The sequence below is a fragment of the Microtus oregoni genome, unplaced genomic scaffold, assembly GCF_018167655.1.
Source record: "Microtus oregoni isolate MIOR12 unplaced genomic scaffold, Mior012 000029F_ref0000214, whole genome shotgun sequence".
Classification (NCBI taxonomy): domain Eukaryota; kingdom Metazoa; phylum Chordata; class Mammalia; order Rodentia; family Cricetidae; genus Microtus; species Microtus oregoni.
This window is the reverse complement of record NW_024543088.1, coordinates 5,493,428-5,622,794: the sequence shown is the minus strand read 5'-3', so window position 1 is coordinate 5,622,794 and position 129,367 is coordinate 5,493,428. Positions and strand designations below refer to the sequence as shown.

The 129,367-nt window shown below is 45.8% G+C and overlaps 5 protein-coding genes across 15 annotated transcripts; 2 read left to right on the top strand and 3 right to left on the bottom strand.

The window, feature by feature from the left end:
• The first annotated feature begins 7,229 nt into the window (after positions 1 to 7,229).
• Positions 7,230 to 22,708, top strand: Znf789 (zinc finger protein 789). 7 transcript variants are annotated; one of them, XM_041678342.1, is made up of 5 exons: positions 7,333 to 7,555; positions 8,815 to 8,974; positions 10,675 to 10,760; positions 11,107 to 11,233; positions 12,212 to 13,695. In XM_041678342.1, the coding sequence occupies exons 2-5, from the start codon at positions 8,842 to 8,844 to the stop codon at positions 12,406 to 12,408; spliced, it is 543 nt and encodes a 180-aa protein (XP_041534276.1). In that variant the 5' UTR covers positions 7,333 to 7,555; positions 8,815 to 8,841; the 3' UTR covers positions 12,409 to 13,695. The 7 variants fall into 7 exon arrangements, with proteins under 7 accessions (XP_041534271.1, XP_041534276.1, XP_041534270.1 ...); XM_041678337.1 differs by lacking the exons at positions 7,333 to 7,555; positions 10,675 to 10,760; positions 11,107 to 11,233; positions 12,212 to 13,695 and adding exons at positions 7,230 to 7,322; positions 18,297 to 18,401; positions 18,994 to 22,708; XM_041678336.1 differs by lacking the exons at positions 10,675 to 10,760; positions 11,107 to 11,233; positions 12,212 to 13,695 and adding exons at positions 18,297 to 18,401; positions 18,994 to 22,708.
• Positions 22,709 to 44,913: 22,205 nt separating this feature from the next.
• Bud31 (BUD31 homolog) lies at positions 44,914 to 52,805 on the bottom strand. Of its 4 annotated transcripts, none has more exons than XM_041677855.1 (6): positions 52,686 to 52,790; positions 51,552 to 51,688; positions 50,313 to 50,429; positions 47,775 to 47,897; positions 46,617 to 46,783; positions 44,914 to 45,146 (listed from the first exon to the last, which is right to left on the bottom strand). In XM_041677855.1, exons 3-6 carry the CDS (start codon positions 50,404 to 50,406, stop codon positions 45,096 to 45,098), a joined length of 435 nt encoding a protein of 144 aa, XP_041533789.1. In that variant the 5' UTR covers positions 50,407 to 50,429; positions 51,552 to 51,688; positions 52,686 to 52,790; the 3' UTR covers positions 44,914 to 45,095. The 4 variants fall into 4 exon arrangements, with proteins under 4 accessions (XP_041533789.1, XP_041533791.1, XP_041533790.1 ...); XM_041677857.1 differs by having other exon boundaries at positions 51,626 to 51,688; positions 52,686 to 52,742; XM_041677856.1 differs by lacking the exon at positions 52,686 to 52,790 and adding an exon at positions 52,556 to 52,617.
• Positions 52,806 to 52,995: 190 nt separating this feature from the next.
• Positions 52,996 to 63,949, top strand: Pdap1 (PDGFA associated protein 1). The gene is made up of 6 exons (XM_041677854.1): positions 52,996 to 53,141; positions 56,687 to 56,778; positions 58,440 to 58,547; positions 60,692 to 60,813; positions 62,122 to 62,273; positions 63,238 to 63,949. The coding sequence occupies exons 1-6, from the start codon at positions 53,129 to 53,131 to the stop codon at positions 63,294 to 63,296; spliced, it is 546 nt and encodes a 181-aa protein (XP_041533788.1). The 5' UTR covers positions 52,996 to 53,128; the 3' UTR covers positions 63,297 to 63,949.
• Positions 63,950 to 65,072: 1,123 nt separating this feature from the next.
• Arpc1b (actin related protein 2/3 complex subunit 1B) lies at positions 65,073 to 81,065 on the bottom strand. 2 transcript variants are annotated; one of them, XM_041677852.1, is made up of 10 exons: positions 80,956 to 81,065; positions 71,652 to 71,728; positions 70,848 to 70,952; positions 69,798 to 70,020; positions 68,795 to 68,902; positions 67,435 to 67,641; positions 67,267 to 67,342; positions 66,122 to 66,327; positions 65,583 to 65,673; positions 65,073 to 65,380 (listed from the first exon to the last, which is right to left on the bottom strand). In XM_041677852.1, exons 2-10 carry the CDS (start codon positions 71,713 to 71,715, stop codon positions 65,342 to 65,344), a joined length of 1,119 nt encoding a protein of 372 aa, XP_041533786.1. In that variant the 5' UTR covers positions 71,716 to 71,728; positions 80,956 to 81,065; the 3' UTR covers positions 65,073 to 65,341. The 2 variants fall into 2 exon arrangements, with proteins under 2 accessions (XP_041533786.1, XP_041533787.1); XM_041677853.1 differs by having other exon boundaries at positions 71,652 to 71,773; positions 80,956 to 81,033.
• Positions 81,066 to 87,642: 6,577 nt separating this feature from the next.
• On the bottom strand, positions 87,643 to 112,765 carry Arpc1a (actin related protein 2/3 complex subunit 1A). Its single transcript, XM_041678323.1, has 10 exons — positions 112,633 to 112,765; positions 106,060 to 106,153; positions 105,392 to 105,496; positions 101,387 to 101,609; positions 99,999 to 100,106; positions 95,115 to 95,327; positions 91,556 to 91,631; positions 91,191 to 91,384; positions 89,205 to 89,295; positions 87,643 to 88,024 (listed from the first exon to the last, which is right to left on the bottom strand). Exons 2-10 carry the CDS (start codon positions 106,121 to 106,123, stop codon positions 87,986 to 87,988), a joined length of 1,113 nt encoding a protein of 370 aa, XP_041534257.1. The 5' UTR covers positions 106,124 to 106,153; positions 112,633 to 112,765; the 3' UTR covers positions 87,643 to 87,985.
• Positions 112,766 to 129,367: the final 16,602 nt, after the last annotated feature.

Sequence of the window (129,367 nt, the reverse complement as noted above, 5' to 3'; positions counted from 1 at the left end):
CTCAGTCCTTACATAAACTTTATACTTTTTTTCTCTCCAATCATTTACCATGAGACACAGGTGGCAAGAGTATGACATTTGAAGGTCCTGAATAAGGGAATTCTATAAAGGGAGAATAGGGAATTCTAGGAAATGGATGTGAGCAACTGAACACACCGAGTCTCCATATCGCACTGAATCTAGGCTTCATTTGGCAAATGCTATGCCACTAAGCTACATTTTCAACCTGACTTAGGTTTATAGGTTTATGGGAGTTAAAAGGATGCCCCAGATAGTCACTTCAGCAAAGCGTAATGACGTTCCCACACCTGAAACTGTAGCTCCATCCATCCATCTCACCTGGTTGCTCTGTGTATGACATTAGTGCTAGCCAATGTGGCCGTTAATCAAGTGAATTAATCCATGGGATGGGCTTTGTTCAACTCTATAAAGCGTCACTTGAGATTTTTATATGACTTGCCTACGCAATAAAGGCATCGTGAAAGATAAATGTAAAGGGTACTGGCCACATAGCAAGAGCTCAGAAAGTTCATGGGGCCAGTAAGATGGGATCGGCCGGTAAGGATGCTTGCTGCCAAGTCTGACCCCGGTTCCATCCCTGGACGATACATGGTGGAAGGAGAGATTTGACTCTCGTAAGTTATGCTCTAACAACTCTCACATGTGGGTGGGGCTTGGTTTACCAACAGCTGGAAACTGAACTCAGGATTTTTGCAAGAGTGTTAGGTGCTTTTATCAGCGGAGTCGTCCCTCCAACTCCTTGTTCTTTTGCTTGATTTAAGATAAATCAAAGAGGGGCTGGAGAAATGGCTCAGAGGTTAAGAGAATTGCCTGCTCTTCCAAAGGTCCTGAGTTCAATTCCCAGCAACCACATGGTGGCTCACAACCATCTGTAATGGGGTCTGGTACCCTCTTCTGGCCTGCAGGGATACACACAGACAGAATATTGTATACATAATAAATAAATAAATAAATAAATAAATAAATATTAAAAAAAGATAAATCAAAGATGCTTTCATCTTTTCTACCCTTGTCTTAAATCATGCTATAACTTCATCAGAGACAGTAGCTCTGGGATGTAAATGGATTTTCCTTTTTTTATGAAATTTTTTCATTTATTTTACTCACCAACCAGTTTCCTCTCCCTCTACTCTTCCTGTTCTCTCCTCCCACCTCCCGCCTATCCCCCCCTTCCCCGCCATCCACTCTTTCTCAGAAAGGGGCAGGCCTCCCAAGGGAGGCGACAAAGCATGTCATATCAACTGAGGTAGGACCAAGTTCCTCCCACTGCACCAATGCTGGGCGAGGCGTCCCTGCATGGAGAATAGGTTCCAAACAGCCAGGTCATGTGCCAGGGACGGTTCTGATCCCACTACTAGGAGCCCCATAATCAGACTAATCTACAAAATTGTCATCCATATGCAGAGGGTCTAAGTCAGTCCATGTAGGCTCCTTAGCTTAGATGGATTTTTCTTTGGTCTGCCAGCTCACAAATAATGACACAGAGACTTATTATTAATTATGAAAGCTCAGCCTTACCTTAGGCTTGTCCCACTAGCTCTTATAACTTAAATTAACCCATTGATACTAATCTCTGTTCTGCCATATTCCATGACCTCATCTCTCCATACTGCTCATCCTGCTGCCTTCAACTCTGGCAGGCGACTCCGTCTTCTTCCCAGAGTTCCCTCTGCCCAGAAGTCCTGCCTAGCCATTAGCTGTTCAGTTTTTTATTACACCAATCACAGCAAAACATCTTCACACAGTGTACAAATATTCCACAACACTGGATCATTAAGGAGAAAAGAGAACCTAGAGAAATTCCAGAGGAGGGAAAGAACAACAATTTACACTACTGCTACTACTATTACACACACACACACACACACACACACACACACACACTGGTGAAGCTGCCAACTTCCTTATGAAATACACCTTGAAATCAGAATGATGTAGGAGTGGAAAATAAGGAAACTATACTTGCTTTGTGGATAGTGAAATCAAAGGATATGAAAAATATATCATTAGTAAATGAGGGGACATCAAGGAGGAACCTCAAACTAAAGAACATGTGTGTTCTGGAATAGGTATCAAAGGCAACTTACCTCTTTACAAGCTGTTTGATCTTTCTTAACTCTCAGAGAAGCAGAATGATGAGTTTGATTATATAGCAACATAATATATTGCTCTAGGCTTGCTCAGGAATATTCCAAGTATTCTGGTATCACTGAACTTGAGAGGGTGACTGGCTTAGCACAGACTCATCACTAGGTCTAGATCAATAAACCCTTGGGTCAACAGAATCATCTTGCATAATAAAATAAACTAGAGTTAACTATGTTCTGCTAAGAACTTGCCTTACTGTGGGAGAACTGGCTCTGCCCATGTCTGAGAGGGTCCGCAGTGGCCAGGTCTGACCAGCTCAACTATCACCCGGGTCTGCATCCAGGACCTTGGGTTTGCCACCCTAACATCTGCTCCATCTATGATCTACTAGAGTATGTGAAGAAGCTGGTCCTGCAGCACAATACCCTCAGGATCTCCAGGACTCAGGGTAGCTGAGGGATATCCGAGTGGTGTTTAGAAGAGGGTCCATTGGCACTAGTGTGCCAGAAGCCAGAGACCTTGAACCAGACCAATGGCTGACTGTAATTTACAAGTAAAACTGATAGACAAAAGGATCTGCAGAGTGACTCACTGCAGCTCCCAATGCCACTAAGGCGAATGAAAAGCTGTTGGAGAGGCAGGAAAGACAGAGGAGCAAAACATTTTCTGCTTTGTTTCATTTTTTTCAAATTTTATTTTAGGTTTTTATTTTAGGGAGGGGATGCTGTAAGGTGAAGGGCAGATATGGAGTAATTGGGAAGTGAGAAAAATTGGGGTGCATGACGTAAAATTCCCAAAGAACCAATAAAGAAATTATTTTTTTTTTTTTTTAAAAAAAGAACCTGCCTTAGTTACTTTGCTGTGATAAAATTACCCTGTCCAGGGCTAGAAAAATGGCTCAGCAGTTAAGAGTGCATAGTGGTCTTACAAAGGATCTGAGTTCAGTTCCTCACACCTATGTGAGGTGACCACAACTCTAGTAAAAATCCAGGCCCAGGAGATGTTGTCACCCTCTTACAGCCTCCCTGGGCACCCGCACTCACATATACAAATCCCACACACAGACACAGGCATATAAATTAAAATATTATCTATCTATCTATCTATTTTTTTTTACAAGACTCTCACTACATAGTTTTCGTTGGCCTGGAACTCTCTAAGTAGACCTCTGGAGTACATGGAAGAAAGACATGCACCACGCATCACCACACCTGGCCCATTCTATTCTTATATTGATTCTCAAGAGTCATTTCTCAGCCAGGCAATGGTGGTGAACACCTTTAATTACAGCACTTGGGAGGCAGAGGCAGGCAGATCTCTGAGTTTGAGACCAGTCTGGTCTACAGAGAGCTCCAGGGCAACCAGGGTTATACAGAGAAACCACCTATTGACAAAGAAAAAAGTCTTCTCTCCTCAGAGAGTCTGGTCATGAACATAGGTCTGTATGTTCTCATACTGAGCATCTCCCCCACGCTGAGCCATCTTGCTGAAATTTCCTGACCCCTTTCTCTCTTTGAGAAAGGGTTTCACTACAACCCAGGTTGCCCTAGGATTCACTGTTTCCAAAATTGGCCTCAAACTTGTGGCAATTCTCATGCCAAAGTGCTGGAATTACTACCAGATCCAACGAGGTGTGTCATTTTTGCTGCTTGTCAGTGGTACACAGTACTTACGTTTGCTACAGATGTTGCCTATGGCTTAAAGCTCTGATACACAGGATGTTGTGTCATTTCAAAGACATTTGAGGAATTTAAAATATGATGTCGCTGGGTGGTGGTGGGGTAGATTGCCGAATTTGAGACCTTGGTCAACAGAGCTAGTTCCAGGGCATCCAGGGCTACACAGAGAAACCCTGCCTCAAAAAACCAATCTGGGTGGTGGTGATGATACATGTCTTTCTCTGTGAGTTCGAGGCCAGCATGGTCTACAGAGTGAGCTCCAGGACAGGCTCCAAAGCTACCAAAAACAAAAACAACAACAACAAAAACTCTGTCTCAAAAAACAAAACTAAACAAACCCCAAAGCAAAACAAAAACCACAAAGTCACTCCCATTCCTCATGTTTTCTGAGAGCAAGGGAAACCTCCACAAACATATCCCAGTGGATCACCCCCATGTCTTATAAGCCAGAATATGACATATGCCCATACCCAAATAAAGCTGGTGACTAGGGAGGTGGTATCAAGGCCAGCATTAAGATATGCACATCAATAAACCTACTAGCACTTGGGAAGCAGAGAAGAAGGATCTTGAGTTAAGGGCGGTATGGGCAACCCAGTGAGTTCCAAAATAGCCTGGGTTACTGCATAGTGAGACTCTGTCTCCAACAAAAGTCTTACTTCCTGGAGTTAGAAAGAGGGAGAATACCCAGACACGCTGTTACTAGGAAGCAAAGCAGCAGGGAAGAGCAGAAAGGGCTGAGATAAAGCTATGAGTGACAGAGTGACAGCTGGGGCGATGGCTCAGTTGATAAAGGGTTTGCAAGAACATACTGATCGAACTTCAATCTCCAGAACCCACGTTTAAAAAAAAATGAAGCCTCACTGTGTGTGGTAGCCCACACCTTTGATTCCCGAACTTACGAGGTAGTGGCAGACACATCTATGGGTTGTAGGAGAGCCAGGACTACATAGATACTGCCTCAAAAAAACAAAAAGCAGCAGCAGCAGTCAGGTGATATGTCATCATCCCAGTCAGGTGACGTCATCCCACTACTGCAGAGGCAGAATCAGGAAGATCCCTGAGGCTTGCTGTCAGCCTACCCTAATTGGGCAGTGATAGACTGCCTTAAAAAAGTGGTTAGTGCCTGAGGGATGGCCACATCATCCTCTGACATACACATGCACACACATGTACCCCACACCTATAGACACGACACATGTAAAGCTCCCCAGAAACACACACCCATGCATACACTCACTTTTTAAAAACCCTGTCATGAGGCTTAAGCTCTGCTTTCTTTCTTTCGTCCTCCTCCTAGTTTTGTTTTTGAGCAGGGTTTTACTGTGTAGTTCTGGATAGCCTGGAGCTCACTAGGTTGGGAACTCAAGATTCACCTGCCTCTGCCTAAGTCATAGGATTTCAAGCATAGGCCACCACAATAGCAGTATCTTTTTCTTTTAAGATTTGTTTGTTTGTGTGTGTGTGTGTGTGTGTGTGTGTGTGTGTGTTTGCATGCGCCATGTATGAGGGAGCCCAGAGAGGCCAGAAGAGAACATTTGACCCTCTGGATCTGGAGTTACAGGTGCTTGTGAGCTAACATGGGTGCTGGAAACTGAGCTTTGGTTCTCTGTAAGAGCAGTTAGGGCTTTTAATTGCTAAGCCATTTCTCCAAGTTGAAGAAGATTCATTTTTATTTCAAGTGTTTTTAATGTTTGTTTTTTTGTCTTTTTGCAGACAGGGTTTCTCTGCGCACCTCTGGCCGTCTTGGAACTCTGTTGACCAGGCTGGTCTCGAAATCAGAGATCCGTCTGCCTCTGCCTCCCGTGTTTTGCCTGTATGGATATCTCAGTACCAAGGGTGTGCAGTGTTCCCAGTGGTCAAAGGGCATCAGATCTTCCTCTGGAACTGGAGTGACAGAGGGTTGTTAGCCACAGTATGGGCTCTGGGAACTAACTGAACCTTTATCCTCGCAAGAGTAACAGTGTTCTTAAACACCAAGCTATCGCTTAAGTCCCTGGGCAGTATTTTTAAATACTTGATTTATGTAGCAGTTAGTAGAATACTAGATAGCTATAAGTTTATAAATTACAAGATTCTGGGCATCACTGGTTTCTTTCCAGGGAAAACATAATAAAATTACAGCAGTCTTAGCCTTGTGATCAACTCTGAAGGGAGATTTCCTTTTGTCTCACGGCTTCAGGCAGTCCTCACTTAAACTGGTTCCTTTTGTGCCTAGTGAAGCAGCCCACCAGCAGCAGAGAACTCATGTCTGAGGAAGTTGCTCAACTCATGGTGGCTTGGAAGCAAACATGGAGGAAGGGGTTGCGAATCCCAAAGGACTGCCTGACAGGAAAATCTTGGTGACTTCAGTTGAATCCTCTTGGGAAAAAAATGTGTTTGCTTTTTCCCAGTAGGGCAACACCTGTTGAAGGGACACTAGCCCTCTGGAACGTGTGGCTCTGGCAGGCCTTGCCCTTCTCCCTCATTCACTGTACCTTGCTAAAAACCTTTAGATTACATTCCTGAAGCTAGCCTCCAAGGTCTATTCCCTTATTTGGCCACTTCCTCCTGAGACTGACTACCAAGGTCCAGCTATCAAAGTATTGAAGTCCAGAAATAAAAAGCCCCCTTTGGCTCACCTAATTAACATGCCCAATTAAAATTAACACCTCGTCCTAACATAGGGTTTCCCCCTTTACCTTTATAAACTACCATTTGTCTATGCGCCAAATCCGTCTCCGCTCTATCCAGAGGCAGTCTTTTGTCCCTCTGGGACAAATACCCCTCCACCCTTTCCCGTGTCCCCTACTCTCTTGTCCCCCATCTCCTTTATCATCGCGCCCTAGCCCATTCTAACCCAGATCTCCCACTTTCCTCATCTTAAAAATGACACCTGCAAGGTCATTTGCTGCTGTTTCCTGCCTGAGTCAGAAAGGAGCCACTTTTAACTTTTCCTTCCCGCTAAATAAAGGAGTCCCCTTCACCTAGATCGTCCCCTTCTGTGAGTAATTTGGGGTCAGACACTTCCCAGAAGAATCAAGGCCCACCCAAACCAGTATTGGGCACGAGGGTTGTGAGGGCCCGAGAAGGCGTCATTAATGTTATTCCACTTTTTGCTCAGGAATCCTTGTGGACTCTCCCGGCGGCCAGCGTCCGGGGTCTATTAGTGACAGGGACGAGTCGGGGGCTCTTTTCCAACATCTGTCGCCCTCCTTGCTAATGTAAGATGGACCTCAATCGGCAGGGAGGGCCGTGCGACCTCAGTTTGGTCTTGGAAAAAAAAAAAAAAAAAAAAAAAAAAAAAAAAAAACCAAGCAAATAAGTAACCAAGAGCTCGTCCAGAAATCCTGAAGTCCTCCTACCAGAGGCCCCGAGTCTCGGCCGTTCATCCGGGAACCTCCCTCCTGAGCCGCCCTCCCGTGCACTTCCGCCGCCGGAAGTGACGCGAGCGCCAGCCTGGGGGCAGTCGAGTGTGGCCCCGGAAAGGCTGGCGCTGCTCAGCCGGGAGCGTCTCGGTGACGGGACAGTCGCTAGACCCGCCTCTCCACCTGGGTGAGTCCCCCGGAACCGCTGTCGCGTCGCCGTGGGAGCGGTCGCTTGTTTGGTCTGCGGCGGACGCGCAGGAGGCGCCGCATTCCGGCTGACGGCTGTTCCCGGAGCCAGGGCGCGCGGAGGGCCGAGCTCGCGGCCCTGTTTTCTCGTCAGCCCGGGTTCGTCGCCGAGTCCGGGGAACCGGAGTGGCCCCGTGCTGGCGAACCTAGCGGCCGGGCCCCGGTGGCAGCTAGGTTGGTGTGGCCTACTTCGTCCTCTGGGGACCGAACCTTCACCTAAAAGGGAAGTGGATGGAGGGCGGCTCTGGGCGAGGCCTGTGGACGGGCCGGGAGCGTCACGGGGGGCGGTGGAAGGTGGACGGAACCGTGTGCGCGTCCTTGGGTCTGAAGGACACCAGGCACGCCGCAAACCTTCCTCGTGCGGCTTCGCGGCGGTCCCACCAGCCTTCCCTGAGGGTCCGTCTCCAAAGTGGGTTGTGTCATTAGCCGTCAGGCCCGTTGAGTAATGCAGAACCGGTTACCACAGAATTCCTAAGGGGCCTGCTTTTGAGAAAAACAATGAGTAATGTTAACTGGCGTGTTTCTCCGGGTCTGAACTTGAGCCTCCAAATACTTAGAACGCCCTATGGAGAGATGTACGCGATTGTACTGGTTGATTCTTTTTTTTTTAATTTTAGAGGCTAGCTTGTTTTGTTTTGTTTTTGAGACAGCCTTGAATCTAGCCTTAAACTCCTGAATAGGAACTCCTGCTTACATCTTCCAAGTTCTGGGATTACAGGCCCAGCCATATATAATACACACACACATACACTTTAATACCACAGATTTGGAATTTCCAGTAGAGTCAGGATAGTGCGGAATTCTTAGACCATACAGTTTGAGTTTTAAATTTTGAAACTGAATAATACCGGTTTTTGTTTTCGTGTGTGTGTGTGTGTGTGTGTGTGTGTATGGAAGGGTGTTAGGGATTGAAGTCAGGACCTTGTCCACACTAGGAAATACTCATACCTTGAGCTGTATGTATTTTCAGCTCCCGTTTTTTATTTTTGCTATTTATTTTGGTAACTTTGTTTTTGAGACAGGGTTTCTCTTTAGCTTCGGAGCCTGTTCTGGAACTCTCTCTGTAGACCAGGCTGGCCTCGAATTTACAGAGATCAGCCTGCCTCATGTCCCGAGTGCTGGGATTAAAGGCATGCACCACCTCCGCTTGGCTATTATTTTGGTAACCTTTTCTTTTCCTTTTTGCATCCAAATTACCATGCACTTTTAATTAATTAATTGCATTTAGAGGAACTTAGCTCTGTGGACAGTGACACCTGGAATCGAGTACTTCTGTTCATTTATTTGTTTTTTGAGATGGTTTTTCTGTGTAGCTCCGGCTGTCTTGGAACTTGCCCTGTAGACCAGGCTGACCTTAAAATTTATTTTTTGCTAATTTTTCTTAAATATCTATCCATATATATTAAGTAATTTCTCCTATTCTCACCCTGCAGTGATGGTCATTGTCCTCCTGAACAGGGATGGAGGAAATATCCCATGAAGCAGCAGGATCACCAAGGGTCCAGTTTCAGTCTTTGGAGAGCCAGTCTGAATGTCTTTCCCCAGAGCTTCAGTTTCTGCAGGACACGGAGATGGAGCAGGGATTCCCTGGGGGTAAGGCGGAGACAACACTTATTTCCAGGAGAATGGGAGTATTAAGGGATTCTTAGGCCTGGTGAGAGGTCAAGGGCTGGAGTCAGAAGATGGCCCTGAGAGGAAGAACTGGAAGGGAGGGACAGAAGGGATTCCTTCCTGGTTTGGGCACTTCTGTCCTGCCCTGGCTGTTTATCCTTTAGAAAATGTGCACCTGTCACCATATCCCGAATAATTTTTTAAGATAGGCTGCTTTTGCCGCATCTCACTAGCCTTACCTGGTTTTCACTTCCTCATAGACTCAGAAAGAACCTTTCCCTCCCTGTGTTCCCTTCACTTTGTGTCTTCTTTGCTGATGATTTATTCTGTTGCAACTGCAGTTTGTGAATTATCTAATTTTGGTCAAGAAAGCAACCATTTAATTTGATTGAGCACAGTGTCTGTTTAAATGCACAAATGTTACATATTAACTGTACATTCATGTACATTTATTAGATAGGTAGGTTTGGCAGTCTCTTCCCCCACCCCCAAGGTTTGCTACATAGTCCTAGCTGGCCTAGTACTGTCCAGCCCATGATTTGGATGAATTTTGTCTCAGTCTCCCAACTGCTAGAATTGTAGGCATTCATTACTAGTACTTAGCTGCTGATTCTGTTATGTAAGAACTGTATCTTACCAATGCTAGTGCCTGAAATAACTTGTGTGTTACCAGCCGTTAAGTGGAGGGTGCTGTTGGGGCATTGTTGGAGCATGTAAAGGATTATGAAGAAACATGTTCCTTGTTCCTGAAAGTTTCATACAGTGGTTGCAGAGAACAGTGCCCAGTAACAAAAAAAAAAGAAGGCATATGGAGTTTATAGTAAATGGTATCTGGGGAAATATCAAAAGTTTGCTAAAAAGTCTGACCCTGAATAAATCACTTCAAGTCCTTCAACTTTTTTGTTGTTTTGAGATAGGGTCTCTACATAGCTGGGCTGTCCTGGAACTCACTATGTAGACCAGTTTGGCCTTGAACTCGCAGAAATTCTGCTGCTTCTGCCTCCTGAGTCCGGGGATTACTGGCTTGTGCCACCACACCTGGTCCCCTTCAACTCTTGAGACAGTCTTATTATGTAGTGCAGGTTGGCATTGAACTTTGCTTTGCTTTGATGACTTTGAACTTCTGATTCTTCTACATCCACTTTCTAGCTGCTAAGATTACAGTTGTGTGCTACCATACCCAATATATGATGCTGGGCATTAAACCCAGAGCATCATACATGCCAAGCAAGTACTACACCAGTTGAGCTAGGTCCTCAGCATTCTTTTTGCTGCTGTTTCTGTGGTTTCTTTTTTGTTTTTGTTTTGTTTTGTTTCATTTTGTTGTTTTTTGAGGCCATATTTTTCACTTGTAGACCAGGTTTGCCAGGAAATGTTATCTGTCTTTATTCTTTGCTTTGCTCATCAAACGACAGGTGTAATGCTTACCCTTTTGGGAGGATGTGCTAAGGATAAAGTGAGAACCCTAATAAAATGCTTATCACAATCTTAAACATATGTAAGTGAGAACTGCTACCAAGGAGGAGTGGACTTACCTAAAACCTGGTAAATGTTTGTTGACTGTATTAGAATGATGATGTGAAGGAGGATGCCACACATGCTTTGGGCAGGAGAAGTATCTTCTGAAAAGGGAGCCCAGTGAAAAGGCTGCTCTCACTCTTGGCTCCTTTCTCCTCCCTCAGCTCCACCTGTTCCCCAGGTGCCTGCTCTTCCCCATGAGGGAAGCCCAGGAGACCAGGCAGCTGCGCTCCTGACAGCCAGGTACCAGGTGAGCTGAGGGACCCTCTGTTTTTCCTCAGGGTTTCTTGTTGCTGATTGAGTGTGGCCTCTCTTTTGTTCAAATGGAACTTTGAACTTGCCTGGAATCTTTTCAGAAGCAGTTTGGGAACAGATCCTCTTCAGAGACCTGGATTTGACACAAACAAGTTTTCTATCTCCCCACCACCACCTTTGTTCACAATACTGTGATGGGCACTTACGGGATTTATTCTCTAGGTTCTAGTCTGTTCTCTCTCAATAGCCACTAGATGCCCTCTGTGTCATGTTCATCATTCTCTGGCCATGGTGCTATAATGGTAGCCCGTTCCTGAAAGCAGCCAGAATTATTATTTCAGGAGTTTGTGACATTCGAGGATGTGGCTGTGCATCTTACTCGAGAGGAATGGGGATGCCTGGACCCTGTTCAGAGGGAGCTCTACAGAGAAGTGATGTTAGAGAATTATGGAAACGTGGTTTCTCTGGGTAAGGACCCTCCTGTTGCTCAATATTTGAATTTCTTCCTTGTTTCTGAGTAGGTGTGAGGTCTTCGAGGTGGTCCGTAGAGTATGTTCAAGTTTCAGGTTTCAGCCCTCCATTTTTAAGGTCCTCTCCTCTGGTAGGGTTAATTTAGGGTTCCTTTTGGTTATCAGGAGGAGACCTTTCTACTCCTTATCCCCAGTTCATGTTTCTTGCTTTTGTAGGACATCTGTTTCCTGTTAGCAAAGAGAAATTTGGTTGAGTTTTGGCTACGTTTTTTTTTTTTTTTTTTTTTAAGTGAGAGTCTTAAGGATCTTCCCAACCCCTTAGACTCTGTTCTGATTCCTTTGTGTCCTCTGAGTTTTCCTAGTAAAGAAACACACATTTAACAGAAAAGCTAAAATCTTTCTTGTTGAGTAGTCTCTCACTTTTTAAGATCTTCAAACTCATCTCCAAATAGACAGGTTTGAGAGACTTCATTTAAAGTTGTGACTCACTGTGGGTACTACACATTATATTGCATTACTAGGTGGTAATCCCAAGCAACCATACCCCATGCAGCAGAAGGCCCAAGACATCCCATACTAGGCAAGCTAAATTCTTAAATCATTATTTTTTTTTTTTGAGGCTGCCTGGGATTAGGCATTTCATAGTGATGTTGAGAAATACCTGTGAGGGGGGCAGGGGAGGGACAGGATTGTTGGCAAACTCCTTGATGTGAGCTTTGCTTCCCCCCTTTATTTTGACCTGTCTTTGATCTTGCATCCACTCTTGTGCATTTATGTCTATAGTTAAAACTTTCTCCACCAATTTTTTTTTGGTAGCACTTAGGGTTTTTTGTTTGTTTTTTTGTTTTGTTGTTGTTGTTTAACCTTCTTGATTTCATGTTGGATCTAAGAAGTTTTCTTACCTGTGGGGAGGCAGTTTGCTCATTGGGAAGGTTTTTCAGTGTGTTTTCCATTCCTGGCTCTTTGATCTTTATAGGCATACTTCTCCGTCTTCCCACCACCCGGATTCATTGTGTGAATTCCTGCCCAGCCCTGAGTCATACCCAGGCAAGTGCTTTCTCTGGAGAAACACTTGCAGTCCTAACGGCAGGAATCACCAAGAGATGGCCCAGGTATCGGCTTTCCATCGGTAGTACTCGTCCCTGCACGGAAACTCCTTTTCCAAGATTGTGAGATATTAAATTTGGTTGATGGAATAGATGTTCCTTGGGATGCCACCATTATGTAAAGTTGCCGATCCCCAAATGACCTTTGGTGAATCTCTTACGTGGAAGCCTTCTTTAAAATCACATGCATTTGGAACTCAGTTCATTCATAAACCACACTTGGTGGTCAGCTTCTTGTGTGAGAAGCCACAAAGCTAACCCTGTCTCTTCAGTTACCGTCATTTCCTGTTATTTTAGAGCAGGGAGCACATGTTATGTGCTCATCTACTAGTGAATATAGCCTGTCCACTGTTTTACCTCACTTTCTTGTGACCCCCAAACTTTCCTCATGTTTGGTATAATTTTCTCCTTCCTTTAAAGTTCTGTCTTCTTGTCCCTGATTTTTTGTGGTACTATACCAAGTGATGTATTTATATTACCTTTTCTAATTAAGTGTTCTTAACTCTGTCCTTGATGGGGGGGGGGGGCACAAAAGTTAAATAGTTTAGGGCATCAAAATTGATGTATATTTTAAAGCTTTGTAAATTGTAAAATGATTATATATAATTGTAAACTACTGTTAATTTTACTAATACAGAATTTCCAACAATTAACTTGTGTACTTTTTGTAGTAAAGAAATTTTGTAGTAGTTTAGCACAAGCCTTATAGTATAATATACTACCAGGTGGAACTTTATTTCATTTTATCTTGTCCTACATACATGCATACCCACAGACTACAAGAAACCCTCCTGTCCTACCCAGCTTGTTAGTGTGATCAAGCCAGCATATTCTTGTTGTTTGTTTCTGTTTTTCGAGACTGGGTTTCTCTGTGTAACAGCCCTCACTGTCCTGGAGCTCGCTCTGTAAACCAGGTTGGCCTTGAACTCACAGAGGTTGCATGATTCTGCCTATGGAGCACTGGGATTAAAGGTGCGTGCCACCACTGCTCATCCAAGCCTGCATATTCTTAGCAACCATTTTTAACATTCTTGGGAATTTTATTTATGCTGGTCACCATACTCCATTTGGAATCTAAGGTTATGTATGCTTACTAATTTTACTTTGTGTTTGGGATTATAACATAAGAACTTTATACTTCAGTCTATGCTTAGGCTCCCTTTCCGGTGTATGATTTTTCCGTGGCTGTATTTTTATTTGTCACAGGCACCAGGTTAGTCTCTTTGTTAAGTCTTTGCACTAGACAGCAGCAAATAAATAAATGGCTGAGTTTTAAAAAACAATGTTGACGTCTTGGAAGCAACAGTGATTTGCACAAAGTGTTTACTACTGTCATGTCTATTTTCTCTTTATACTACATGCAATGTATGTGTATATCTCATTTAATCCTTGCTGTAACTCAACAGTGAGTAGAGGATGTTACTCTTTGAAAAGGCCTTTTTATCCGGATGGTGCTGTTGCACACCTTTAATCCCAGCATTTGGGAGGCAGAGGCAGGCGGGGAAAAAAAGAAAAGGCCTTTTTTAAAGCCTCTAATCTCAGCACTGGGGAGGTAGATGCAGGCAGATCTTGAGTTCGAGGCTTGTCTGGACTACAGAGTGAAATCTAGGACAACTAGGTCTACGTGGAAACCTTGTCTCAAGGAAAAAAAAATCTTTAAAAAGTTTCATTCATTTGCTAATTTTGTGGGGTGGGGTGGGGTGTCGCATCCTGCTTTTTGTGTGTCAAGGTCAGAGGCCAGCTTTCCATTTGGTTCTATCCTTGTGCTGTGTGGGTTCTGGGGGTCGAACTTAGATCAAGCACCTTTACTAAGCAATCTCACTGTCTATGCAAGATAGTATTAATTACTCCTGAGAAAACTGAGGCTCTGAGAAATTAGGCTTGGGACCTGGTTCTTTCCCTGAGGCACATGCTGTCTTAGTTTTTTGTATGCTTGGCACAATAGGTCAATCACACATTGTATCTGCGTAAATGAATGCAGACAGAAATTGTAATAATATATACAGCTTTAATTGGGAAATAGACTTAGAGAACCAGAGGTTCCAGCGGAGAACAGGAAAGCATAAGGGAAGGTGCGGAGCATGCCCGCAATCTTTATAAGTAAAAAATATCCTCGGGGGACCCCGCCTCCTGCAAGCAAGATGATTGGCTGAGTCTTTCCTACACACATATGACATTAAAATTCTGGGATTTTTTTTTTGTTGTTGTTGTTTTGGTTTTGTTTTTGTTTTAAGTCAGGCATCCTGGAACTCTGTATAGATCAGTCTGTCCAGGGTGAAAAGAGATCTGTCTCCTGAGTGCTGAGATTGAAGGCAAGGGCTGAGCCAGGTATTGTACACAGATTTAATCTCAGCACTTGGGAAGTAGAGGCAGATAGATATATCTCTATAAGGCCAGCCAAAGCTACACAATGAGACCTTGTCTCTAAAACAAAACAAAAAACAGGTGTGCTCCACCACCATGCCTGGCCCTCATGTTACATTTTTACACTATAACTATTATTTTGCCATGATAGGGATGTAAACCCCAAGCCATATGTGTAGAGGCAACTGCTATTGTAGTTTAGCAGTACTTTCGTCTGACATGAAAGATCCCAGTTAAGAGTCTAAAAGGGATTGACTGCTTAAACCCCCAACTGGGATTCAGAAACAGTGCATGCTGTTCATGCATCTGTTCTGATCTTATTCTCACCTGGTCTCCCAAGGTTCGTATATTTTCCAGGCTAAATGTCCTTTAAAGTTTTTCATTTTTTCTTTTCAGATTAATTCATTTTATTTTATGTGTGTTTTGCTTATTTGTATGTGTACCACGTTCATGCTTGTGCCTGTGGAAGTCAGAAGAGGGCATTGAATCCTCTGAAATTGAAGTTATGTATAGCTGTGAACCCCCATGAGTACTGGGAATTAAATCTGGGTCCTTTCCAAGAGTAACAAGGTTTTTTAACATCTAAGGCATCTCTGCAGTCCCCAAATGTTCCTTTTTACAAAATTGGGTAGCTGTTATGGTGACATTTGGGTGCAAAGTTGGCACCCTATAAGCTGTTTTTCAAAAGAAGTTCAGGCATGTGAGAGGCAGAGGCAAGTGAATCTCTGAGGTCAGCCTGGTCTACAGAGAGAGTTTGAGGTTGGCCAAGGCTACACAGAGAAACTGTCTTGAAAAACCAAACAAAAAAAGAAATGTAAGATACAAGATTCATGTTTCTGGCTATCCAGGAGCATTATTAGTGGTGATAATGCCCGAGACCAATTTTAAAAAATGATTTATTGGGCTGGAGAGATGGCTCAGCCATTAAAGGCTAGGCTCACAACCAAAAATATAAGAGTTAGGTCCCCAGCACCCATAGCTATCTCTCTAGCCACTAAAAATAATAATAATAATAATAATAATAATAATAATAAAGATTTATTTTTATTTTATGTTCATTGGTGTTTTACCTGCATGTATGTCTGTGGGGTGTTGGATCCTCTGGAATTGGAGTTAAACAGTTGAGTGGGTGCTGGGAATTAAACCCAAACCTGGGTCCTCTGGATGAGCAAGAAAAGGTAGGACTTTGAGTCCTTCCTCTATCCATATTGGAATGTTAGGGCCCTATCTTTTTTTTTTTTAATATTTATTTATTATGTATACAATATTCTGTCTGTGTGTATGTCTGCAGGCCAGAAGAGGGCACCAGACCTCATTCCAGATGGTTGTGAGCCACCATGTGGTTGCTGGGAATTGAACTCAGGACCTTTGGAAGAGCAGGCAATGCTCTTAACCACTGAGCCATCTCTCCAGCCCTGTTTGTTTTTTTGTATTTTGAGAAAGTTTCTCTGTGTAGCTCTGGCTGTCCTTGAACTCACTCTGTAGACCAGGCTGGCCTAAAACTCAGAGATGCTCTTGCCTCTGCCTCCCAAGTGCTGGGATTAAAGATGTGCGTCACCACCGCCCAGCAGTGGGACCACTCTTACATTGGTAACCAGCCACTGCTGCCATGAGCTCCTGAAAGCAACAACTTTTGTTTCATACGCTGTTCCCACTACGTAAACCCCTTCTCTGATGAGTTATGGAGGGGGTGATCCAGATGTTCTCTTTTGGGCTGAGCAGTTGACAGTCACTTGTTCTCAACTTTTTGACTAGTTAGATTCTCAATTAACTGTCACCTACTCCATATAGCAGCTTCTCTGACCATAGCCGAAAGCAGCACTAATTTGTCAGTATAAGCATATTTAGAAGACAGGTTGACACCATGTCTATTTAGCAGACCAGAAGTAGGGCCTATAATCTCTCCAGCTGTGAGTTTTTGGCTAGGTTTATATTACCCAGCCATACATTTTTTTTCCTTTAGAATAGGCCTCAAATCCAGTGAGGAAGTGCTAGGTTATCTCCATAATGGTTATGATGTTATTGTGTCAGTGGGCACAGCTTGCCTAGCAGGGAGGTATGGTAGCTTGACAGGTTCACAGGTAAGAACATTGGTTTTACTCCCCAGTATCCTGCATAGCACCTCTGGCACTATGAAAACTAGCCAGCAAAGATGGAAGTTTCCAACTTGATTTATGTCCTGAAGTTAAGATATGTGTGGTCTTTTCAGTAATAGAGCCATACTTAGTTCTGGAAGGCAACCAGGCCAAGAGCAATAGCAATATCCTGTATACTTCGGAGAGGGGGAGCTCTGAAGCCACTCCAATCAACAACTTCGGCAGATATTTCACACTTATCATTGGTACTTCATTTAATTTACCTATAGTTTGGGGAGGCAATATCATCTACCCATGCAACATAACCTCCCTTAACCTGGCTGGCTGGGAACTTACTGTAAACAACAAGCTGGTTTCAAACTCACAGAGATCTCCTTACTCTGCCTCCCCAGTGTTGGGATTAGGCCCCCCCCCTTTTAAATTAGCTTACAATAGGTTTCTATATGGCCTTTACATATATCATCATCATCTCCCCCATCTCCTTATCCCACCCCACCTCGCCTCCATTCATGTTTAACCCTTTTCACTCCAGTATTTCCTTCCGATTTTCTGTGTTCTGTGTTTTCCACTATTCTCTTTCCTTTAACACCCTCCTTACCCCCAGGTCCATTTTAACTTCCTCATTTGTCCAGATACTACCAAGTTAAATACAGAAATCTGGAAATTGCAACCTTCTGGACCTGGGTGACCTCATTCAGTATAACATTTCCAGCTTCATTTTTCTACAAATTTTATTTTTCTTTTTAAAGGCTTACTTTAATTGTGTGCACATGTGCCCTTAGAGTCCAGAGGGGTCATCCAGTTCTCTGGAGCTGGATTTACAGGCTGTTGTAAGCAGCTTGACATAGGTGCTGGGAATCACACTCGGGTCCTCTGTAAATGGAATACACTCTGTTTAACTGCTGAGCCATGTCTCAGCTTCTTCATTTTTCTTCATAGCTGAATAAAATTGTATTGTGTATATGCATCACATTGTCATTATCAGTTCCTTAGGTGATGGGCAACTCAGCTCATCCCTTTTTTTTTTTTTTTTTTGAGACAGGATTTTTCTGTTCAACAGCCCTTACTGGTTTTTGCTAAATTTATTTGTTTATTACTGATTTGCTGCTATACTTTAACTTGCTATGTAGCACGTGTTTGGATTACATTTTGAGGATACAATTTGGTACTTGTAGACCAGGTCTAATACCAACATTGTGACTAGGCCACAGGAATACTAATGATAACTTCTGTGAAGACAGGTACACACACCCATGCATGAGTTCCCTGAATTGTATTTGAATGAAAGTTGCTACTTCCAAGTTACAAACTCTCCCATTAGCATACCCTTTACCAGAGTACAAGTCTGAACTCCCTAGAGGACCTTCGTTCTCTAGGTCTTCCTGACCAATGTCTTCTCAGAACTTATCTTCTGTACTAATCATTACTAAAAAGAAAAGAGGGCAGTAGCATCTAAGGATAAATTGCCATATTCCATTTCCTTCTCTGTGAGCAGGATTTCCAGTTTCCAAGCCTGATGGGATCTCCCAGCGGGAACAAGATCTACAGGTCTTTGATCTGGAAACTAAGAATAGAGAAGTCATAAAAGATAACTATTCAGGTGAGTAAGGCAGAACCTGTCACATGAATCAGTGGAGACCTAGAGTTCAGGTGTTGAGCCAAGTTCTGACTGAGCTCATATTCAACTCACATTCATTCACAACTCTCTGTGAAGAGAGCCTGCCTGTGATTACAGTTAGTAATTCTTTATACAAGTGTGCTAGGTTCCAGTTCAAGTTATAGAACATTTTAACCCATTTTTATATTTGTTCCTTTGAAATTTCTTTTTTTTTTTTTTTTTTTTTGGTTTTTCGAGACAGGGTTTCTCTGTAGCTTTGGAGCCTGTCCTGGAACTCCCTTTGTAGACCAGGCTGGCCTCGAACTCACAGCCTTTGAAATTTCTTACTGCCTGTTGTTTTACTTTGCTACAATAGCCTGTTTGTATCACCCTTTGATCCATTTCTGTCCCACCTTGCTCCTGCTGTTCTTGCCCTTAAATCTGCTGTTGGAATTTTGTGATTGGTTTTTGAAGTAAATAAAATTTGCTTATCTTTGAGGATACTACATTATTTAGTTTCCTCATTTTATTTATTTATTTTTGTAAGCACAGGGTACAGATTACATTTGCATTTTCTATTTATATATTGTATTAGATGGAGAGACCAGAGAAGAAAACAAGCTGTTGGTCCCTAAGCGGAAAATTTCAGAAGAAGTACATTCATACAAAGTGAGAATAGGAAAATTCAAACAGAATATTACCCAAGTTCCTGAGACCAGAGAGGTGTATAAGTCTGAGGACAGATTAGAAAGGCTCCAGGAAATTCTAAGGAAATTTCTCTTTCTGGAGAGAGAGTTTAGACAAATAACAATCAGCAAGAAAAACTTCACCAATGAGAAGAACAGTGAACCTGAAAAAAGCTTCAGTCTAGACTCGACACTTGATACAGATCAGAGAGTTCTTAGAATACAGACCATTGATGACAGTAAGTATGACATGAACTTCAACCAGAACCCAGCTGTTGGTGAACAAGAACCCATAAATCTAACACAGAGTAGTGACTATAAAGAAAGCTTAATGGATCTGTCCCACCTTAATAAATGGGAGAACATGCCTACCACTGACAGATCCTATAAATGTGATACATGTGGAAAAACCTTCCATCAGGCCTCAGCTCTTACTAGACATCAGAGAATTCACACAAGAGAGAAACCCTACAAATGTAAGGAATGTGAGAAATCTTTCAGTCAGAGCTCAAGTCTTAGTCGACATAAAAGAATACACACTAGAGAGAAATCCTACAAATGTGAAGCGTCTGATAAATCCTGTGATGCCTCTGAGAAGTCATGTGGCCAGAGCTCAGATGTGCTTCAGCATAAGAAGGTTCAGGCCAAAGCCAAGTCTTACAAGTGTGGCAGCTGTGAGAGAGTTTTCAGCCGAAGTGTGCATCTTACTCAGCATCAGAGAACTCACAAGGACATGGCCTGTAAATGTACCGTGTGTGGTAGTGACTTCTGCCACACCTCATATCTCGTTGAACATCAGAGGGTGCATCATCCAGAGAAGCCCTACGAGTATGATGAATGTGGGCTGGCCTATGCGAAACAGCAAGGAGCCCGTTTCCGAGAAAAGCCCTTCACGTGTACTGAATGTGGGAAAGACTTCAGATTGAACTCCCATCTTATTCAGCATCAAAGAATTCACATGGGAGAGAAACTGCATGAATGTAATGAGTGTGGAAAAGCTTTCAGCCAAACCTCATGCCTTATTCAGCATCACAAAATGCACAGGAAAGAGAAATCTTACGATTACAACGATTATGAAGAAACTTTCAGTCACAACTCCGATCTTTCTCTGCAGCAAGAAGTTCACATTAGAGAGAGAGTCTTTGATTGTGATGCATGGGACGAGAACTTCAGTCAGAGAGCACACCTTGTCCAGCATGAAAGGGTCTATACCAAAGAGAAACCTTATGAATGCAATGAACTTGGGGAGACATTTAGTCAAGTTCAGGCCTCATTCAGTATGTGAGAAAGACTGTAGTAGTCACATATGTACTGAATGTGGTAGTCTTCAGTCATATTCTAGCCCTTGGACAGCATCAGAATTCATACCAGAGAGAAACCCGCTGAATGTGATGAATATTAGGAAGTATTTTGATGTTAAACTCTTCATTGACTCCTGTAAGTCAGTGCTAGAATATATAGGACATGGTACATTGTTCAGCTTATTTTCATACCTTAGTCCCAGTTGGGGATTTGTATTGGAGTAGAGTTCCACTGTCAAATGTGAAAAAGCCATCTGTCATCTACCTTGTTGGTTCAGTGTCACATTTGTGCCATGTAGAAAGTCTGTGAAGACAGGTGTGTATGTGAGGAAACTCAGTCATGCCCCAGTGCTTGCTCACATAGAAGAATCAATACCCAAGGCTGTGAGCAGGGGTTCATCTGTCATCAGAATATACCAGGTGAGAATCAAGATGATAAAAATGGTAAGAGCAGAACGTCTGCACCAGTTGAGACTGATAGAATGCAAACGGTGAAACTTAACCACTCTGTTTTAGGCCTTATCCAGTATCAAAGTATTGGAGAAAAAATGGTTACTTCTGTGTGTAATTATTCCTATTTAGTTCCAGTGTTTTCAGTGTAGAATAACTAAATCCAGAAGATATTTGGTGAACGTGTTTTCTCACAGCATCCTTTAATAAGTATTCTAAGTAGGTACGCGTATTTTATTTATAGAACTCATTTTAAGTGAGTTTAATTTGGCCTATACACATTAAAACATGTTTTTCCTTAAAATTGATTCATATTCACAGTTTGCCTAGGATGCTGTTTTTGTACCAATGTTGACATGCTTCTGACAGTAGCTCTGTGAGCTTTCTCTGTTCTTGGCTTGAGTGCCAAGGAGTTGAGTCTCCACAGGAGACTTGGGCCTTTCTTTTCTGAGGACCCTACATGCTATTATTTCTATAGCCATACCCTTGGCTTCCTGTTGATTTCTGCATTCTCATAGGACTCTTTAAATGATGTCCTGGTTGTAAGCTTATCTCTAGCTGACACTGTTCTTCTGTGGGATCTTCTCTTCTGTGGTGAAGCTTCCTTTAGAGTTGTATTTCCATATTAGCCATCCACCTTTGGAGGATTCAGTCTTCCTGAGTTTGTGGCAGGCACCCAAACACTTACAAGTAATGCCCAAGTTTTTAGCTGCCTTGTTTGCATCCACAGCCCTCTAGAAGAAATGCCAAGGACATCAGGGAGCTAGTAAGACTTCCTGGTGGCCTAGCTACTTTCATTCAGTGCCTACTTTGCATGTATGTGTATGTTAAAAACCTTTTTATACGCCTATATTGAAGGCCAATAAAATGCTCAGGTCTGCTTTTGATAGGGAAACAAAGAACACACTAATCAGAGAAATTGGTAAGGAAAAACAGCCTTCTAATAAAGATGTTGGCTGTTCTTACTGATGTATCTAGACAGTATTTCAAGAGAGTGGCAGGTCCGTTCCTGGTAAAATAGTGACCATTAGGATTGCTTCTTTATCTGTCTCCCCTCCACGCCCATCATCAAGCCAGGATAGCATTTTGAAGCTTAGGGCTTTGTGCACAGTTGTTTGTGCATTGCCATACTTTGTGTTGAGATGCAGTTGTACTTTATTGCCCAGGCTGGTCTTGAATTCCTGGGTTCATGCAATCTTCCTGCCTCCCAAGTAGCTGGGATTATAGGCATGCGCTCCTGTGCCTGGATTTTATTTTTGTATTTCAATAGAATCTACAGGCCATATAAAAGATCATGGCTGTTTTGATTTATAGATGTGATCACAGGTATTGAGTTCAGGGTCCCTGCCCTATACTACATAGAGTTCATGATTCTTTACATGATGTCAAGGCATTTTTTTTTCACCTTAAAATTCATAACATTTTATGAATAAGAAAAGTATTATTTAAAATTCTAGTTGTCAATCAAGCAGTTGAGGCTTTTATAGTTCAGATGTTGTAATGTTCCCTAGGATCCTCAACCAGTATATAAGATAAATTGCACTCTGTAAACCTTGTGGCTAACCTCTAGGATAGTCCTACCACTGTATTTTACTTCTTTGCCATCAGCAAGTGTAGTGTTTCATCAGGGCAAGAAAATCAACATATATCAAATTGATCTAGATGTAAAAGCAAATAAAAAAATGCATGTTTTTTTGGTCCCTATCAAACTTGTATACTCTTACTTATAGAGACCAATAGTCACCTGTGGTGACTGAGGCAGAGGATTGATTCATCCTTAAGTAACAGAATCTGTAAAAATCACATGTACGCATTTGGGTTAGGAACGTGCTTTTGTACTTCTACTTGAATAAAGGTGTGTTCAATGCTCTTAGACTCTTGTTTTGAACCAAGCCTGGAGGCCCCAGCTGAAAGCACTGAGCAACGTGGAATTCCTCACCTTCTTGCCTGCAGCAAGCTCCTCTGTGAGAAGTTTCAGCTTGTCTGTTCCAGTAGATATTTGGTAAAATGACAGTGTGAGTTTCTATTAAGTCTTTGGTCGGGGCTGGAGAGATGGCTCAGAGGTTAGACCTCTGCTCTTTCAGAGGTCCTGAGTTCAATTCCCAGCAACCATATGGTGGCTCAACAACCATCTATGATGAAATCTGGTGCCCTCTTCTGGTGTGCAGGCATACATGCAGGCAGAATGCTGTATACATAATAAATAAATCTTTAAAAAAAGAAAGTCTTTGGTCCTAGGGGAGGGAGAGGAGTCTGTTAGCTGGACACTTCTTTTTATTTACTGCATGCATACACCTATGTAGACATCAAGCTTGATGTTCACAGTTCAGCGAGAGAGCTGGGTTGTTAAAGATTTACCAAGGCATCAAGAGGCTGAAGATCCTATTAGGGTCTTGCAGCAAGTTACTGTCTGAGGGCGTGACATGGCTGACTCCCAGACCACGAGTTTTTTGTTTTTTTTTTTATAGTTTTTCGAGACAGGGTTTCTCTGTAGCTTTGGAGCCTGTCCTGGCACTAGCTCTTGTAGACCAAGCTGGTCTCTAACAGAGATCCGCCTGCCTCTGCCTCCCGAGTGCTGGGATTAAAAGCGTGCGCCACCAAAGCCCGGCTCGGGTTTTTTTTTTAAGCTTTTCCTATGGCATCCAGTATTGTTAGCTCCAGCTGATCCAAAGGCTCCCAGAGCTGATGTCAGAAGAGAGTATCTTAAGTAGTTTTTTAAGAAAATAATTTTTTTTATTTAAATTTATTTATTTATTAAGGATTTCTGCCGGGGGACTTGATCGGGGGAGGGGGAGGGAAATGGGAAGAAAATAATTTTTGACACAGTGGGTTACCACCCCCCCCTCATTTCCTATTTTCAGCCCAGACATCCCTGCCCTATCAGTTTTTCTTGTTCATTTCTCAGCTTTTCAGATTTGATCTTAGCCAAAACTAGCTGATGGACCTAGAACTCTTGACCTGGAGCAAAATAGGTAAGCAAGCTTCATTCCTATGTATATGAAAGACTTGTAGAGCACCATGGAAGAGTGTGTTAAACAAAAGGGGCAGAATGTCCAAAGCTTAGAAATGAATTTGTTAGTGTTTTATCGCTAAAGAGACACCATAACCAAGGCAACTAATTTAGAGAAGGAAGCCTTTAATTGGAGGCTTGCTTATGGTTTCAGGTGAGTCCATGATTATCATGGTAGGGATTGTGGTTGTAGGGTGGCCTGGCATGGTGTTAGAGCAGTAGCTGAGAGCTCACATCCAGATCTACGAGGGAGGCAGAGGAATTGAACTAACTTGACTTTCATGGGCTATTGAAATCTCAAAGCTCACCCCCTAGTGAGACACTTGCAAAACTGCCTCACTTTCTCTTCGTTCCTAAACAGTCTACCAACTAGCGACCAGACATTAAAATATATAACCCCTATGGTGCCGTTCTCATTCAAACCACAATGAAAATGATTTCTTTTTAAAGAGAAGGTCCTGGGGAGGCTGGAAAAACGCCTCAGTGGTTAGAGTACCTGAGTGTTCTGGAGGTCCTGAGTCAGTTCCCAGCAAACACATGGTAACTCACAGCTATTGGTAATGGGATTCAGTTCCTTGATGTGCATGAAGACAGCATTCATACACATAAAATACATGAGTAAGTCTTTAAACAAAAAACCCAACATCTCATACTGTCCTGGCTGACCTGGAATTTTGCTGTACCTACTCTTCCTGTCTCTCAAGTATTGGGGTTAAAGACAGAATTCTTTGTGTATGTGCTATGAGTATTGCTTGTGTGATGTCTGTGCATCATGTGCATGCAGTGCTTGTGGAGGCCAGAAGAGGGTGTTGAAGCCCTTGGAACTGGAGACAATCAATTGTGAACTGCCATGTGGATGTTAAGAATTGAACTTCCGTCCTACCCCTGGACCCAGCAATACCACTCTTGGGAATATACCCAAGAGAGGCCTTATCATACAACAAAAGTATATGCTCTACTATGTTCATAGCAGCATTGTTTGTAATAGCCAGAACCTGGAAACAACCTAGATGCCCTTCAATGGAAGAATGGATGAAGTATGGAATGTATACATATTAGAGTACTACTCAGCAGTGAAAAACAAGGACTTCTTGAATTTTGCATACAAATGGATGGAAATAGAAAACACTATCCTGAGTGAGGTAAGCCAGACCCCAAAAGAGGAGCATGGGATGTACTCACTCATATTTGGTTTCTAGTCATAAACAAAGGACATTGAGCCTATAATTAATGATCCTAGTGAAGCTAAATAAGGAGAACCCAAAGGAAAACATATAGGCATCCTCCTGAATATTAACCTTCATCAGGCAATGAAGGGAGACAGGGACAGAGACCCACTTTGGAGCACTGGACAGAAATCTCAAGGTCCAGATCAGGAGCAGAAGGAGAGAGAGCACAAGCAAGGAACTCAGGACCGCGAGGGGTGTACCCACACACTGAGACAATGGGGATGTTCTATCGGGAACTCACCAAGGCCAGCTGGCCTGGGTCTGAAAAAACCTGGGATAGAACCAGACTCGCTGAACATGGCGAACAATGAGGACTACTGAGAAGTCAAGAACAATGGCAATGGGTTTTTGATCATACTGCACATACTGGCTTTGTGGGAGCCTAGGCAGTTTGGATGCTCACCTTGCTAGACCTGGATGGAGGTGGGTGGTCCTTGGACTTCCCACAGGGCAGGGAACCCTGATAGCTCTATGGGCTGACAAGGGAGGGGAACTTGATTGGGGGAGGGGGAGAGACAAATCTTTAATAAATAAATAAACGGAAAAAAAAAAAAGAATTCCTCTGGGAAAGCCACAAGTGCCCTTATCTGCTAAGCCATCTCTCCAGCCCTTGTTATCAACTTTTAACGTTTATTTTAAAATACAATTTTTATTCCTTGAGAATTTCATACATGTACACAGTGTTTTGACAACACGACCATTTTGTAAGACAGCAGTAATAGATTCTTGGGCCTATGACCTCCCCTGCTGTGACCATGTTTACAGCTGTAGGTGTGAATTCATGTCAGGTAGCCTCAAATCCAGCCAGAAAGTAGTGGGAGTAGGATATTTGAAGGTCCTGAATAAGGGAATTCTATAAACAGAGAAATTTTTTACTCTAGGAAATGGATGTGAGCAACTGAACACACCAAGTCTCCATATGGCATTGAATCTAGGCTTCATTAGGCAAATACTATGCCACTAAGCTACATTTTTAATCTGACCTGGGTTTATGGGAGTTAAAAGCATGCCCCAGATAGTCACTTCAGCAAAGCGTAATGACGTTCCCACACCTGAAACTGTAGCTCCGTCCATCCATCTCACCTAGTTGCTCTGTGTATGACATTAGTGCTAGCCAATGTGGCCGTTAATCAAGTGAACTAATCCATGGGATAAAGTGAACTGGTTATTAATGCAGTGCTTTGGAAGTAGACATAGACGGGCTTTGTTCAACTCTATAAAGCGTCACGTCAAAGATTTTTATATGACTTGCCTACGCAATAAAGGCATCGTGAAAGATAAATGTAAAGGGTACTGGCCACATAGCAAGAGCTCAGAAAATTCATGGGGCCAGTAAGATGGATTGGCCGGTAAGGATGCTTGCTGCCAAGTCTGATGACCCTGGTTCCATCCATGGACTCCAGATTCCTGCTGTGCATAGGCACGTTGAAAGTTCAATTTCCAAAAAAGTAATTAAATTCTTAAAAATGCAGCTTGGGAGATGGCTCAATGTATTAAGAGCACTTGTTCCTCTTTCATAGTAACTATATTCAGTTTCCAGCACTCAGATGTGCTCACAGCTGTAACTAGTTCCTGGGGATCTGACACCTGGCTTCCGTGGGCACTGCAAATGTGTGCTGCACAGACATACATAGAGGCAAAACGCCATACGCATAAAAAGTTTATTAAATCTTTTCTGGCTGTCCAGCAACTCACTATGTAGACTGGGCTGACCTCGAAATCACAAAGATCTACCTGATTCTGCTGGAATTAAAGGTAGGTGCCACCGTGTATGCCAGGACCTGAATTCAAGTCCCAACAGCCATGTCAAGTAGCCTACACCTTAAAGCTAATTCTAGCTCTGGGGGTTTTAAAGTCTGGGCTCCTCAGTACATCTAAGTACACACACACATATACATGGGAATGTATTTTAAAATTTCCAAAATTGGGCCAGGAGAATGGTTCAGTATAAAGATGCTGCAAAAGCCTGGTGACATAAGTTCTAACCCCAGAACCCACAGAAAAGTGTAAAGAAAGAACCACCTCCAAAATGGTGTCCTCTGGTCTCAACACGTGTGTTGTGATACATTTGCTGTCCATCACACACGTAAGTAAATATAGAATTAAGATTCCTCCTGTTAATATACATACAGGTATGAAAACCAATTTACAGAAGTTTTTTTAAAAAAATGAATAAACATCTAGCTGTGGAAATTTGAATTGTGTAGGGGATGGAAACCCTAAATTTGGAGACCTGAGTAGAGAATAGTAGGAACTGTTTGCTGTTTGAGTCATCAAACTGGCATCTGTCTCAAAGTTTGTGTCCCCCTTCAGAATATAAACTAATCATTTAAGACTACAATAGATTTTTTAAATGAACCAAACCAAAGCAAAAGTAATGAGCACTGAAATTAATTTGCTGACTTTTTCTTCTATTCTTCAAAAATGATCCCTTTATATTTTATACATGTTTTTAAATTGTCAACTTGAGGGCTGGGGAGATGGCTCAGAGGTTAAGAGCACTGGCTGCTCTTCTAGAGGTCCTGAGTTCAATTCCCAGGAACCACATGGTGGCTCATAACCATCTATGATGAAATCTGGTGCCCTCTTCTGGTGTGTAGGCATACATGTAGGCAGAATGCTATATACATAATAAATACATAAATCTTTTAAAAAAATAAAAAATAGTCACCTTGAGGTGTAAAATATAAGATTCCTCTTCTTGTTTTACCCAGTCTTCCATGGCCCATCATGAGTCTAGTTAGATGTTTGGGCTCTGGTTTGATGTGTGGTTCAAACCCTACGTTTGTGTTCTTCATTGTGAGTAGGCACAGAAAATAGGAAAGAGGTGCATGAGGATTAGTGACAGGTCAGCTTAAGTGTCCAACAACTGGTGCTGCTCTTTCTGCATAATAAATAATAAATATGAACAATTCACTTTCCCCTCCCCTTTTCTCCCTTGTTTCATTACTAAGAAGTATGATTTCTGCCTTGTTCTAAGGGTTTTTCTTCTCCTCCTCTTCTTCCTCTTTCTCCTCTTTCTCTCTCTCTCTCTCTCTCTCTCTCCCTCTCTCTCTCTCTTTTTCCTATTTCACTCACTGGAACTCCTTCTAAAGGTCTGGGAGGGGCTGGATGAAGGACTATTGGGCAGAGTTCAGCCTACAGGGCTTGGCTTGACTTTGTGATCATCTAGACAGGTTGGTATGTGGGGAATTCAGGGGAGAACTGAGGGGTGCACTTGAGGCCATGACGAAGAGGAAGCCGACTGCAAACCAAACTCCAGGTCCACTGAAGTGAAGATGGGTGGGTATAGAGTCCATAGGTGATGACAATGGACACTCAAAACATCCCATTCTGGACAATTCACCTCTGAGCCTCCTAGAGGGAACCCGGAAGTGCATACAGATTTTGCCCTATGATTAGTGGTCCTGACAGTGACGAAAGCTGAGCATCATCTGCCAGGAGCTGGGTAAGGTGAGACAGTGCTAGGCCTGGGCAGTGTTAGCCTTGATGGAGGACTTCTGGAGGCGGGAATGGGGCCACTCCACACTGCCCTGTCCCTTGGCCTAAGGTGTCCTTAGCCATTTGGGCAAACTTAGGTTAGGCAGGGAAGACGGAACTAAATTCTGGGAGAAAGAAGGCAGAGTCAGAGAGCCGCCATGGATCTGCCAGAGTCAGACATGCTAAATCTTTTCTGGTAAGGCACTGGCACGTGGCAATACACAGATTAATAGAAATGGGTTAAATTAAGATGTAAGAGCCAGTAAAAAACTAGAGTTAATGGGCTAAGCAGTGTTTTAATGAATACAGTTTCTGTGTGGTTATTTTGGGTGTAAGCTAGCTGGGCGGCCAGGACAAACAAGGGGCTGCCCCCTCCTGCAACAGTGGGCTACATAAGACCTTGTTTAAAAGCCAAAAGCAGTGCTGGACAGTTAACTCAGTGGGTAAAGGCACTTGCTGCCAAGTCTGAAAACCTGTGTTCCATCTCTGAGACCCTGTGGTGGAGGGAAACATTCCTCAGATTGTCCTCTGACCTTCATGTGTGTGCTGTGTGTGACACAGGCATGGAATACATACACACATACAACTACACAGAGTTTAAAACAAATAGTTTTTAAAAAGTCACACTGTACCATACGGTGGTGGTGAATGCATTCAATCCCAGCACTCCGAAGGTAGAGGCAGGCAGATCTCTCTGAGTTCAAGGCCAGCCTGGACCAGACAGAGAAACCTTGTCTCAGAAAAAAAAAATCCTGTCTCTGAATAAATTATACATTATAAATTAAAAAAAAAAGCCAGAGAGGCTGGGTGGTGGTGGCGCACGCCTTTAATCCCAGCACTTGGGAGACAGAGGCAGGCGGATCTCTGTGAGTTCGAGGCCAGCCTGGTCTACAAGAGCTAGTGCCAGGACAGGCTCCAAAGCTACAGAGAAACCCTGTCTCGAAAAACTGAAAAAAAAAAATGAGAGGCTTTGTCTCAAAAAGTAAGGTAGAGTCAGGTGTGGTGGTGCACACCTTTAATCCCAGTGCTGAGAAGATAGAGCCGCGAATGTCTGGTCTCTATGTGATGAGAGATTCTGTCTCAAATGATGATGATAATCACCATAATGGTCATCATCAAGGAAGACACCTGCATGGATGCATGCATTCCCTCCCACAGGTGCACACAGAGTCAATAAAAAAAAAAAAAAGGAACATTCTGCTTATTCCCTGGGTCTAAGGTTTGAAGTGCTGCCTTCTTAGGTGATCCTAGCTCCCTAGCTAGAGTGTAGCTCACTTCAGCCACCTGGTTCATAGCTACTCTCTTTGGCTAGAGTGGAATGAAATTTGTGACCCTAGCTGGGCCAATCAGAATGTTTCCCTGAGAAATTTTGAAGGATGTGGGGGTGAGGAAGACAGTCCTTTCCTTAGTGCAGCTTAGTGTTAGGGCCTGAGTCTGGAGGCTAATGATATTCAGGGAATGGGGCCCAAAGTGGGCAGATAACCCTTCTGGGCTCTGTGACGTGGCTCCCCTTAGTCATGTCAGTGAAGATCTCTGCTGCTGACCACTTCTGGCACACAGATCATTTCATCCCTAGTGGTTCATTCACACTGCCTCTTCTTACTGTTCTTTGAATGTGAACTGACTGGAGGGGAGGGGGAGGTGCCCAGCCAGACCCTGCCTCAATTTTTTTTAAAAGATACTTTAGTATTTTAAATTATGTATAGCTGAGTGTGTGCATCTGAGTGAAAGTACCTGTGGAGACCAGAGTCATCAGACACCCTTGGAGATGGAGTAATAGGTAATTGTGAGCTGTCATGAGGGCTTGGTATCCAACTCTCAGGACCTCTGCAAAGAGATTAAACAATCTATCTAGTTCTGTGGCTCATTTTTATTTGAGGCAGCATCATGTGTAGCCCAGGCTCACCTAAAACTTACTACATAGCAGTGAGTGACCTTGAATGTCTTTACCTCCTGTCTTTACCTCCTGAGGATGAATGTATTTGCAGCCTTGGTTGGTTTAGGGATTGAACCCAGGGCCTTCTGCATGCAAGGCCTTTATCCAACTGAACTCCAGATCTGCTGGGTGTGGTGGTGCATGCCTTTGCTAACAGCACTCAAGAGGTAGGGACAGATGGGTCTCTGTGAGTTCAAGTCCAGCCTGGTCTACATAGCTCATTCCAGTTCAGCCTGAGCTACAGAGAGAACCCTGTCATACACACACACCCAGACTTTCTGAGTTACTGATGTAGATTATGGTGGCTTGAATAAAAGTGGTTCCATGGGTTCGTGCAGGAATGCTTGGTCACCAGGGAGTGGCTCTATTTTTTTTTAATTTATTTATTTATTAAGGATTTCTGCCTCCTCCCGGCAACTGCTTCCCATTTCCCTCCCCCTCCCCCGATCAAGTCCCCCTCCCTCATCTGCTCGAAGAGCAATCAGGGTTCCCTGACCTGTGGGAAGCCCAAGGACTGCCCACCTCTATCCAGGTCTCGTAAGGTGAGCATCCAAACTGCCTAGGCTCCCCCAAAGCCAGTACGTGCAGTAGGATCAAAAACCAACTGTGATTGTTCTTGAGTTCTCAGCAGTCCTCATTGTCCGCTATGTTCAGCTAGTCCAGATTTATCCCAGGCTTTTTCAGACCTAGGCCAGCTGGCCTTGGTGAGTTCCCGATAGAACATCCCCATATTTGAAAGGCTTAGAAGGACTGGGAGGTGTGGCCTTGTTAGAGGCAGTATGTCACTGGGTTTGGACTCTGAGGTTGTAAAATGCCACACAGGCCTAGCCTCACTCTGTCTATGGATCAGGATGTAGCTCTCGACATCTTCCCCAGCACCATGCCTGCCATGCTCCCCACTACGTTGATAATGGACCAAGCCTCTGAAACTGAAAGCAAGCCCCTAATTAAATAAATGCTTTCAAAAAAGAGAATTGTCTTGGTCACGGTGTCTATTCAGAACAATGTAACGGTGACTAAGAGAGAGATGAGTAGAATCATGTCCGGTGAGGGGAAAATGGAAGGAACTGGCGAGCAGTTGATACAAAGTAGGACAAATTCTGGAAGAGAGGTGTGCCTGGAGTTGCTTCTCCATCTGTGGAAAAGAGATGTGGAGAAGAGATAACATGAATGTGGAAGAGAGTATTGGGCAGGTCAGGAACCAACAGAAGGGAAGAAGGAGACAATAGCTAGGCGGTGGTACCAGCCCTTGGGAGGCAAAAGCAAGTTTGAGGCCAACCTGGTCTACAGAGAAAGTTCTAGGACAGCCGGGGCTGTTACACAGAGAAAGTTTTTCAAACAAACAACCCAAAGCAGCAACAACAAAAAGAGGGTGACAGAAAGTGAAAACTGTCAAAGTACATTGTTCACGTGTGTGAAAATGTCATTAAGGCAACACATTTTATACAGTTGATGTGCATTAAGAAAAAAGACTGGCCTGGCAAGATGGTTCAGGGGATAAAGACATTTGTTGCCAGGCCTGACAACCTGACTTTAATCTCTGGAGCACATACTGTGGAAGGAGTGAATCAAATTCTGTAAGTTGTCCTCCACATGTGCTTCATGACATGGCTCTCTCTCTCTCTCTCGCTCTCTCTCTCTCTCTCTCTCTCTCTCTCTCTCTCACACACACACACACACACACCACACACACACCACACACACACACACACACAAAATGTAAGAATTTAGAAAGCAAAGACTGCTGCTCAACCTGTTAACGCAAGCCTGTAATCCCACATAGTTTTGAGGCAGAAGTAGGAGGGTCCCAAATTCCAAGTTCATAGTTTGCCAAGGAAACTTTTTGTAACTGTGCCCAAAAATGAGAAAAAACAAAGCATAACAAACAAATAAAAAACCCCAGAAGAGTGGGAAAAGACCAAAGGCATTCACAAGACCCTAGACTGTAACCACCATAAATAATAAATAAACAAATGAAAGAAAACAGTTTACAGCAATGAACCAACCAAAACCTTTCCCTCACTTTAAGACTTTTATTTCCAACTTTTTTTTTCAGACAAGTTTTCTCTAGCTTTGGAGCCTGTCCTGGAACTAGCTCTTGTAGATCAGCCTGGCCTCGAACTCACAGAGATCTACCTGCCTCTGCCTCCCGAGTGCTGGGATTAGAGGTGTGTGCCACCACGACTCAGCTCCTAACATAATATTTTTATTGATTATTATTATATGATATATATAATGTACCCTGATCACATTCACTTTCTTTTTTTTAAAATATGTATTTATTATGTACACAATATTCTGTCTGCATGTACGCCAGAAGAGGGCACCAGGCCTCATTACAGATGGTTGTGAGCCACCATGTGGTTGCCGGGAATTGAACTCAGGACCTTCGGAAGAGCAGGCAATGCTCTTAACCTCTGAGCCATCTCTCCAGCCCTCACATTCACTTTCTATTCCTCCCAGGTTCACCTCCACCCTTGTGCTACTCTCTGCCCCAAAAGAAAAAAAAAATGCACCAAGTCCAATTTATGTTGCCGATACACTCATTGGAGCATGGTCAAACACCAATTTATGTTGCCGATATACTCACTGGAGCATGGTCAAACACCTAGCGTCCAGCCCCATAAAGATAACTGAGCACAGCTCCCCAGCCTGCCCCGAACACAGACTTCATTAACTGTGAAGACCTGCATTTCAGCATCTTTATCACAATTTTTAAGGATTTTCTTCCATGGCATCCTGTCTAGACTATTTCCCTTTTTTGACAAGGGTGCCACAGAAGCCTTCAGTGTCTCTCGTTCTCAGTTCCAAGTATGCGGTCATCTGTATCACTTCAAAAGAAGTGTCCTTGCCCACAACAGCCAGGGGCAGCATGAGTCAAGGACTTCCACAGGCCTCTGCTGATAGCATGCTTCCAATATGGGGGAGTTCAGGCTTTTTTTTTGCTTTTTTTTCCTTTTTTAATTATTGATATTTATTGAGCTTGACATTTTTCTCTACTCCCTTCCCTACCTCTCCCCTCCCTGCTTCAGTCCTCCCCCAAGATCTCCATGCTCCCAATTTACTCAGGAGATCTTGTCTTTTTATACTTTCTACTTCCCATGTAGATTAGATCTATGTAAGTCTCTCTTAGTGTCGGCATTGTTATCTAAGTTCTCTGGGATTGTGGTTTGTAGGCTGGCTTTCTTTGCTTTATGTTTAAGAACCACCTATGAGTGAGTACCTGTGATAATTGTCTTTCTGTGTCTGGGTTACCTCACTCAAAATAATGTTTTCTAGCTCCATCCATTTTCCTGAAAAATTCAAGCTGTCGTAATTTTTTCTGCTGTAAATTGTGTAAATGTATCACATTTTCCTTATCCATTCTTCAGTTGAGGGGCATTTAGGTTGTTTCCAGGTTCTGGCTATGACAAACAAAGCTGCTATGAACATAGTTGAGTACATGTCCTTGTGGCACGATTGAGCATCCTTTGGATATATACCCAAAAGTGGTATTACTGGGTCTTGAGGAAGGTTGTTTCCTAATTTTCTGAGATATCACCACACTGACATCCAAAAGGGTTGTACCAGCTTGCATTCCCAGCAGCAATGCAGGAGTGTTCCCTTTTCCCCACAACCTCTCCAGCATAAGTTGTCATCAGTGTTTTTGATCTTGGCCATTCTTACAGGTGTAAGATGGAATCTCAGAGTTGTTTTCATTTGCATTTCTCTGATGACTAAGGATGTTGAACATTTCCTTAAGTGTTTCGGCCATTTTAGATTCCTCTGTTGAGAGTTCTCTGTTTAGGTCTGTATTCCATTTTTTTTATTGGATTATGTGATCTTTTGGTGTCCAGTTTCTTGAGTTCTTTGTATATTTTGGAGATCAGACCTTTGTCTGATGTGGGGTTAGTGAAGATCTTTTCCAGTTCTGTAGGCTGTCATTTTATCTTGTCGACCATGTCCTTTGCTTTACAGAAGCTTTTCAGTTTCAGGAGGTTCCATTTATTAATTGTTTCTCTCAGTGTCTGTGCTACTGGGGTTATATTTAGGAAGTGGTTCCCTGTGCCAATGCGTTCAAATGTACTTCCCACTTTCTCTTCTATAAGGTTCAGTGTGGCTGACTTTATGTTGAAGTCTTTGATCCATTTGGACTTGAGTTTTGTGCATGGTGATAGATGTGGATCTATTTTCATTCTTTTGCATGTTGATATCCAGTTATGCCAGCACCATTTCTTAAATATGCTTTCTTTCTTCCATTGTATAATTTTAGCTGCTTTGTCAAAAATCAGGTATTCATAGGTTTGTGGATTAATATCCAGGTCTTCGATTTGATTCCATTGGTCAACATCTCTGTTTTTATGCCAATACCAAGCTGTTTTCATTACTGTAGCTCTGTAATAGAGTTTGAAATCAAGGATGGTAATGTCTTTGGAAGTTCCTTTATTGTATAGGATTGTTTTGGCTATCCTGACTTTTTTGTTTTTCCATATAAAGTTGATTATTGTTCTCTCAAGGACTATGAAGAATTTTGTTGAGATTTTGATGCGGATTGCATTGAATCTATAGATTGCCTTTGGTAGGATTGCCATTTTTATTATGTTTACATTCCAAGAGCCTGAGAGATTTTTCCATTTTCTAGTATTCTCTTCAATTTTTTTCTTCAAAGAATTAAAGTTCTTCTCAAATAGATTTTTCACTTCCTTGGTTAGTGTTACCCCAAGATACTTTATGCTATTTGTGGTTATCGTGAAAGGTGATGCTTCTCTGATTTCCCTCTCTGCTTCCTTATCCTTTGTGTATAGGAGGAGTACTGATTTTTTTTTGAGTTGATCTTGTATCCTACCACATCACTGAAGGTATTTATCAGCTGTAAAAATTCTCTGGTAGGGTTTTTGGGGTCACTTATGTGCATTATCATATCATCTGAAAATAATGAAAGTTTGACTTCTTCCTTTCCAATTCAAATCCCCTTAATTTCTTTATGTTGTCTTATTGCTATTGCTAGAACTTCAAGCACTATGTTGAAGAGATATAGAGAGAGTGGACAGCCTTGTCTTCTTCCTGATTTTAGTGGAATCATTTGAGTTTCTCTCCATTTAATTTGATGCTAGCTATCGACTTGCTGTATATTGTTGCTTTTATTATATTTAGATATGATCCTTGTATCCCTAATCTCTCCAATACCTTTATCGTAAAGGGGTGTTGAATTTTGTCAAATGCTTTTTCAGCATCTAATGAAATGATAATATGGGTTTTTTCTTTCAGTTTATTTATATGATGGATTATATTGATAGATTTTCTTACATTGAAGCAACCCTGCATTTCTGGGATGAAACCAGCTTGATCATGGTGGATAATTTTTTGATTTGTTCTTGGTTTCGGTTTGCCAATATTTTATTGAGTATATTTGCATTCATGTTCATGAGTGAGATTGGTCTGTAATTCTCTTTCTTGGTTGAGTCTTTGTGTGGTTTTTGTATCAAGGTAACTGTAGCTTTATAAAAAGAGTTTGGCAATGAGTTTTCTGTTTCTATTATGTGGAACACATTAAGGAGTATAGGTATTAGCTCTTCTTTAAAGTTCTGGTAGAATTCTGCACTAAAACCATCTGGTCCTGGGCTTCTTTTGGTTGGGAGGTTTTTGATGACAGCTTCTATTTCTTTGTGACTTATAGGTTTATTTAAATTGCTCACCTGGTCTTGATTTAATTTTGGTATATGGGTACTTATCTAAAAAATTTTACATTTTCCACTTTTGTGGAGTACAGTCTTTTGTAGTAAGACCTAATGAATTTCCTCACTGAATTTCCTCAGTGTCTGTTGTTATGTCCCCCTTTTCATTTCTGATCTTGTTAATTTGCATGTTCTCTTGCCGCCTTCTGATTAGTTTGGGTAGGGGTTTGTCAATTTTGTTGATTTTCTCAAAGAGCTAGCTCTTTGTTTCATCGATTCTTTGAATTGTTTTCTTTGTTTATATTTTATTGGCTTCAGCCCTCAGTTTGATTATTTCCAGTCTTCTATTCCTCCTGGGTGAGTCTGCTTTTTTTTTCTTTTTTTTTTTTTTTACTTCAAACATAACTCTTAAGCGTCTTTTTTTTTTTTTTTTCTAGAGCTTTCAGGTGTGCTGCTAAGTCTCTAATGTGAGCTTTCTCCGTTTTCTTTATGTGGGCACTTAGCGCTATGAACTTTCCTCTTAGCATTGCTTTCATAGTGTCCCACTGGTTTGGGTATGTTGTGTCTTCATTTTCGTTGAATTCAAGGAAGACTTTAATTTCTTTATTTCTTCCTTGACCCAGGGGTTGTTCAGTAGTTGACTGTTCAGTTTCCTTGAGTTTGTAGGCTTTCTGGGGATAGTATTGTCGTTAAAGTCTAACTTTACTCCATGGTGATCTGATAAGACACGGGTGGTTATACCAATTTTTTTTTTGTTTCTGTGGATGTTTGCTTTGTTACCGATTATGTGATCAATTTTCGAGAAGGTTCCATGAGGTGCTGAGAAGAAGGCATTTTCTTTCGTGTTTGTGTGGAATGTTCTATAGATGTCTGTTAAGTCAATTTGATTCATGACATCTGTTAGTTCTCTTATTTCTCTGTTAAGTTTTTGTCTGGTTGACCTGTCCATTGGTGAGAGAGGAGTGTTGAAATCTCCTACTGTCTATGTGTTGGGTTTGATGTGTGATTTGAGTTTTAGTAATGTTTCTTTTACATATGTGGGTGCTTTTTTTAAAATTTTTTTATTTATTATATATACAGTGTTCTGTTTGCATGTATGACTGCAGGCCAGAAGAGGGCACCAGATCTCATTACAGATGGTTGTGAGCCACAATGTGGTTGCTGGGAATTGAACTCAGGACCTCAGGAAGAGCAATCAGTGCTCTTAACCTCTGAGCCATCTCACCAACCCTGTGGGTGCTTTTATATTAGGGGCATAGATATTCAGGATTGAGCCTTCATCTTTTTTAAATATTTATTTATTATGTATACAATATTTTGTCTACATGTATTCCTGCAGGCCAGAAGAGGGCACCAGCCCTTATTACAGATGGTTGTGAGCCACTATGTGGTTGCTGGGAATTGAACTCAGGACCTTTGGAAGAGCAGGCAATGCTCTTAACAGCTGAGCCATCTCTCCAGCCCCTGAGCCTTAATCTTGATGAATTGTTCCTATTATGAGTATGAAGTGTCCTTCTCCATCTCTTCTTTTTTTTTTTTTTTTTTGGTTTTTCGAGACAGGGTTTCTCTGTGGTTTTGGAGTCTCCATCTCTTCTGATTGATCTTAGTTTGAAATCAATTTCGTTTGATATTTGGATAGCCATACCCGCTTGTTTCTTAGGTCTGTTTGATTGGGAAACCTTTTCCAAACCTTTACTCTGAGGTAGTGTCTGTCTTTGAGGTTGAGGTGTCTTTCTTTCTTTCTTTCTTTCTTTTTTTTTTTTTTTTTTTTGGTTTTTCGAGACAGGGTTTCTCTGTAGCTTTGGTGCCTGTCCCGGAACTAGCTCTTGTAGACCAGGCTGGCCTCGACCTCACAGAGATCCGCCTGCCTCTGCCTCCCGAGTGCTGCGATTAAAGGCGTGCGCCACCACCTCCCGGCGAGGTGTATTTCTTGTAAACAGCAGAATGCTGGATTCTATTTTTATATTCATTTTCCTAACGTGTGCCTTTTTTATATGTGAATTGAGTCCATTGATATTAAGCAATATTAATGACCAGTGGTTGTTAACTCCGGTTATTTTTTGGTGGTAGTGTTTGTGTGTTTCTCTTCTTTGAGTTGTGTTGGTGGAGGGTTGTCAGATGCTGTGCTATGTGGGTGTTGTTGGCTTCCTTGGATTGAGGTTTTCCTTTTAGTACTTTCTGTAAGGCTGGGTTTGTGGATACGTATTGTTTGAGTCTGGTTTTGTCATGGAATATCTTGTTTTCTCCATCGATGGTGAAAGAAAGCTTGGCTGGGTATAATAGTCTGGGCTTGCATCCATGGTCTCTTAGTGTCTGCAGTACATATATCCAAGACCTTCTGGCTTTCATGATTTCCACTGAGAAGTCAGGTGTAATTCTGATAGATTTGTTGTCATATGTTACTTGATCTTTTACCATTGCAGCTCTTAAAATTCTTTCTTTATTCTGTATGTTTTGTGTTTTGATTAACATATGGCAAGGGTATGGGTTTTGTTTTGTTTTGTTTTTTGATCCAGTCTATTTGGTGTTCTGTAACCTTCTTGTATCTTCATAGGGATATCTTTTTTAGGTTGGGAAAGTTTTCTTCTATAATTTTGTTGAATATATTTTCTGGGCCTTTGAACTGGAGTTCTTTTCCTTCTTCTACCCCTACTATTCTTCGGTTTGGTCTTTTCATGGTGTCCCAGATTTCCTGGATGGTTTTTGTTAATAATTTGTTGGATTTAATGTTTTCTTTGATCTAGTCTATTTTCTCTATAGTATCTTCAGTGTCTGAGATTCTTTCTTCTATCTTTTGTATTCTGTTGGTTATACTTGTCTCTGTAGTTTCTGTTCATTTACCCAGATTTTCCATATCCAGCCGTCCTTCAGTTTGTGCTTTCTTTATTTCCTCCATTTGGGTCTTCAAGTCTTGAACTGTTTCCTTTTTTAAAAAAATTATTTATTTATTTATTTATTATGTATACAATATTCTGTCTGTATACCTGAAGGCCAGAAGAGGGCGCCAGACCTCTTTACAAATGGTTGTGAGCCACCATGTGGTTGCTGGAAATTGAACTCAGGACCTTTGGAAGAGCAGGCAATGCTCTTAACCACTGAGCTATCTCTCCAGCCCCTTGAACTTTTTCCTTTACCTGTTTGATTGCTTTATTATTTGTGTCTTGGATATCTTTTTTTTTTTTTTTTTTTTTTTTTTTTTTTTTTTTTTGGTTTTTCGAGACAGGGTTTCTCTGTGGTTTTGGAGCCTGTCCTAGAACTAGCTCTTGTAGACCAGGCTGGTCTCGAACTCACAGAGATCCGCCTACCTCTACCTCCCAAGTGCTGAGATTAAAGGCGTGCGCCACCACCGCCCGGCTGTCTTGGATATCTTTGAGGAATTTCTTAATTTGTTTTAACGTTTTGTTTATCTTCACTTCCATTTCTTTTTTTTTTTTAAGATTTATTTATTTATTATGTATACAGTGTTCTGTCTGCATGTATCCCTTCAGGCCAGAAGAGGGCACCAGATCTCATTATAGGTGGTTGTGAGACACCATGCGGTTGCTGGGAATTGAACTCAGGACCTCTGGAAGAGCAGTCAGTGCTCTTAACCTCTGAGCCAGCTCTCCAGCCCTTCTTCCATTTCTTTAAGGGAGTTTTTCACTTCCTCTTTAAAGGTCTCCATCATTTTCATAAGGTTACCTTTAAAGTTGTTTTCTTCTACTTCTTCTGGGTTAGGATGCTCAAGTCTTCCTGTTGCATGTTTATTGGATTCTGGTGTTACCATGTTTCTTTTAAGGGATGTTGGAGAAATTGTTGCATTGTCGCCTGCCCATCTCTTTTTCAAATGAGGCCTGCAGAGTCTTGGCGTCTTGGTCCAATCTTTGCTGTGGCTGACTGAGTTTTTCTTGATCTGCCCTCCCTTAGGTCCCCTAAGCACTGGAGCAGACTTTCAGATCCCATCATCCCTGAAGCAGGCTGTGTTGGGGGTTCCAAGGATCTCATAGAGAAAAACGAGGGTTTGGGGACAGGGTAGGATGGGGTAAAGAAAGCCAGCAGCAGGGACACACCCCGCTGGATGACTAGAAAGGCTTAGGGAATTGGAAGGGGCCTGGATTCAGTACCCCCGGGACTGTCCCAGAGAGTGGCACTTCAGGCTGTCCAGCCTTGTGGCAGTTTACTCACCTCTCCGGTTACCCTCAGCACGGGAACAGGGTCTCTTGCAGGGTTCCAAGTACATTGCAGACAAAAAGGCAGCTTGGGTGCAGGGTGGGATGGGAGAAAGAAGGCCCAGTGTCTGGAACACTCCCCGCTGGCTCTCCGGTCCCCATAGCCCTTAGCAGGCTGTATTGCTGGATCCAAGGACCTGACAGATGAAAAGGCAGGCTTGGGGGCTGAGTAGGAAGGGGTAAAAAAATCCAGCAGCAGGGACACACACCGCTGGATGGCCAGAAAAGCTTAGGGAATTGGAGAGGGCCTGGATTCAGTACCCCCGGGACTGTCCCAGAGAGTGGCACTTTAGGCTGGCTGGCTGTGTGGCAACTTACCTCTCCAGTTCTCCTAAGCACGGGAGCAGGCTTTTTTTGTTTGTTTGTTTGTTTTGTTTTGTTGGTTTTTTTAAAATATTTATTTATTATGTATAATTTATTTATTTATTATGTATACAATATTCTGTCTGTATGCCTGAAGGCCAGAAGAGGGCGGCAGACCTCTTTACATGTGGTTGCTGGGAATTGAACTCAGGACCTTTGGAAGAGCAGGCAATGCTCTTAACCACTGAGCCATCTCTCCAGCCCCCTGTTTTGTTGCTTTTTGAGAGAGGATTTCTCTGTAGCTTTTGGAGCCTGTCCTGGAACTCGCTCTGAAGACCAGGCTGGTCTTAACCTCACAGAGATCCACCTGTCCCTGCCTACCAAGCACTGGGATTAAACGTGTACTCCAGAACCGCTCAGCCCCCTATGTGTATTTTTTTTTTTCAGTCCTGAGGATTGAACCTAGGACCTCGTGAAGGCTAGATAGGAGTTCTGCCATGGAGCTACAGACACTCACACCCCACTTTGTTTATTGTAGTCCTTCTGCCAGAGGCTGCTAAGTACCAAGAATCTCAGGCCTGCCTAAGACTTCTTTTTCGGTTTGGTTCTGGTTTTTTGAGACAGTGTCTCATATAGCCTGGTCTTATTTATAGCAGAGGCTACCCTGCACTCCTGTGCATTGTTGAAACACATTTGTTTATGTGTGCATTTACATGGGTGCATTGCACAGTGTATGTGCACAGGTCAGAGAACACACGCACCACAGCTTCTACCAAGTAGATGCAGGGACCAAACTCAGGTCATCGAGCATGGCAGAAAGCTCCTTTATCTGCCGAGACAGGCTCAGGCCCTCTTTGTTGTTGTGTTTTCGAGACAGGGGATCTCTGTAGCCCTGACTAGCTTGGAACTCTCTCTCCCGTGTGCTTGGATTAACTGTGTGGGCTACCTACCACACCTGGCACTCTCTCTCTCTGTTACTCTTACTCTTTTGAGACAATCCCAAGAAGCTCAGGCTGCCCTTGAAGTTGATATGTAGCCGAGGATGACCTTGTTCTGATTGTTTTCTGAGAGTGTAAATAACGGCCCGTGTCCTACTCCCCATCCCCAGCCTGAGCCCAGACTTCCTAACTCAGAGCTACCCTAGTATCTGCACTTCTCTCTTCTTCCCAGCTTCCGTCCAGAGGCTGATGGGACTTCCTTATTTTTCTTCATTTCAGGTACAAGAAGGCCAGCAATAGACCTCATGAGACTTTCCCGGCTCTTTTCTGGCCCCCACCCCATAGGACTGTCTGTCCTCCAACACTGGGATCTTCTTGGATCCACCCGATGGACAGGAGTCAAGGAGGGACTTGCACAGCTGAGGTCGGCATGGCCACATTGGCAGGTGTCGGCAGCCTTCTGCAGCTCTTCCCACCTGCCCCTGGGCCAGGGGAGCCAGAAGAACATGGGCAGCTTCTGCTCTGACTCCAATAAGCTCAGCACTGTAGCCCCTCAGGAGGAGGAGAAGGACAAAGAGAGCTTTGGGACCCTGACAAATACTCCTCCCGGAGACTATTCCACAAGTCAACAGCCAAGGTGGATGCCTCCGGTTCTGGGAGAAAACCCAGGGAGTTCTCAAGAAGTTATGGGGGAAATAGGACCCAGCAGGATCAAATGAGTGTGGAGCAGGAATGGCCATGACCCCCCGTGGGAATGAGCAGATTCTGTGAGGTATTGTGGAATGTGTTTCCATCTTGAAGCTATTGTTGGTTCCAGTGGAGAGATGTGAATGAGTCTGAGCCCTAACACCCAGAGGGATGGGAGCTCTGGCCAGAGGAGAGATGGACTAGAAGCTTGGAGAGCAGAGGGTGGTTTTCAGCTGTGGCTGCTCTGATGCTCATTCAATTCCAGCCGACCCCAGCAGTGGCCACTTCTATAAGGACCGAGCTGTGTTCCCACATTCTACCCCTGTACTAATGCTGGCTGTTATAGATGCCCCCCACCTTGTGGTGAAGACCCTTTAAGCAGTGAGCTGCAGCCAAGAGTCAGAGCGTGGAGGTATTTTACACCTCGTTTCCTGTCTGTTGCCGCCGGAGCAGCAGTCTTCTCTCCAGATTTTTCAGGGCTGAAGTGACAGGACAAACTTGCTTTTGTGTGGGGTTGGACAGCCAGCTGTTGCTGTACGGTTCCACCCGTCTTGTTTCTGGTGCCTATCTGTGGGTCTGTGGGTCGGGCCTAGCAGACTCCCTTGTCCTAGCAGCCACCATCATCCTGCTGACTATGTGATGTCCACGTTCTAGAAATCCCAGATGGCCCCTAACACCCACATCTACAGCACTCTGATCAACGCGGCCCTCAAGAAGCTGGACTATGCCTATCTCATTGATATCCTGAAGGACATGAGGCAGAACAGCGTCCCAGTGAATGAAGTGATCATCCGTCAGCTAGAGTTTGCTGCTGAGTACCCTCCCACCTTTGACCGGGTATGTGTGCCAACCTTACAGTGCTCACCATTGTCTTAGCCTCTGCCATCTCTGGTTTCGGCCTTTGGGGCTTGACGTTCACTTCCTTTCTGAAAGTTGTTCAGTAGTTTTCCTTAGGAGAACCCCAAGGCCCTGAGCCGCATTGAGTACCCTGGAGCTGACAAGTGGCTGTGAGCTGCCTGGTGTGGATGCTAGGAACTGAACCCAGGTCGTCTGGAAGAACAGTACTTTAACCACATAGCCATCTCTCCAGCCCACTTTTCATTTTGAGGCAGTCTCAGGTAACTCAGGCTGGCCCCTAGACTTTCTTCAGTTCCATGTTGTAAATATCTTATCAGGAGATGGTCTCGTTGCTAAGTGCGGAGATAGGGCATTAGGTGCCACTGAAGCCTTCTGCCACTCTCAGAGTTAATTTCTGAGAGCGTCTCACTGACACTGGAGCTGATGTTTGGCTAGACTTGCTCTTGTTGCCTGTCTCATCTCCCTAGCACAGGGTTATCTCACAAGGCATGGGTACTAGAGTGAATTTGTCCTGTTTGCATACCAAACACTTTACCATTGAGCCATTTCCTCAGCACACTTAATCTATTGCTTATTACTGAGGCAGGGTTTCTCTGTGTAGCCTTGGATGTCCTGGAACTTGTAGACTTAACTGGCCTCAAACTGCCTCTCCCCCTCAAGTACTGGGATTAAAGGCATGTATCTCCACACCTGACTTGAACTTAATCTTTTTAAATCAAACTTTTAAACTTCTAATTAACGAGGTTTTCCTCTCTTTTTTTGGTTTGGCCTATTTTTCCTAGATAACTCCTGCCAGCTGTTTCAGGCTCTTCATACCTATCCTCCCTACAAGTGGATGCTGCAGTGGGCCAAGGTTATAGGTCAGGATGGGAGCATCTCAGCAAAAGAGGCAGAACTAATGGGATGCCTCAATTCTAGCTATGGGGCTGAGGTGACCTCCACAGGTTTAGGAGCGCTACTGTACCCTTAGAATCGATGGCTTTTAGGCCAAGGGCAGTTTGCCCTGCCCCGCAATACAGCAGTGAATCTAATGTCCATTTTTCTTTCCTGTCCACTGTAGTCTCGACAGCAGAGCAGAGGTCAGCTGCTGGGTTAGCTCTGGGTGACATGCAGTGGCTTGGATTGCCTGAGAACATTTTGCGTCTGCCCCCCGAGTGCTGGGATTAAAGGCGTGCGCCACCACTGACCGGCTCCCTGCTTTTTTTAGTGTACTCTGTATTCACGGTACAGAGTGATAGGTCTCATGGTGAAGCTTCTGTCCCTGTATGCCACTTACCTTGACATAGTTCTGTTCATTTCTAATTAAAGTACAACGGGAATAACACCTACTTGAAGAAGATTGATGGCTTTCGAGCTTATTACAAGCAGTGGCTGAAAGTGATGCCAGCAGAGGAAGCCTCCCACCCCTGGCAGGAGTTCTGGACCAAGCCTATAGGGAACCAAGACACCACTGGGAATGTTGGTGTCCGGGGAGGCCTTAGGGACAAGTGATGGTGCATGCTGCTGCAACAAGCTCCCAGCTTTCACAGTGCAAGTGGAGCCCAGGAGCTCCTTCCATTTAAAAGCAGAGAGTGTGCTGGTGTCACCTTCCTAGAGGCACCGCAGCGTTCTACAGGCGTAGGCATGAGGACAAAATACTGGGCCCAGGTTGCCCTCCACGTCACTGCTGAGAAAGTGTAAGCTTCTGCTCACAGACTGGCTATGACACTGAGCCACAACTGTGCCCATCCCCTGCATCCCGCAGCCTGATGCTCTGAAAGAATGAATATAGCCAAGAGGTCTAATGGTTTTATTTTTACAGATTTCAGCGATTGGAAAGCCTTCACCTCTAGAGCCCATGTTCCCTCTGGGTCTCTTCTCTGGGCACCTCTTTGAGAAGAGCTGCTCCAGAAGGGGGTGGCCCAGTAGGTAGGAACCAACAAAGTCCAAAGTCCAGAATACAGCAGAGTCATGAGTATCAGCCAGAGCAACCTCTGCAGCCGCAGTGCGTGCACTCGATAATGCGACCCTGTAACAGAAGACGGGGACATTTGTATACACTGCTACAACACTGCACATACCGAATGAAACATGCTGTACAGGGTGCTGGTGGAACAGTCCCTGTCCCTACACACTTCCATTTGGATATTTTAGCTCCTTTGGGAAAATAGAAACAGCTACCACTAGCCAAAAAGTTACACGTCTGTGTGTGATTAAGGCAAGACACACCTGTCACAAAGAGTCCTCTGTAAACCAGCCCCCCGCACCACCACCACTTTTGTTTTTCTGAGACACGGTTTCTCTCTGTAGTAATCTTGGATGTCCTAAAATTTCTCTGTAGACCATGCTGGACTTGAACTCAGAGATCCCGCTGTCTCTGCTTAAAGGATTAAAGGTGTGTGACCACCTGATGTAAGCCAGCCTTTTTATTCTCCTGGTGGGCCTGCTACTGCCTAGAGGGCTTAGGCCAGAGTTCTTGAGGACACTGGGCAGACGGTATGCACTCAAGTTCCTGTGGACAGAGCAGAATTGTCCCAGGGCATAGTGGCTGGGGCTGGGGAAATGCCGTCTTGACCTTCTTCGGGAGTCCAAGAGCCCATGTTAAGCAAATAAAGTTTTCTGGTAAAGTTCTGCTAAATCTTTGAGACAAGTCTCATAATGGATAACCCTACATTTCACAGCTTAATGTATAGATGTGCACTACCACATCTGGTTCTATGGGGTGCTGGACATGGAACCAGGGCCTCATGCGTACTAGGCTGCCCTCTGCCAACTGAGGAACAATCCAGAGGCTGGGACATCAAGAGCCTCCTCTTGGGAAGCAGCCATCAACCACTAGCCATGGCTTGGCACATCCACATCAGAGCCCCAGCTTTGGCACAGAGGGCAGATAGAGCTGCCTGCTGAGCTGAGGCCATCTGCACTTGAATGAAAGCTCAGTGGATGGCCCTGGCCTGATGTCCTGGTATTCCATTTCAAGCGTCTGGAAACTGGAGTTCAGCCACTATACCCCAGCACCAGTGCCAGGTGCCTAGCTTTGAAACCATCATCATCATCATCATTATTATTATTTTGAAACACGATCTCAGCACTAGTCCAGGCTGGTCTCAACCTCCCAAGTGCTGGGATTATAGCATGAGTCACCACTCCTTGCTTTGGACAAAGTTCTGACAGAAGATACACAGAGACTGTCACCATGAGGATACACAGAGACTGTCACCATGAGGCCAGACAGAAAGGGCTAGGTTGCCTAGTAGCCACGCCAATGTAGCCCTTCCATCACCTCAGAGCTACCGCCTAAGAAAAGAGGCTTGGTCCAGTTATTTGACCACAGGTAGTGTTGAGACCAGTCTTAGATCTCACTAGGAAGGATTCTGATCGGAAGGACTCACTCTTGGGAGGGATGGCAAATGTCAAAATTCCTTCCCCAAATACCCATTATGGTCAACTAAGCAAAGCTTTAAACAAAATAATTCCCCGTCCAGCCATCGGGCATTACCACTTCCAGCTTGCTTTTCGGAACCCGGCAAATGCAGTTCGTCCCAAAGTTGGTGTCCCTGGTCTGAATGCAGCGTAGGCAGCACAAATTCTCGTAGCCCTGCTTTTTCCACTTGGCAATTAGGTTTTTGTCTGCATAGCCTTCTTTAATGCAGTATTCATAGAGCTCTGTCAGAAAGGTAGGGACAAGACATCAGAACATGGCACAATAAACCTGCCTTCATCGTAGACTAAAAAGGAAAATTAAGCTGGGTATGGTGGCCTAAGCCTTTGATTCCAGCACTTGGGAGGCAGAGACAGAAAGATTTCTCTAAGTTTGATGACAGCTTGGTCTACAAATCAAGTTCCAGGAGAGTTATGACGACACAGGCCCTGCCTCGAAATCAAACAGAAAAAAAAAAAAAAAATTTAAGTGTGGGGGGGGTTTAATCCCAGAATTTGACAGAGGCAGGTAGAACATTGTTATTTTAAGGTCAGTATGGTCTATGTAAGCTCCAGGCCAGCCAGAGCTACACTGGTATAACCTTGTTTCAAAAAAGAAAACACACAAATTTCTCCATCAGTAAACTGATGCTTGCTGGGTTTGCAAAAATAAGAACCATTGTCTTTAGTTTTGTTTTTGGAGTCAGAATCTTGCACAACAGTCAAGGCTTCCCTGGAGTCCTAACAGTTTCCTGCTTCTGCTTTCCAAGTGCTGAAACTATGGGTCTCAGCACTCAGCTTTTTCACCTGTTTTGTGATAGGGTTTTCTCTGCAGCCCCTCACTGTCCTACAATTTGCTACGTAGATCTAGCTAGCCTTGAATTCAGACAACCACCTGCCTCTGCCTCCCAAACTGCTGGGATTAAAGGCCTTTTTATGAACCACTATATATATATATATATATATATATATATATATATATATATATATATATATCTCAAAACTACTCAAATACAAAAGGTCAACAAGTTTCCTCAGAGGCCAAGAATGCTTTCATACAGGCCTAACGACCTGAGTTCAATCCCCCAGGCCCACATGGCAAAAAGAGAGAACCAGTTCCTGATGATTGTCCCACATCTTCCACACTGAATCCTTGGGATGCACTTGCCTCCACAGGTATATGAACAGAGGAACAATAGCTTTTTAAAGGCCAAGGTATTTAGCCAGTCACATTTACCTCTACTAATGGCTTTCCGCTTATAAAACAGGTCAAATATATATCGCGTTTTCTGGTGATGGATTCTGAAAATGGGCCACAGAGATTCCACTTTTCTCTTTCCCTCATGGGGTTCAGTTTCAGCTGGAGAGAAAAAAGCATGTATATATTTTAGGAGACAATCAGTCTGCATGGCACGCAGTATGTTTGCTTCCTTAACTATAGCTATGATTATTTTATACCCGCGGGGATAGTAATGAAAACAACGGACAATGACAAGAGTGGACAAAACTGAAATCCTCAAGCCCTTCTAGCAGAATGCAGAATGGGCTAGGGAATGTCTAGAGTTACCATGAGTTTAGGAACACACTGAAGCAGGATGAATACAGACTCTTTTTCACCCACTCTAATTTCCTTTACTTTCAGAGTTGTGTCAAGAAATCTCTTGACCCATACATAGCAAGCTTGACTACTACAAGTTCTGAGTACTGAACAGAAACTGGCACAACCAGCTGTGAAAAGAGAAAGCAAAGTTAACAGCGGCTTAGAAATTATTGCTATAGGTATAACCTCAATAGCAATGATCAGATCAGCTGTAAACAGGTATTTCAAAGATTGTTTTAAATAGCAATCTGAAGGGGGCTGGAAAGGTGGCTCAGTGGTCAAGAGCACTGGCTGTTTTTGCAGAGAACCCAGGTGGCAGCTTATGTGGTAACTCCAGTTCCAGGGATCCAGCGTTCCTCTTTCAGCCTTTGCAAACACTAGGCATAAACATGGTACACATGAAGAAAAACATGAAATAGCAATTCAGGGTGGTGGGATAAAAACTACTATGAGGCTGATCGCTGGAACCCTCAGGGTGGAGAGAACTGACTCCGCTAAGTTGTCCTCTAACCTCTACCATGCTCTGTAGTACACGTTTGTGCAAAAGCCACTCTCACACCACACAAATAACAAGCAAGTAGTCCTACAGCAAGATGTCTTTTATTCATCTTGGCAGACTTAGAATCACCTAAGGGGGCCTTATTTGAGTAATGAGCTAGATCAAGTTAGCCTAACTGAGATAGATCTACTCTGAATAGAGGCACCATTCTTGGTGTGTGTGTGTATCCTGAACGTCTGAGAGTGAAGAAAGCTAGTTGAACTTCTGTGTGAGCAAGCACCATGTGTGCATTTACCACTTTTTAAAAAAAAGTTTCTTAGATCATTTATATATGAGTGTTTGGCCTACATGTATGTATGTACCCGGTGCCCATAGATGTCAGAAGAGGTGCTGGATCCCTGGAAATGGAGTTATAAACACATGAGCAGGGCTGGAGAGATGGCTCAGTGGTTAAGAGCATTGCCTGCTCTTCCAAAGGTCCTGAGTTCAATTCCCAGCAACCACATCGTGGTTCACAACCATCCGTAACGGGGTCTGGTGCCCTCTTCTGGCCTTCAGGCAGACACACAGACAGAACACTGTATACATAATAAAAAATAAATAAAATATTTAAATAAAAAAAAAAGAATTCTTAAAAAAAAAATAAATAAACACATGAGCAGACATGTGGGTGTTGGGAAATGAACTTGGGTCCTCAGCAAGAGCTGCATGTACTCAATCACTGAGTTATTTCTCCAGCCTTGTCCTCTGCTCTTGACTATGGGTGTGTGTGTTTTAGTTCCAGTCTTGACATCCCCTCAATGATAGACTCTAACCTGGAATTGTAAACCAAATAAACCCTTTCCTTCCCTTTGTTGCTTTTGGTCAGGGTGTTTTTATCACATTAACAGCAGCCGAACTAGGACCCACTGTGCTCATCAAAGGGTAGCATATACCTGAGGTCAGATAAAATGTCCAGAGACAAGCTGACTGCCAGGATTCCACAGTGGGGTTGTGGTGCAGAAACCGCTACATGGTGCAAGGACCCAGGGACAAAGGTTTTCAAAGCCCCAGGCCACTACAAGGAATCTCAAAAGGGGGGCGGGTAGAAGATGCTTTATAATGGGGCTATTCCCAGTACCCATGTCAGGGTAGCTACAACTACCTGTAACACCAGCTTTAGGGGATCTGACACTCTCTTCCAGCCTCTTGTACTCCCATGCATATATCCCCTCCCCCCAATGTAAAATAAATCTTAAAAGAAAAAAAGGAAGAAAGGAAGGAAGGAAGGAAGGAAGGAAGGAAGGAAAAAGAAAGAGAGAGCAAGCGAGGAAGCTGGGCATTTGCTATACCTTTAATTTCTGTGCTAGGGAGGCACAGGCAGACAGCTCTCCATGAGCTTGGGGCCAGCCTGATCTACTGATCTATGTAGAAACACTGTGTCAAAAGTAATGAAAAAAATTTATACAGTGAGACCCTGTCTCCAAGACAACACTTAAAGTGAAAAGACACCCAATCTTTCTCTCATAAATATGCACACTAATAATCCCATTTCAGAACTTTCGAGCATTCTGAGCCGATAAGTAAACAGAACTTGACCAGTTGGCAATGCGCCTCATCTCCCAGTTGCCTGTCTATCGTTGGAGGCACCTGAGCCTCCTACATCCAACCTACCCAGTTAGGACACTACCACTTACCTTCTCTCATCTTTTGATCTAGTTCATCCAGTGTTGGTTCGATCAATTCCCAACCATCTGGAGGAGCTTTCCGGCTTCTTTTGACTTTGGGCATTTTCCAGCAAGAGTTGTAAAGATCTAGAAGAAAGTCAAGAGCTTTCTGAGTTTCGGACTGCCAGAGGCCTTTGGCAGCCAATGCAGATGCACATTCATTTACGCAAAGCATCAAGAGCATTTAAGTAGCTCCATGAAGGGACGGACTCCTATCCAGACTCCTGAGTTCACATTGCAGCTCTGTCTGCTTTTCACGTCTGTCAAGCCCAGGAAGTGTACTGTATGTTATGTCGGTAAGTCATGTATATGTGTTTTCTGAGTACCTCTAGAAGTTGGCTCTCCACCCCCTATTTCAGAGCCAAGCACATGTATCTCAGTATCCTTCCCAGTCCTTTATCTGGGCACGGGCTGCCCCCCAAAAAGCTGCCTAACTCTACATAGGGAGGAATAAGAATAGCAAAACAGACCGAGAGTGAAAACACCATGGCCTTGGAATCTGCTGGAAGGTACTCTATTTCCAACAGTTAGTATTGTTTATCTCACCATATAAAAGTGTCTACCGTAGAAATGAGAACCTGGAACTTCAACCATGGGAACTTGAGCTGACTGCTTCAGTTTTCCCAGTCAGTTTCTGCTGGTTGTTGTGAGCAGCAGATCTGATGTCATTATCTCAATTTTTTTTTTTTTGCTTGGAATCTCATCTGATGGATACTATGGCCAGAACTCTACTGGACACTCACTCCAGTTGGATGCTTTAAAGCAGGCTCCCCGGTAGATTTCCGCCTAGACACTTTGCCGTCTACTTTCTCCCTTCTCTCTAGCAATTTGTTACTTTGGCTTGAATCCAAAACCAAAAGTATGCCCACAGTAGATTATTCTTCAGAAGGCCCCAGACAGCTACGTAGCCTTTAAATGTGAATGGCCGTACACACTTATAGGTTGGAGGCAGAAGAATCAGGAGGCGTTCAAGGCTTTGGATATATGGTGAGTTTGAGGCCAATCTAGCAATCCAGATGTGACAGTATGTCTCAAAAAGAAAAAAAAGTTTTCACTTTCTCACCTCTAAAAATAAGTACAATAAGATATACCTTATGGGATCATTATTAAAAATAGATTGCAAGTCAATTACAATTAAAGTCTTTAAGTGAAGGATCCAAGGGGTGGCAGTTTTAAAGGGGAAAACATAGATAATAAAAAGCACAATACCTTCGAACTCTTTCCTATGAGAATATATAAAAATCCCTCCCTGGTCTTTGCAGTTACAATCCTGTGCTCTTCACCTGATTCACCAATATTCTGTGACTTTGGGAAGATCAATTTTCTTCATTGGTCCTCTGTCTCATCTGTAAAATGAGAGCAGAGAGCAGTAGATTACACGTAATAAACAACGGCCAAATCATTCATATTATAATAGAAAAATTCCTTTTCCTTTTTTTTTTTTTTTTTTTTTGTGTTGAAGACAGGGTTTCACTGTGTAGCCCTGGCTGTCCGGGAATGTAGACCAGGCCTGCCTTAAATTCAGAGATCCGCATGCCTCTGCTTCCTGGGATTAAAGGCATGAGCCACCAAGCCTTTAATCACCTAAAAGGCAAAAAGCATCCTTTCAAATTGCATTAAGCTTTCTAGCTAGCAAAGAGAATCCTGTCCACTTATTACTGGTTGTACTTATTATTAAGTACAACCGACTCCTGTCTTCCAAATGTATGCCCTCCCACCCACTGTGTGGTGAGTGAGCTTTACAATCATGCCCCCCCCCCATACACCTGCCCTTAACAGTCTTACAAATGAATTCAAAACAGTGAGGTGTACTCAGGGTCACACAGCCGAGAATTGGCAGACTTCCCCATCAGTGGTCTTTGCACTGGTTCTCCCAGCACTAAAGTGAAGAGGTGGATGGAGTCCGAGTCCTTCCCAGGGCGCGCAGCCTCACGACAGAATCACTTTCTCCCGACCCAAGAGAATTCAACCGGGGAGACTCTCGGGTCAGGAGAAAGGTAAAATGAGAAGGTGAACGTATCAGGAGGAAAGAGGTGTTGGGCGCTTTATAGAGTTCGGGAGAAGAGGTGAACGAGAGGGATGTTACTGAGGAAACACTGGGGGAAATTCAGAGACCAGCATCTGAGAAACAGGCAGTATTTAGAAAATGGTCCAGGAAGAGACAACGATGGGGGGGAGGCACTGAGAAAGAAAGCGCCTCAAATCCTCCATACCCTGTGCAGAACGATAAAGACACCCATTTATCAGGGACTCCAGCCTCTGCCGCTTACGCAGTTAAGACCTCCTTGGCCGTAACCGTTGCCAAAGAGTCAGTACTCGAGAACAGAGGAAAGAAACACTCACCGGAAGACCAAGCACCTACGGCCGCCGCTGCTTTATTGACGACTTCCGCCCCGGTGAGAAACTCTTCAGAAAAAGGCCCTCGCGGGACCCCGCCCACTCGCGCGGAGATTGCGTCATCCTAGGTGTCCAAACACTGCCTTTGTAGAATTTCGAAAGTCCTACGACCCTTTTCTTTTCACTTTCTGTGGGGGTGGCCGGCACAGCTACGCGTCTACCCGGACCAGGATCCTAGGGAGCCCTGTTGCCAGGCAGCACGCGGTCGGGCCAGAAAATCAGGCAACTCGCAAGACATCCCGGCCTCGGTGAGGTCCCCGTTCCTCGCAGCGGCGGCGGCGGCGGCGTGCGGGTAGGCGCTGCCCTGGACGGAAGAAGTCGATTCCAAGGCATTTCCGGTTCCGGTGTCAGTTCGAGGCGCCGCCGCCGCTGCAGCAGCCGGAGCCGAGATGCCCAAAGGAGGTGAGGGAGTGGGCGCGCGTGGTTCGCGAGACTTCGCTAGGGGCGGCCGTGGGTGGGCTGCCACTGTCCCCTCAGCCCGCGGACCTCTAGGAGATCCGCGCCGAAGGAGGCCATCCACGCCGCCTCACAGCTCAGCGTGGGCCTCGACGCTCAATTGTCCTGCCTGGGAAACAGGATCGCAGTGGTCGAGAGCCTCGCCATCAGGGATTTTAAGGAAATTCCCGGGCGTTAGGTCCTCGCCCTCGAGGAAAAGGGGACCCAGGAGTCGGTCCTCGGAGTCTGGCGAGCGTCTGGAATTGTCCTCCCACTTGGCCGGCCGGAGACTGAGTCACCGTGTCCCGCGCTGGTGCGGAGCCTGTCCGCCGCGAGGAGAAAGTGTGGGTTCTGTGGGGCTCCAACTCGGCCACGCCTGCCTCATAATAAGACCTTGACTTAATGATGTGGATTCTGGCCCACCTTGCTTTGACTCTCTCCTTGCACGGTAGCCATTAAGGATGCGTTTCTGAGCCAGTCGCCTAACTTTCTTTGTGTCTCGGTTTTGTCGTTGCCAAAAGGGGAGGCATTGATTATATCTCTACCCCTTGTTCCGTTTCGAGGCGTAAACTAGGGGGCCCCCGTACTCAGTCTAGTACCCCGTGGTCCCTAAATGCCCAGGCAAGCCCCCAAAAGACAGTAGAATTGGGGGTTTGAATACCAGATATGTCACATCCTAATTCTGTAGCCTCAAACAAGACCTGAACTACACGGGTGTGAATTGAGTTGGGGACGATAGAAGAGATCGCACTAAGGACCTGGCTAGCTCTTGGCACCGAACAGATGTTCTGTTAATGTTGGGAGCTCACGTGTTAAGCCAGTTAATTCAGTGAGCCTACAGGAACATCTGCCTGGAACTTTTTCAAGCCTAAATTGCTTCCTGTCAATATGCAGACATTGGGCTTTACAGAGCCAAGTGCGGCTAAACCTAGTTCTCTTCCGATTTATTCTGTGTCTGGAAGAACACTCACTGTCTTTTGTTCCTCGTTCTCATCTGTGAGAGGCAAAGGAACTTTTCCAGCTCCAGAACTCTTGACGCCAAGGTTGCGGATTCCAGTTTCTCAGTCCTAAATATGAAATACTGCCTAATTCATTTAGTCTTTTGATTTGTGAAAAGCCCTGCAGGCAGACAAGGCTTGGGTTAATATGATACAACTATAAACAAATATTTTTTAAGAAAAATTCTCCAAGAGCAAGAGACAAGTTCTTTTTCTTCATATTGTGAACCAAGCTAAGGTCAGTATCCCATAGAGAAGTGTAGGGAATAAGGGCCTATAATGACCCGTTTTGAGTTGTTAACCACTGCCTGGAATATTAAGAAGGCAAGAAGAGGTGTTTTTAGGGCTTTTTTTTTTCGTTAGTTTGTTTAGTTTGTTTTTGTTGGGGGGGGGTTTGACACAGGGTATCTCTGTAGCTTTGGAGCCTGTCCTTTGGAGCTCTTTGTAGACCAGATCGAACTCACAGAGATCCACCTGCCTCTGCCGCCTGGGTTGGGATTAAAGGTGTGTGTGCCACCACCCAACTGTTTTGAATGGCAAGCTTGGCATCTCACAATAGACCTTTGATGAGCACACCTAGGTACCCTTGGGAACTCAGGTAGTCATTAAAAATGGGTGGTGTGGGCTGTGGCAGCCCAATTACAGCTCTGCAGCTGCTGTCTAGGAAATCAGTGTCTCTGCAGTGTTCTCTAGAGCTTGGAGTGGTTCTGGCTGACTAATTACAGATTCTCTACTCACAGCAAGGGGCTTTGGGAAATCCAGAGAGGTCATGTTGCCCAGGAGCTGCCACCCTGCTGTGAGATGAGCTTTAGCAGGAGCTGGGCTAGTGTTCTCCTAGAGCATCAGAGTACGGAACTTAACCTCTTAGATGAATTGTCACAGATAGTCCAAGTCAGTGTTAAACTGCTGTTGTTGGATCTGTATTCAACATTAATTTTGCCAGTTTAATTTTTCTTGTGTGAGTGAGGCGTTTTTGTCTGCATGTATGTGAATGCACCATGTGAGTACAGTGCCCTGAGAGTCTGTCTTGGCACTCTCTCTGTAGGCCAGGCTGACCTTAAACTAACTCACAGAGATCTGCCTGCCTCTGGCTCCCAAGTGCTGGGATTAAAGGTGTGTGCCGCAATCACCTGGGTATTTTGGGCTTTTACCCCTGTAAGTATTCTCTTCATATCACCAAGATAAACGTGGAATATTCATTCTTTCTGCTGCTATTGGTGACAGTTCACTTACGGCGCCAGTGGTACCTTATGTTTTTCTACTAAGCAGGTATTAGAACAGATTAGCAGACATTTTGTGTCTTATCCAATGCCACTCACAATTCCAGTTGCTTTCTTTTTTTTTTTTAAAAAAAAGGTTTATTTAACTTTTTATTTTATGTGCATTGGTGTGAAGGTGTCATATCCCCTGCAACTGGATCTTTAGACAGTTGTGAGCTGCCATGTGGGTGGTGGGAATTGAACCCGGGTCCTCTGGAAAAGCAGTCAGTGCTCTTAACCACTGAGCCATCTCTCCAGCCCCTCCTTTTTTTTTTTTTTTTTTTTTGGTTTTTTCGAGACAGGGTTTCTCTGTGGCTTTGGAGCCTGGCCTGGAACTAGCTCTGTAACCAGGCTGGCCTCGAACTCACAGAGATCCGCCTGCCTCTGCCTCCTGAGTGCTGGGATTAAAGGCATGCACCACCACCGTCCGGCTTTAATTTGTTTTTTTTTGAGACAAGGTTTTTCTATGTAACAGCTCTGGCTGCCCCAGAACTCAGTGCAGGGATTTAAGGCATGTACCACCATGCCTGGCCCTGCTGCTTTTTGAATGGTAACCAGTTTATTTCCATAGCAGCCTTTTTGGGGGGAAAAAAACCCCGAGGCTTTAGGAAAGTGTATACCTGCCCAGAGAGCCACACATCTAGGAAATGATAAAGCTAGATTGGTACCCAGAGATTTAGACTTCAGAATTCTTCCTCTTTTGCACTTTGCTTGACAGTAAGTAAGTCTCCTTCCCTGTGGTAGAAAACCAGCAATGGCTTTTGTATTGTACCTTTGTTCTAAGGATCACATGAGCTGTGACAGAGTGATACTAACGTAAAAAGCTTTGTTATGCCAGAAAAGGCATACATGTTTTATGCTTCTCTACTTGGTCGCTCACTATGTGCCCTGCCTGGCCCGCAGCTCCGTATGTAGACCAGGATAGCCTAGAACTCAAGAAGTCTGTCTATATCTTCCCTGCCTCTGCAGTCTGGACTGCAAGGACTAAAGGTGTACGCCACTATAGCCAGCCATATTTGGATTTTAAGAAAACAGGATTCAGTCAGACTCCTCCTTACTTTCCTCACCTCAGGTCTTGTTAGGAACCTACATCCGGCGATTTGTGCATCAGGTGTCATAAGCTGCTACTTTTGTTTTTTGGGGGGGAACACTGTACTTGGTGGGGGTAGGTGAAGTTCCCTTTGTCTCCTCCTGGGGTCAGTGCAAAAATGGCAGCCTTCTCTCTCACCTTCCTGAACTTCTGATCTTTGTGCAGGTAGAAAGGGAGGCCACAAAGGCCGGGTGAGACAGTATACAAGCCCTGAGGAGATCGATGCCCAGCTGCAGGCTGAGAAGCAGAAGGCCAATGTGAGTACATGTCTGATCCAGTGGGCCTGCGTGGTGCCTTGCTTCTGGCTACTGGGGAGGACAAGAGAGGACTGTTCTCCAGGAAAAGTCACCACATGGGGTGGGAAGGGCAGCAGGTGGCAGGTGTGATTGGACCAATAAGCAGTTGCCTTAGTGGCCTCCACTCTTGGTCCTATGTGCCTTCCTTGTAGAGGCTTTCCCTCTACCTGCCACTGTCCATCTACACCTCTGATTTCCTGGAACCACATAGGGAGGGCCGCCTTCCCACACCCTCAGCATTGCTTTTGACTTTGTCCAGCATCACTGCTACTGTGACTCTTACTAGTGTTGCCTGTCCTCCTCCAGTCCAAGCTGAACTAGTAGTTCTCTTTCCTCTGGGCCCAGGATACCCTGTCCAGTCCACTATTAACTGCATCTCCTGTAATACTGAGTACCTGTAGTGATAGGGGTGGCGGGGCTGCGTCATCAGCACCCTGGCCGCCTGGCTAGCTTATGCCCCGAAATAACAACACACAAATTGTATTTATTTAAACATTGCTTGGCCCTTTAGTTCTAGCCCTTATTGGCTAATTCTGATATCCGGATCAACCCATCTCTAATAATCTGTAGCACCGGTCTTACCGGGAAAGGTTCAGCATGTCTAACCTGGCGGCTTGCTTCATCGCATGCGTCTGCCCAGGAGAGCAGAGCATGGCATCTCTCTGAGGCGTCTGCTCCCGATAGGAGAGCTGTGGAGTCTGAGCTCACTTCCTCTTCCTCCCAGCATTCTGTTCTGTTTACTCCTCCCACCTATCTTCTAACCAATGAGGGCCAAGCAGTTTCTTTTTATTTAACCAATGACCTTCCTCCATCAAGTACCTACACCTTGATTAAGGGCCTAAGGGTACAGACAGCCCCCTCTCCTACCCCAACCCTGAGAAAGGGAGCAGCCATATCTAGCTGGGGAATCTGGTAGGGCTTTGTGGAGTTGCTGGCATTTGCATGGGACCTTGGAGAATGCATGGGTAGGTGTTAAGAGAGGATGGACATAAGGTTTTTATTGGGGCTTTTTAAATTTGGTTTTGGGGACAGGATCTCACTATGTGGCCCAGGCTGGCTTTGCACTCTCTTGGCAATCTTTCTGCCTTATTGCTGTGTGCTGAGATTACAGGCATAAGTCATAATGTGGGCTTTTCCAGGTGATTTGGAGGGGGAGTCTTGAGACAGAAAGAGTAGAAGCAGTTAGCCTGTCAAGATGTGGTCTTGGGCATTGGGTGCTAAAGGGAGTTTGTGGGCAGGCGTGACTGTGGGAGCATAAAACCAGGAAAGTCACTTTGGCAGCTGCATGCTGCAGGTACCAACTGAGCAGGCACAGTTTTCAGCCCACATCTGGATCTTTCTCACCTTGTGAGATCAGCTGCTCCCTGGACTGACCAAGGTGGCTATGAAGAGAATTGGGGTCTTTTGTGGCTGTATTAGAGGCTTTGCTGGACTAAAGGACTGGTCTCTGGTCCATGATGCTGAGTTATTGGGGTCACAGAGTTAGGATCCTTGTCATAGTTGGCCTGAGCCTTCCAAGGATTTAATGTGACGGTCCATAGTGAGGGGGTAGTCAGGGGTGTTACATTCTCGGGGGTCTGTTTTGCATTTTTGATTCTGCAGGTTGTCCATTTCTGAAACAGGAAGAAGATGAACAAGAAGAAGGTGGAGATGGGGCTTCAGGTGACCCCAAAAAAGAGAAGAAGTCTCTAGATTCAGATGAGAGTGAAGATGAAGATGATGACTACCAGGTGACTACAGGCCATACCCATTCTATGGGCAGATGAGACACGGTCTCACTTGACCTAGCCCGGTTATGATCTCCTGACGATTCTGTCTCCACCTCCTAAAGTGCTTGGTTTATGAGCATGTACCATCATGCCCAGTTTGTTAGGTTTTTAATTGGAGGAACATACATACATACCATGCTGGCATAGGAAGTCAGAGACTGGCTGTGGAGTCAACTCCCCTTCCACTTTGATGTGAGTTCCAGAGATCAAAGTCAGGTTGTCGGGCTTGCAAGGCAAGTTCTTTACCTGTCTCTGGCCCTCTTGTTTTTGTTTTGAGTCAGGGTCTCATGTATCCTGACTTGGCCTCAAACTTGCTATATAACCTATAATCTATCCTGTCTCTGCTGCCTGTGTGTGAAGTGACATGACATCTACAAATTTTGAAGACACATTGATTACCAAAAGCTCTTGATGTGATTTTTGAGGGGGAGGGTTCAAGACAGGGTTTGTTTTTTGGAGCCTGTCCTAGAACTCACTCTAGACCAGGTTGGCCTTGAACTCAGAGATCCGTGTGCTGACACCACCCAGCTCAAACGCTCTTGTTTTTGGTTTGGTTTTGGGTTTTTGTTTTGGTGGATTTGTTTGTTTGTTTGTTTGGTTGGTTGGTTTTGGTGTGTTTTTTGTTTTTGTTTTGATTTTTGGTTTTGTTTTGTTTTTTTGTTTTGTTTTGTTTTTTTGAGACAGGGTTTCTCTGAAACTAGGTCTTGTAGACCTAGTCTTGAACTCACTGAGATCTACCTGCCTTAGCTTCCTGAGTGCTAGGATTAAAGGTGTGTGCCACAACTGCCTGGCTAAAAGTTCTTGTTCTTAAGGACTCATAATCTAATAGGAAAATGTAGTGAAAGTAAAGTAAATTCAAACTGAGAAATCCTATGAATCGATGTGATAGAGGGTACTTGAACTGGCATTGTGCTAGTAAGGTGGTTTATGACAAGCCAGACAAACAACAGATGCTAGGCAGAGCAGTCGACAGACTAGTAAGTAGAAAGGCCCTGGGATGAGAACAAGCTCTGTATGTTTGAAGAGCAGAGCTGTGAGTTAGTGGTCAAGGGCATCTCTATAGTTACAGAAGGATATTGGCTTTACTGCATAGGGACTGGGCGGGGGCAACTGTGGATGTCTTGAAAATAGGAGAGGGATATCCAGGTTTTCTTTATGTTTTAAAATTTATTTATGGTGAGGAGGGTTATTATGGGTGTACAAGCATGCCATAGTGTATGTGTGGTCAGACAAACTACAGAAATCATAGGTCCTTGTGATCAAACATTAAGCTTTGCAGCAACCGCCTTTATCCCATTCAGCCTATCATGGTGAGGGTTGTTCTCAGGTCAAGCTGTCATGGATGGCTGCATGTTTTTTTTTGTTTTTTTTTGTTTTTGGATTTTTCGAGACAGGGTTTCTCCGTAGCTTTTGGTTCCTGTCCTGGAACTAGCTCTTGTAGACCAGGCTGGCCTCGAACTCACAGAGATCCACCTGCCTCCGCCTCCCGAGTGCTGGGATTAAAGGCGTGCGCCACCACCGCCCGGCTGGCTGCATGTTATAGAAAGGTATTCAAGTTGAATGTAGACACTTGGAAGTTCTTCTTGGTCATTTTGAGGAGAAAAACTAGTTTTGATAAAGCTCGTGATTAAGCAAACCTACTGTAAAACTTGTTTCGTTTCTTGGGCCTCTCCAGATAGGAGGGCTTAGCTCCTTAGACATGTGATCCAAAAATCTCCTTCATCCTGGTGTCATATTTCCTACTCAAAGCTGAGATGGGCAGGAATTGCAACACCATGGCTCACCCTGCCCTAGAACCCAGCATGTGGTCATTATAGGGAAAATCAGGCTTAGAATTGCATGGGAAGCTGCTTCTAGAGACAGATTGAAATAGAACAGTACTGCTCTCTGTTGATCTTGGGCAACTTACTGAAGCTTGAGCTGCCAGGATGCTGGGGTCTGACACAGGCTGGGCTTTGATTGTATGCACTCATTTTCCTTGCCCCTTCCAGACTGCTGAGGTACACTAAAGTGCTATTCCCATCCTGATGGGCTCTTAGGAGGTGGTGGGCTGGCCTTCTGAGGCACCCCAAGACCTAACCTCTAATATTCCTGCTCTATCTTAGCAAAAGCGAAAAGGTGTGGAAGGGCTCATTGACATTGAAAACCCCAACCGGGTGGCACAGACAACCAAGAAGGTCACACAACTGGATCTGGATGGGCCAAAGGAGCTTTCAAGGAGAGAACGGTAATGTCTGCTGGGACCTGCAACCTAAGCATACACACTAGGGCCCCAAAGTAGGCACTCTGTGTTCTAGCCACACCTACAGTCTCATTGACTTCCCAAGAGGAGACACCCTCTGGCCTTTTAACAGACTGAAAGCAGCTAGGATTCCAGCCTACCACTTGTGCAAATCCCAGGATGACTAAAGAACATGTTTTCAAACTCCTCAGAGAGGGGGTTTCAGTGTCATTGGGGCTGTGGAGGACTCTGTTTCTATACCCCTCCATTAGTTTCCTTTTTGTGATTGACTCAGAGAAACCCAGCAGGCTGAGCTGTTCTTTCCAGAGCAGAAAGGCTCTAGTGCCCACCAGGGTTCTGCCACTTCATCCGAGCAGCCATGGATAGGTTACTTTCCTCTTTGGGCCTCAAATCAAAAACTTGCATCTCTGCCCAACAGAGATGCAGAACTGATGATCATGAAAGCCTTCACTGAAGGGGCCCTGCAGAACCTTGAAGCAGCTTGGTTAGTCCTGAATAGCCAAGAGACATTTCAGTCTGGCACATCCCTGTCAGGGTGAACCTGCTGACTCAATTGTGCTGTCTCCACACCTCCATAGTAGGTGTCTTGTCTAGTCTCCTGAGTGTAGTATTTCCCCATCGAGTCCTAGCTGGCTGAGTTTCTCATCCATCCCCTTGAAGCAGTCCCCCATGCTTTGCTTCCTATTACTACCCAGCCTTGTGGACTGGGAAGGCCTCCAGAAAGCCCCTCTGCTGCTCCTGCCAGGCAAGGTTCTTTCCTCCTTTGCTATTTGACTCCTCCAAGGTTTCAGTGCAAATGGAGCCCTGTGTTCTCATGTGTTAGACAGCCCTCCTAGTCAGAACCACACAGGGATTGATGGCCTTTCACACTCTATTTAGACAGTTGATTACTGACACACCCTTGTCCCAAGGAATCCTGCTTTTGTTCTCACACCCCACCTGAGGGGGTTAACCTGCTTGGGAGGTACACGTAAGCTACTGTAAGACTGCCCTGTACCTTTTTGGTTATGTTTATCTTGTCTGAAACACAGTGCACTCTGTTTGAGTTCCACGTTCTCATTTTGGCCACTAAACTCAAGTTTTCAGACATCAGCATTGTCCCTTGTGCCAAGGTTCTTACAGGTGTGCCTTCTGGGCCCATTGCCTCTCCTTGTTTGTTTGGGGGGTGTCCACAGAGACACTTGGAACCAGAGCGTACCCTCCTTTTCCTTTCCACCTGAGTGCTTACTCCCATGTCTAGCCCAGCTAACTGTGGTGGGAAAACTAGCCCACGACAACATTTTATACAAACAGAGAAGAAATCGAAAAGCAGAAAGCAAAAGAGCGCTACATGAAGATGCATTTGGCTGGGAAGACAGAGCAGGCCAAGGCTGATCTTGCCCGGCTGGCAATCATCCGGAAACAGCGAGAGGAAGCAGCAAGAAAGAAAGAAGAGGAGAGGAAAGGTAGGTCCAGGTCTGTTGGCTCTGGGTGCTTGGTTCTAGGTAGGACCCTGAACCCTGTCTGACGTGGGAGGGGCTAAGGAATGACAGCTGCCTGATCACCATGTGACCCAGTAAAGCCATGCGATCTCTGGGGGAAATAGATACTCTTGTCCACCATCATGGAGTAGATGAGGGTTGGGATCAGTAGAGCAATCTAACAGTCACTGACTTCAGCAGCAGGCAGCCTTTGAGAGGCAGCTCAGGTCTTTGAAGTTGCCACCATCCTTTCAGGGGCTTGAGATGGTAGAGCTATATATAAAAGAAAAAGATGCCAGGCATCATACCTGTGTCCACTCCTCACCTGGCCATCTAAAGGTTATCTAGGTTCTCATAGGCCTTGGGGTGTCTAGTATAGGGAAACACTTTACTTGAGACCTTCCATGGGAAAGGAGGCAAGGATGGCTATGAGCACCCTTAGCTCTCTTTCCTATTTACTGAATTATTAGGAAATTGACACCTAGAACTGTGAACTCACTGGGGCATCCATCCCTTTCCTATGCTTAGTTATCCTAATTCATTTGGCTTCCCAAACTCTAAGCAAGGAAGAACTTGACATGTAGCTAGGTATTGTTGCAGACTTAAGACATTAGACATACATGAAGGTTAGAATTGCAGGGTTCTGCCAGGGATGCCAGAAGTTCTCAGTAGTCACCAGACCATATGTTGGTGGGCCTGAATGGACAGGCAGCTTTTGACAGGGCAGTGACTGCCATTCAAGTGTAACAGGAATCTGGGCCATGTGGCCTTAGCAGAAATCCTCTCCCTCAGGTGGCAGCCTGGATCCTTCTTGGCTCTCTTCCTATCTGTTAGCCAGTTTGCACAAAATGTTTTCTGAGGCCTTGGTCCCGAAGCCCTGTGATTCAGAGGGATGTGGGAGTTGTTTTTGCTGTGTTCTAATTCCCACCCTTCCCTTCCAATCCTTCAGCAAAAGATGACGCAACTTTGTCAGGAAAACGAATGCAGTCACTCTCCCTGAATAAGTAAGCTGGCCTGTGGGAGGAGATGCCGGGGAACTGGGCCGTGCCGCCAGGACCTCTGCCATGTCTCACCCACCCTGTGCCCTGGCGCCGCTGCAGCAGCCCCTCATGGCCAGGAGCCCCCACGGCCTGGGGCCTCCTCTTCATCTTGGCACAGAAATTGTTCAGGGGATGTGGGGGGGGCTGGGGGGAGGGGCAAGCTGCTATCTTTGAGACAGAAAGATGCAGGACAGCATTTCATACATAACCATTTGAATGTTTTTGCTGTTTTTAAGGGGTTCCTGGGAAGTGGGGTAAAGAGATTCCATTTGTCCAGTAGATTGCACGTGGGGGAGGGGGGAGAATTACTGCCAGCAGGCAGCTGCTGTGGGAGTTGATGACAACCAGCCCAGGTTGTTGTCTGGGTGCTCACTCAGGGGCTGTCAGGAAGCCTGTGCCCCTAAGGGTCCGAGGTTTGTGCCTGGCCAGTTCCGTCCAATGAGGCCTCTCCTCTCTGCCCTGTTCTGCCCCCTTTCCATTCACCTGGTCAGGGCTAGTAGCCATTTTTAACCCTACCCATTGATCATTTCAAGAAACCTCTGGTTACTGTGCATCACCCAGACAAGACACGCTCCTTAAATTCAACTTGTATATTTGGCAGATTAAACAACATTATCGTAATCCTTGTATGACAATTTGTCTTCTGGCCTCTGTACCCTAATTTTGCTCATGGCAGGTACTAGCAGGGTTCAGGGCACATGCCTACCTGGGAAAACAGCCACCAAGCAAGGTGCAGGGCCTAGATCTCAGTATCAGAATAGAGTGAGTACTCAACCTACAGCAGACAAGAGCAGTGCTGAGCTTCCCCTGTGGGCCTCCAGGTACTGCCTGCCTGTTGATTTCCTAATCCTCTGCTAGAGGAAATCTCTCAAAGGTAATGCCCAGCACTCACCACAGCCTAAGCTACCAACTTGATCCTTAGCATTATGGCCATTGAAGCAGCAGACGTACGTTAACACAGCCAGTGAGTTACTTGTGCATTCAGGACCAATGAAAGGCTCATGTCTTGTCCCCATCTGAGCAGGATGCTTCACCTGAATGGCATTGTCCTTTGTGCATCTCCAGAGATCAGGGAGCTTCTGTGTGTGTGTGTGTGGGGGGGGGGGTGTCTATGGGTGTGTCAGGGTACAAATAGGAGTGGTGCAGTTGCCAGAGGATCAAGCAACATGATGGCATGGCATTGAGTCCATTTCCTAGTGATCTCTACCATACACCCTTGGGCCTAAGTCTAATTAATAGCCTCTAGAGGGGAAGTCTCTCTCAGGCCCAAAGAAGGTGGTAGCTATTTAGCAGAGTGTGGTTGAGGGTTGGTGGAGCCCTTTGCCCATCTGAAGGAGAACCATGAATGGCCTTCAGCATAGAATCTGACTGTCTTGCAAACTCTTGAGACCTGGGTTGAATCAAGATCTCATATGGCTTGGGGCTGTTAGGGTAATGTCTTACAGAATGATGGTTTTTCCCCATTAGGAAATCCTTGATGGAATTTACCAGCTCAGATGCTGGTAACCCAAAGCATGTGACAAAAGGTCTCAGGCTAAAATAGAAATAGGAGACTGTATAAAAAACCAATGAACATTTGCCAAAAATCAGCTGCCCACATTATAAAAGATTTCCATTATGATCTGGAGTAATGTGTACGTTTGTTAGAATCTGACCTGAAGCGCAGTCAGGAGAGAAGGTCAGTATTTTTTCCAGCAGCCCACACCCATACAGCTTCTTTGAGACACAGACAGGCCTGTCCACAGTTGGTGTGTTTATTGCCCCATATTCTGAAGCGATTCATGACCAGCATTGTGCTTAGGGGATTTTTTTTTTCTTTCTTTTTTAAGCAATAAGTAAAAGCATTTCTTTAACATGTTCCTTAAATAGGTAGGAAAGTTCCTACCTGTCTTCTCCCTTCTTGGGGAGCAGCCCCGTACTGGCACCCTAGAAGCATTCAGCAAAGCAACCCTTAGCCTCCCCAGCCCCTTTCCTTCTTTCCCAGCAGCTGGGATGAGGGTGGCACTCCACCACTCATTTGATCTTCAGGTCCTTCAAGGCTGACTCCAAGCTCTGCAAGTAGAGAATGGACAGGATGGTTCTCCACTGTCCTGCAGACACCCCACACCCATCTCAGCCCCAGCACAAAAGAGGGCAGAGTCCTAATCCCAACAGAAGGGCATGCAACCACATAGGTCAGAAAATGATTTCCCGTCCCAGGCCCGGGGGCAGCTGCAAAGGAGAAAAGAGGGAGGGGGTGCAGGGGCAGCTTTACCTTCACATCCCAGATGCTCATGCCACCATCCATGCCTGTGGTGCAGAACTGCGAGCACTTGGCCTTGCCTCCACTGAGCACCGAGATTTGACTGTAGGAATATTGGGTTTAGAGGCTTGGCTTGCTGGCCACAAGTGCCCAGACCTATTCCCATGAAAACTACAAAGAACAAGAACCTTGAGGCCTAGACAAGGACAAGTCCGAATCTATAGAGAATGCAGAGTCCCTGATACCTAGTATGCTACAGGGTAGACCCCTGTGGCTCTGGGTTTTGGAGGATCTCTCACACTTGGAAGGAATCTAGGAAGGGACCCACTCCCAGGAAGCCCACCAGTCACTGCAATATCCTAGAGGCCCCATCATACCTAGGCAAGTCCTGCTAGCCACACAAGTAAAGCCAGGCTGACTGCTAAGAGAGTTCCTACTATTTGAGTGTAGCCTGCTTCCGCCTAGTACCTCTTCCAGCATTGTGCTGTTTCAGCCCCACCTCCCTCTGGCTCCCACCCTAGCCTAGTGTTCTCCAGTGTCTGTAGAAGCACCTGACACTGTTCTTGTGCAGTGAGTCTAGGCCAGCGCCCGTGGCTGCACCACCCTCAGAGCTGGCCTTCTTGTCCAGGTTCTGGAAGCGTTCGCGGGCTGTAAGGCCACGCTGGGAGCTTTGCTTGGGCACGTCCAGCCGACCACCAAAGCTCAATGTCCCCACAGCACTGTCATAGGTAAACAGCACAGGAAAGCAGTCGTGGCCCTGAGAACGGACAGGAGTACCATTGAAGCATCATTTGAGGTAGGGACTCTTAAAACAGGGAAACTGAGGTTTGAGATGGACCATGACCATGAGGGCATCTGGCTACCAGGAGACCAATGTCCCAGCTGGGAGATAGACCAAGACCCAGAGAGAGGGACCTCAGCCTCAGACGTATCAAGTAGGCACAGTTAAGAAGGCTGCCCTTCCTCCACTACGCAAGGCATGTCTGGGGCCCTTTCATTGATGGACCTCCATCCTAGCTGGGTGACCCTCCAGGTAAAAAGCAAACTTGGCAACCTCCATATTAATAGAATAGTGGGCAGAAGGGACAGTAGGTTTCGGGACACTTGGTGACTCTTAGTTCATTCCTGCGGGCCTGCTTCTAATTTGGTGTATGGGTGCATGTTGAGGTCAGAAGACAACCTGTGAGAGTTGGTTTTCTCCTTTCACTATGTGGGATCCAGGACTTGAACTTGGAGTCATCAGAGTGGGCAGCAAGTGCTTTCACTCCCAGAGCAATCCCATAGGCCATATGCCTTTCCAGTTAGGTATGACCCTGTCATTTGCACTGATCAGTGTAAGCAGAGATGTTAGGGCACGATTCTAGAACTCTTCTACACTCAAGACAGCTGGGGAAGCATTGGAAATGAAGTCTTCTTCAGGGTCAGAGTCGCCCCCCCCCCCTTCCCCAACACCCACACTGGATAGATGTGCCAGCAAGAACGTGCAATACCAGTTACTCAGGAGGCTGGCCTGGGTTACAGAACTAAAGGCAAGCCTGGAGAACTCAGAGGGAAAAGGGAAGACTAGCTTAGGCAACATAGTGAGACTCTATACCCTTTTGTCATGCCATAATATACGGATGCGGGAGGGAGGGAAGGTTGAGTGAAAAGGGACTACTTACTGGCCTCTGCCCTTGTATCCCCAAAGGCCACTTACCGCTGCCACTAGACTATTTTCTGTGATGAAGGTGATGGCCAGGAGTGGCAAGGTTTCCGAGGCCAGGGTTGCAACACTGAAAGAGAAATGGGTCAGCCATGCTGTCCCTTTCACTCCTGCTCTGTACTTCAGTTACACTGTCCTCCCCACCTCTGTTCCCATACTCACGCCATCTTTTTGTCAGCGTCTGCCAGGCACACAGTGCTGTCATGGCTGACCCAAGCCACACGGCTCCCATTGGCCGAGAAGCAGACGCCATGCACCCAGCCGCAACTGCTGCTCGACTCAAACATCAGCTCCCCAAAGGGCATCTTAGAGCCCCATGGTGTCGGGGCTGGCCGCTCCTCTACCTCCTTGATATAGGCAGAGAAGATCCTGTTGGGGAAAACAGAGGGGCCTGAGAAGGGGATCCTCCCCCAAGTCTGTGGGTCCCAGACCTGACTCTGCAGGACTGCTGTATTCAGGCTTGAGCCTCTGCCTTCTATATACCAAGATGGGGCCAGGATGGGAGGCCTAGTTCAGAGTCCTGTGACCTCCCAGCACCCATGGGACCCTAACATGAAAGGTGACTGTTTATAACTGCTACAGATGGCTCTAGGAGGTGTCCCAGTCGCTGCCAGGCTAGACTGTGGCTATAACAGCTCCTGTGCTCCAATTCTGCCCTTCTCTTGGCCCCACAACACCATTCCCACACATATTAAACTCTTCTTGATCCACCTGTTTAATACCCTTAATAGAAGACCATAAGTTTGGGGGCTGGAGAGATGGCTCAGTGGTTAAGAGCATAGCCTGTTCTTCCAAAGGTCCTGAGTTCAATTCCCAGCAACCACATGGTGGCTCACAACCATCTGTAAAGAGGTCTGGTGCCCTCTTCTGGCCTGCAGACATGCACACAGACAGAATATTGTATGCATAAAATATTGTATGTATAAATAATTTTTTTTTAAAAAAAAAGAAGACCATAAGTTTGAGGACAGCCTGAGCTATAACCGCAAGGCACCAGTTCATGAAAACAAAAACGGGTGGGGCCAACAGACCAGCTCCCTAGCTATCAACCTAAAGCCTCAAGGGAAGCCACAATCTCCGGGCCCTGGATCAGAAAACTATAGGCCTATAGTTTCCCAGGTGAGAATTCAGAGATTGGGAGGAATTTGGGTTCAGTGACCAAGAGAGTTTATAGGGCCGTAAGTAACCAGGTTATCAGTCATTTGTACCTTAGTAGGAATTTTACACTAAACACCATTCTCCTTCAGTAGAAATCAGGACAGCTGTATGGGGGGTCACAGGGAGGACTTGTGGGGACCCTGCTGACATTCAAGAGACAGCAAGGGACAAGTTTTGCTAAGACTCTATCCTGGGTTGCTAGCAGGCCATCAGGGTGAAAATCCTGTCTGATGCCCCGGGGATCCCCAGGGGGCCTGGTGGTAGCACAGGAGTTGGTCTAGGAGGAGGCGCTTGAGGTTCTTCATCCTTCAGTCCCTACTATTGCTCAGCTAAGGGTTCCGTCTCAGGTGGATGTCCAGCTTACCTGCACTTGAAGTCACAGGAGCCGGCAGCCAGGAGCACGTTGTTGGGGTGCCAGTCAAGGCTGAGGACGGTGGAGCGGATGGGTTTTTTGATGTGCTTGCACACCCACCTACACACATGGGTGAGAAAGGCAGGCGGGTGACATGGACAGCAGTGTCCCGGGGCACAACTGCATCAACACTTGAGTGCCTACTCCAGGCAGTGATGTACTGGGTTCCTTTGGAGGTGAGAACTTGCCACCACCAACTGAAGATCGCATGGTTCTGTGGCTAGGGTGGGATTTGGATTATGGTTTTCCAGACTCAAAGCTGTCCTTGTCCTCCAACACTGGCTGGGACAGGCATATGGTGCACACAAATACTAGAGAATTGAGTTCTAGCTTTAGCTAGCAAGATGCTGTCTCCACCAAAACTAGGGCTCGCAATGTGGTTCAGTGGCAGAGCTTTTATCTCGCATGCAGGAGACCCTAGGTTTTAATTCCCTATGGCTGGAGATGTAGTTCAAATGGTGGGGTGTTTGTCCAGCATTCATGGAGTCTTCTGTTCCATTCCTGTCCCTGCATAAATCAGGCATGGTGGTGCATGCCTGTCATCCCAGGACTAGGGAGGCAGAGGCAGGAGGACCACAAGTTCAGGGTCACCCTGGCTCTACATTGAAATTGAAGCCATCCTGGGCTGGGTGTTTGTGAGTGGCTCTTGAAGTATGGCACACCTGAAAGTGGGTGGCAGTGTGTGCAAAGGGTTTGGAGTGTCCCCCGAAGTAGCACTGGTGTGCTCTGTGTCAAGTCAGAGCTATGGGACCACAGTAAAAGACCATCTGCCTCCCCAGTGAGATTCAGGACAGATTTCCCTGGAGTCATGGGAGCAAGAGTTTTCGCATTTCATTTGCTGCATTCTGGGGCCATTTTGACCTTGCACCCCTGCAGTCCCTAGCTCCAGCCGCACCACTACCCCACCCTGGACTCTCCCACCCCCAGCCTCCTCTGGCCCCGACAAAGCACCCACCAGTCATTCTCCTGCTCAAAGTAACAGATGGAGATGACACGGGAGCCACTGCCCACCGCGAACTTGTTCTCATTGGGGGCCCAGCGCACACAGCGGGCAGCTCGGTTGATCCGCAGGATGACCAGTGTGGGTTTCCATGTGCGGCCCTTCAGTGTCCACACATAGGCATTGCGGTCTGTGCCACAGGTCACAATGCGGTTACTCTCAGGGGCCCAGTCGATACCTGCAGGACAGGGTCAGAGGACACAAGCTAAAGCCACCCAAGCTACAGTGGCCATGCCTAGCCGTGTAACTATGGTGCCCAGTGCTTTGCTCTGACTAACGAGTATGCTACTACCAAGACACGCCTCTAGCCCCCTGCCCCTGACTGGGGAATTCTATGCAAGTGCTGGACTGATGAGCCACATCTCCACTCACTAGCATCCCCCTCCCCTAACACACTCTAGGGGTGACTACTGAAGCTTATTAGGGGACTACCAATTTCCACAAGATAATCCCAAACATTCTGGAGATAAAGCCAAGAGATAGGTCCTAGTAATGCTGAGCTGCTGGATCTAGCCCCTTGGGAAGTCTACAATCTTTTTACCACTGAAGCCAATTTGACTTTTTGTTTGGTTTTGGTTTTTCGAGACAGGGTTTCTCTGTAGCTTAGGAGCCTGTCCTGGAACTCCCTCTGTAGCCCAGGCTTGGCCTTGAACTCAGAGATCTGCCAGCATCTGCCTCTCAAGTGCTGGGATTAAAGACGTGTGCCACCATCGCCTGGCACCAATTTGACTTTTAATTTTAAAAATTTATTTGTGTTTGTATATGGTAGTCTGTGGAGGTCAGAGGACAGCGTGCAGGAACTGGTTCTCTTCCTTGTGAGGTCGGGGATGGAACTCAAGTAAGTCCCTTTATCAGCTGAGCTGTCTTTATGGTCCCTAAGTCAGTTTGAAGAGGGTTGTTTTCTCTGCAACCCAGACTACTCCCACTGATAGAGCGAGTGAGTAGTCAGCTCTGCCTGGACCTGCTCTATCCCTTTGCCTCCTCAAGAGGGGGGTCCTCACCCACCTGTCACCTGCCCGTTGTGCTCCTTAAGCTCGTGAACCTTGTTCCACTTGGCACCACTCTTCTCATAGATGTGTACCTCATGGTTGTTGGGGCAGATGGCGATCTCTGTAGGAGACAGGCATGACTTTAGGGAGGCAGTGGCATGGGTGCCCACCCTTCCCACCTCATGTCCTGCTGGGCCACCCCATGCCTGGACCTATCCCCTGAATTTCCCCACAGCAATTTCAGGACCCTGGAGCTGCTCATCCATCATCCCACAGCCGTGCATGTGTGTACGGCTGGGAGTGCACAGTACGTGAGTGGAGGTCAGAGGGCAACTGAGAGCAGTGAGTTCTCTCCCTCCAGTATGTGGGTCCCGGAGAGCAAGCAGTGCGGAGCCATCCCACTGGCCCATTTTGTTGCTTAGCGAAAGGTATCACTATGTAGCTTAGCTCAAACTTATAACCCCCCTGCCTCAGCCTCTTAAGTTTTGGGATGACAGGTGTGCTGTTCATCCTAATTCTTTCCACTACCCTCCAGACTGTTCCAGGAGACCCAGGCTGTTAAACCACTGTCCACCCAATATGCCAACATTTCCTTTTCTACCTGCCTGCCCCGCCCCCCCCCCCCCCCCCCCCCCTTGCTCTTCAGTTCTTGACCCCATTCCAGGAGCAAGCACTTGCCTTAAGCACAGAGGCCCAAGGTGTGGATTCTGACTGCACCCCACCTCTCAAAGCTGTTTCACTATTCTGTCACCCCACTGTCCCCAGCTCGTCCCAACTAATCCCAGTTCAAGAGGCCACCCTTGCAGAAGTGAGCACTCACGTGTACGGTCCTTGTTCCAGGCATGGCAGCTGATGGGCTCCACCAGGAAGCTGTGGTAGGCCATAGTCACTTGTCTCCTGGACCCAGGGGAGGGGAAAGATTGCGCGTCAGCTGTGCCCTGTCTTGGTAGAGAAGCAGCTTGGGTCACCCTAGTCTCCTGACTGGCCAAGCATGCTACACCCTTTCCTTGAGCCCCAATGTCCCTCATCCCAAAAAAGCACGTGTCACAAATGTCCTGGGCTCTAGAGAACAAAAGATGGGTTTGGAACAGAGCTTGGGATTGAAGGCAATGACTGTGTGAGTGGGGGCTGGGACCCTGAACCACACAGGCTTGTCATCAATCACCTTAGTTTCTTCATAGCACACACACGTCATAAAAATTAAAGAGCCCCATAATCCACTTCAAACAGAGCCTAGCTTACAGCAGTTAGGCCTGTCAGTGCCCTGGTCCTCCCTTCCCAAGCCTTGTACAAAGCAGGCCAGGCAGATAAAACAGATGACATTCTAGGGCTTCCCCACCCCTGTGGGGTTCAGAGGTCTCTGAGGCCAGCCTCCAGGCTCCCCACCAGCCCTGCCTGGCCTCCCCCTGGGCACTCACCCTGCTTCTCAGACACCCTGCTAGATGTGCCTCAGAGCTGCTCTGTTGTCCCCTCCATTCTCTCTCCACTAAGATACCCATCCCAAAATACCCAGAAGTCACTCCCCCCAGAGTCAGGAGGGATCCAGAGTGGATGGGCATCAAGGCCCTGTTTGCTAGCCGTGTGACCCAGAGCATGCCACCTGCTGTCTCTGAACCTCATTTCCTCACCAGCATAAGACAACAGTAACCCTGCCCACCCCGCCCTCAGCCCTCTGCGGCCTGACAGCACGTGCCTGTAACTCCAGCCACGGTAAGAGTAAGTCAGGGTGGTCATGAGTTCAAGGCCACCCTGGGCTACCCAGAACTTGTCTCAGAAAACAAACAGGGCTGGGGATGTAGCTCAGTTGGCAGAGTGCTGGCCTAGCATTCATGAGGACCACATAAACTGGGTGTGATGACAAGAGGCAGAGGCAGGGGAATAATCGCAAATTCAAAGCCCTCAGCATAGTGAATCCCAGGCTAGTCTGGACTACAAGAGATGCTGTCTAATACCAACAAAAGATGCAGCACAGCGGAGGGTGCTCAGGAAGGGGTCCATCAGTCTAGATGGATGTATTCAGTGGGTAAAGGCACTTGCCACCAAACCTGACGACCAGAGTTCAATCCCTGGGACCTACATGATGGAACGGGAGAACCAAATTCCTCAGGTTGTTTTGTAACTCCACATGCATGCCTGGCACAAGCATGAACACACAATCTAGTAAGTAGATACAGTTTTGTGTTTTTTTTAAGGTACGTTGAAGCCAGGCGACAAACCATGCTTTTGTTCCAAGATATGCATGATGCCCAGCCTCAATTTATTCACTAAGACACACCCTCTCTGACCCTACAAGCTAACCCTCAGCCACAGGGGCATGCATGCTCCTGCCTTGGGCCTCTTCACTCAGAGACACAAACACACACACACACACACACACACACACACACACACGCCTCACATCTACTCCCTTTGTCAGTTCATGTGGGCTCAGCTGCCTCATGAACCTTCCACGGTGTACTCCTTGATAAGCCCTGCCCATGGCCAGATTAGCTGGTGAAAACCTCTTGTTTCCAGACACAACAGGAACATTCTAGACAGTTCCTGGGGTGGCATAGAACACATCTGCCAGCAGAAACCAGGACTCTATCTGGCTCCCCATGCCCAGAATGGGGACCCAGTGAACTCTCAGAAAACCTGTGTTCAGTGAGTGGTGCGTTGCACACATCGCCCGAGCTAGACAGAAGGACTCAAAGCCTTGCACACGGGCCAGGTGTCATCTGTAGATGCCATCCATCTTGCTTTTCAGAGACAGGAAACCGCCTGTCTGTCTCCTCAAAACTGGCATTACATGTGTGCGTCATCACACCTAGTCACGTCTTTCTTCTTTTTCTGGGTTTTTTTTTTTTTTTTTTTTGAAACAGTGTTCCTTTATAGCCCTGGTTGTCCTGGAACTCGTTCTATAGAGCAGGCTGGCCTCGAACTCATAGAGATCTGTCTACCTCTGCCTCCCCAGTGCTGGAATTAAAGGCATGCACCACCATACACCCTGCTGGTTTTTTTTGTTGTTGTTGTTTTTAATTATGTGAAGTTGAAGGACACAAGTGCAAAGCCCAAAATGGCCAGGAGAGGGCGTCTGATTCCCTGGAACTGGAATTACAGTTCCCTGTGAGCCGTCCTACCTGGTTTATCACTGATGAGCCATCTCCAACACCACACCCAGCTTTTTCACAGAAGTCTGGAGCTCAAACTCTGGTCCTCAGGCTTGCAAGGCACACTTAGCATACATACATACCTATTCTTTTTATAGATCAATCACACAGCCCCTGCTACAGCAGCCTCCCCTACCTTCCTGATCTCTGAGGCACTAGGATAAGGGAGGAACTGGGAACCTTGAAGCCCTCACCTCAGCCTGCAGGCTAGAAGGGGATTTCCCCAAGCACTTCTGGGTGGATGGTCCAGCCAGGGACACCTGACATCCGGAGAACAAAGACAAGACTCAGCAGTGGAAAGGAGAGTATAGGCATAGAATCAAAAGCTCACTGGGGGCATTGAATCTGGTTGTTTGTTTTTATTTTTCTTTCTTCCACCCCCACCCCTCAAGACAGGGTTTCTTTGTATAGCCCTGGCTGTCCTGGAACTTGTTCAGTAGACCAGGCCAGGCTGGCCTCGAATTCAGAGATCCACCTCCCTCTGCCTTCTGAGTGCTGGAATTAAAAGTGTGTGCCGCCACCACCCAGTTTAATTTTTTTTTTTTTTAGGCTGGGTCTCACTGTGTAGTTCTGGCAAAGTTGAAACTTACTACATAGACCAGGCTCGCCTCAAACTCAGAGATCTGCCCACCTTCCACTCACCTGCCCCATGTGCTGGGATCAAAGGCGTGCACCACTATGACTAGCACGATATGTTTAAATAACAAATATTAAGAAACATATGGGGGGCTGGAGAAGTGGCTCAGCGGTTAAGAGCATTGCCTGCTTTTCCAACGGTCCTGAGTTCAATTCCCAGCAACCACATGGTGGCTCACAACCATCTGTAATGAGGTCTGGTGCCTTTCTTCTGGCCTGCAGGCATACACGCAGACAGAATATTGTATACATAATAAATAAATAATTATTTTTTAAAAAAGAAACATATGAGTGGAGGGCAGAGCTATCACAAGGAGATAAAGATTCTATTCACATTTAAACAAGTAGAAACAGGTGTGCTGAGTGTCTCCTGTCAAAAGAGCCCATCTTACTTATCTCCTGAGTACATCTGCTACCTATCAAAAAAGTAGAAGAGGGATGAAAGATGGTTTAGCGGTTCATCTACTCCTGTAGAGGACCAGAGTTTGGTTCCCAAGACCCACATCAGGTGTCACAAGGAGCTCTAACTCCTGCTGAGGGACCCATCACCCTCTCCTGGCCTCTGTAGGTACTACAGTCACATGTACATACCCACATAGAGATAACACAATTAAAAATTGTTTTTTGGGTTTTTGTTTTGTTTTAAAGTAGAAGAAACTCCAGTTTGGACCGTGACACTCTCGCTGGTGATTCTGTCAGTCCTTTAGGGCTCCCTTCACTACAGAAGACTTCACAGAGGATATGTACCCTGAAAGGAGACACATTCAAGTGGTGGAAACCAGGGCTACCCTGCCAGTAATTATATAAATCCTCACTGATCTTCCCTTAAAAAAAGAAACAAACAAACAAACAAACAGACCAGCCGGGTGGGGATGGTGCACACCTTTAATCCCAGCACTCGGGAGGCAGAGGCAGGTAGATCTCTGAATTCGAGGCCAGCCTAGTCTACTGAGGGAATTCCAGGACAGCCAGGACTGCTACACAGAGACTGTCTCAAAAAACAAAAAGATCAGCAGAGGAAGCCTGAAGTCACTCCAAAGCCCAGTTGAGCTCTGGTTGGCCCCTAACTCCAGTGGAAGTTGATGGCCATCTCCCCGTGGCAGTCAGAAGTCCAGGGCTGTAGGAGTATCACCCCATCTCTCTCTTTACCGCCCGCAGCAGCAGGCTCCGTGTATCCTCATGGGGAATTTAAGACAGACAACTGGAGGAGCCCTGGCCCCAGTTTCCCGGAACCTAAAGGTTGTGTGGAGGAGCAGTAAAAAGCTGGTAACGCTAACCATAGGCACAGGTGACTGGGTAAATGAGGACACATCTACCAACCAATGACACTCGAACAGGACTTCTGACAGCACCAACACCCTAAAAGGGAACAGGAGAGAGCCAAAAACCAAATGGGGAAAGAGAAGACCCATTTCCCTCTTCTTACAGCTTCTGAAAACAAGCAAACTAGCAAGACCCAAGACAAAAGGGACTGGGGGAGAGAGTGTCATCCACTGCCTGCCATCCACCTTGGTGTAAAAAGTACCCAAAAGCTGTGTTTGGTGACCCCCCCCCTTAAAACCTAGCACTCATGACAGAGGCAGGGGGATCTCTGAGAGTTTCTTTTTTTTTTTTTTTTTTTTTTTTTGGTTTTTCGAGACAGGGTTTCTCTGTGGTTTTTGGAGCCTGTCCTGGAACTAGCTCTTGTAGACCAGGCTGGTCTCGAACTCACAGAGATCCGCCTGCCTCTGCCTCCCGAGTGCTGGGATTAAAGGCGTGCGCCACCACAAGGCCAGCTTGGTCTACATAGTGTCTTCCAGGCCAGTCAGAGCTAAACAAAGAAACACTGTTCAAAAAAAAAAAAAATCCAAACACAACAGAAAGGCAATCAGGAGTGGAGTGGATGATACAACTGTAACTTTGGTATTCAAGAGGCGGAGGGGGGGGTTAACTTTTGGTGCTACTGGGGATGAGCCCCAGGACCTGTGGGCTCCATTGCTGAGCTAGACCCTTCGCCCTCTCATCCGTCTGTCAAAGGGGGCTTTTGAGGGTGGCTATGAGGGGGCTCCTGCTGTTACTGCCCTGGAAACTGGGGGAGACTGAGGGGAGTGGGGGTGTCTGTTCACCCAGGAGCCCTGCCCATGCAGGATTACTCCCTGCCAGCAGACCCAGGGCTGGGTAGGGCAAGGGAGGGACAGTGGCACGTCATCCTGAGGAAAGGTCTGTTTCCCTCTGAGTTCCGAGCAGGGGCACGGAATGGTCTTTGGGTCTTCAAGGCAAGTTGTTTTTATCCTGAGAATGCCCAAGAACATGAACTAGGGTCTTTGACAGGACCCTAATTTCTTAGATAGGAATTTTTTATTATTTTTTGTTTTTTGAAACAGGGTTTCTAGCCGGGCGGTGGTGGTGCATGCCTTTAATCCCAGCACTGGGGAGGCAGAGGCAGGTGGATCTCTGTGAGTTCGAGGCCAGCCTGGTCTACAAGAGCTAGTTCCAGGACAGGAACCAAAAGCTACGGAGAAACCCTGTCTCGAAAATCAAAAAAAAAAAAAAAAAAAAAAGAAACAGGGTTTCTCTGTGTAGTCTTAGCTGTCCTGGAACTTGCTCTGTACACCAGGCTGGCTTCAAACTCAAAGATCCGCCTGCCTCTGCCTCCCAAGTGCTGGGATTAAAGGTGTGTGCCACCATCATTGAGCTAGACATGAATTCTTAAACTGTTCCTGGTGGAACACACTTGCAGTCTAGAGACTGAATTTGAGGCTAGCTTCAGGTTTTTCCCTTTTCACAGTATTGGGATGGAACCCAAAGTCTTGTGTATTCTAGGCAGATGCACTACCACTGAGCCACACCCTAGCCCTCCAGGAATACTTTTTGGCCATTGCTAAATGAATGCCTTCCACTCGGGTGTTACTGTCTTGAGGGATGGTAAGGCAGGGAACATAGCCTGCTGCATCACAGCAATGCATCAACAATGAGGGAGGGGGGCTATGTTCTTCTAATGAAGCAAGTGGTGAGAAAAGTCAGACAGAAGCCTTTACCCTAGGCCATCTCCTGTGGCTGGGGAGGGCTGATACAGCTCCCCTTCTGCGTCCTCAGCTGCCGTGCAGACAAGGGCACTCTTCCAGGTCTTGGGTCTCAGAATTCCTTCTAAGAGTGCTGGGTTAAATAAAAGAGGGTGTGGTGCCACACTGAGACCAGCACTCAGGAGGCTGAGGCTGGAGGATCATGAGTTTGAAGCCAGCTTGGATTTCATAGTGAGAACCTGCCTTGGATAAATAAATAATAGGGGCTGGCAAGATGGCTCAGCAGGTAAAGGTGCTTGCTGCCAGGTCTAATGACCTGAGTCTGATCCCCTGGACCTACACAGTGGAAGGAGGGAACCAACTCTTGTCCTCTGACACATCTACCTACCTACGCACAACACACACACACACCTATCTACCTACCTACACACAACACACACACATCTACCTACCTACACACAACACACACATCTACCTACACACAACACACACACACACATCTACCTACCTACACACAACACACACACACATCTACCTACCTACACACAACACACACATCTACCTACACACAACACACACACACATCTACCTACACACAACACACACACACATCTACCTACACACAACACACACACATCTACCTACCTACACACAACACACATCTACCTACCTACACACAACACACATCTACCTACCTACACACAACACACACACACATCTACCTACACACAACACACACACATCTACCTACCTACACACAACACACACACATCTACCTACACACAACACACACACACATCTACCTACACACAACACACACACACATCTACCTACACACAACACACACACACATCTACCTACACACAACACACACACACATCTACCTACCTACACACAACACACACACATCTACCTACACACAACACACACAATCTACCTACCTACACACAACACACATCTACCTACCTACACACAACACACACACACAATCTACCTACCTACACACAACACACACACACAATCTACCTACCTACACACAACACACATCTACCTACCTACACACAACACACACACACATCTACCTACACACAACACACACACACATCTACCTACCTACACACAACACACACACACATCTACCTACCTACACACAACACACACACATCTACCTACACACAACACACACACACACATCTACCTACCTACACACAACACACACACATCTACCTACACACAACACACACACATCTACCTACACACAACACACACACATCTACCTACACACAACACACACACACACACTCTAGCTCTCTCCATCCTGGCTAGATATCCTCGGCCCCACAGACACAGCCTGTTGGTTCTGCCTTGCACAGTTGACTTTTCTTGGCGGTTTCCTTGAATCCACAGTTTGGCTAGATTTGAGACTTAAGCCAAGCAGGAGTTGCCTGCAGCAAGGACCTTGGCTCCACAAGCAATCCAGGAAGTCCCCGCCCAGCTCAGGCGCTTGCTCGCTTGCTCGGGGCAGTCAGCAGCATTTTTGTTTCTTTTTTTATGGTGCTAAGCCTTACTCAACTTCCTGTTGTGGGTAGGAGCCTGGGTGGTGTGAGCAGCCCTCGAAACCCCCAGTTCCTCCTCCTCTGGGCTGAACTTGAAGTCTTACAGAGCTAGGAAAAGTCAAATCCAGCAACACAGATTAAAATAATTTTAAAATAAAATACTGTAAAACATCAGTTTTACAATAATCAAAACGCCTCCAAAACACATAAAATTCAGTGCTGGCAGGGCTGTGAAGAGATCCTCAGCTGTTCATGTGTTCTGTGTATTTGAAGCTTGATGTGCTAACTCTAAATTCCAATAACTCATATAAGAAGGGACAGAACAGGGGCTGAAAAGGTGCCCTGATTAGGAACGCGCGCACACATACAAACCAATGAGTGGAAAAACTCACATACCACTGCGTGGGGGGGGGGGAGGGGCGCTGGACGGTGCGACTCATTGATAATGCACATGCCAAACAATTGTTGAGACCCTGGGACCAAAACACTCATGTGGAGATATTTTTTATATGATGCAAATGTGTGTTCACCTTTAATCTCAGCACTGGGGAAGCAGAGGTAAGCAGAGCTCTAAGAGTTCGAGACCTTTCTGGTCTACATAGTGAGACCCTGTCTAAAAACCAAAAACCCAAAGCAAAAAAGGATCGCCAGAAAATTTCGTTCACACAGAACTTTACATTACACTCTGGGGTGTATGTGTGTGTTGGAGGACAACCTCGGCTATCTTATCCCCACAATAGGAACGTTAGGATTACAGACATACCCCCAGCTTCTCGTAGATGCTGGAGATTCACACTAGGTCTTCACACTTGCACGGTTAGTGCTTTTATGCACCATCTCAGCTCCACACATTGTCTTATAACCTTAGTCTGCCTGCCTGGTAAATCTGTTTCTTAACTTCTCTCAAAGTCACCCGGCAGGGTTGCAGCTTGGGACCCCACCCCACCCTACCGCCACACAAGGCCAGGTTCAGCCGGGTGCAGGAATGAGGTCGGCAGCAGGAGGCAGGCACACTGCCAAGTGTGTTGGCCACATCTGGCCGCTAAGCCTCCGGATCTGGATGGTCCCCATTTTCCAGGCAAGACAAGTTGAGCGCCACAGCGGCTAGGTGGCTCGCCCGCGACAGCGACCACGCCGCCCCAGACTGGAGCTGCCTGAGGGAACAAGTTCTAAGGCCAGCACCTGGGCTGACTTCCAGTTCGGGATTCCCGGGGGTCCGATTGGACCTGCCCAGTCCCGAGTGGCCGGCTGGGCTACTTTCGTGCTGCAGGGGTCCGCTCGCCCCGTACAGGGTGAGACCTGAAGCCCTGAATCCTAGTGGGGTGGGCATGGTCACTGGGGGCGGAGGGATAAGGCGGGGCGGGGGCGCCAGCTCATTTCCCGGTCGCAAGAACCCGGAAGGCTGCGGACCAAGGGGGAAGTGACTGGGCGTGGGGCCCTGCACCCGAAGTAACGGGGCGACACGGGGAACTGGGATCTAAAAGCTGACCCAGGAAAGTGGAGAGGGGGCGCGAGGGCTGGGGCTGTGCCGCCTTGATGGCGTCGAGTGCGCGGGGAATTTCTGCGGTTCCTCCCACCGCGCCCCGCATCCCCAGAACGCCGCCCCCAATAGCTCCTCTCCAGTCCCACCCTCGCCGGGAGTCCCATCAAGGCCACCAAGCACACGGCCCTTCATTCCTCTTACCCCCATCCCCCTCACCGTCGAACATAGCTTCAAGTCCCCTGACTTCTAGATGGCCTTATACCCCCCACACACCGCGCGATCATCCCACGCCCCTCACCTCGGGACGCCCCGGCCGCGGACTCTGGACAGTCGACGCGCCGCACCGGCTCTGAGACCCGCGCAGCTCAGCAGCCACTTCCTCGTGGGCGGGGGGCGGGGCCTCCGGGCACAGCCCCGCAGGGACCGGGGGCGGGACCCGGGCGGCTGTGGCCAGATCCCAGGGCACGCCCACCCCTCGAGGTAAGAAGCCCGCTTGACCGCAGTAAAGTCCAGCTCAGCTCAAGATTCGCTTGGAGAGCGCACGTTGTCTCTCCTAACTACTTTCTGCGTGGGGAAACTGAGGCTGGGAGAGAGGGGAGCCCGAGCTCGGGCCAAGAATGCAGAGACTTGGAGACCACACGCAGGCACCCCGGAACTTAGTGACCCCTGCGTGCCTCCGCCCCTCGCACTTTGGGAGCCACCCCTGGCACCCAACTAGAGGCCCTGGCTGTAGGCGGCCTCGCCCCTCAGATCCTCAGTGTCCCAAAGTAGCAGAGTCGCCGGTGTCCAGGCAGGGGAGCACCTCCACCCCAGGTGACTTCTTGCTCTGTCGTCCCACACACTTCACTTCTGCAAGTTACCTGGGCCGCCTTGAAGCCATCCAGGGAGTGCTCCAGGGTCATCCAGGCTGGTGGTTTCTGAGGTCACTTTGCCCCCCAACCTGTGAGAGACCCTCCCTAGACTCCCAGCAGTATCCTGTGTCACTAATTCTGGCATCGTTTACACTGAGAAGATCCTGAGCACTTCCTCAAGGAATGGCTATCATGGTTAGAGGTGCTTAAGCCTGTGGCGACCCACACCTGATCAGGTTCAAGTTCTTCATTGGCTGCATAACTAGTTCAAGGCCAGCCTGGGTTACATGAGACCCTGCCTCAAAAAAGCAAAGGGGCAATCAAGATGGCTCAGATGGCAAAGTTGCTTCCCACCAAACCTAAGGACCAATTCAGTTGGATCCCGAGAAACCACAGGTAGAAAGAGAAAATAAACTCATTCAGGTTGTCCTCTGGCCTTCACACATGCCATAGTGCACTGTAGTGTAAACACACACACACACACACACACACACACACGGAAAATCAATATGTGTAATACTTTTTTTGTTTTGTTTTGTTTTTTCAAGACAGGGTTTCTCTGTGTAGCCCTGGCTGTCCTGGAACTCACTCTTAGACCAGGCTGGCCTCAAACTCACAAGATCCATCTGTCTCTGCCTCTGAGTTCTGAGATCACAGCACTATGTCTGGTGAAATAAAAAATATTTTAAGTTTGGAGTGGTTCCCACAGCCCAAGCCCAGTGAATCTTTTTCTTTTTTCTTACTGTGGTTTGGGATTCAAACTCAGGACCCTACACAGTCAGCAAGCATTCTATGGTTGAGCTACATCCCCAGTTTTCACTTTTTCCATTGTCTCCTTAAATTTCTGGGGCTGGACTTGAACTCAAGCAGGCAGGCCTTGAACCTGTGATTCTCCTGCCTCCATTCTCCCTGTGCCACCAGAAGATTTGGTTCAGATTTGCATGAGTTACTGCTCCTGTCACCAAGACAGAGGAACCCTCATCCTGGTCCCCACCTAGCTGTTCCTCTAGGTTTGTTTCCTTTGCCTTGGCAAAGTCAGGTTTCTTTGGTTTGGCTAGAAAAAAAACACTGCACCAGTGACATTCTTCCCATGGGACAGTACTTCCCTGGCTTCCGTTCTGTTGTCCCTGCTCAGCTCAGTAAGAGCCCAGGGTAAAAGCCTGGAAATGGCCCCAGGAGGCCTTGAGTGATCTGACTCTGTAAGCTTGTGGTGTCTTCTGTCCTGAACTAGTGACCTAAAATGACCCAGAGTCTTTAGTGGATGAACAAAGTTAAAGCCAAGCCACTCTAGATAGTGACCCACTGCAGAGAAGCCCTTTCTGGGTGAGCTGTATGAGCAAAGGGCAGGAGCCTGGAAGAGGAGATGAGACCTCAAAGCAGAACACAGAACAAGGCAATCCCATGGAGAAAACCAGAGCTCTGGTAAACTCTAGTCAGTTTGAGCTCAAGCTGCCTTCAGGAGGGTTGAGAGGCATGGACCAAGCTGCTCTCTCTTTCTCTCTCTCTCTCTCTCTCTCTCTCTCTCTCTGTCTCTCTCTGTCTCTCTCTCTCTGTCTCTCTCTGTCTCTCTCTCTCTCTCTGTCTCTCTCTCTCTGTCTCTCTCTCTGGTGGTGTTGGGTAAGGAACCTAAGGCTTTGCACATGCATGGAGCCACACCCCAGCCCCTCACTGGAGGATTCTAGGCAGGTGCTCTACCACTGAGCCACACCCCAGTCCCTCACTGGGGGACTCTAGGCAGGGGCTCTACCACTGAGCCACACCCCAGCCCCTCACTGGGGGATTCTAGGCAGGGACTCTACCACTGGGCCACACCCTGGCCCCTATCTGCTTTGAGTCAGCTTGCAGGTTTTTTATGAATCCCTGAGGACTGCTTCTTCCTGCTCTGGAAATGGACCTGAACTGAGGTAGTCTGACGGGATGAAGAAACTCATGACTTGTGCTGCAGCAGCCGTGTTCATGGCACTGGCTCTCCCGTCCTCAGACCCTCCTGGAGAAGCTGCTGGTAGGATTCAGCGCCATCCAGAAAATGAGGAGATGATAAAGCTGTGCTAGAAAACAGAATAGAATTCTGGTTCTGCCACTTAACCTTTGCCCTGCCTCAGTTTCCACATCTGCAAAGTGAGGCTTTCAGGCTCTGCCTCTGACCCCTGCATCCTGGAAGGAAAGACTAGATATTAAGCAACTTTGGAAGCCTTCTGTTAAAGGGTCTCCTGCTGATAGTGCTACTGAGATGTGATTGGATCAGGAAGGTGAGTCCACTGTTCTTAGCTGAATTCAAGTGCTAGCAGCTGGAACCCGAGAAGAAAGTCACCGGGGAAGTGCCTTGCAGAGTCTATCTTCACCTTCTGGCTCTCCCTCTGCTTCCTTCCTGCTGTGTGGTGAGCAGCTGGGCTCCACTACACCCTCTGTGCTGTCACACTCCGCCTGGAGCTGAGTGACCAGGGGTCGAAGTGATGGATCAAAGCAGATTGTGCGTGTGTGTGTGTGCTCGTGCCTAGATGCCAGACGTCAGCCTCCCTTAGACAGCTTGTTTTGAGTTTCTCCCTGGCCTGGAATTCACTGAGTGTTAGGTTGGCAGGCCTTTGCACCCCAGGAATGTTTTCACCTCCCAGTGGAGGGATTATAGGTACATGCCACTAAGCCTGCTTTTGTTTGTTAATTTTTTTTTTTGGTTTTTCGAGAAAGGGTTTCTCTGTGGTTTTGGAGCCTGTCCTGGAACTAGCTCTTGTAGATCAGGCTGGTCTCGAACTCACAGTGATCCACCTGCCTCTGCCTCCCAAGTGCTGGGATTAAAGGCGTGTGCCACCACCGCCCGGCTTGTTTGTTAATTTTTGAGACAGGTTCTCACAGTGTAACCCTAGCTGACCTGCACTCACAGAGATCTGCCTGCCTCTGCCTCCTGAGTGCTAGGATTAAAGACGTGTGCTACCATGCCCAGATAGCTCTTTTATTTATTTTTCTTTTTTTAAAAAAAGATTTATTTATTTATTATGTATACAACATTCTGCCTCGATGTATGCCCGCATGCCAGAGGAGGGCGCCAGATCTCAGTACAGATGGTTTTGAGCCACCATGTGGTTTCTAGGTATTGAACTCAGGACCTCTGGAAGAGCAGCCGGTGCTCTTAACCTCTGAGCCATCTCTCCAGCCCCTTATTTATTTTTCTTAACATTTATTTATTATGTATACAGTGTTCCACCTGCATACCAGAAGAGGGCGCCAGTTCTTATTATAGATGGTTGTTAACTACCATGAGGTTGCTGGGAATTGAACTTAGGTCCTCTGGAAGAGCAACCAGTACTCTTAACCTCTGAGCTGTCTCTCCAGCCCTGCTTTTTTATATTTAGATTACTTTTATATGTATAGGTGTTTTGCTTGCATGTATGTGCACCACATGTATACAGTACACACCAGGATTGAAGAGGGCATCAGATCCCCTGAAGTGAAGTCACAGATGGTTGTGAGTTGCCGCTGGGAACTAAACTCAGGTCCTCTGCAAGAGAAGTCAAATGCTCTTAACCACTGAGCCCACCCTCTCTCCCTTCCAAGACAGGGTCTCTCTATATAGCCCCGGCAGTCCTGGAACTCATTATGTAGACTAGGCTGGTCTCAAACACATTGAGATCCCTGTGCCTCTGTCTCTGTGCTGGGATTAAAGATGTGTGCCACCATACCTGGCTTTTTTTTTTTTTTAAGTGACTTCTGGGGCTGGAACTCAGGTCCTTGCAAAACAAGCCTCCGCCATCTTCCCAGCCCCTTTCTTTCTTTTGTTCTTGTCATTTATTTATCATAGTCATTAAAACCAGGTGGTGCAGATGGTAATGACTTCTGCCAGTTGTCCTATGACCTCGGCGTATGCACTGGGGCGTGCATGCCCCCGATATAAAATAAATAAAAACACAGAAACTAACTTTCAGACTGCAAAGCAATAGGAGGCTTGTTCTCCCCTCTCCTCCCCTTTCCCCACCTTCCACCTCAGGGTCTCAGCCTGTCTCAGAATTCAAAATCCTCCTGCCTCAAGCTCCCTGGTGCTGGGGTTATCCTGACATGGGCACCAGAGAGGGAGCTTTAGGACCTCTAATGAAGCAAGTCTTTGGTGGGGAGGAGCTCGGGAGACTCCATCCCGGACAGCTTTCTGTCTCTTCCAGGAATCTGCACAGTGCCTTGGGAATGATGATGACCTGCTCTATTTTTTCTGCATCTCTGGTTTCCAAAAAATGCAGCCTCATGCGCACTTAGGAAGAGGGAGCGGGTGGGGCTGCTACAGCATCGTCCATTAGCACGTGCTGGCTCTCACCCCACCCCCACCCGCCTTGCTGCCTCCTGCGCAGTGGACTGGACTGGCCAAAAAGGTAGTGGGAGGTCTTCCACAGCAGCTCCATTTACCCTCCCTTTTGTTTCAAGGGTCAGAGCAAGCGATTGAGGTCAGAAAACTGTCAGCAGAAGAGAAACTTCTGTCCACCCAAGGCCAAAGGTCCAGAGGGGGCATGGCCACCAGCAACCATGGCATCCCAGCCCAGCTCTCAAGGGCACTCAGCTGCACACCCACCTTCTCAGTCAGAACAGTACACTGACAATTGAGAAACTCAAGTCTAGAATGAAACCCTTCAAAGTGTGTTCCTTAGGAAGGTCCAAAGCCTGGTGTGGTGGTGAGCACTCAGGAGGCTGAGGCAGGAGGATGCCTAGCCTTGCCCAGTGGGGAGCACGCACAGTGGTTACTGCTGAGGTTCTGGTTATTCACTTCCTCCGGTGCACTTGAGTTTTGTCAGCCCTCAAGTGTAACAGGAACAGCAACTATAGAGGTCTTGTGGGCACTCAGCACCTACCTTGGCATATTCAAGCACACAAGTCCGTGTTGACGGAGGAGTTCCTGATGTCAGGGGTGCCAGGAGGGCACTGCAGCATAGGGGTGACTGAGGCAGGGCCAACAGGCCAGCTCCCAGGTGCTGCTGCCACGCCCTCTCTTGGAGATAGTAAGGTCTGCCATGTGTCATCAAAAGGGTCATTTTCTTTCAAATTTCTTAACATTCTTAGACCCTTGCTAGCCAGTCCCCAACAGAGAGCAAACTGCCGCCCAGAGGCCTGGGGCTGTGGCCCAGTTGGAAGAGTACTGGCCTGGCACATACAGGGTCCTAGATTCCATTCTCAGCACCACGGAACACACCTTACAACTCTGGAGGTTCTTCAAGGTTATTCCAGCTTGCATAGGGAGTTCCAGGCCAGCCTGGGCTACACGAGACCCTGTTTAGTGCCTATCTGGCTTGCCCTGTGCAGTGGAATGAAGAGATGGTCACACTATGCTGCTCCAGATTCATGCACTCATTTTGGTGTTGGGAGACAGGGTCTTTTTTTTTTTTTTGTTTTTCGAGACAGGGTTTCTCTGTGGCTTTGGAGCCTGTCCTGGAACTAGCTCTGTAGACCAGGCTGGTCTCGAACTCACAGAGATCCGCCTACCTCTGCCTCCCGAGTGCTGGGATTAAAGGCGTGCGCCACCATCGCCCGGCCGAGACAGGGTCTTAATATGTAGTCTTGGCTGGCCCAGAACCTATGTAGACCAGAGCAGTCTCAAATTTGTGGCAATCCTCCTGCCTCCACCCTACAAGTGATCCTGCCACTCATTTAGATTTGCATCTAGAATGATCCTTAGTCTTGCCCCATCAAATGTGATACTGAGTTAGGATGGAAATAGCTCAGGCTGGACATAGGGATCTCTAAGCCAAGATGACAGCGGCCCCCTATTCTCTGCTCATGGGTGGAGCACAGGAAAGAGCCTGGCTAAGTCAGTCTCCAGAGCAACCTCTAACTGGCTCTGCCCAGCAGAGGAGGAGGGATGCTCCACAGCTCTTCAGCTATCCAGTATAGGGTCCTGGGCACCAATTTGCGGAAGGAATGCTGTGTTTCTAGAACAGATGACTCTATCTCCTGTGAGACATGATACACTGTTTGTTTTTGTACCTTGAACTTGCAATCCTCCTGTCTCAGCCCTCAATAACTACTTCTCCCTGGTTGAATGTTGTAGAGGACAGTGCAGTTTTGGGACCTGAGGTCTAGGGCCTGACCCTAAAAATGAACTATCTGTTCCACTAACAACACAAATAGTATGAAGGGAAAAAAAAAAAACAAATCAAAACACATTTGCACACTTGGGTTTTTAATTTTTTAGCAGACAATACACACTTCCCTTACCCTTTAAGTTAGTGTGACAATCTTCCATAATAAACTACTTAAAGAGAAGCTTTGGTCAAAAATGGAATGAGATAGCAAAATCAAAACAAAATAAAAAGAAAGAAAAAACAAAAAAGAAACCCCTGCTGTCTTTAAACCCACACTTCACCCACAACATCCACACGAACACACGTAGTTGCTTGATAGTTTGACAGTGTTTCCATGGGCCGGCGGTCCTCACCAGCATGCCAACGGCAGAGTGTGCGCAGCCCTGTCTGTTCCTCGTGCCGGATGGCAGAGGCTCACGCAGCTTCACATTATCCGGAGGCCCTGGATGGAAGACTCCAGAGTCTTGAGAAAAAAAGAACATTGGTCAGTCCTGAAAATTTGCTGCCTGTTTCCTGAGGTGCCACACTGCTGCACTCCCTGGTAGGTACACAAGCCGACCTTCCTCACCCTCTACTCTCCAGACCTTGGCTCCAGGCTGGTTCCCCAGGCCTGGACATCTCTATTCCCAATGGGTTCACACCATCTCACTCCTTTCTTTCTTTTTCTCTCTCCCTCTCTCTTTATTTCTTTTCTTTTCTTTTTTCTTTTCTTTTTGATACAGGGTTTCTCTGTGTAGTACTGGCTGTCCTGAACTCACTCTGTAGACCAGGCCAAGCTGAATTCAAATTCACAGAGATCCACCTGCTTCTGACTCCTGAGTGCTGGGATTAAAAATGTGCATCACTACGTACTTTTTTCAAAGATTCACTTATGTATTTTTATGTGTATAATGTTTTCCTGAATGCATGTATGTTTGACACATGTGTGCCTGATGTCTGTGGAGGTCAGAAGAGGGCCCTGGATGCTACAACTAGAGTTACATTGGTTGTGAACTGCCATGTGGGTGCTGGGAAATGAACCCTGAATCCTAAGCAAGTGCTCTTAACTGCTGAGCCATCACTCTAGACCCCTATACTATTCTTGCACTACCACACACTGTGTGTGGTTGTGTGTGTGTGTGTGTGTGTTCCATCTTCTCAGCTCACTGCATTATTTGGGGGCCGGGGGAGCAAGGTCTTATTCTCTAGCACAGACTGACATCAAATTCAAAACAATCCTTCTACCTCAGCTTCCCAAGTGTAGGTATTACAGGAATGAGCTCCATGCTAGTTGTATTTATTAAATAAATTTCTGTAAACTATGAAAATCTGTCTACACATAGAAATGTAAGCTAGTGGCCAGCACAGGGCCTGTCTCAACAATGGCATTCAAGGTTTCTTGAAATCAAATACTATTTAGGAGACATCAACCACCTACTAGGAATGGTGGTCACCCTCATGCTTAAAGATCTGGGGCCAGCGCTGCTTCCATACACTGAAGGAAGAAATCTTTCTTTTAGGAAGAGTTTGAACACAATCATGTAGAGTAGAAACACTTGGAAATCAAGGGTTAGGGTAGTCCAGTAGAAGAGAGCTCTCCTAACAAGTGTGAGGCCCTGGGTTCCATTCCCAATGCTGCATAAACCAGTACCAAGAAGAAATACCTTGAAATCCCAAATTGTCATGGCTCCATCGATGCCAGTAGTGCAAAATTTTCGACAGTCTTGTTTGTCCACCTCATAAATAGACACCTGACTAAAAGAAAAGCAAAATCAAGAGATTGTGAGGTTTGTGTGGAAGTGAGCCCAACCCTCTTCACTTACTGTAAGGAAATGCACTCCTTACTCTCAGACAGTAACATGTCCATCAGCATTGGGCCATAACACTCAGAGTCAAAATATCCCAAAGACAGCTGGGCTCAAATTCAAGATTCATCAAGGTGACATAGCAAGACCCTGTCTCAAAACAGGAGGAGGTGAGGGCCCTCACTAGCTTGAGATGTGGCTCAGTTAGCAGAGGTCCTGGTTGGATCACCATTAACATTAATTGTGTATGTTGGTACATGCCTATGCCTATGTACCCTAGCACTTGGAAGGTAGAGGTAGAAGGTAAGTTTAAGGTCATCCTCAGTAACACAGCAATCCTCTACCCACCTATTTCCCCCAATCCCCTACCCTATTTAGTGAGTCTGAGACCAACCTAAGCTACATGAAATCCTATGTCAAAAACGGGGGGGGGGGGGGGGGGGAGGTTGGCACATGCCTTTAATCCTAGCACTCAAAAGACAGAGGTCATCAGATATGTGAATTATGGACCCAGACCAGCCTGGTCTACAAAGCAAGCTCCAGGCCAGCCAGTGTGTGTGTGTGTGTGTGTGTGTGGGGGGGGGGTGATTTTGTTACTGAACGTCAGAGAAAGGCAAAAGTTGAAAGAGGAGACCAGAAGGAGAGACAGTGACCTCACAGCATGTGATGGGTACAACAGGGCAGGGACTCAGTAGTGATGCAGATGTAAGGAACTGTTTTGATTTTTCAGATACAGGCGTGACCAGAGCAGGACTGAAGTCTCCAACAAGCCCTTTCAAATCAACCTTCCAGGACAGCCAGGGCACAAGGCCCAACGCCTCCCTTGCATTTTAAATCTGTCTTTATAAGGGCAGGTGCTGTGCCTTGGTGGTGGAGTGCTTGCCTAGCAAGTCTTAGGTCCTGAGTGCAGTCCCAAGTCCTAAACACCAAAGAATACACAAATAAATTGATTCATCACAATGCCAGCAGCAGGCAGTCACTCCTCCAGATTCCAGCAGAGCCCAGCAGATAAGGGAAACAACCTACGTGAGCTAATCACGTGGAAACCTTCCAAGATGCAGCTTCTCTCCCGTCTCAAATGTCCAGACGAGAGTCTACCCTCTAAGGACACTGTACACTACAGCAAAGGACTATGTGTGCAGCCTAGGAGCTGGGGATGGCTTTACACGCGTTCCTACTTCTTCAGCTAACTGCCTGTGTGCATGGATGGCAGAGGATAACTTCTGGGAGTCGGTGCTCTCCTTTCGCCATGTAGGTTCTGGGAGCATACTCAATCTGTCAGGCTTGGCAGCAAGCACCTTTATCCACTGAGCCATCTTGTTAGCACTCTTGCCTCAGCCTCCCAAGTACTGGGACTACAGGCCTGTGCCACCATGCCCAGCATGAACCTACCTCCTGCACACATTGGGAGACTACTAGCCAGCCAGGCCTTCTCTGATAGGGTCACACTCCTCCTTCTGCATGCCTGGTGCTAACTGCATCTTGAAGGCACAATGATGAGGTGGTGGCAGCTCACTTTTTGTTGCTGAGACAGGGTTTCACTATGCAGTCTTGGCTCGCCTGGAACTCACTATGTAGGCTATGTAGACCAGGCTGGTCTTGAATTCACAGATTCACACCTGCCTCTGCCTCCTAATGGAGGGATTAAAGGCCTGGGTACCACATCCAGCCAACTCTTCTCTGTTACAATAAGCCCTTAGGTAGGAGGCACAGGCTTAGCACTGCCCTCATTCCTTCAGCAGCACAGAGGGCTTCTGTAATGAAATGACAAGGAGTGGGCACCTTGGCCAGCCACCTCTTTACAGAAGCCCAGTGCCCTAGCTCCAGGCAGCTGGTGACACCTACGTGATGCTGTTCTGGTGCAGCGTCTCCAAGGCTGTGTTGCGGTCCTCAGTTGTGGCTCTCTTGTCCATGTTGCGGAAGCGTTCCATGGCAGACATGTTGCGCTGGATGCTCTGTTTTGGGACGTCTAGCTTGGACACAAAGGTCAAACAGCCACGGTCGTCATAGTTAAATAGCATCGGGCAGCAGTCGTGGCCCTGAAATGGAAGGTTAGTCAGTCCAGAGAGCTCCTGCCCACCTGCCAACCCCGGCAGAGTGCTCCCAGCCACTCTTTCTCTGAAGGGGTGTGCTCTGTGCCTGTCACAGAGCATGTATTATTCCTGGCTTGGAGATGCACGTGGCACACTGCAAGGACAACAGATACTTACAGCGGCCACAACGCTGTTCTCTGAGACGAACGACACACTCAGCAGTGGCAGGAACTCCGTTTTCAGAGTAGAAACCCTGAACACAAGAACACTTGTTACACTGGGGAACCACAGCCCATGGCTTCTTCACAGACAGAGGACAACAAAGACCCCATTCTCACAGTGGTTTCTGCTGTACCAGCCACACTTCTCTAAAAAGAGCCCCCTGACCTCTCCTTGCAGGAATCTTAAGCATGAGGTGACCCCAAAGTGACCTTCAGAAACTGAGGCCTTGAGGTTGGGAATATAACACAGGCAAGGCCCTGGTTTGACCCCTAGCTCTCTATCAATCAATCAGATAAAAGTCAAGGACTGGCTCTCTCTAGCCTTTGCCCTGCCCGTTGCTAAGGCGTTGCTATTCGTGGCCCCCAAGGAGTCCTTCCTTTCTGCCTTGTCCATCCAAAGTTTGAAGTCCTCAAACCTTGGCTCTGACCATTGCCTCTGCCTACAATGGCTTTTCCTTTCTTACCCACCACAGCTCTTGCCGTCATTCCTGCTGGTGAGTGCAGTCTGGTGCTGGCACTACAGAGACCCTTGCTGGCAGCCATGCCCTGTGAGAGCCACCGCTATGAGATGACTCTTGATCTTAGCCAGCTCACACTCAACAGCCATGTGTGTGTGTACACACATGTACAGATGTGCATAACCAGTTGTGGCAGAAAAACACCTAGTGATAAATGTTCCTGCTGTAAAAAAAAAAAAATGTTCCTACTGTAAACGTGAAAGCTGGAGCATGTGGCAGCCAGGGCACGGCACCTGATGTCCTGCTCTATCACTCTTCTTCTGTCTGAAATCCTCAGGAAGGATCTCTCACTGAACCAGAAGCTCAATGTTTTAGCTTACAGGCTGGGCAGCAAATTCCCAGGGTCTGTCTGCCTCTGCCCTCAATGCTGTGGTCACAGGCACATGGTCATGACTGACTTTTACATGGGTGTTGGGAATTTAAACTCAGGTCCTTGTAAATGGCTCTTACCCACTGAGTCACATCCCCAGACTACAGGATACATTTTGGAAAGGCGGTTGGTACACACCTATAATACTAGCATTTGGGAGGCAGATGCAGGTGGACCTGGGGTGACAGCCCAGTCTAAATGCCATAGTGAGCTTGAGGACAGCCTGGCTCAAAAAGACCCTGTCCCAGAACACATCCACATACCCATAGAAACAGCTAAGTGCTTGTGTCTCAGGAGGCCCCTTAATCAAGCAGCTACAGAATTAAAGGACTAACACATTATCAGAAGCTCAAGCTGTGGCATATTTACACTAGAGAAGGGGAGGGGTGGAGTGGACAGAGCTGAAACAGTCAGCTTACTAGTGAGAATGAATGCAGAGGAGACACGCAACAGTAACAAGTGCTGAGAGCCGCAGTGCTTCAACAGCCAATCCAGAACCAGCACTGCCATTAAATACCACCCAAAGTAAAAAGACTAAATGTGAATGCACATATGTATGCATATTTGAGTGCATGCGCATCATAGAATGTGTGCAGTGATAGGACAACCTGTGGTAGTCAGTCTCTTCCTCCATGAAGTGGATGGACTCCAGGGACCAAACCCAGGTCATCAGTCACCTTTACCCAGTTTCACATGTTTGGTGTTTTGAGAGTCTTTAAGATAACCCTGGCTGGCCTCAAACTCATGACCCTCCTGCCTCAGCTTTCTGAATGCTGGAATTCAAGACTAGTACCACCATGCCTGGCTTATAAAACTACATTTAGGGTTGGAGAGATGGCTCAGAGGGTAAGAGCACTGACAGCTCTTCCAGAGGTTCTGAGTTCAATTTCCAGCAGCCACGTGGTGGCTCATAACCATCTGTAATGAGATCTGGTGCCCTCTTCTGGCCTGCAGGCATACATGCAGACAGAACACTCTATACATAATAAATATATATTTTTAAAAAACTACATTTATTTGTGAGGCTAAGGCAGGAGGATCATAAGTTTGACACCAGTCCAGGATACATAGCGAGTTCCAAACATTATTTTTAATAAGGGTGAGCTTTCACAAAAGAATTCCTATAGTAATTCAGCTTAGGAGAGAAAATGTCACCTCTGCAATGTCATGTTTTGTGCCTCCCCCCATGACACAGAGTGGCCAGTCTGTAGACTGTCACAATGAACTTTCCTCAGCTACCATGGGGAAGGGCTCACAGCAAGGAATGGATTCCTAAGAGAAATCTCCAGGCTTCTTCCTCTGCTACTGAGCAAACTTTTACTCCCATATCTGATAGTGCTCCAAGGCTGAGGGGGTGACTCCCTCACGAATGAGTCATTGCAATTCGGGTTCTTCCAGCAGACTTCCCAAATAGCATGAAGGCAGCATTATTCTCCAACCGTGTGGAGTAAGAATGGATCGCCTTTCTATTTTTTGGGTAGCGTAAGGGAAAGGATTGAAGGTGTGTGCATACCACGCAGGTTCAACAGACTCAGTCCTGTTTACTGAGAAAGGGTCTCAGTAAGTAACCCAGGCTGGCCCTGCACTCATGCTCCTGCCTCTACCTCCTGAGTGCTTTAAGTATGTGCCACCATACCTCACTGGGATTTCCCTTAAGGTTGGTAGGTAACACTGACATTAGGAAACAATCACAGTCTTATTAGTGCTGTCTTCCAAGCCTAACAGCCTTCATCTTCATCAGAGAATCTGTGACTATTTCCCAGAGACCCTCAAGGTCAAGCCTGTTGGCACTGCCTCATAGGAGGGGGCAGAGTTACGGGACCCTCACCTGGGGTTCCAGCTGCTCTATCCTGTGCCTCTCAGCTAGCTGTATGCAATTCTGCCCTAACTGCAGGTAGTCTAGGGAGAGGCTAGAGTGTACTGAGTGTGGAGGGCTAGGTAAAGTGGGGGAATCCAATCTATGCCTCTATGGACAAAGTCATCCCTGGCAAATGAGACTGCTGAATGTTGTTATCTGCTTTGGAGTCGCCCACGCTCTGTGCCTAAGCCCAGGAAGCTCACTGCCTGGGAAGCTGGACCTCAGTAGGATTGTCCTTTGGTTGCTGTATGCACACTGCCTCAGGTGAGGAGGTACTTGTTCACACCTCCCCTAGTAAAGGCTCACAAGACACAGAATAACCTGGCTATTCCAAAGGCACCCTTGTTAACAGCACACCAGGAGGGTCTTCAAAGGGACACTACCAGTACTTTTACCAAGAAGTGTTCCTGGAAGAAAGTCCCAACTCCTTAAAGTCTCCCAACAGGTATTTAACATCTGCCTATAACTTTAAAGGCAGCTACAGCTGTTGAGGTGCTCAAAAGATACTAGGAGCCGGGCGGTGGTGGCGCACGCCTTTAATCCCAGCACCCGGGAGGCAGAGGCAGGCGGATCTCTGTGAGTTCGAGACCAGCCTGGTCTTCAGAGCTAGTTCCAGGACAGGCTCCAAAGCCACAGAGAAACCCTGTCTCGAAAAACAAAAAACAAAACAAAACAAAAACAAAAAAAAGATACTAGGAAAGCGGCCTTAGTGTGCTGCTGAGAGCTTTCATGGAATGTTCCACCTTCCACCTGCAAGGCAAATACTCACTGCACACTTTTTGAAGCATCAGCAACGGACACAGTGCTGTCATGGCTGACCCAGGCCAGGCGGCTCCCACTGGCAGAGAAGCTGACCCCATGCACCCAGCCGCCAGTGCCACTGCCACCAAATTCAGACATCAGCTGACCAAAAGGCATCTTGCTGCCCCAGGGAGTGCTGGCTGGCTTCTCATCCACCTCTTTGATGTAGGCAGAAAACACTCTGTTGTTCAAAACATAGGAAATAAAGAAAAAAACAAATGAAAATGTGTGAATATGGAGCTGGAGAGATGGCTCAGAGGGTAAGAGCACTGGTTGCTCTTCCAGAGGTCCCGAGTTCAACTCCCAGTAACCATGTGGTGACTCACACCATCTGTAATGAGATCTGGTGCCTTATTCTGGCATGCAGACATACACGCTGGCAGAACACTGTATACATAATAAATTATTTTTAAAAAAAGAAATAAAGGGCCACTGGCAGCTACTGGAGACAATGCGGAACGGAGGGGTTGGCCTGAAAGGGAACAAGGCACAATGGTAAGTTCAGATCCACAAGTGGCTCCAGACACAGAAGGGTTGAGGGGCTGATAGCCACAGTGAGGAGGTACTGCTGTCACTCCACGTCAGACTGTACTCACAGCAAAGCACCCTTTGCTGCCTCCTACAGCACCAGCCTCAGCACACACTCCAAGAGGCCCACAGTCAGTGGCAGGAGAGGAAGCTGCCGCTACCCTAAACAAGCCAGATATCAACTGACTTAAAGACAGATGAATGAGCTGGTAAACTGAGCAGGGCATATCTTTAATATCAGTACCCAGGAAGCAGAGGCAGGAGGATCTCTCCAAGTTTAAGGTCAATCAGAACTCTGTAGTAAGACTATGTCTTCCAAAAAGGGGCAGGGGAGGGGGAGAGCCAGGAAGACGATCAATCAGTAAAGTGCTTGCTGAACAAGTATGAGAACGTTCAGTTCGGATCCTCATCACCCGCATAAAAAGCTGGGTATGTCAGCATGCATCTGTATGTAACCCAAGCACTGAGCAGGGTACAAACAGATCCTGGAGGCTCAGTCTAGCTGAAACAGAAAACACCCAGTTCAGTGAGAGACTTTGACTCGAAAAATAAGGTGGAGAGAGAGGACAGTAATTGAAGTTAACTCTGGTCTCCACACATGTGCCCACATGAACACATGCATATACCACATAGAGATAAATAAAACGTGGAGTTTTTACAGCCGAAGTCCTCAATCTCTTTCCAACTCCTTGTCTCTAGTTCCCCACAGCTGCATGTAATGTGTTTTAGCCCAGACTTAGGAAGGGGAGGGACAAAGTATCAGAGGCCGTGGGAATATACAGCAGGTGACAGCTAGTGTTCAGAGGTCAACCTACCAGAGGAATGATCCTCTGATGGAGGAGAATCCCATTCAGGCAAGGCTCGCAGGACCACTGACTCTGGAAACTGTTGCTCCTGTCTGTAATTTTATATGTGCAAAAGCAGCTTTGGTGTCTTCCCAATATTCGCACTGTAGTGTGCAATCTCACGTAATATTTATATGTAATTTCATGACTGCATCTCAATATTATGGGCACATATATCTGTGGATGGTCAGAAAGATGACTTCTCATTAACTGTATGGTTCTGATATATAGAAAATATACTAAAATATGCTTCACTAGATCTATTGTCCCACGAGAACTGTAAGACACTTAAGTCTGCTTTGTTTCTTTTTTTTTTTTTTTTGGTTTTTCGAGACAGGGTTTCTCTGTGGCTTTGGAGCCTGTCCTGGCACTAGCTCTTGTAGACCAGGCTGGTCTCGAACTCACAGAGATCCGCCTGCCTCTGCCTCCCGAGTGCTGGGATTAAATGCTTTGTTCCTTTTACTCAAACTACACACAATTAACTCATTTTTACCTCAGAGAAAGTTCAAACTAGACTGTTTCTGTAAACAGATCATAAGTTAAAAACTTCACAGATATACACAAGGCCGGAGTTGCAGATGTTGAACCAAGTTTATTAACAAAAAGCAACCTAAAAAATCATGCAAATTCTTTTCTTGCCAAGTCTGGCTGAGGAAGAACTATGTCTTGCAGCATATCGCACTGGGCACTGTGCCCCTAGCCTCCAGTCAAAGTCTTACCCCAAAACCCATGAAACCTTGTGTTGCCATGGTAAATAGCTCTGTCCTTATCATTTACCCAAGGAATATGCTATGACCAATGACATATAATTTTTGTAACTTTTTTCTTATTGCCTCAAGCCTCCTGTAAAAAATGTATTTAAGCTAGGTGAACAAAGAAGCAAGAAAGAATTGGAACAAAGGAGAACTAGAAAGAATTAGAAGAAAATTAAAGGACAGAAAAAAAAAGAACATGACCCAAGCAGCATGTGTGTGAATTTATTCCGTATCACTCAGATAGAAAAACGTTTAAGTTTAGTTCTGCTACACTGTGGAGCTTTTCTTCAAACCCTGGAGTAGCCTTGAGAGCTGGACTTTTAGGGTTACTAATAACAAAGAACAGCTGGAATCTGCCTTCCAGTCTCTCCTGACCCCTCTTCTCTTTAATAAAACATCTGAGCCTGTGTGGTTAGGGCCCGCCCATAACTCCAGCCTCAGGAGGCTAAGGCAGAAGACCAGAAGTCAAAGGTAGCCTAGCTAGGAGGGGCAAACTACATCTTAAGACTGCCCAAAAGAACTCTGTTCCCCTAAGCCCAACTCCAGATTGACAGTGGCAGCTGAGGCTCTAGAAGGGTAAGGACATCATCTCCTGTGTGTGGAGTTGTAGTCACCTGCCAACACGTCCAGACAGTACGATCATGTCTTGTTTTCCAAGGGAGCTAGGATGACTCTGTATAAATAACAGCCAACAAATTCCTGAACGTAAAGTTCCTAGACTACTCTAACACCATCTTTTTTTTTTCTTTATGGCAGTGCTGAAGACTGGGCTTTGGACTTTGCTACATGCCAGGCAGGGGCTCCACCACTGAGCCACACCCCAGCTCCTCACTGGGAGATTCTAGGCAGGGGCTCCACCACTGAGCCACACCCCAGCCCCCTACTGGGGGATTCTAGGCAGGGGCTCTACCACTGAGCCACACCAGCTGTTTTCTGTTTTGTTTTGTAATTAAACCCTATAATTTTAAAATATAAATCTCTGGCCAAGTTTTCTAGAAATTTTTCACATAGGTACTGAACATGGGTGTGTCTCAACTTTGCCACCCAAGAGTCAACACAAAACAGTAATTATTTGCTTTTTTCTTTTTGCTAAGGAAAAAGTCCCCTGATAATCCTTTTAAGTTTTTCAAGACAGGGTTTCTATGTGTAACAGCACTGGCTGTCCTGGAACCTGCTCTGTAGACCAGGCTGGCCTCGAATTCAGAGATCTGCCTGCCTCTGCCTCTCGAGTGCTGGGATTAAAGGTGTGTGCCACCACTGCCTGGCAAAGAACAACTTTCAAAAAGCAATTCCATCCACCCTAGCCACAGGCTAATGACAAACACTGTAACTGGAAAAGCCAGTGCAGTAACAGCTCGGCAGCACAATGTTCATGATTCAGGACATTTGGTTAATCTCAGGTTCACTTTGTAGTCTGTGGTCTGGGATACAAAATGAGGAACTGGCTGGGTGGTGGTGGCTCACACCTTTAGTCTCAGAAGGCAGAGGCAGGTGGATGTCTGTGAGTTTGAGGCCAGCCTGGTTTATGAAGTGAATTCTAGGACAGTCAGAGCTACTTGTCTCAATAAACCAAAAAAAAAGGGGGGGTGATTTGAAACTGTGGTCAAGAAAAATGGGCTGGCAGGCACGAAGGTGCAGCTCGTAATTCAGCACAAGGGGAAGGCAAAGAAGGATGATGAGCTCCAGAGCAACAGAGGCTACACAAGTCCATGTTTCAAACTTCTTAACCCATCAAAAACTGAGGAATAAAGGCTGAAGAGATGGCTCAGCAGTTAAGAGCACTGGCTGCTCTTCAGAGGTCCTGAGTTCAATTGCAAGCAACTGTATGGTGACTGACAACCATCCGTAATGAGATCTGGCGCCCTCTTCTGGCCTGAATGCCTACCCGCAGATAGAACACTATACATACTAAATAAATAAATCTTTTAAAACAAAACAAGACAAGACAAGAAATGGGGCTGGGGAAATGGCCCAGTGGTGAAGAGCACCTGCTGCTCTTGAAGAGGACTGGAGTTGGGTTCGCAGCACCTGTATCAGGGACTCACAACTACCTATAACTCTAGATCCTGTGCAATCCTCTTCTGGCTTTTGCCAGACACACGTACATATATGTATACAGATAAATGAAATAAATCTATTTAAAAAATAAAAATGAGAAAAACAGGCTGAAAGAGAGAGACAGACAGATGGACACAGCACGGGTTACTCCTGCACTTGGAACTACTGACACTCTGCCTAAAGAGTCTGGCCTGGCTGACCTGCTGCAGCCCCTGCTTATTCCAGGGCCACATCCATCACTGCCTCTGCTACTTGTTCTTTTAATCACTATGCATCAGTTCACTAGCTCACCTGCTTGCTTTCCTCCATCTCCTTCCCTCTTTTTCTTGAGATGGGGTCTCATACAGCCTAGGCTGGCCTCAAACTTACTATGTAGCTAAGGATGACCATGAACTTCTGATCTCTGTGCCTCTACATCCAGACTGCTGGGGTTACAGACATGCAGCATCATGCCTGGCTTACAAAGTGCTGGGGGATGGGACCCAGAGTTTTGTACAAGCTATGCAAGCACTCTCCTGCTGAGCCACACCCCCAACCCCCAGCTCCTTTTCCAGCCCACAAGTTCCCCTCTTTATTGAGTCCCTCACAGTGCTATTATAGAGCCTTGGGAAGAAAGGAACCCCGCGGACACTTGTCAAAGCAAAGTCTCTGTTCACTTATCCCCACCTGCACTTGAAGTCACAGGAGCCTGCAGCCAGCAAAACGTTGTTGGGATGCCAGTCCAAGCTGAGGACTGTGGAACGAATTGGCTTCTTAATGTGCTTGCTCACCCACCTAAAAAAAGAGAAAAACTAGTTTACATTGTCCTCACAAACAAAAATTGTAACATTTTCCAAGCCACCCAATAAACCCAATTCAAATCGAATAGCTAAACTACATATACATTTATAAATATAGCTTAAATTCTGGAATCCACAAGAAATGTTAGCTATATTTATTGAAATAAGTTCTGTAAGCCCAATTATTTTTAATGTTCTAATGATTTCTCTGATATCCTTTGATGTATACCTGAGTCCTTTTTTATGGGCTAACTACAATCCACATGCTTGCTCTTTGTTAGACAAGAGCTTCCCTTACAAAGTTCAGACTGACCTTGAACTTGCTACAAAGCTCAGACTGGCCTCAAATTCCTGAATGCTAGGATTACAGGTGTGTGCACCACTCGTGGCCTGATGAAACGTCACAGAATACACAACTTATTTTCAAAGACCACATCTGAGATGGCAGTAAGGTCTAATTTACCTACATAGGGGACAATCTCTTAAGGAACACAACATTAAACAGTTACTGTGGTCGAAACTCAGCCAGGAGGAAATGTTTCCTGTATAATTAAATTTCCTATTTAAAAAAGTTGGGGGCAGGGCCGGGCGGTGGTGGCGCACGCCTTTAATCCCAGCACTCGGGAGGCAGAGGCAGGCGGATCTCTGTGAGTTCGAGACCAGACTGGTCTACAGAGCTAGTTCCAGGACAGGCTCCAAAACCACAGAGAAACCCTGTCTCGAAAAACCAAAAAAAAAAAAAAAAAAAAAAAAAAAAAAGTTGGGGGCAGGAATGGGAAGGATGGAAATGAAGAAACTGAAGGAGGGAATGAAGGAGGGAGGAAGTAATAGAAAAAAGGAAGTAGGGAAGTGAAAAGGGAAGGGAAGGAGAAGAGAGGAAAAAGGAAGATTAAAAGAAAAGATGTCGGAACTAAGTCGTGTGTATAGGAAGAACAGCATTTATTCTGGGAGGAGGAACTCAAAGGGAGAAACTACTTTCCAGCCAGAGAGGGGCCACTGCAGTGAAGCATAGAGCCTTAACAAGTCCCAAGAGCACAGCCATCCAAGCATGGGCTATACAGAGAGAAAAGAGAAGCTGGGCGGTGGTGGCGCATGCCTTTAATCCCAGCACTCGGGAGGCAGTGGTAGGTGAATCTCTGTGAGTTCGAGACCAGCCTGGTCTACAAGAGCTAGTTCCAGGACAGGCTCCAAAGCTACATAGAAACTCTGTCTCGAAAAACCAAAAAAAGAAAAAAAAAAAAACAGAGAGGAAAGAGAGGGCGCAACGTTGCTCACCAGTCATTTTCAGACTCAAAGTAACAAACAGAGATGAGTCGGGCCCCACTCCCCACAGCAAACTTATTCTCCAGTGGGGACCACTTCACAAAAGTGGCTGCGCGGTTAATCCTCAGGATCACCAGGGTAGGCTTCCAGATGCCGTCTTTCTGACTCCAGACGTAGGCGTTCCGGTCTGCCCCACAGGTGACGATGCGGTCGCTCTTAGGAGCCCAGTCAATACCTGCAAGTGAGGCACAGGTCACTTGCTGCACCCGGCCAATGACAAGGGACTAGACTTTTGGCAGTGAGAACTTGATATGGCGTAGCATTGGGCTTGTTGGTTTCCTCCCATGTCTCTCCCATCTACAGCTATCATCTCACAGAAAACCAAGGCTGTTTCCCTCCCAGGTGTCCAGGAGGACTCGGAATCCTTACAAAGCCAGCTAGAACAAAACTGGGGATTTTTGTGTTTCTTTTGGGACAGGGTGTCAAGAAGCCAAGACTGGCCTTGAACTCACTATGAAGCTGAGGATACTTTTAAACTCCTGACCCTTCTGCCTCTGCCTCCTAGAGTTGGACTATAGGTGCCACAATGCCTAGCCACTTCTCTTTTTAAGTCACTTTAGATTTCTATAATAAGCAGGGAGGGAACAGGAGGAGAGAAGGGAGGAGAAACTGCTGATGGGACATAAATTTAAAAAATTTAATTAATTAAAAACTGTGATAAAAAAGATTTCTATAATAAAATAGTTTTGGGTTTGCTTTGTTTTTGCATACGTCTTTGAACATGTTCCATGTGCCTGTGGAGGCCTGAAGTAGTCATCTTGAACATTCTCTACCTTTATTTATTGAGGCAGGATCTCACTAAACTCATAGGTGGTCAGTTCCTGATGGTCTAACTACCTAGCTTGTGCTGGCAAGCACGACTCTTTCCTTCAGAGCTAGGATTATGGGCAGCTGATGTGGGAGTGTCATATATCAATCTGTTTATTTCATTGGTTAAGTAATAAAGAAACTGCTTGGCCCCATAGGTGGGAGGAGTAAACAGAACAGAATGCTGGGAGAAAGAAGCTGAGTCAGGGAGTCGCCATGATTCTCCCACTCCAGGCAGACGCAGGTTAAGATCTTTCCTGGTAAGCCAGCTCGTGGAGCTACACAGATTATTAGAAATCGGTTAGATCAATATGTAAGAGCTAGCCAATAAGAGGCCAGGCAGTGTTTAAAAGAATACAGTTTCCGTGTAATTATTTCGGGTAAAGCTAGCCATACAAGGCGGCCGGGTGCCGGAATGTAGCCCGCTACTCGTACTACAACAGGCAGCAGCCTGCCCAGCATTCTGTGGGTTCTGAGGACCTGAATTCCAGGCCTCACACTTTATCCCCTGAGTCTTCTTAGTCTATAAAAATGTTTTTAAGTAGCTGAGCATCCAGGTGTGGTGGCACAAGACTTTAATTCCAGCACACAGAAGGCAGAGACAGGCAGATCTCGTAAGAGTTCCTGGCCATCTAGGGCGTGAGACCCTGTGCAAAACAAAAGCAAAAACAAACAAACAAAAGAGTGGTGAGCAAGTTGTTAACCCTGAGAGCACGCCAGAACGCTGCCATAGGCTACACTCTGTTCTATGAAGGGCTGACAGTCTGAGAGAACACTGTTTTTTTTTTTTTTTTTTTTTCGTTTTTGGTTTTTCGAGACAGGGTTTCTCTGTGTCACTTTGTTGCCTGACCTGGAACTAGCTCTTGTAGACCAGGCTGGCCTCGAACTCACAGAGATCCGCCTGCTCGTGTGCCACCACCGCCCGGCTGAGAAAACACTGTTAATCCTGGAGTCCTTTAGAGGTATATTTAGACTTTTCCAAGTTCTTCAGATCTAAAAGATGCCATCAGAAAATGGGTCCAAGTTCAAAGGACCTCAAAAGACATAGGGAGAAAAGTTATGAATATTTCAAAAATTTTGAGAGGAAGGTGGAAAGGGTCCTTTCATCTTTGTCTTTTCTCATTTAAAAATATTTCCTGATGCTAAAATTCAAACTGAGTGTCCTTATTCGTTAACTATAAAGCCATTGGTAACGGAACCTAAAGAGTCCAACTCTACTAGAAACAATGTCATGGACAGCAATGATGACACGCGAAGTTCCAATGCTCAGGAGCATCACATACTAATCACCCAGTAGAGCAGGAAGCATGGTTAGGAAGCACGAAGGGGATGCTGGACTCCTGTGTTTGTGCATATGCATGGAGGCCAGAGGTCAACTTTGGGCATCTTCCTCTACTTCTCTTCCTCTATTTTTTTGAAATAGGACTTTTCCCTGAACCTGAAGCTCACTGTTTCAGCTAGACTGGCCAGCTGGCTGGGGATCTGCCTGTCTAGCCCACTTCCCACACCTGCCTTTTGAGGATTCAAACTCTCATATGTTTGTGCTTTTGTGGCAGGCACTTTTATCTACCGAGCCGTCTCTCTAGCCCTATGCTGAACAACTTCCAAGGATAAAGAAGGTAAAAACGTGCTAAGTTGTTATTTTGTTGTTGTTTGTTTTGCTGATCTGGGCAAGAATAACTTTAAGCTAATGAGTATAAGACAGTCTCATGTAGCCCAGGCTGGCCTCAAACTTCCTTATATATCTAAGGATGACCTTGTCTTCCTGCCTCCACCTCCCAAGTGCTACACCTCTCAGAAAGGAAGACAAAAATAGGAGCAATCTATAGACAATGAATCGTTCAATGGCTGCAGGACAGTTTCATGCCGCAGCACTGAAGACATGCCCTGAATGTATGAGCACACACATGTACAACACACCTGGATGATGTCAGAACAAGTCATAGATGGTCTTCTGGGAAAGCAGAAAAGACCACACACAAGAGGACTTCACCTCTTTCCTTATTCCTGTATCTCTTTTAAATGTTCTGGTACAGAAGCAAAGACATTTCTTCATATAGGAGAATCTGTTAACTGTCATGGGAGATAATCTGACGTGGGTGTTTGCTACATCACTCCTGCTTCAATTTTAACAACTTTGATTACATCTATTCAGAGTGTGTACATATGCGCTTGTGCTGTCATGGCACACACGTAGAGGTCAGATGACAACTGGTGGGAGTTAGTTCTCTTCCTAGCGGGTACCAGTATTGAACCTGTGGCAACAGGTGCTTTTACTCTCCAAGGCTGCTCACCAGCCTCATTCAGTATTTTGGAAAGCTGTTCTGGCTTCTAAAACAATACAAAGGAGGGTGTGTCCCACAGCAAAGACAGTTAACCTCAACTTTCCTTGGTGCTCACACTTCATAGGGTCTAGCCCTGGCTTTCCTGGCTCATCCCATCTGCACAGCAGGTTCGGTGCTCTACATACTATAAGAGAGCTATCTACCATCTGGGCCACAAGAAGCATATAATTGAGGTTACTATTTTTTCCCCTCAAATATTCTATAAAGAACAACTTAGCTAGCTGCCTTTAATTCCAGGACTCAGGCCAATCTCTGTAGGTTCAAGACCAGCCTGTTCTATACAAGTGAGTTCCAAGAAAGGACTACATATAGAGAACCTGTATAAAAAAAACCTGAGAGGGGCTGGCGAGATGGCTCAGAGGTTAAGAGCATTGCCTGTTCTTCCTAAGGTCCTGAGTTCAATTCCCAGCAACCACATGGTGGCTCACAACCATCTGTAATGAGGTCTGGTGCCCTCTTCTGGCCTGCAGGCATACACATAGACAGAATGTTGTATACATAATAAATAAATAAATAAATAAATAAATAAATAACAAAACCAAACCAAACCAAACCAAAAAAAAAAAAACCCCGAGAAAAAAGAAAGGTAGGGAGGGAGCTAAGGAGGGAGGGAGGGAGAGAGGAAAGGAGGGAGGGGAGAAGGAAGGAAGGGAGGAAAGGAGGGAAAAGAAAGAGGAAGGAAAGGAAAGAGAAAAGTCAGTCACTCTGGGGCTTGAAATGTGAAGTCCTACTTAACTTGATGTGTCTTTACTTACACAGGAGAGGGGTTCGTTTGGAAACAGCACTGAGTCAGCAGCTGCATTACCTGTGATGTGTCCATTATGTTCCTTCAGCTCATGAGCTTTCGTCCACTGGCTCCCATTCTTCTTGTAGATGTGCACTTCATGATTATTGGGGCTAAGGGCAATCTCTGTGGAAAAAAGTCAAACTGTTAACACTCAGCCATCTGTTGTTATTATCTGCAGCACTGGAGTTTGAATCCAGAGGATCAAAACTGCAAGGACCTACTACTGAGCTAGGTCCCAGTTTCTTCTTTTTTTCATACACACAGTCCAGGCAAGACCCGAACTCCTGCATCAGCTTTCCAAGTGTTGGGATTTCAGGCCTGAGCTACCACAACCAAAATGCACACAGAAGCAAAATGAGGGGCTACAGATATAACTCAGATGGTATGTGCTTGCCATATAAGCGGGAGGACCTGAGTTTGATCCCCAAAATCCATGTAAAATCTGGGTCTAGCAGCATATGTCTACAACTTCAGCACTGCAGTGGGGTGGTGGGACAGACAGAACACCTGGATCTCAGTGGCCATGGGCAGGCCAGCTAGCCAAACTGAAGTGCTCCAAGTTCATTGATAGACCCTGTCTCATTAAAAAAAAAGGGTGGTAAGACACACCACCTCTGGTGTCCAGACACCCTAACCCCCTGCCCCCCCCCTCCCCTGAAGCAGCAGCAAATTGAAAGTACACTTACGGGTACGATCCCTGTTCCAGGCGTGACAGGTGATTGGCTCTAGCAGAAACTGATGCAGAGACATGATTCTTAAGTGTTTTCAAAAGTCAAAAAGCTGTATTAAGCAACAGGAAAGAAGATACTTAAAATGTCATACTACAGGTGTTTAAGTTGTCAGAGGAACCCAAACTATTTGGGGCTCAATACAGTATTGATCTCCCATTAGAGTCAATCTCAATGCAAACATTAATTCCATAACTAGGAACCAGCCCCATAACCGCCAGTGTGGAATTTATTCTCAAGGGTCATCAACGGACTCTGAAATCACAGGTTAAAGACTGTGACAGAGTGGGTGGGATAATCAGTCTCAAACTCCCACTCCACACGGCACTTACTAATTACAAGGGAAACATGCCTTCACAATAAAGAAATCTGGGAGTTGTCACCTTGACCAAGTGATCAAACCTGGAACTACAAATGGGAGCAGAGCAATCTAATTCGACAGTTCTTCTGGAACGTGACCAGCACATAACTTGAAAACAATGATTTTAATCTGTCATCCACACCAGGGTACTTGTAAGAACAAAACAGATAATCAAGATGGAAAGGACTGGGGGTATGTGTAGCTCCATGGGATAATGCTTGCCTAGAATGTGGAAGGCTCTGGATGCAAACCCCACTGAAGAAAGGAAGAAGAATGGGGGCTGAAGAGATGGCTCTGTGGTTAGGAATGCATATTGCTATTATAGAGAACCAGAGTCAAATCCCAGTACCCACAATGAACAGCTCACAACCACCTGTAACTCCAGTTTCAGGGGATCTGATACCCTCTTCTGATCTCCACAGGCACCTGCACTCACAAGGACAGACCCCCAGAGACATACAATACAAATAATTGTAAAATAAAAATAAACCTGACCAAGAATGGTGGCACACACCCTTAGTCCAGAACACTCAGAAAGCAGGGCAAGAGGAACTTCGGAAGTTCAAGGCCAGCTTGATCTACTTAGTGAGTTCCAGGATAGCCTGGGCTACAGAGTAAGACTCTGCCATAAAAGAAAGTCATTCAGTAAGTCAGTTGGTATAACAAGACGTGACAGGACCATCCTAGATAAACTTTGGAAGACCATTAACCCAGCTATGAAACTATGAAGTAAATATGCCAAACATATTTACTCTAAATCCAATCAAGCTCTGGATCTCATTTTCAGTTTATAGGAGATAAAGGGGGAAAGAGTCATTAAACAGCACCGAGAAACAAAGTAAAAATGATGGAGGTCATTGGAGATGCTCAGCAGTTAAAGTGCTTGCTGTATAAGCCAGATGACCTGAGCTCCAATCCCCAAAGGCTCAGGAAAGCTGGAAACAGAAGATCATGTCTCTGTGGTCCCAGTGACCCTACAGGGAGATAGGAGGTGGAGGCAGGAGACTCTCCTCAAACAAGCTGGAAGGTGAGGACTGACACCCAAGGCTGCCCTTTGACTTCTGGCATGCCTTGGCACATTCCCAAGATTGCACACACACACACACAAATACAAACTCACACACTCTGTCTCTGCCTCTCTTTCTCTCTCTAGATTAACATTCCCAGAGATGCCCACTAGAGAACAACTTCCTGGGTTATCTTAAAAGGCAATGGCCAGGTATGGCAGCAAACAGCTGCGATCCCAGCACTTGGGAGGCAGAAAGAAGAGTCTGTACTAGCTTTCAAAAGAGCTATGAAAATCAAATTTCATAAAAAGACAGTTGATTATAATTGGTATGTTTAAAAATAACCATAAAAGACATGTGCTGTGTAACAAGTTTGAATTTGAGCTCAATTATTATATAACAGCATGAAATTATTTTAATTTCCTAGCTATGATAATGGTACTGCCTTAGGTAAGAACAAGTCTTATCTGTCAGGAGATAAAGTGATCGCCTGTTTGTGATGAAACGGCCTTTCTTCTTATTACATAGCCTTGGCTGTCCTGGAACTCACTATGTAGAACTGGCTGGACTCAAACTCATAGAGATCCTCCTGCCTCTGCCTCCTAAATGCTGTGATTAATATATTTACATTTGAGATAGGGTCTTACTATGTAGCCCAGGCTGGCTTTCAATTAACAACCCTCCTGCCTTAGCTTCCGGAATGCTGGAAGAATTGCAGGCATGTGCCACCACGTCCAGTGAGATAGGAATTCTGACACCAGCAGAAAATGAATGGAAGGGACACCAGAAGGTTGTGAGGCAAACAACAGGTAAACGTGATCAGCAAAAATGAGTGCCTGTGGCCGGAAGACTCTGCTCAAGGAACCCAAAGATCAAAACTAAAAAACATCTGCTATCTATCTTCACCTCACATACTCTGCTCAAGTGTGAAGATATTTTGTTGGATGTGGTGGTGCACATCTGTAAAAACCAACACTCTGGAGGTGGAGACAAAAGGATCAGGAATTCAATTAACAGCAATACAGCAACTACAAGGTCAGCCTAAGCTACGTGAGACTGTCTCAAAAAAACTAAAGGAAAAAGGACAAAAGAGTGAAATACTTATTGCATTTTTCCTTTCTCATGTTCTAGAAAGCAAATTGCACTTCATAGTCCTTAATTTGACTTTCTTCTCAATAAATTAACTTACTTTTTTTTAAAAAGGGGTTTTCACATTTTAAAATTATGTGTGTGTGTCTGTATGCCTGTCTGTCTGTCTGGGTTTATACATGGAAATGCAGTGTCTGTAGAGCAATTGTGTGTGTGTGTCCCAAGTAAACAAAAAACTTCTAGATGCACACCTCATTCAGTCTCTCCTTGTTTCTGATATCTCATGTGCTTACTCTAATTTTGTCACATATTAAACTCAAAATAACATCTTGTGGGGGCAGGGAAAAGAGAAAGTTCAGTGTTCAGGAGCACTTGCTGCTCCCTGGATAGTGGTGCATGCCTTTAATCCCAGCACTTGGGAGGCAAAGGCAGGAGGATCTTGGAGTTCAAGGCCAGCCTGGTCAACAATTTGCGTTTAAGAGCAATTAAAGTGGGCACACAGAGAAACTCTGCCACAAAAACAAAATAAAACAAGTGTTCACTAGCTGTTCTTCCAGAGAACCAAAGTTAAGTTTCCAGCATCCACGTCAGGCAGCTTACATCTCTGTTCAACTCCAGTTCCAAGGGATATGACACCTCTTTGGCCTCTACAAGCGGACGTGCATGTGTGCACACACACACACCACATACATACACCACATACACACACAAATAAAAATTAAAAACAGCTTGTTACAAATATTACTAATTGGGGCTGGAGAGATGGCTCAGGGGTTAAGAGTACTGGCTAATCTTCCAGAGGTCCTGAGTTCATTTCTTTTTTTTTTTTTTTTTTTTTGGTTTTTCGAGATAGGGTTTCTCTGTGGTTTTGGAGCCTGTCCTGGAACTAGCTCTTGTAGACCAGGCTGGTCTCGAACTCACAGAGATCCGCCTGCCTCTGCCTCCCGAGTGCTGGGATTAAAGGCGTGCGCCACCACCGCCCGGCGAGGTCCTGAGTTCAATTCCCAGCAATGATACTGTGGTTTACAACCATCTCTAGTGGGATGTGACTCCTTCTTCTGGCATAAAGGTGTACATGTAGATAACACTCATGCATAAAATAAACAAATCTTTAAAAAATATTACTAACTGTAGCTGGCCCGAGGTGGCACATGCCTTTAATGCCAGCACTCAAGAGGCAGAGGCAGGTTGATCTCTGTGAGTTCATGGACAGCCTGGTCTACAAGAGCTAGTTCCAGTACAGTTCCAGTATAACCAAATATACACGGAGAAACCCTGTCTCAAACCACGAAACAAAACCCATACATATTACTAACTGTAAGCAATTTAGCATAAAACTCCCCTCTGTTAAGCTCACTTGTTAACTGAACAAAACTGGTTAGCAGGCTTGGATATCCATGTGAACAGGGACAGCTATTTCATGAATAGCTGAAACCACACAAGTGCAGAGAAGACTTTCTCATTCTTCTATACAGTTTTCTATGCACCTAGAAGATTCCAAAAGAGGTGAGCAGTCAGCAGAATTACTTCTACACTGCACTTCTAATTTTGTTAGCTCAGTCGTTCTGTAATTGAATAAACATTCACACATGTCTGCTGTGGAATATCACTTTAACTATGTAAAGATGTGTTATATTTGCTTATGCTGCATTTGTTTAACTATGTAAAGATGTGTTGCTCTTTCATCTTACCTGCCTGAGGGACCTGATTGGTCTAATAGAAACCTGAATGGACAACAGCTAAGCAGTAGAGGGATAGGTGGGGCTGGCAGCAGAGAGAATAAGTAGGAGGAGAAATTTAGGCTCAAGAGGAGAGAGAGCGAGGGAGAAAGAGGAAACTTCAGGGACCAGCCAGCCAGACACGGAATAAGCAAAAAAGGCAAACAAAATGAAAGAAAGGTAAAAAGCCCTGAGGCAAAGCGTAGATGAAGAGAATCAGGTTGAACCAAGTAATAAGAGCTAGTGGGACAAGCCTGAACAAAGGCAGACCATTCAAACCTAATAATAAGTCTCCATGTCACGATTTGGGGGTTGGTGGTCCCAGAAAGTCCCTTTATAATCATTTGGCTATTTTAAGCCTGAATTTTGTACCAAGTAAAATAAACCTTCATGCATATGTTGATAATTCTAATCTCTAAACTGAAGGTGCTCAAGAAGAGAAAAGGGAGCACCATAGGTGAGGACATGAACTTAACAGGTTTTTCCAGGCACTCAGGAGGCATAGGGGCAGAAGACTCTCTGTGAGTTCCAGGACAAGCAGGACTAAGACCCTGTCTTAAACAAAATGAAACAAACAAAAGCCAGGCTTGTGTTGTCTATGTCTAGCACTGAGGGATGGGTCAGTTTCAAGTCTGTGATTCATCTAGTTTGTAATTGTTCACGTTACCCAACCCAGCAACACCAGGTACTCTGACAAGGTCACCACACCCTACCAACGCTCAGACAAGTTCACTTCAAATTCCAGCTTCAGCAGACCATTCTGCACTCCCTGTACCCAATCTGTTTGGACATAACACTAGATATTTAGACCAAAACACTGTCATTCATCTTCCAAGGGAGTTTGTAATTTCCAAAAGGATCCCCCAATTGGGGTACAGCAGATAAACTGGAGAAGACCCCCAGATACTCTGTGGTAGGAACCAGCCAGCAAGACTCCCTCTACTCCCTCTAACAGGGTAAACACCCTAAACTGATAACCTGATAACTTCTAGAGACCTGAAATACTTTTTTTTTTTTGATTTTTTGAGGCAGGGTTTCTCTGTAGCTTTGGTGCCTATCCTGGAACTCGCTCTGTAGACCAGGCTAGCCTCGAACTCACAGAGATCCACATGTCTCTGCCTCCCGAGTGCTGGAATTAAAGGCATGTGCCACCACCGCCTGGCTGAGACCTGAAATCCTAAAGCCAACATGGAAACAAAAAGATTAATTAAAATTGGCCAGATGTAGTGGCACAGGCCTTTAATCCTGGCACTCGGGAGGCAGAGGCAGGTGGATCTCTGTGAGTTCAAGGCTAGCCTGGTCTACAGCGTGAGTTCCAGGACAGTCAGGGCACAGAGAAACCCTCTCTCAAAAAACAAACAAGAAGATTAAACAAAATCGATAAAAGAGGGTGCAAACTAGGTCATTTCAATAAATCGGGCAACAGGTAGACAGGAGAGAGGCTCCCAAACCACAGCATGACAAAAGATGCCTTTATAATCAGAGATCCTCAGCTACAATTTATTAAGCACCTACCATGTTCCCAACAGTGTTGAGTATTTGAATGAGGCCAGAAACAAATAAATCCTAGCCTTCAAGTACAAGGAAAGAGAGAGAGGAAAGGCAAGGAAGGCAGGCATTCGTAGAATGTCTAAGAAGCATTAGTATGGCTATTATTTATTTTCCTTATTATTTGAGCAGCTACTCTTGAACCTAATAAAAACCAGGTAGACAAAGAATCTTCTTACTGCAGCTGGGGAAATCGAGGCACCGAGAATCAACCTTCCCAGGGTCACCCGGCAAAGTGACAGAGTCAAATGAGAACTTTGGCCGTCCGACATAAAGGACTTTATGCAATGAATAGGAACGCAGAGAAGGGCGCAACTTTGACGGGAGGTGGGGGTGGACCAGAAGAATCTTAAGGTTACTCAGAAAGATGGCTTTTTCCTTGTTGGGGAGGGTCCCCCAATAACTGACGGATTACAGGCTGCTGCAGACAACATCCTAGACGTTGAAGTGATGAACAGATACTCGTGACAAGTCATGGGGGAGGTCGGCCCGTCTAAACCGATTTTACAGATGGTGGTGAATGCTCACAGTAGGGAGGCAAATGGTACTGTGGGGGTGTCGGAGGCCAAGCTGTCTATTCCCTCATCCGAGACGGAGGGCAGCTGGAAAGCGCTCAGAAACGCTCGATCTGTGTGTTGGGGGGGGGGGGGACCAGGGGCTCAGGGGTCACCACGAAGAATCGCGATCCCAGCCCCCTCAGTCAGAGACCCCACTCCTAAGCACCCCGGGCCCGCCGCCCCCGCATCCCATAGAAGATGCGACAAATGGAGGAGACCCGGGCCAGGCGCTCAGCTCTGCGGCCCCTTACCTGGGGTCGGGGCGGTCCGAAGGGCCGGAGCGGACGATTCGCGGACTCTGGTCAGTCGACGCGAACAGGCTCCGGCGAGCGCCGACGGAGGAGGGAGGCCCAGAGGGAGCGGCTGACAGATCCCGGAAGTGGCCAGGACGCCTGCGCAGCGCGACGCGCAGGTGGCGGGCGCAGGCGCAGAGCTCAGCGCGCGTTGGGAGGCCGTGTCTGAATAGCTGAGGTCGGTTCGGTGAGGCAGCGCGTGTCAGCGCTAGGGCGTGCCTGTGGAGCTGGGTGGGAGTCCTACTCCTTTCTTTAAGGATGAACTAATTATACACACACACACACACACACACACACGTACATACATACATACACACATATACATACAGACACACACACATATGTGAGCCATGGCCTAGGTGTGAAATGTTGGTTTTTGTTGTAAATTACTGAGGATTAGGTTCTCTCGGGCCTCATGGGTCTGAAGAACTATTTATTATCTATCTCTATCTATCTATCTATCTATCTATCTATCTGTCTGCCTTTTATTACACATACAATATGTATGCCTGCACACAGAAGTCGCCAGATCTCATTATAGATGGTTGTTTATTTATTTATTACATATACAACATGTATGCCTGCACACCAGAAGAGGTCACGAGATCTCATTATATGTAGATGATTGTGAACCATCATGTGGGTGTTGGGAATTGAACTCAGGACCTCTGGAAGAGCAGTCAGTGAGTGCTCTTAGCCTCTGAGCCATCTCTCCAGCCCAAGCAATTCAAATTTAAAATATATATATATATATATATATATATATATATATATATATAAATTATGTGAATGTCTGTGTTAATATGTACATGTGAGTCCAGGTGCCCTTGGAGGCCAGAAGACGACATTAAATTCTCATGGAGCTAGAACTATATGCTGCCTGACATTGATGCTGGGAACTGAACTCAGGACAGTTGTTTTAGCCGAGCCGTCTCCTCTCTGCAACCTCTGCAGCTAGGTCTGTGTCCTGTCACAGAGGTTGGGTCAGAACTGGTAGACCACTTTTTGCCGGGAGGGCTGCCTCTGCCATGCACCCTCTTGTAGAAAGTCTCATGTCTACCCGGGAGTCTCCTTGACCGATCCTGGGTCAGGATCACATGTCCTGCACCCTAACTGACGCTGCAAGAAGGAACAATGACAATATGGCCAGAGACTGTTTGCTGTGTAGATGCAACTTCTAAAGAACTACCCTGAACCCCACATTCAGTCCTGCTGCCTCTGTCCTGGTAGAAATTAGGCAAACCACACCCAGGTTCCCCTGCTGGTGGACGTCCCAGCCCTTGTCTTGTCCTCTTGCGGTGGTTTCCGTATTTGCCCCAGTGGACAGTAAACACTTTTAAAAGACATAAGGAAATAGTTTATTCTGAATCAAGTATGTGAACATTGCCCAGCAATTCTCAGACTCATTACCCTAAATGCATGTTCCACCTTGAAACCAGTTACATTATGTTTTTTAGAATTGTTGTTAGCTCGTTTGCATGACGTGTGTATGGTAGCATTCTCATAGAGGCCAGAGAACAACTTGGTGGAGGCAACTCTCTGCTTTCACCTTTACGTGGGTTCCAGGGATCAAACTTATGGGGTCAGCATTGCTTAGCAAATGCTTTACTCGCTAAGCCCTCTTCCTGGCCTTTCATGGACTCGTATAGTTGCAAGACAAAAGAAATCAATGCATTTAGCAGAGTTACTTTGGTGGGAACGTCAGGTAAGAGGGACGTAGCAAGAAGAGTCCGTCTGTTCCATGGGTTTCAAATGTTAGAGTCCTCTCAGCTTCCGGGTTGGTGGAAACTAGAGGTCTGCAGAGCATAGCGACACACTGTAAAGGGTTTCTGTAAGAAGCCTGAGAATGTCAAGCTAAGTATAAAAATAAAGATAAGGGCTGGGGATTAGCTCAGTTGACAGAGTACTTACCCAGCATGCACACGAAACCCTGGGTTGGATTCCAGTTCTGTGTAAACCTGATGGAGCACCACATGCCTGTAACCTCAGCACTTCAGGGGCCAAGGCAAGGAAGATCAAAGCCAGACTAGGTTATGTAAGGGGGTTGAGGGCAGCCTAGACTATGTGAGCTCCTGACTCAAAAATGCAGAGGCAGCTGTCCTGTCACCGCTTCCTGCAGCCATGCTCAATGCCACCGTGTACTTTGACATCTCGACATCTTGGCCGTTGGTGAGACATCTCCCTCAAGCTGTATGCAGACAAATTTCCAAGAACAGCAGAAAACTTTCGCACTCTGAGCACTGGAGAGGAAGGATTTGAATATAAGAGTTACTCCTGTCACCGGATTATTCCAGGATTCATGTGCCAGGGTGGTGACTTCACACTCCATAATGGCACTGGTCCTTATTTAGGGAGAAATCTGAGGATGAGACCTTCATCCTGAAGCATACAGGTCCTGGCATCTTGTCCATGGCAAATGCTGAACCAAACACAATGGTTCCCAGTTTTTTATCTGCACCACCAGAGTGGCTGGATGGCAAACATGGTCTTTGGGAGGCTGAAAGAAGGCATAAGCATCATGAAAGCCATGCAGTGTTTTGGGTCCAGGAATGGAAAGACCAACAAGTAGATTGCCATTTCCGACTGTGGACAACACTAATTCTTTTGATTTTCGGGGCATCTTACCCACCAGATCATTCCTTCTGGAATTCAGGACAGCAAACCCACCCCATTTGCTCGAAATACCCTATAATCTCTGCTCTCGCTCAACTTCTCTGGGTTCTGTATTTTCCCCATTCCCCTCCAAGTCTAACTGGATTGCAAAGTTAAGTTTATGATTATGAATAAAAACTAAATAAGAAAGAAAAGAGGAAGTAAAGCCTAATGAATGACTCCTAAAAATCCCAGCATGCCCCAAGATGATTTGGTCTTGGAATCTATACCATTTGATCTCACACTGCACGTTTTAGTCAAGCAAGGTCAAGCAGTCTTCAGGATCTTTAATGCAGACAGAACTTCAGGGAATTTCAGCTCACAAGTCCTTGACTCTAAGGTACTGTCTACAGAGGTGAACTTGCCAAACTCCTGATTTCACACCTGTGCTATATTATTTGCAATTAAGTAGTCCAGTTGTTCATAGAGCCCTCATGACTAAGAAGTCCTTGTTTTTTTTGTTTTTTTTGTTTTTTTTTTTTTTTTTTTTTGGTTTTTCGAGACAGGGTTTCTCTGTGGCTTTGGAGCCTGTCCTGGAACTAGCTCTGTAGACCAGGCTGGTCTCGAACTCACAGAGATCCGCCTGCCTCTGCCTCCCGAGTGCTGGGATTAAAGGCGTGCGCCACCATCGCCCGGCGAAGTCCTTGTTTTTAATCTGTACTCATTACAGATTTGTAACGAGTCTTTCTCTGTCCGGAGCCAGCTCCCAAATGATGACATGGAGACTTCTTATTAATTATGAAAGCGTGGGGCTGGAGAGATGGCTCAGGGGTTAAGAGCATTGCCTGCTCTTCCAGAGGACCTGAGCTCAATTCCCAGCAACCACATGGTGGCTCACAACCATCTGCAATGAGATCTGCTGCCTTCTTCTGGCATGCAGGCATACATGCAGGCAGAACACTGTATACATAATAAATAAATAAATAAATCTTTAAAAAATTATGAAAGCTTAGCCTTAGCTTAGGCTTGTTTCCCACTAGCTCTTATAACTTAAAGTAATCAATTTCTGTTCATTTACATGTTGCCGCATGGCTCCTGCATGTCCTGCTTCCTCTGCAACTGCCTGGTGACTCCTCCCTTCTTCCCAACACTTCTTTGTCCCCAGAAGTCCTGCCTGATTTCTTTCTGCCTAACTATTGGCCATTCGGCTCTATTGAACCAATCACAGAGACCATCTTCTCACCGTGTAAAGGAATATTCCATAGCACAGGTACTGTCATGGGGGAGCAAGAGGACAGAGCAGGAAGAGAACTGTAAATTAAATGTCTCTGCTAAGAGACAACCTGATGAAGGAAGAGCAGCATTCGTGGAAAACAAGTATTCCTTATGCATCTGTAGGTTAAGTGAGCCAGTTCATGGGTGTATAGAGTTGGTACCCAGAGCCGAAAACAAGCAAACAAGGGAAAACTCAGCTGTGCTTTATCGAGACTCCAAGTCTTTACAAAGGATGGTTTCTTCTTTGGAGAAGTTGTCTAGATAGATAAAAATACACTGTCTATGATAAATGACAAGTGTGCATCCACGTCAATTTGTCCCTTTACTGTTGTGATAAAATCCACAACAGAGATCACTTAAGGAAGAAGGAGTTTATTTTAGCTTGCAGTTTGAAGAGATGCTGTCCTTCATTGCAGGGAAGGTATGGCAGAGGAAGTTGGAGGTTATTGGTCACAGGCAGGTGCCCCCTCATCTGATCCAGGCTGGGAAGCAAAGAAATGAAGGATCCCGGCTGTGGGATGGAGCCACCACAATCAGACATGCCCTGATATGTGTCTCCTAGGTGATTCTAGCATCACAACACCAGTAAATAAGAGCCATGTAGTGGATCATCTGATTCCATGTTTGCTTATTTTGGTTTGTTTGTTTTTGCAGACAGGATTTCACTATGTATACCTGGCTAGTCTTGGAACTTGCCATGTATCCCAGGCTGGCCCAGAATTTGCAGAGATTCATCTGCCTCTCCCCTCCAAATGCTGGGATTAAAGGTGTGCACCACTGCAATCAGCTTCAACTCCATCCTTTTGAGTCACTCTTTAGCATGTTAGTCTAAATAAAGCCACTAGAGTACCCGAGTTTAGTTCCCAACACCCATGTCAGACAGCTTTAAAACACCTGTAATTCCAGCTATAGGGCATCTATCACCCTCTTCTGGTCTCCACGGGCAGGCACCATGCCCTTGTACTATAAACAAAAAACTAAATAAATAAATAAATTATTCAAAGAAAGGAAATACAGAATGCTCGCTTCATATTTGTTTCTGTGATAAAACACACTGACCAGCTGGGCAGTGGTGGTTCAGGCCTTTAATCCCAGCACTCAGGAGGCAGAGGCAGGCGGATCTCTGTGAGTTCAAGCCCAGTCTGACTTACAGAGTTCCAGGATAGGCTCCAAAGTTACACAGAGAGACTCTGTCTCAAAACAAAACAAAACAAAACAAAAACCAAAAAACCCAAAACAAACAAAAAAACCTCACCCTGACCAAAAGCACTTGGAGAAAATGGGGTCGTTTGACTTACACTTACAGTCCATTATTCTGGGAGAGTCAAGGTAAGAACTCAAAACATCATAGTCAAAAGCAGAGCGAGAATAAATGTCTGAATCTTTTGCTTGCTTCCCTCTCAGACTGCTCAAGATCCCCTGTGTAGGGAATAGTGCTGCCCTTAAGGGGCCTGGTCTTCCTATATCAATTGATAATCAAGACAATCCTACATATACATATCTGCAAGCCCACCTGTTCTACACAATCCCTCCACCAAGGCTTTCTTCTCAAATAACTCGAGTTTTAGTAAACCGACAATAACAAACTATCATAACTTCTAACTACCAACTTTGATAGTTTAGCAGGGCAGGATTCTACACAGTATTATCAGCTTTCCTTTGTGATTCCATGGCCGATTGGAAGCTGCAGCTCACTGCCCTGGCCAGTGCCACAAGAAAAGGCTCAAATCCATATAGCTCACCTTGGGAACTGCAAAATTCAGGAACTGAAACCTGGTTTCTAGTAAATTTGTATCATTTCACCCCATCATAAAATTGAAAAATCAGAAGTCAAACTATTGTGAGATAGTTCTATGCTGGCTGTTCTTGGTTATCAACTTGCCTATAACTGGAATGAACTATGATCCAGAAATGGAGGGCACACTTGTAACCTGGATCATGAGGCTGGAAGACAACATGCCTTTGATCTGGATCTTAAGGCTGTAAGACTCATCTTTAATCTGGGCCACACCTTCTCCTGGAAGGCTATATAAGGACAATGAAAGAAGGAAGAGTTTGTTCTTCACCTGCTTGCCTTCACCTCCTCAGAACATCCATTCCTCCCTTGGGATCGCAGGAGACCAGCTGAGACACCCAGCCTCATGGGACTGAGCAGCTACTAGACTCTTGGACTTTTCATTCATAACAGTCATTATTGGATGGCAGCCTATATGCCATTCCAAATAATTTCCATATATATAGACATAGATACAGATATAAATAGATAGATAGAGATTCATCCTATAAGTTCTGTGACTCTAGAGAACCCTGACTAATACAGCTTCTATCTGTATTTCTCCCAAGTGTCTCCATCTGAGTGTCAATCAAGTCCACCACTATTTAACTTCTAAGAACAGACTGGGCATATTCAGGTGGTGTTTCTTATTTTGCCACAGATAGATATTTTATGTGTCAACCTGACTAGATTACAGGGTGCCTAGATATTTGGCCAAATATTATTCTGGTTGTTTCTGTGAGTAACATAAATTAGATTGCTATTTAAACCAGTATGCTAAAATAAACAGATTGCCTACTCGGATTGTATTAGGTCCATATCCAGACAGTTGAAGAGTAATTGGACCTAATGGCTCATGCCTATAGTCCTGAGGCAGGAGAATTGCCAAAGTTCAAAGATGTAGTTCAGTGGTGGAGTACGTGTCTAGAATCTCCAGTGAAGGACTGGAGGTATGGCTCAGTGGTAGAGCCCCTGCCTAGAATCCCCCAGTGAGGGGCTGGGGTGTGACTCAGTGGTAGAGCACCTGTCTAGAATCCCTCAGTGAGGGGCTAGGGTGTGGCTCAGTGGTAGAGCATCTGCCTGGAATCCCCAGTGAGGGGCTTGGGTTGTAGCTCACAGGCAGAGTGCTTTCCTGGTATGTACAAGGGTCAGAGTTCCATTCCTCGTACCAGCAAAGAGAAAGCTAAGAAAAGCATCTAGAAATTACTGAGACTCTTGGTAGGCCCTGGACTTTAGTTCCTGTCTTTGTGCTTCTGAGATGCTGTTAAAAGTACTGCTTTGGCTCTCAATCTCCTGGAACCAGAAAGTCAGGTGTGGTGGTATGCTGCTGTAGTCCCAGCTACTCTGAATCCTGGAATTTGGTTCTGGGCACATAGCAAGAGCTTATCTTAGGTGAGGAAAAGCAGTCCCACATATGGAGCTGGCTCTCTCTCTCTCTCTCTTTCTCTCTCTCTTTTGAGACAGGGTTTTGTTGTAGCTTTGGAGCCTGTCCTGGAACTAGCTCTTTGTAGATCAGGCTAGCCTCAGACTCACAGGGATTCACCTGTCTCTGTCTCCCAAGTGCTGGGATTAAAGGTGTGAGCTCCCACTGCCCGGCTGGGGCTGGTTCTCTTAAGTACTCTTTGTTCTTCGTATTTAACCTTGTAGGGTTTTGCCGCCTTATTCATTCTATCTAATCATGGGGCATATATTTTGCATATTTTGCCTAATTTTCTAATAGTCATGAATAAGACGATTGCCTGTCACCTCTGTGGTGGTTAGGTTGAAAAGTGTTCCGCCACGCGTGTGCAGTTATATCGTTGTCTAGTTAACCATACATGTTGGTTACAGGGTAGTAGGGACTGTTTATTGATTGACTGAGGCAGGGTCTCTGGTTGTTTGAAAGAAAATGGTTCCCCCAGAGAGTGGCACTATTAGGAGGTGTGGTCTTTTTGGAGGAAGTGCGTCTTTGTGGAGGAGGACTTCGAGGTCTCCTATGCTCAAGCTATGCTCATTGTGATACACAGTTGCTTCTTCCTGCAGATCAAGATGTAGAACTCTGAACTCCTCCAGCACCATGTCTGCCTGCATGCCACTATGTCCTGCCATGAAGATACTGGACTAAATCTCTGAAACCGTAAGTCAGCCCCAATTAAATGTTTTTCTTATAAGAGTTGCCCTGGTCATGGTGTCTCTTCACAGCAATAGAAACCCTAGCAGTCTCACTATGTGGCCAGGCTACCCTTTTAGTTTGTTTACTTGTTTTTGTTTTGTTTTGTTTTTTGAGACAGAGTTTCTCTGTAGCTTTGGAGCCTATTCTAGAACTCTCTCTAAGGAGCAGCCTGATCTCAAACTCACAGAGATATGCCCGTCTCTGCCTCTCAAGTTCTGGGATTAAAGGCATGTGCCACCATCACCCAACTTGCTTTTTTTTTTTTTTTGAGACAGGACCTTACTATGTAACTCTGGTTTTCCTACAGTTCACTGTGTCTACCAGACTGACCTAACTCACAGAGATCCCCTTCCTGCCTCTGTCTCCCAAGTGCTGTGATTAAAGGTGAGTGCTGCCAGGCGGTGGTGGCGCACACCTTTAATCCCAGCACTCGGGAGGCAGAGGCAGGCAGATCTCTGTGAGTTCAAGGCCAGCCTGGTCTACAAGAGCTAGTTCCAGGACAGGCTCCAAAGCTACAGAGAAACCCTGTCTTGAAAAACCAAAAAAAAAAAAAAAAAGGTGAGTGCTAACACACCTGGCTCCCAGGATTACCTTGAACTTACTATGTAGGCCAAGATGGCCTTGAACTTTTTTGGGGGGTAAGATTTATTGATTTATTTATCTTTTATATATACAATGTTCCACCTGCATGCCAGAAGAGGGCACCAGATCTTGTTATAGATGATTGTGAGTCATCATATACATGGTTGCTGGGTTTTGAACTCAGGATCTCTGGAAGGGCAACCAGTGCTCTAAACCTCTGAGGCATCTCTCCAGTCCCCTGGCCTTGAGCTCTTGATCCTGCCATTTTATCCTCTGTAGTTCTAGGATTCCAGGTGTGAGCCACTATACCCTGCAGGAATATGTAACCGATACTCAGTAGAGCGCATACCATCATAGGCTACTCACAAACATAATCATTATGGGCTTTATTAGGTCCTAATTGGGTAATTGCTGTTCAAATGTTTATATTATATAGAGTGATTTGGGAGATTATTTTGGAAGTGGTGGAAGGGTCTAGTAACATTTAGAGAAATTGACTTTTGGGGCAGGGTGGGAATACATTCTATTTCTCAAATAAACAATGCAGTATAGGCTCTTTTATTGTCATTGCTGTCTGTTGAGGAGGGGGTTGAGACAGGGTCTCACATAGCTCTGATTGGCCTCAAGTTTCCTGTATAGCCAAGGATGACTTTGAATCTCTGATTCCCTGCCTCTACCTGCAGAGTGCTGGGATCATAAGCAAATGTTACTTGGCCAGGTTGACTCTTTTGAGTGAGATTGTGTTCAAGAATGGATCAGGGACTAGAAAGGTGGTTCAGTTTTTAAGAGATCTTGCTCCTCTTTCAGAGAACAGAGGTTTAGTTCCCAGAAACCAAATTGGGTGGTTCCCCTATAGCCTGTAAATCTGGGTCCAGGGCATTGCAGGCCCTCTTCTGGTCTCTGCTGGCATTGCACACCATGCCGTATAATCAGTGCAGACACACACATATTACATGAAATAAAAGTAAATCTTTTTTTAAAGGTTGGATTCAGGGGCTGGAGAGATGGCTCAGTGGTTAAGAGCACTGCCTGCTCTTCCAAAGGTCCTGAGTTCAATTCCCAGCAACCACATGGTGGCTCACAACCATCTGTAATGGGATCTGGTGCCCTCTTCCGGCCTGCAGGCATATACACAGAATATTGTATGCATAATAAATAAATATAAAAAAGGTTGGATTCACCTGGAAGAACTGTAGTTATAATTGTATATATAGCATACATCTGTGTTATATGCATGTTTTTATGAGCTTCTAACCAAATCACATTCCCAAATGGTGATTGTATTTATTTTTGTCAATGTGTTAAATGGCAGAAACAACTTAGGGGGCAAAGATTAATTCTGGTGTAGGGTTTCAGTCCATGGTTGTTTGAAAGTGGGACACAAGCAACCAGGGCCATGAATGGGGAGGAAGAAGCTTGCAGCCACTGTTCACAGTACCAGGCAGGGAGCAGAGAGAGCAAGCTGGAAACAGGGGCGTAGACACTTCATGGCCCGCCCTGCTAACCTCATTCCACTTGCTAAGTCTGATGTCCCAAGTGTTCCATAGTCTTTCAAAACAACACCAAGAGGGACTGGAGAGATGGCTCAGTTGAGCAAACCTGTTTATTGTTCTTCCAGAGGATCCTGGAGTTCAGTTCTCAGTATCTACACTGGCCAACTCAATAAACATTGAGTTAACTGCTGGGAACTCAAATTCCTGGGCATCAATGCCCTCTTCTGGCCTCCTCAGGCACTGCACACACCTCTCTCCCCTCCCTTTCAACACACACACACACACACACACACACACACAAATTTTAAAACTCTTTAAAAAATAAAGTCATGGAAAACTGGGTACCACGTGTTCAAACGCATGGAATTTCACCTTTGACCTGTAAGACTCTAGCAGCCGTCTAGTGATTTCTTAGCTGGAAAGGAGGATATATCTAAATACGAGTGTCTCTAGAAACAAGTTGAAAAGGATGGGAAATTTCAAGTTTTTTTTTTTTTTTTGATTTTTCGAGACAGGGTTTCTCTGTAGCTTTTGATTCCTGTCCTGGAACTAGCTCTTGTAGACCAGGCTGGCCTCGAGCTCACAGAGATCCGCCTGCCTCTGCCTCCCGAGTGCTGGGATTAAAGGTGTGCGCCACCACAGCTTGGCTTCAAGTTTGTTTTCAAGACAGGGTTTCCTCTGTGTAGCCCTGGCTGTCCTGGAACTCACTCTGTAGACCAGGCTGGCCTCAAACTCGCAGAGATCTGCCTATCTGTACCTCCCCAGTGCTGGGGTCAAAGGTGTGCACCACCACTGCCCGGATAGGAAATTTTAAGTTTGATGATTATTTCTGTAAGAGCACTGAGGAAGATTGCTCATGAGCATCATGGTTCCTGGTTGGCTGCTGCACCTGAGCCTTAGATGCTGCTGCCGAGGCTAAGAGCCTCCCTCTACACACATCCACTCTGTCGCTGTGATAAATAAAAGCAACTTAAGGACAAAAGGGTTTCTTTTAGCCGCTGGCTCCAGATGGTTAGTCCACTAACGGTGGGAGAAGCAGGGCAGGAAGTGGGACAAGGCTATAAACCCTCAGGGCCCACCCCCAGTGACATTTTTTTCCAGCAAGTCTCCGTGTCCTAAAGGTTTCATAGTCTCCCCAAACAGCACCGCCTGTTGGGGACAAAGTGTTCAAGCGCATGAGGCTTCCGGTGTTCTCAGAAACCGTGTTTCCAGGTTCTTGGTATCTGTTCAAAGGGCTGAGGAAGCATGCACAGATAAGAATAGCAGCGAGGGGTTTTATTCAGAAGCACAGCAAAGGTACAGAGTGGATTCTGCAAAGGAGCACTGGGCTCTGAGCAGACATGCAGCTCAATAGTGTCTGCTCACTAACAGGGGCTTCCATCGGTGCTTCCAGGAGGAGGAGCTAGTTGCTAGGGGTGGGGAGGGGATGATTTTCTATGTGTGCGGTGTATGTGTGTATACATGTTTACATGTATGTATGCATGTATAGGTACACAAACATGTGAAAGTCCAACGTTGATAACACATGTCTTCCTCCATCTTTCTCCACTATATTTATTGAAGCAGGATCTCTCCCTAGACCCGAAGCTCACCCGTTCCAGCTAGCCTAAAGGCCAGCAAGCCCCAGGGATCCTCGGGTCTCTGCCTCCCCAGTGCTGGCTGTTTTACCTGGGTTCTGGTAAACTCAGGCCTTCATGTTTGCATGGTGAACACTTTACCACATGAGCTATTCCCCAACCCCACCACCTCCCAGATCAGATTTTGTTTGGTTCTATTAGCCTAAGCATAGGAAGAAGAGAAAGAATAGTTCTTTATGAGCTGGGAGTGTAGCTCTGTTGGTAGAATGCTTATCCATCACATCCATCACACACACAGGACCCCCAGTTCCAACCCCAGCTGCAGTAGACCAGGCGGGGGAGGACTAGCAGTTCAAGGTCATTGCAGGGAGGAGGTTGAGACTAGCCTTATTCATGTGAGACTCTGTCTTCAAAACAAAACAAAGCAGAATAACAACAAAACTGCCTCTAATAATTGCTAGCCAGTTCGCTTTGATTAGGCTCTCACTCAGAATGGCTTTTCTCTAACCGATCTCCAGCCTCGGTTCCTGGGAGATCGTGAGTGGGAGACTGCGGAGGTTTGTCACGATTTCCTCAGTCTTAGCAACACCCACGAGTGTGCCACACAAGGAAGTCTCAGAACCTTCTGAATTTCCTACAGGGATTCACAATTTGTTCCCAGAGAAAAAGGGGAAGAAAGGAACAAGCAACTGGGAATACACATTTTCAGCCTTTGAGCCTGGCTCTGGAAAAACCATCTAGCAAAACCATCTGAACAGTCTTTGGGCCATTTTCTGTGCAGAAGTGTGGAGTCAGTGCCCTGACTCCTAGTATTGTGGAGAAGAACTGTCTCTGTTTTTCCAAGGTCAGAGATCGTACATTCTGTATGTATCAGTTGTGACAAGGTCCCTGACAACAGTGACTTGAGGAAGGTTTCTCTTTGGCTCATCATTTGAGGGTGCAGTCTATCGCAATGGTGGGGAACTTGGTCCGGTCAGGAAGCAGAGAGACAGGAATGCTGCTGCTCAGCTCCATCTCTCCTTTATACGCAGCTCACCAAAAGGTGCCATTCACATTTAGAGTAGAGTTCCCATCTCAGTGAACACAGTTCAGAAACCTCTCCCACAGATGCTCTCAGAGGGGCTCTCTCTGTCCATCCTTCTGAAGGACCATTGCCTCTCCCTTCCTCCTTCCCCCTTCTCTCCTCTCTTTCTCTCTCTCTATTTTTCTCTTCCCAAGACCACAATGTCTACAAATAAGCAGGAAGCAGTCTTGAGAACCCGATGTCCCCACCCCCTTAACCTGCCATGCCTAACTCCTTGCCTTCTTATTATAAGAGAAAGGTGGAAGTTTTTTCATTCTGCTAACCTTCCCGGTCACCTGGGTAGACTGTCCCTTTAAGAGACAAGATCTGCCCACCCCCATTCTCCACCCCCATTCTCCACCCCCTTCCCGCTGAGGCAAGCTGACTGGTATCTTCTACCCACCTTCTCTCTCTCTCTCTCTCTCTCTCTCTCTCTCTCTCTCTCTCCATCCTTCTTTTGAAGAGGTAACCATTGCTTCTTCTTTTCTCCCTTCCCTCTCTTCTTTCCTCCCTCCCTCCCTCTCTCTCTTTTTCCTCCATAATCCCCTTACCGGTACACCCTTTCCAATATTTACTAAGTAAACTCTATACCCTCCCCGAAAAAAACAAACAAACAAATAGATGTATTCAGAGGCTTATCTCTTGGTTGATTCTAGAGCATGTCAGCTTGACAATCAATATTAAGCATCAGCGATGGAAAGATGGCTCAGTGGTTAAGAGCATGTTCAGAAGACCTGAGTTAAAAGCACTGGCTGCTCTTCCAGAGGACTCAGGTTCAAGTCATAGAACCTACGTGACTGCTCACAAAAATGATCTATAACTCCAGTTCCAGGGATCTGGTGCCCTCTTTTAGCCTCTGTGGGTACTACATGCACGTGGTACACAGACTAAAATGCAGACAAGACACCTGTAACCCTAAAAAGTAAATATGTATTTTAAAAAATGCACTTCATTTTATTTGTTATATGTGTGTATGTGTGTGGGCACTAAGGTTGTGTGTGTTTCTGGAATTCAGCACAGGATATCAGGCTTGGTTGGAAGTGCCTTTAACTGCTGAGCCATCTCACTGCTCCCTTCCCCCACTTTGGTTTTTCCAAGCCAAGGTTTCTCTGTGTAGCCCTCTACTGTATTGGAACTAGCTCTGTAGACCAGGCTGGCCTTGAGCTCACAGAGATCACCTGCCTCCACCTCCCAAGTGCTGGGATTAAAGGTGTGCGCCACCATGCCTGGTTCCCCATTTTTAAATTATTTTTTAAATTTATTTATTATGTATATAGTGTTCTGGGTACCAGATTTCATTGTAGATGGGTGTGTGTCATCATGTGGTTGCTGGGAGTTGAACTCAGGACCTCTGGAACAGTAATCAGTTCTCTTAACTTCTGAGCCATCTCTCCAGCCCCCTCATTTTTTTTTTTAAAACAAAGGTTCTTTTATAACTCAGGCTGGCCTTGAACTTACTATATGGCTTAGAATGACTTTGAACTCCTGATCTTCTTACTTTACTGAGATTATAGCTGTATGCCACCATGTTTAGCTCCCCCCGCTTCTCTATTTCTCTCTCTCAACTCTTTACCTCCCTCCTTCCTTCATTCCTTTCTTCCTTCCCTCCCTCCTTCTTTTCTTCTTTTCTTCCCTCCCTCCATCCCTCCTCCTTTCTGGTTTTTTTTTTTTTTTTTGCGTGGGGCAGGGTCTCACTATGCAGACCAGATCTGCCTGCTCCTGCTTCCTTTGTATGTATGTGGTACTAAGGATCCAGAATTTTGACTATATTAGGCAAGCATTCTACTACTACATATAATCCTCTTTCAAAAATTTTGGAGCCAGGCGGGAGTGGCATACACTTTTAATCCCAGCATTTGGGAGGCAGAACAGGCGGGTCTCTGAGTTTGAGGCCAACCTGGTCTACAGAGTGAGTTTCTAGACAGCCAGACCTACACAGAAAAAATACTGTCTCAATAAAATAAAGTAAAATAAACTTAAATTATTTTGGGATAGAGTCTTTCAAAGTTGTCCAGGTAGACCTTAAACTTGTCACCTTCCTGCCTCAGCCTCTCTAGTAGCTGAAATTACAGGTGTGTACCACCCTTAAGTGCTTCTTTCCTTCCTTTCTTCCTTCCTTTTCTTTCTTTCCAAAATAGATACTAAGGCAGGAATGTTGAAATAGGAGCGGCGGGCTGTGTCCCGCCACCCGGCTAGCTTTACCCGAAATAATTACACGGAAACTGTATTCTTTTAAACACTGCCTGACCCATTAGTTTCAGTTTCTTATTGGCTAGCTTTTACATATTGATCTAACCCATTTCTATTAATCTGTGTAGCCCAGGAGCTGGCTTACCAGGAATGATCTTAACCTGCGTCTGTCTGGAGTGGGAGAATCATGGCGACTCCCTCACTCAGCTTCTTTCTCCCAGCATTCCGTTCTGTTTACTCCGCCTACCTAAGGGTTGGCCTATCAAATGGGTCTAGGCAGTTTCTTTATTAATAAGAAATCACTCCCACATCATTTCCCCTTTTTCTGTTTAAACAAAAAAGAAAGGCTTTAACTTTAACATAGTAAAATTACATATAGCAACAGTTATCAAGCAAGAATTACAGTTACAATATTTATATCTATTTTATCTTTTATCATAACTAAGGAAAACTATAACTATCTATTCATTCTTCAACTCCATCAAAGACTCCAGAAGGATATAATACTACCTAAGTAAACAAGAAATAAGAAAACTCTAAAAATGACAGAGACATCTCGCTGCCTGGACAGTCACCCAAAGTTCTTTTGTACGGTTGGGGCATCCATCTTCAGCCTTCAGGCCCATAGTATCCAGCAGACATTTTCATGAAGCAGGAAATTTCAAAGACAGTTCAGTCACTATCTGCTGTGTTCTGCAGAATGTCTTGCAGACTCTTTCATGAGTCATGAACCCCAAAAGACCGTCTCACCTTTAGGCAAGTTCAGCAGTCCTCTCTCTGCGGGTTCTCTGTGTCCATTTTATGCAACAGTCCAGGCAAGAGCAGTTTCTTGCCCAAATGGCTATCCAACTCCATAAGGATCCTCTTCGATGCCCATCTTCCTCTCGAAGTAGATTGGTGCCACCAGGAGCAGATATGTCTCATTGTCATGAAAAGTCCTAAGTTATTAAAACATTAAATGACATATTCTGTAGTCTTTGAAAGATATGAAGAATGTCTATCTAACTGAAATGTATCTCTATATATCTAGAAAATCTAACTTACATGACTACAAGCTTGACTATTACTGATGATTATCCATTAACCTATATTTCTTAATTATACATTACATTTTTTAATGAACTACACAATCACAATACCTTAATCAATATCAGAAGTACATATACATATAACAAAATTGACCTTTAAATCCATACCAATGCAAATTACTCATACCTATATCATTTCCCCCTTTAAATGTAAAAGAACATTTACAAACAATATTTTGGGAACATGGGCGCAGTTTTTTCTCTCCAAACTGCTTCCTGCTGAATGGGGGCGCTGTTAATCAGATCATTTAGGGTGTAACCTGTGTGCCAGGTTTATCTCAGTTGCCAGTTGAGTGAAGTAATTTTTTGAGGGTGTTCACAGGAACTTTTCGGGAGGTCGTGGTCTATCATACCATATCGGGATAGATGCAATCCATAGGGTCTGGTCCTCTGTGAAAACAAAAGAAGACCCTTTCCAAAGCATCATATCCTTAGACCCAAATTTTGAAGTCATACCCTCATGATATCCGTTTTGGTTCCACTTGGCAGCCCATAGAATGAACTGTCTCTCTGTACTTAGCTCCTTCACAGTCAAAAATTTTAAAGAAAACACAATGTACATAATCCAGACTCTCTGTGAATTTTTCATTTTTACGTGGCTTATTTTTCTTTATTTCTTTTAATCTCTTAACTATCTGTACTCTGTCTCTTTAAAGACTTTACCTTTTTTTTTTAAACCATTAACTTTATTTTTTATATTGTTTTTTTTGTCTCTCAAGTCTATGTGCATTCATCCAACAGTGTGGTCTTTTATGTCTGAATCTGTTTTATTGTGAATCTGTAACATTTTTTTACTATCCAGGAGCATTTTTTAAAATGTTAAGCAGTTTTTAAAAACTTAAGTTGCACCATGTACAGGTAATACGGTACCACCTGTGTCCTGCCCAGTTGAAACCTTAACTGCGCT

What these genes read in the sequence shown, in the direction of transcription:
- Znf789 (XM_041678337.1), top strand. Translation starts at nt 8,842, where the DNA reads ATGGAGGAAATATCCCATGAAGCAGCAGGATCACCAAGGGTCCAGTTT. An exon ending in GGAGCAGGGATTCCCTGGGG is followed by an intron (nt 8,975 to 18,296) that starts GTAAGGCGGAGA and finishes CTCTGTGAGCAG; the next exon opens with GATTTCCAGTTTCCAAGCCT. An exon ending in CATAAAAGATAACTATTCAG is followed by an intron (nt 18,402 to 18,993) that starts GTGAGTAAGGCA and finishes ATATTGTATTAG; the next exon opens with ATGGAGAGACCAGAGAAGAA.
- Arpc1b (XM_041677852.1), bottom strand. Translation starts at nt 71,715, where the DNA reads ATGGCCTACCACAGCTTCCTGGTGGAGCCCATCAGCTGCCATGCCTGG. An exon ending in TCCTGTGACTTCAAGTGCAG is followed by an intron (nt 67,642 to 68,794) that starts GTAAGCTGGACA and finishes TTTCCCCAACAG; the next exon opens with GATCTTCTCTGCCTATATCA. An exon ending in AAAATAGTCTAGTGGCAGCG is followed by an intron (nt 66,328 to 67,266) that starts GTAAGTGGCCTT and finishes GTCCGTTCTCAG; the next exon opens with GGCCACGACTGCTTTCCTGT.
- Arpc1a (XM_041678323.1), bottom strand. Translation starts at nt 106,123, where the DNA reads ATGTCTCTGCATCAGTTTCTGCTAGAGCCAATCACCTGTCACGCCTGG. An exon ending in CTGGAACAGGGATCGTACCC is followed by an intron (nt 105,497 to 106,059) that starts GTAAGTGTACTT and finishes TTTTTTCCACAG; the next exon opens with AGATTGCCCTTAGCCCCAAT. An exon ending in AGAACAGCGTTGTGGCCGCT is followed by an intron (nt 91,385 to 91,555) that starts GTAAGTATCTGT and finishes CTTCCATTTCAG; the next exon opens with GGCCACGACTGCTGCCCGAT.
- Pdap1 (XM_041677854.1), top strand. An exon ending in ATGAAGATGATGACTACCAG is followed by an intron (nt 58,548 to 60,691) that starts GTGACTACAGGC and finishes GCTCTATCTTAG; the next exon opens with CAAAAGCGAAAAGGTGTGGA. An exon ending in GAAAGAAGAGGAGAGGAAAG is followed by an intron (nt 62,274 to 63,237) that starts GTAGGTCCAGGT and finishes CCAATCCTTCAG; the next exon opens with CAAAAGATGACGCAACTTTG.
- Bud31 (XM_041677858.1), bottom strand. Translation starts at nt 50,406, where the DNA reads ATGCCCAAAGTCAAAAGAAGCCGGAAAGCTCCTCCAGATGGTTGGGAA. An exon ending in GCGGAAAGCCATTAGTAGAG is followed by an intron (nt 46,784 to 47,774) that starts GTAAATGTGACT and finishes CCTTTCTGACAG; the next exon opens with AGCTCTATGAATACTGCATT. An exon ending in CGAAAAGCAAGCTGGAAGTG is followed by an intron (nt 45,147 to 46,616) that starts GTAATGCCCGAT and finishes CTTCTGTTACAG; the next exon opens with GGTCGCATTATCGAGTGCAC.